Genomic DNA, 142,206 nt, shown 5'->3' with positions numbered 1-142,206 from the left:
CCAGACACAACATGATTTCAGCTGACCTCACATTGCTGAGCTGTAGGAAACCATTGCTGCGAGAACTACAGCTGGAGGCCAGTGACAAACTAACTGCAGTGAAATTGCTCCATTTTTGCAGTCTGCCTGCCTCTCCCATTAGAGCAGCACACGAAATTATGCATATGAGAAATAACCCTTCCTCCCAGCACAAATTAGCATCATTTCTGGAAGAGAAATAGGACAGTCAGGCAAGAATACTCATTATTCTCTACTTTTCAGTATCAGGTTAACAGTCTGGAAGCTGTGTGTAATATTACAGCAAAAACAAAAAATACAACATCACTTTGCAAGATTTCAAGTCTTCATTTGGACTTGAAGGTGGTGTTTGTTTTGTTGATGTTCAGTGCAATTTAGATGTTGTTGCATGAAAAGATGCAATTTCTGTGCAATGCATGGAGGGAATACAATAATTACTTTATTAGGCTTTGTGCCAAGTTTTCCAAAAATACTCATCCCTCCACTTCCATATAAGTTTACCTGACCTCAAAAGTTCACCATTAAAATTCTGTGTTGCAGATTTCATGGTGGTTTTATGTCTTCCCCTCCATGAAACCATGAAATCTTGTGACCTTCAAGAAAAGAAACTTTGATTCTCACACCATTTTCACTCAAGACTATTCCAGGACAGAGGAGATTCTGGGAAAACAAGAGGTTTCTGGCTAAAGCCAAGGATGTGGAATTAGAAGGAAGCACAAGGGCACAAAGAGCCTGGAGTCCTTTGCCAGAGCTGGAGAGCAGGCAGGGATCTCTTTCCCGGTGGTTTTATAAATTGCTTCAAACAATTATGGAAAAATTAATTTTTCAAACATTAAGGGAAGGAAATCAAGCCCTGAGCTGGTTGTCTCACATGTCAGCAGCAAAATTTCCATGAGAACAGCTCCAAGCCATGGAGCAAAAGGCTAAAACTACACTTTTCATCCATGGGCAATTCTGAGCTAATCAGCCTAATGCTGAATAAAATCCAACAATTATTAGAAATGGAGAAATTGGGGAAAAAATGTCCCTGATTCATTCAAGTGTCTAAAAATATACCCAAAATAATTTCTGTTACTCATAGTCTCAGGGAGGGTAGCACACAAAAGACAGTTGAGATGTATTTAGTTTTTATGTGACCAGGTATCAATGGAGCAATTTGACTTAAAGAAGAAAAAAAATGTTAATGGAAAACCATTTTCCCCCATTATGTCACAGAAGAAACAAAGTGCCATTTTGGCCTTTTCTCAAGACTACCTACAAAACAATGTGGTATTTAATACCTCTTGAAAATTTAAATTTTTCTTATCACTGGGATTCCTGAAGACCAAACACCGATAATGAACTCACCGTGACCAAAGAATAATTATTTAAATTAAAAACCACAAATAAACAAAAAAGCATTTATTATTTGTTCTATCAGCTGTCAAACATACTTTCTATGAATTATTTCTCAAATTCCAAAATGTGTAGCTGGATATATTTCCAAAGTAAGGATGCCTTCTTCCAAATGTGTTTTCCTCTTTAGGAATACTCATTGTGAAGAGACCAAGAAACAAGGTTATTGTCAAAGATATTTTTGCTCCTCTTATGCTATAACAATTACCCCAATTCAATCCCAGTTAATGAATGAAATTGCTCTCAATTATTTGTTTTTATGTCTTTGTCATCTGTAATAAAAAAAGGTGAAAAGGTTGACTATTCCTGTGTTCAGCATGACCAAAGTAATTAGTGTCATCAGAGTGGCCAGGATTACCTTATTTATTTTTGTTTGTTTTTTTCTTTAGCTTGGAAGATTGTTATTGTGCTTCACTTGGGCTGTGTTGCATTTTTCTACACCTGAATTTCCAGAGGAGAAGTCAAATTTTTCTAGAACTGAATAAAAAAAGATGTAATAGCAGATCAAAGTTTCTGTAGAACTGTTCTACTCTTTCCCCAGAAACGTTTCTGTGTTTTGAGGCAGATGATTTAATCAAACCAAACTGACATTTTCTCAATGGCTCATAAGTTACATATTAAAATAACACTGTATATTAACACATGTAACTTCTTAATCAGAGAATAATTTGTGTTGAAAGAGGACCTAAGAGGTCCCTCAAAATGGGTAAGTCATGAGGTCAGGGCTTTACCCAGACAAATCTCCAGGAACAGACTCAGCACAACCTCTCTGTGAAAAACGAGGTTTGCATAATTTTTATAGAATTTAAAAGTTTAATAAAAAAAAAAAATACAATTAGGAGAAAAAAATAAAGTAAAATATACAGATATGGCCGGGTGTCTCTGCATTCAACCAAGAGAGCACACCTTACTGACAAAGGATTGTCCCTTAAAAACAGAACCCTACTAAATATCCATAAATTCTCATACATATTCAGACATTCTTAGGATCTTTGGTGTTCTTCTGTTTAGTTTTCTCTTGCCCCCTTCCCAATAGATCAATCCTCTTGGCACCATCGAGATTTACATTCTCTGATACCAGGAACACAATAAATTCCTCCCCCCAGAATTCTGGACACTGCTGTCTTCATCTGGATAAGATAGTTTACAATAGAAAAAAAGGGTCTCCAGCTATCTTTTTAAATCTTTGGGTTATACAGACAAAAGTACTTTTTGTTTTAATGCTATGTCATAGCTTAACATATATGTATTATACCACTATTTCTAACAGAAATAAAGGAAACTATGTTAATACAACAAAATTTCCTATTCTTATACATATAACATTTATTTTAATATTTGCAAAAAGCCAACAATATAATAAGTAACTATAACACTCTCTGAGTAACCTGATCCAACACTTGACCATCTCAATCCATTTGGATCCCCCTTGTTTTAATTTATGCCTCTTGCCTTCCCACTATACAAAACTGTCACAATAACATAAAGAAAGAAAATATTGCATTCATAGAATAATTGAATGGTTTGGGTTGGAAGGGATCCTTAAGATCATTCAGTTCCAATCTCCCTGCCATGGGGAGATGCCCTTCCACTATCCCAGGCTACTCCAAGCCTTGCCCAACCTGGTCTGGGACACTCCCAGGGATCCAGGGGCAGCCACAACTTCTCTGGGCACCCTGTGCCAGGGCTTTCCCACTCTCTGAATAAAGAATTTCTCCTTACTATCCAGTTTAAATTTCCCCTCTTTCAGTTTAACTCCAAATCCATTGTCCTGTGACTTGATTCCCTTGACTAAAGTCCTTCTCCAGCTCTCCTGGAGCCCCTTTAGACACTGGAAGGGGCTCTCTAGGTTCTCCCTGGAGCTTTTACTTCTCCAGGCTGAACAGCCTCAGCTCCCTTAGTCTGTCTTTTATTTGAAAGGTAAAAGGCACCCCCAAAGTGCCTCTCTATAAGGAGAGCACACATTACCCCTTCTGCAACCCATTCAGCTCCTTCCTCTATTGCAGCCTACAAGGAACATCTCCCAGGTCTGATTATCACCACCCTGTGCAGCTCTACTGAGATTGCCAAGGCAGGCAGGCAGACCCCTCCTTGCAATCAACAAAATTGTGAATTGAGAGCAGCTAATGATGACTGAACACAGAGATTAACACAGACACATGAAGAGTATAAAAAAAACCCAGAAACAGATTTTTATCACTGGTGTGAGATAAATCCCCATTCTTCAGACTGGGATTTACAGTTTACTGTTCTCAGGGCTGGAGAATGAAGGTAGCAAACAGTGTGGAGATTCACAAAATAATTCACCTGATAAAGCCATTTAGCATTCTTCCAGAAAGCCCCTCTGGGTGGGACTTTCCTCAGTGAAGACATCTTGGAGTTATGAAGCTACACCTCCACAAGCTCCTGCTGCCTGCTGACACCCCTTTTCACATTTCTTTCAGAAAAGAAATGCCAGTTGACTACTACAATTGATGACCTGAGATGTCTCAAGTGAAATGAGATAAATTCAACTCTTTGCATCCATTACACCTACTCCTGTCACTGCCCCTACTAATGGACAGCTGCTAAACTTCCAGAGATTGGTGATTGTACAGTCAGTGGTGGAACTGGGAAACATCATTAGTCACCAGCAGACTGTGAACACATAAAAATTCTATGATTGCCTAATATTGAATTGTCTCATTAATGACTACTTCCAGCACAAGCCTTCTCAGCAATTAGTGAAGCGTTAAGTCACATTTTCTTTTGCCTGGTAAGGGGGCACTAATTTTCAGCTACTTTGCAATCATAAATAATTTAAATCTGTGCAGAGATCACTTTCTGTAAGTGCTTGAGCAGTCAATTGACAAGTTGTCAAATGGCCAGTTGTGAGCACTGAGGAAGCCCAGAGTCCCTGTGGCAGCGCAGGAGTGAACCTGAGAGAAAAGAGCTGAAAAGCTGTTAATGACCACAGATGAGTCCTTTGCTGCAGGAGTTGGGATGAGATAGGTGTAATAACCTGGTTATTAACATCAACCCATGAACTTTAACAGGTAGCTTTGGTGTCCCCAAGGAAATAGCCAAGGCATGGAAACAACCTGTTGGTCATCAAGAAGCACAAAACCCTCCAAAAGTGACTAGAACAAGATTGTAAAAGCCAACAGCAAATGTGACCGTGTCATTTGAACTGAGTCATCATCATCCAGGCATTCCCTGCCCATCCCTGTCCCTAAGGATAGTGGGTGTAACCAGAAGACAAGGAAAGCTTGGTTGGAAAGTCCATGAGCCAACAACAGGATCCAGAATTGTCTCTTCAACCTCTGAGGAGCCCAGGGAGTGGAGAAGACTCCAAGGAACCCCTACACATCAGGACTTTGGTTGGTTATAAGTTGACTTATAAAATTGCATATATTTGTGGTTAAAATGTGATAATATGTCAATCCACTGATGCTCCACACTGTGGCTTTTTATGGTGGCAACTGCACAAAGAATTGAGATAATATTCTTTCCTCTGCTGTTATCAAGGAAACTGGTCAGATGCTGGTCAGATGACAGGGAAATTAACCTCAGGTGTGAGGTTTCACAAAACAAACAGAACAGGTCAGGACCCAGCCCTCTCCTAACCTGAATAAGGAATTGAATTTATCTTTATTTAGAAGTGCCATACCAAGAAATATCGGCAGGTCTGAGGGCAGATTTAAGAATTGTGGCCAGACAGTGTGAATCACTCATTTTCATCACTCTGAAGTGGGGAAGAGGAGGAGGAAAAGGAGAAGGGGAAAGGGAAATTCATTCATTTCACCAAACTTGGCAGGCAGGGTCCTGTGGAAGGAAGGAGAACGTGCTGCAGGTTACACTTGGCTGCCAGGAAAAGGACAAGCTGTGATTTTTAACCATATATTTTCTACAGTGCTGTTCTGAAAATCTTCAGATTTTATGGATATTCAAGCTTTGAAGCAAACAGGGGGAATCAGGGTTGTCTTTGCCACTAAGGAGTGAGAGCTGTGCTCTCGCTGCCTCTAATATCCAAGAGCTTAAGGACATCCATGTAGGAATTGCTGCGGTTGTTAACTTGGGATTTTTTGCATTTGAGATTTAGGTTTTTAAAGGTCAGGCTGGAAATATGTCAGATTTTTTTACTTTCCACATGTAAGTAGTGTTTCAAAATTGTTTATAGTGATTAAGGGTTCTATAAACTTATAACTCATTAACGTGACTTGATTACAACAAATGAAAGCTGTAGAAATTCATGGTTTGGATTTTGGACTGTTATCATTAACAGAAAGTACTAAATACACCAAAAGTATCACAGACTTGCCATTTGGTCATTCTGAAGATTCATTGTGTACACTTTGATACAGAAAGGTCTTTCAGAAGCTAAATATAAGGAGAATAAAATTTATAACAAAATGCAAGAGAAATAGTTCTCCCAAGACCATAACAAAATTCAGCTGGCCCATGAAAGAAAACCTGAAAGAAAACCCCTCATCTGTCACTAAAACAGTGAAAAAAACCTCTTAACTATACATTTTGAAAGAAAAAAAAAATTAACTTGATTGCACAATCTTAATTTAACTTGGATTGCCAGAGGTTTACAGTTCCATAATTTAAGGAAATTTTCAAATTATATGGTCTTTTGTCTGACACAGTTTTCTAAATATGTTAGAGTGTATCAAATCAAAAGTTATTTCTGAACAAACCATTTGCACTGGGTATGTCATTTAATAGTGTCACTCAATAAGGACATACATAATGCCATTAGGCTCCTCACTTTTCTTTATTGAGTTCACTATTTGCCCTTTTCAAAATTAGAAAACTCAAATTTCAAAAACCTGTTTTTGTGGATATGGAGAATAATCTTAGATCAATTCAAGTAATTACAAAGAAACCCAAAATGTAGTAAAACAAAAAAATTACTGCCTTTGAGACATGGAAAAGGAGAAGCACCTGTACCATAGGAGGAATCTCCTGAGCATCTAGTTTTCTCAGGTTTCACTTTTTAGTTTATTTTTCCCCACAGTTTATCATGATAAAAGCATTCACCAGGGACAGTACAGCATATTCCACAAATAAAGCAGAAATTCTGCCTTATTCACACACACACAAAAATCTATTTAAAATAAGATCCATTTGTAAGTCTAAAAACCCAAATGTTAGTCTGTATCAGAACAATATTACCAAGCATAAAGCAATGTAAGAAAGACTACTGTTATAAAACTTAAGGTTATTGAATTTTTTCTGTCTTTGCTTTGAAATAAATATTACAACTAGAAAATCTGAAGTTTGTAGATAAAATAGATATATCTGCAATTTTCATGCTTGGAAAAAAACTTCCTTATATGCCTATTCACTTCTCTAGGATTCTATTTTTTGACCCTAGTTAACTTCAGCAAAATAACAAGTCAAAAACACTGGGGAAGTTCTTGTGTAAAGGAATAAATAAACACTCACTCCTCCCCACCTCCACTTTTTTCCTGCCACTCAGGAAGAAAAATTTGCTGCTCAGGTTTTTTAATGATTTCTAGGCAAATAAAAGGTCACTGAATCCTATAGAAGAGTCTACCACAAACCACCTTTTTTTTTTTTCTTTTTTTTTTTTTTCTAAGAAGAGAAAGTGCAGTAAACCACAGGACTTACGTTATTTTCCATCCCTCTAAGTGAAGGTTCAAGGAGTCACTTCTTTCTGTGCAAGAGAAGCATTATCTCAGCCCAGTTGTCTCCCAAGAAATAGTTGGAAAAACCTCCTCACTGCCTTTATCATGGCTGTGTCCCCTTGCAGCGATCCCTCAGCACTCTGGAGATGCTGTTCCTCCAGGAACTGTGCTATTTGTACAGGGGGGTGTTGAGGGAGGTGTCTGTGTGAGCCATGGAAGGAGCTGAAGCGATTACACAGGATCTCCTGGGAAAGGCAGAAACCTCAGCTGGGGAGGCTCCAAGCTGAGCATTTCTCCGTGATCTTGTTTCATCCCTGGATTTCCGAGAGTCTTTCGCAGAAAATGGGGAGTGAAGCTGCGCCATGCGGACGGGGAACACGGAGGAAAATGTGTCTGTCAGCCTCACAGTGGGAGATAGCTGCACTCTAACAATTATCTACAAAAGGCCTTGGCCTTTATATTTTCTTTGATTATCTCAGTTTCAATTCTCTACTAAAGTAGTCCAAAAAAAGCCAAGGGTGGGTCTATAAAGTGAACTAAAAAACTAAGGCTGAGGCTGAGTGGAAGGATAGAAAACTGATGGCTGTTACCTCTCTGTGTCTCTGTGTGTAAATTTATGTGTGTGCATGAACAGGCACATAAATATAAGTTAAATGTCAGTGTATATGTAAGATTCATATACATGGGCTGTTCAGGGTATATATGGCTGTTCAGCCTGGGAAGAGCAGGCTCTCTAAAAGAGATTTAGAGCCTCTCCCAGTGCCTAAAGAGAGCTGGAGAGGGACTTGGGGCAAGGGGAAATGGCTTCACACTGAGAAGGGGCAGGGTTCTGTGAGATATTAGGATGAAATTCTTTACTGTGAATGTGACAAGGAGCAGATTTTCCAGAGAAGCTGTGGCTGCCCTATTAAAAATGAGATTCACTTAATAAATTATAAAAAGTTTAATATAAGCAAAAAGACAATTAGGAGACAAAGGAGATAAAGCAAAGGGTTCAAACGGCCGGGTGCCCTGGCGGGTAGCCAGGTACACACCAGGTATCTTGGGAACACTCTTTTTATCCCCTCCTGCTGTGAGGGTTTAATGCATATTCAAAGCATGTCCCCTCCCTGGTTCTGCCTTCTTAGAACATGCTCTGTATGGGTTTTTTTTCTGCTGGTCAGCATTATTTCTGCTGGTCATCATTATTCTTGCTGACCAACATTATTTTGAGTCTGGTTTCCTTTCTTCTGCAAATGGTCAGTGTTGATAACAGTCTGGGCCCCTCATCCTTCCTTTGAGGGCAGCTGGGCTTCATATCTTTCCCCCCTGCCCACGTCCTGGTACCGGCTTTTTGATAACAGTTTGCTCTCCATTTCCTGCTGCTGATAACAGCCTGTTTTCCACTGTCCTTCTGTTGGAAAGCTTGGTCCTCCCATTGTCTTGCCTGTTGGAGTTATCTTGCCTTGTCCAGATGAAACATATCCTTACCATTCAGAATTCCTATCTAAGCCTATAACTTGCTAAGAGAGAAAATAATATAGCAAAAGCATATAGCATATAACATTTATCAGAATACTTGTGAAAAGCCAATATTTACAACATGAATTCACAACATGCCCCATCCCTGGAAGTGTTTGAGGCCAGCTGGATGGAGCTCTGAGCAACCTGGACTAGTGGAAGGCGTCCCTCCCTGCCCATGGCAGGGCCTTGGAACTGAGTAATGTCTAAGGTCCCTTCCATCCAAACCATTCCATCATTCTGAGATTCATATTAATTTTATACAGATGATGACATAAACAAGCAGTAGCTCAGCAGCCTGGGAGAATTCACTCACTCCTGAGACCTGCAGCTCCTCCCTGGCTGAAACCACTGTTGGGTAGTGTTATAGATACATATTATATTATTGGCTTTTCACAAATACTATAACAAATGTTATATGTATAAGATTAGAAAATTTAGCTGTATTAATATAGTTTCCTTTATTTCTGTTATTAATGAAACAGAAATAGTGGTATAATACATATATGTTAAGCTATGGCACAGTTTTAAAACAAAAACTACTTTTGTTTGTATAACCCAAAAACTAAAAAAAGATAGCTAGAGACTCCCTGCATTTGTAAACTATCTTATCCAGATGAAGACAGCAGTGACCAGAACTCTGGGGGAGGAATTTATTGCATTTCTGTTATCAGGGAATGTAAATCTCAATGGCACCAAGAAGATTGATCTATTGAGAAGGGGGCAAGAGAAAACTGAACAGAAGAACACCAAAAATCCTAAGAAGAATGTATGAATATATATAAGAATTTATGGATATGTAGTAGGGTTCTGTTTTTAAGGGACAATCCTTTGTCAGTAAGGTGTGCTCTCTTGGCTGAATGCAGAGACACCCGGCCGTAGCTGTATACTTTACTTCATTTTTATCTCCTAATTGTCTCTTTATTAAACTTTTAAATTCTATAAAAAATATGTGAACCTCGTTTTTCACAGTAAGATGGGAGAGATCTTTGTCTTTTCTGCTGTGTCTGCCCTCCTAGAGAAATGGGACAGGGCTCATTCCCTGCCCTTGAAACCAAATAGCATAAGTAAACTTCTGCCCATGAAGCTAAGTTTTCTTATCCTTGAAAAACAGGGAAGGAAAGAAGAGCCCACCTCTCTAAGGAGGAACTCCTGCAATTTCAGAGGATCTTTCCTCCCCTGCAGGGGAACCAGGGTTTCTCTTGTTTCTCCAATTCATATAATCTCTTGTTCCCTTCAAGCTATCTGTCTGTCATAGGTCCAAAATAGCTTTTAAACCACCTGACATTAATTTTATTGAGTGTGAGCTTTTTGAAGCTTAGGTATCAATGAAGGTGGGTAAAGTTCACCTCCTTTGTACAAATATCTACACCTTCCATTCATAGGAAAGGACCATAATAAGGGTAGATTTTAAGATATATTTATGCCTCCCAAAGAAATATATACATGCCAAATGGCATTTTCAGTGAGAATGGCATTACAATCCATGTGATTTAAACTCCTAAACACTCTTAAGAATGACACCATAAAGGGTCTCCAACACCAGTTACATAAACAGCTTTCCTATCCATCTCCACTGCTAATGTCAAATTACATTTAACCTAAATTTAGGGATTTCACCCAAAGTTCCTTACATTTCATCCAAAGTTAGAGGTGAATAGCAGCAGCTGGTCTTGGCCTCTTCCCTATGAGTTACTCCCCTGTAGTTAAGGGGGAAATAGAACCTGCACTTTCCAGAGGTGAGAAATAATTATTGTCACCCATGGATGAATAAAGCAGGAGGGTGTCTCATGTTTGTCTCAGGCTTCCCCAGGTCCTTGTGCTCACCTAGACTGAATCAGAGATAAGATCAGCTCTCAGGAATTAAAAACATTCCAGGGTGTTTCTGAAGGGAACTTTCTTTTTCAAGTTCCTTTCCAGGTACATCCTTGTGTGTACTGAGCTATCCAAGCCCACTGCTCGTGCTGAGGAGGTCCCTAAATCAGCCTGGCAGTCAGCCTGGTTTATGGCTGATGAAAAAGCAGGTGTTTCGTGTTCCCTGTGAGGCAAAGTAGCTTTGGGTCACAGCTCTGTGCAAAAGGCAGCAAATGCATGAAAAATTCAAAATTGTTGAATTGCAGTAGCTGAAAAAAATTCAGTTGAAGGTGAGAGAAGCAGCATTCTGAGCTCCCCTGGCTGTGCTGGTGAAATCTCCCTTGGGAATAAACTGGGATTTAGATGCATCCCATCTCCTTTTGAATGTGTGGGGACAAAATAGACAATCCCTGCTGGACAGGAAAGGGTGAGGAGCCTTTGGCATTGACTTTTCCTTCCCTGTCCAAAATGAAATCCTTAATTTTTCCCAGCAAACACAGAGCAAAGCTGTTTGAGTCCCCTCTACTCCATCAGCAGAAAAAGTGAAGAATCTCCACCCCCAGCAAATTCAAGTCTAGAGAGCAGCTGGAGGGAAATAAACCTCAAGTTAAAAGAAACTTTAAAAGTAGAAATGTAAATGCTCCCATCACAAAATCTAAACCTTGCTAAATGAAGAAGAAAACCAAAAAGCATTCCCCATTTATAAAGAACAAATATGGAAATAGTCCATGAAAAATTAAGGTGTTTAGAGGGAAAATATGGAGAGAAAATATTTAAAGAGCTGAGAGATATTGTAATTCATACATGATACAGAAATGGCTTAATGGAAGAAGGCAAATATTTGATAGTAATGGATATTTGAACTTAAGAAAAATTAGTACTTAAAGACAAGTGAAACATTCATGTGAAGTATGTCTGCTACTGGAAAAGAAGAATATTCATTAAGTATAAAGCAGTTTAATCTAAAATAAAGCTGGTCAGCTTTAAGTGAGTGTACAATTACCCTTCAGTTTTACCCTCCATAGCTTAGCAATAACTTTGAGGTAGGGAATGGTTACTTTAAACCAATACAAAATAATTTCATTTATTGGTTCTTTTAAAAATAACTAGCAACTTATTTCTGTGTGACTCCTGCTGATGCTGTAATTGATGTGTGTGTACACACCCATCTGTTATGATAATTGGTGCTATTTTATGGCCATTTAGGAAGTAAGGAATGGAAGGTAGAGTGTGAAAAATTATACATGAAATGAAGCAATCCAACTCTCCAGGTTTCTACATAGATTTCATCACTATAGTAACAGAAACACAATGGTGAATACAATGGCAGCTTTAATTGGGAGAAAGAGGATGAGTTTCATGAGTGCAATCCCTTTTTGGTATATTTCTGAACTCTCACAACAATAACAGATTTTGTAAAGATTAATTTCTGTCTTTTCCTGAGAAGTTAGATATGATTTGTAAATCTCAGCTGTAAAATCCTTTTGCACTTCACTATCCCCTTCTTTTAGGGATACAGCATGGGGTTTTGTTTGGTAACTGAACCTCATTTTTCATGGAATAAGGATTCCTCAATCAAAATCATTTCACCTGCATGATGTGGGAGAGAGGAGATTAAAACCAAATAGGAAGTGTTAATATCTAGTTTGTAAAAACAGATCTGAATTCTTCATCTGGAAAAGGAAAAATATCAGTGTTGGGATGTCTTTCCTTCACTGTTGACTTTTTGGGATATGCAATGTGGAATTATACAGTCCTTAATCAAAAGGAATCTAACACATTTCAAACAGCACTCCTCTAACTAAAATAATAAATTATAGCTTTTCAATTGAAAGCATTGTAATTTCTAATGCCAAACAGCACAGACTGGAACAAATTATTCTGCAACTTTGGTGCAAGTAATATTTCAGTATAAAAATTATGGTAAATTTAGAATTGCTTTACTGACATAGTTTTGCACAGATAAGATAAAGAACCTTACGGTCACCTTATGCTTTTTTTTCCCCTCACTAGGATGAGGTTTATATAATAAATTTCCAATTTTTTGTAGATGTATTGTTGATTTTGTTTGGTTAATGAAATTATAGTATGAAAATTCACCTTGCAAATGCTGCCTGTCAGCTCAGGAGTTATGTTCACCTGTGCATGTTGAAGCTTTTCCGTGTTTCAGGATATTTTATAACACAAGAGAAACTGAGACCTCCTGGCCAAGAGGGGAAATCCTCATAAATTGCTGTTTATGGGACGAGTATTAACATATGTGGGATTTGTGGCCCAATGTGAAACTGAGGGAATGATGTTGCAGAGAGCTTCCAGAGATTTATGAAGGCTGTTTACTGCACACAGACTAGAATAGCTTTTATCATATATTACATTGCTACTTTGCTTTAAAAGAATAGCTGAAGTCATTTTGTGACCCACATAATAGTGAAATCTTAAATGGCATAAATTGCAAATTGGCATTTTTGTCAAAATAAAAGACCTAGGATAAAGGAATCTCATTTACTTTTAACAGAGAATGAAATTATATTAAAAAAAAAATCATGATGATGTAAAATTCAGACTTTTTGAATGGATAATTGTTATTACAGAGTAACAGGAAATTGCTTTCTCTGTAAGTACATATTAAAATCATTGTAACATACAGTAATCTCCAGTGTGCTAAATGGTCTGATGCACATTTCCATCAGGAAAATTTGCTTATCACCTACTCAAATGGAAAAATATGGATTATTCTCCTCTCTGTCCTCAGTGGCCTATCAGAATAATACTAAGAGAATTAGAGTAGTGAAGGAAATAAAATTGTCATATTAATATTCCTAATATTGCTTCATCAAGGAGCATTAGGTGTATATAGAAATTTCCCTCACTGTTCCAGACACTGGATATTTACATGTTGAAAAACTTTTTGTTTTTTTTTTTGTATCCAATATATCTTTATTTTCATAAAGAAGCAAAACACAAAAATTTGATTATCTGAGGTAAACCAGAGGCAGCTTCAGGTACTTTAAGATATGCCCTGGAACTAAGGTCCAGGTGGGTGAGAATAAACCACAGCCTGCAGGAGAGGCAGATTTTAGGCACCTAAACACAGAGTACAGTGGATGAGCTATTTAATACATAATAAGATGATTGACTAAAGCATCTGTTTGGCAGAGAGTGGTTATTTAGAGACTGTATTATTTATCAGACAGGAAGAGTTGAAAAAAACCCAAGTGTCAAGCACTCTAGAAAATGAGATCTTTTACAACACAAAATAATTGTGAAGGAGGATCTGAACTGCAGAAACCACAACAGAGCACTCTGTTCCAGGTGATGTGCTGGGAACCACACCCTTTATCGTTTCCACCTTACCTGGAACAGAGGAATTTCTCACTGCCTGCTCTTTTCAACAGTTTTCTGCAGGAATTTTCACTTTTCCCTTAGTAATCCTTGTTGGAGTCAGAGGCACAGAGAGTGTGCCCTTATCTCTGATACCTGGCTCTGATGTCCAAGAAAACTCTGAATTTCATATCACACCTTGAAAACAACTGTTAAAGTTAAATAAAAAAACTAAAAGTGCAAGTGTGTAGATTAGAAAGTTTTCTTAAATCACTGGGTGAAAAAGTTAAAGTTTGGAGTTTAAACCAGTTTAGAAAACAGAAAACAAGATGGAGGATTCTGGGTGTTGTCTCTTGTCCTTTTTTCTTTTTCATCCTCTTCTTCTAGAGGTTTTTGGGTAGTAATAAGTGATTGGATAGAAAATGTCACAGTGCAGCACACAGGTGTTGGGTCATTGGGTCACTCAGAAAAATAATTTACTTGGCATTTGTTAATTGGGTAAATAAAAATATAAAAGACCTTGAAGAAGATCTTTGTTAGCCATTTTGTGCCTTTCTATCTTAGTGCACATAGCTCCTTGTACTCTGTAAATATGTAATATAGATAAAAGAAGAATAAACAACAAGGTCCAAACAAGAGAAAACTGCCTCTCTCTCATCAATCTCAGTCCAAGGGGGAAAAGAGCCCAACAACAAATGCCTTATCAAGACAATCTTGATATCATAATTCTGCACCTATGATGTGTTTCTGTGAGGTTTTTTTCCAGCATCTGCACCTCTGGTTTTGTGGTTTCCTGTCCAAGGGGGATCTTGCTGGCTCTTGTAGTCTATGATACAACAGAAGTGAGCATATATCTATTTTAAAGTTCTTTTTTCCCCAATTTTTGTACATTTTCAGTCAGTCATTAAACTTCTTGTGTAACAGGAGTGTGAAAGGAAGCTAAATTCATGGCCGAGGCATCACTTCATTACCACAATTCTTTCCAATCAGAAAACAGAGCCCCAGCCAGTCCTGCTGATTTGAGTTTAGCAGGTTCATTCCAGGTGGGATGTGTAAATCCTCCAAATGAGGGCCCAAACACCTGCTCTGCATAGTCTGACATTAAATCTGGGAACAGCAGCATAAATGGTTTGGGAAAGGAAGAGGAGTTTTGTGTACAAGAAGCCACCTTAATGAAAGGATAACTCTCTGGGTATTTGCAAACTATTGTGTCTTTTGAGCCATAAAGTTTAATTTATGATAGTAAAAAATATTTAATTACTTTTTAAAATCTATGAGAAGGTTTCCTGTATTTTTTTTTTCTTTTCTTGAAGTTACGCTTATGTGGAAATTAAGACCTTTTAAACATCAGTGATCAAGAACTTTCTTTAAAGAACAGCAGGAAATGACTAATAGAAATATACAGTGAAACCACCCAGTCATTTACACAAAGGAATCTTCCTCCAGCTCTTTAATGGACTAATGCATGCTGGATTGTAATGGGGCTAATTTTCTCAACACCTACTTAAGGAGAAGATGCTGGGGTGCCTGATTTTTCCCCTCTTGGGTCTGAAAAAGCAATATATTGCCTACATGAAAGCGTCCCTGACACTTTGATAGATGCAGTGAGCAGCAGCCAATGCATAATTGGATGATGCTAAGAGAAGTGTCTGAAATTGCCTCTCAGAAGCCAGGCTTTAAAAGTCTATCATATTCAGCAAACAAAATGGGGAAAAAAAAATATGTCTAGGATTTGTTTCATCACTCATCTCACTCTCACCTTCTCAGGATAATACCTGGAGTTTTGAATCTGTGGCAACAGGAACACACAACTGGAAGGTGAAAAGGATTTTCTCCTGCTGTGAAATGCATAATGTTCAAATCACCTGCCACAAGTGTTTTGGTGTCAAAATAATATAAAAGCAAGAGGAAGTATTAACCTGAAAAATCATCAGTGTCTCAGCTGTGTAAGTCATCCTCATTTTTCTTGCAAGATGTGAGCCTCACTGTCTTACAGAAGAGAAAGCTCAAGGTTCCTGTTGACAATACTTGGTATAACACACTATGGACACACAAGCCCATAAATGCCAAAACTGGGTGTTTGCTTCCCATATAAATCAAAAGTTGTGTAGCTGGGGGCACGCTTTAATGTTATGAACATTTTCATTCTTATATGCTTACAAGAATACAAGCATTGGCTGGGTGCCAGATATGAAATACATTCAACAAAAGATTTGTAGAGGCTGGTTTAATTCTCATATCTTGTCCACCAGGTTTTCATCATGTAATTTCTTGCAGCACATAATATATAAAAAATCAAGGTTGGAAAGGGAAAAACATGGAAAAAAGGTGTGAGGGAAAAGGGGAAAGGGAAAGGGAAAGAGAAAGGGAAAGGGAAAGGGAAAGGGAAAGGGAAAGGGAAAGGGAAAGGGAAAGGGAAAGGGAAAGGGAAAGGAAATATTTGTATTTGTCCAGAAGCTTCATATAACATCCCACTCAGTTACTGAGACTACTCAGTTTTGATGAAAGTGGATTCAGTTTCTTTTTCTCTGGGTAGGAGGTTGATTTTTGACATAAAAGGATCTTTTCCTTTGCAAAAAAATCAGTTCACAATATCAGAGCTGGTGCATGAGGGATTACTTTTTAAGGCAGCAAAATCTGGTGGTTTTCACACACACACACACACACACACACACACACACACACATTACCACACAAAAAGGGTCCATAGGAATCTTTACAGCAATCTTGATACATTGTTGGTATATAAAAACTTTTTTGTGAGATGTTGGGGCCATCAATAGTCTTTGGTTTAAAGTTCAAGTAAAAGCTAAAGGTATGGTCTTAATAGCTGGGTTTGACTACAGCCAAAAATCTCAAAATTATTGGGATCTATGGGAACATGCAAGAATTTTTCACTTTCAGCACTGGGCAGCTTTAGGACTCACTTTATTCATTTTTTGGGGTACATGCACATGGGGTACCTGAGATACAATCATTTGATTCCTAAGTGTTTGGGAAGGGCAGATTTTAAAAGATTCCTGGGGATTTTCTTTGCTTCCTGGAGTCTGAGGCCAGTCAAAGCCTTTCCTCTCTATGGGATAAAAGATTTGAAAATTCAACTTTTAATTTAGCAGAACTGGCATGAGGAAAAGGCTACCAGCCTTATAAACCCAGTAAATTGCTCTATGCTCTTCCACACCATAGAAAGATGAAATTAGGCAAATGCCTTGCAAGCAGGATGGAATAACATTTGGTTATGCAGAGAAGCAGGTTCATTAAATCACCTTCAGAAAACCAGAAAGTGTTTTGTGAGAAAATGGTTATTACTCCTCAGCCATTTACAGTGATGCTCTGCTTTAATCCATGAGAGATGGGCACTGTGGAAGCAGTGGCCACAAAGCCAGGTTTGAAAATGTGCATTTTCCAGTGAGGAATGGCCCACTGGGCACTGAGCACTGGTGTGAGATGAGTGGGGCAGTGAGGTGGCACCTGGAAATGAAAGCTTCTGCCAACCCAGCCCATTGTTTTCCCTTTACTACAGCTGAGTGTGGCATTCAAATCCATTAGTTCACATCAACAAACCTGGAAATATGGAGACAAATTTCAATTTACTTCTTATATATTATTCATGGCTTGCTATGAAACATTATGAAGTTAATTTAATTGAGCTGCAATTAAAATACCCTTTTCTGGTATTTTATTTACCTATCTGGTATAGGTAAACATGCAAAATTTAAAACCTTAAATAAAGATGGCTCTTGTCACTGTTTCTATAAGCACTGAGATGAGGAAATAGGTTCTAAAATAAGAATTTTTGCTTTTACCATTGTCCCATCTTTAGCAAATAGAAAAGCTTTTCTCTAAATGTTTGCTCATTTGCATTCTTGACCCTGGATAATTTCAGAAAGAAGAACAGCCATGCCTGTCCAATAATTCAGAGTCCAATAATCCAAGCAGATTCTTTCAGCTGTTCCAAGCATGGAGCATGAGCTGTTTAATGTCAAATTTATTTATTTCAATATATTTGATTTTACATGGGATTTTGATTTAGCGGAATGATACATAATAAGTAGCAGAGTGAACCTTGCTAATGAACTTCATCACGCTTTCACTTTCATATTGAACCTGCTTTTGCCAGTGATACTTTGAGCAGCCTAAAATACTCATTTATGGCAAAATCACAAAAGTAATATAAGGTTACACTTAACAAAATACAGCAACATAAGATTTCAGTCACAATACCTGTGTGAACTCCATTGCCCTCTTGGTGGATTAGAAAGTGCACCTTGCACAGATTTTTACCCAATCTTGTACATTGATTCTCTCTTTCCTATCTGGATTTTTTGGGGGTCTGTATTATTGGTTGTTAAGGGGTGAGCCCCCCATTTAGGAAAGCAAGGGACATTAACTACTACCCATGATATTTGATGTTCTGGCAGCCATGGCATCATCTGTCTTGTGCAGAGCTGGCAGACAAAACAATTTATAGGAGGAAGCTGAAGATAAGTGCAATGGACATAATGGACATAAGCACAAGTGTTTTATTGAATGGGATGTCAGAGAGCCTGATAAATGAGCAATGGGCATCATGTATGTTTAGGAAGGAGATGTCATTCTCTAAAGGTGCTGTGGTGGAATCCTCTTGCTTCTGTTTTTATTGAAGCTTATTGTTATCTCATTGAAAGGGGGGAGAAATTTTCTGTACACTCTCTTCAGGATGGGGTGGGGGGGAAGAAACAGCTGGAAATATTTTGGTGAATTTCTGTGCACAGGTGCTGGAGAATCTGTCTTCTCATGCAAACACATATTTCTGGCTGCAGCAGTTACAGGCTGCACTGGTAGCAGCAGCAAAAAATATGAGTGAAGAACACAAGGATGGATTTTTATTTGCCTCACCTTATTACTTCAGCCACAAACACAAAAGAAAGATTATTGGAATAAGGGTATGAAATCTTTGCTGACAAATTCTGCAGAGACTGCTGAGACCTCTAGTTCTACCCTCTTCATTTCAAGAAAGGTATGAATATATAAAAGAAAACTTAGAAAAGAGCTGTTCTTTCCAGTGATCACTTTAAATTGTCCCTGGGGACAAATTCTACCCAATGTTTGGTCAGCAAGGTAGGATGGCTGTTGTCTGAAGCCTAACCTATGGGTATCTAACTTTGGAATGGTCCTGCATAGACCAAACTTCCCTGGAAACTGGAGAGGAAACTTCAATTGCTCTCAGTCTGCCCAGAACTTGAACAGCTCTGCATTAAGGTAATGACTATCATTAAAATCAGCTTGGCCTGTCTTACCTTAACTCCGTGGAACCACAAAGTAGAAAACTGCAACAGATTTGCCCAAACAGCTATAGTTTCCCGAGGAGTTGCCAAAACATCTCTATTGCTCTTTCAAAAGTCTCTGAAGATCAATAAAACCACTTACTAAGTTGATGCCTTTACATATTTTCCCTGGAACTGGCAGAGAAAAGAATCAAAAATTTTGCCACCACATTCACCTCTGACACTGCTCAGTACATTCATCCAAATATTTTTAATGGATAAGAGTACTGAAGAAACTTGCAGACAGAAATCTGACCTGATGTTTCTGTAGAAGACACAGAGGACTCATAATTTAGTTTTCAGAGATAGGCAGGTGAGAAATCTCTTGTTAATTTGCCCTAGACTTGAGATTAGAAGTGCATGTCCAAAACAGTATCAATTGATAGACCTTGATTAAAGTGTCTGTTTAGCCATAATATTTAAGTTTGAAAAGCATGTGGCTGCTGTCAGGCTGGTTTTAGCTGGTGGTAACTAATGAAAATATTTAAACACAGCTTCTGCATCTTTGAAACTTTTACCATAAATATTGAACAATTTGTTCACTCTAGCTCCAACACAACAGATCTCTTCTCCACCACTTGTAGCCATAAATCCCTGACCTCTGCCTAAAGCTGCTCAGGTTGTTTGGTGTGCTCTTCTTAGGGGAATATTCACTCTAAACATGAATTATAAAAGCATATTTCGTGATGTCTTCCTGCACCACCCAAGTTGTGGGGATTTCTCATGTTGAGAGAGAATGCTTAGCTCACTGATGGCTTTGGACAGTGACGCTGTAGACTTGTCAAGCACAATAACCCTTGGTAGGTTCAGGGCTAAGATGAAATGGTGAGATTCTCTTTCTGGTACTTTCATAGAATCACAAAAAAAAATTTGGTTGAAAGGGGCTTTAAAGATCATCCAGTTCCCACCTCCATGCCATGAGCAGGGAACCTTCCACTAGAGGTTATTTCTTTTCAAATAACTTATTCACACATGGGGTCTCTTTTGAGTCCTGAGGAAACGGTGGATAGTGCAAACATTGCAAGGTGAGCAGTACCTGAGGAACACCAGAAAGTAAAAGGACAATTTCCACAAGACCTTTGGGGAGCCTGCTCTGAGGGATGCAGTGCTACCACAAAAGCAGGAAAAAGCTCTTCTTTCCAAGGGGTCATTCTATTTCTACACAGGAACAGTGACACATGGAAAGTACAACAGAGATCTGCACCACCACTAAGGAGCAATGCTGGTTGTACTCTACTGCTGACTCTCAGAAATTCCCTGGGAGCTCTGCATTCACAGTGTTTCCTGACTGGAGGCATCCAATATTCCTTTGTTTCTGCTGTTCTCTGATTTAAGTATCAAACTTCTCAAACAGAAAGGAATATTCTTCCACTGTGTTCCAAGCACTCCTGAATTTCTAATGGAGTTCACATAAATCCAGGAAGTTTTACCTGGAGGAATTCACAGTTCCAGATTATCAGAATTGTCAAAAGCTCCCACCTGTTCACTACTTTAACTCATCACCATTTACAGACTTAACAAAGAAATTCTACATTGCTTCAGGAGCTGAACTGGCTTTTGGACAAATCCAGCAGGAAGAAGCTGCAATATCTGGATATCACCATTCTCCTTCCAACCCCACAACAGCCTGCTAAGGCAATTTTAATGCTTAAGCAATACTAGAGAATCAGTCAGACTTCTAAATTAGCCCTATGGTGAATTCAGCTGGTTTTGTATGATGCTGAGGTGACATAATCACTAAGGATATGTTCATGCCAGGTGTAATTTTGTACAAAATTTCTGCCCCTGCAATGGAAATAAAGTGCTCATCTTCAAAATGTTTCTATGTATGGACAGAGAACTTGGTGTTGCATTCAAACAAATATTTTTTAATTGCAAAGATCAGAGAGATTAATGTTTAAAATTCTCTTACATGGCTTTTCTAATCTTTCCTTCTTCTCCAATATCCCAGAACAAAGCAGTCTAACTTTCTATAATAAATATTTCCTTTTACAGTGCTATAGAGAAATATTTGAACTACCCCTCTGGAAAGTCCAAGCACGGGAGAATAATTTTATTTTTTTCACAACCATTAAGGTCTATCAGACACCAGAAGAGTCAGCAAACAAGCACTTACTGAGACCTGTGGCTAACTTGAAAACCCCGGACAGGGAAAAAGAGACTTGTGACACTTTTCTTCTGAACAATTTGGAATTAATTTAGTAGCTCTATGCTGAAGTGTGTGTTTCACCTGTTTCACTGAAGACTGGCCAAATCCTAAACCACAGTAAATGCTGCCATCTAATGGAACAAAAGCTGATGCTTCATTCCAGAACCAGCTCACACTGAATAAAATCATTTCCTGACCAGCATCTCTGTGCATGGAACAACTCAGGCTGGGTGGGAGACAGACCCAGCCGGTATCTCTGCGTTGCACTGCCCAGGGCTGCTGAGCCCTGAGCTCTCCTGAGAGCTCTGCAGACCCTTTTTTATTAACAGAAACTGGCTCTGAAAGTAATCACAGAATTATTAAGGTTGGAAAAGACCCCCCCAAGATCATCAAGTCCACCCTTTGATTGAACACCTCCATCCCCACTAAGCCACAGCACCAAGTGCCACATCCACTCATTTTTTGAACTCTTCCAGGGACAGGGACTCACTTCCCTGGGGGGGCTCTTCCAATGTTTGACCAAAATAAATCCAGTTCAAACTATACTGTATCCGAGCTCTTTAACTCTTCACTTGCCTGTGCCTTTATATGTCCTGAAAATAGCTTAGTTTTGACTAAATCTGTCCTATTTTAATAGTTTTTAATAAGGTAAATAACAGTAAAAATTCATTGCCTTATTGTTCTTGATATTCTTGGCCTGAAAATTCTAAATCTTTTCCAACTCCCTGTGAATAGAAAAATATTTTCAGTTTTCTTTTGCTAATAAGTAGCTACTTTGGGAAAATTATATTAGTGTTGTTCTATCCCTCAATTATAGATTATGTCTTGTAATAAATGAAATTGAAGATACTTATTAGAAAATAGACAAAAAATAGGGTAAGCATCTGAAGTCTTTATTGAAGAATCTAAACCAGTCATATTCCAAACTAAAATAAAATAAAAATCAGTAAAATATTATTACACATCACTCATACATTTTTTTTTCCAGAATCAAAGAAATAAATGCTTTCTCTAACTTAAATGAATGTTATCTCACAAGATACACCATTAACTTCTTTTCAGATTACTAAGTAGTGCTTTCTAGGGATAATGATGGAATTTTATGTACAATTATTCTTTCTTGGAAACAATATCTCTTGCACAACATTCTTTGATTTTTATAATGATTACGACAATTTTCATACACTGAATTATACAAAGGACAAATTATGTACAAGTTTCAGGTACAGGCAACTGAGGATGATCTGTTAAATCCCTTTAGGTGTTTGTGTAAAGACACCTCAAAAATTCTTAGGCATAAACAAATCCATTCAAAGATATTAGGAGGAGAATGGTCCCAAAACCAGCAAAATTAGAGGCTGATTATACTCAAGTGCCTTGAGTGAGCTCTTTTACAGAAGTGCAGTAATTACTTAATTTTGCTACAATAAATCCTGTATAGAAAAATTGGTTCTCCATAAAGACATATGCCTTATTCTATATCCTTGTGTGGTTATAAATAAGTGCTCACAACTGATCTTTGACTTCTTCTGTAGACACATGAACTAATATAAAAATGACAGCTGAAAAAATTAACTCACCAACTCCAGTAGCTGAGGAAAAAAATTCCATGGTTTGATTTTCCTCTAACATTTACGATATAATTGTTCAAATTTTCATTGCTTTAAGAAGCATTTGCAAATCTGAACAATTAGAATACTGGAAGGCTGCTGTTATTATTCTAAATTTAGAGTATTTTTGTGGGATCAAAATATGGTCTCCATCTGAAAATGTGACATTGGTTTAATTGGAAATGCTGCAGCTGGGGGCAAGCTCATGTGTCAAGCTTATTGCTGTCTGTCTCAGCAAAGCCATCATAATATAAAGGGAGGGATATGGAAGAAGCAGGACGTAATTTGTCTTTCTTCCTACCATGATTTTCATCAAGCAGTGATTCAAGAATACTTTGCTTGTCCTGTATTTCTCGTTCAAAGACAGCACTGTTATGTTCACAATGGTGTAAGGATAAATTTTCAAGAGAACGTCGTCTCAAATACTTCCTGAAGGCCTTTTGAATAACAACAGCTGACACTTCCTCTTGTTTTCTTTTAAGGGTAGAGGAAATTGGGCTGTAACAACTTTTAGATTGATTGGCAGCTGCAATCTTTTCTTCCATGTTTAATTCAAGATCCTCCAAATCTCCAGATTCTCCCAAGACCCTTTTAGTGAAAGCCAGCAAGATATCCAAGTAGTGGATCTTATCTCCACTAACTATAGGGATGTCCATGGATATGAGCTGGATTTTATTAGGCTTTGGGATGCGCAAGGGCTCTTCCAGTGCATCTGCAAAGTCTGAAAGAGCAGAATAATCTATAAACTGCGTTGCCAGAGGGTCAAACTTTCCCCATGTCTCATAAAACATATCAAAGTCATCCTCACAAAGAGGATCTGTGCTTTCCTCAGTGGCAACACTGAAGTTCTCTAAAATGACAGCTATGTACATATTTACAACAATGAGAAATGATATAATGACATAGCTTACAAAATAGAAAATACCAAAGCTCTTACTTATGCAATTATTTTTCTCTGTCCCTGTTTCACTTAACTGGGGAGCACATGCTCCAGATCCTTTCAGCACAGGGGCCAGAAGATTATCCCAGCCAGCTGATGTGGTAATTTGGAAGAGGCAGAGAATGCTACCACTAAATGTTTGGAAGTTGAAAATGTCATCAATCCCACCATCCCAGTGGAGACAGGCAAAGTTTGCCATGCCCACGATGGCATAAATGAACATTATCAGGAAAAGCAAAAGGCCGATGTTGACCAGTGCAGGAAGAGACATCAGCAATGCAAAAAGAAGAGTTTGAATTCTTCTGGCTCCATGAATTACTCTCAGAACTCGGGCAATTCGTGCCAAACGAAGGGTTCTCAAAACCGAAGGGGAGAAGGAAGATTGAAATCCTTCAGAAACTCCAAGACCTTTGAAAGGAAGAAGAAAAAAAAAATGTTGCCAGGTCAAGTTAGTCAAATTTATGTCTGTTTTGTTATATTCTGTGCTTTAGGTGTCAGAAGTAACACTGATCATATTACACTGCTCTCAATATAACCATCATCAATTCTGAAACTGCTCAGATAAAAGCTTAGGTAAAAAAAGAAAAATTGTAATATCTTTCAATATTAAAGAGGCATCATGATTTCTGCAAAGTTTGGAAGCTGCATTCTTCCAAGTTTCTCTGATTTGGGGAGTGAATTTATTTATTCATTGCTCAAGTACCTAAAAAATCCTTTTAAATCCTTTCAGATCCTGTGCTGGAAGCTCTGGGACTGTCTCTCAGCCACTGTCTGAGTGCTGCTTCTTCTGCAGGCCTAAGCCTAAATGTGAGACTTTGATTAATGCTTGGCACTCAAATGAGATCAAAGAAGAGCAAGAAGAAAGTAAAGGAAAATTGTCTTTCAGTGTTCATTCCCCATAACACCTCATTCCATGGCCCTACTATCACAGCAATGACACAGTAGCAATGCAAATGATTGCAAACAGAAGAGTTAAGAAGTCATAATTTTTCTGGCTTGTACAGGATGGCAAAAGGCTACCATGCTAGAATTGTAGAAGCAAGAAGCAGAGAACTCAGAGCAGTTTTTCTTTCCCATCTTTTATTATATAATATGACCTGAGTAGGAAGAACAGAGAAAATACAAGAAACTAGAACTGTATACGACCCTTTGCAGAGTAAATGATCAGCATCTAGTCTTATTTAAAGAAACCAAAAAATACAAGCCAGTTTCAATAATTTTTTTCAGTCACAAATAGTGGTGCAGATTTAGAATTTTCCAAAGCTTTCCAAATCTGCAATTGAGCTCTGCTTTCTTAAGAGGAAATCCTGGAAAATTAAATTAATCCCCATTTTTTACGCAATATGTTGCAATGTATTTTACAATTGTACATTATAATGTACAAGTGATACAAACTTTATGCATTTAAACTTTATGATGCAATACATTACTGCGGTATTTTTAACCTGAATTTTCTTTTACTGTGAAATCAACAGCTAATGTGAAAACATGTAAATTGAAAGTATGAAATGTTAGACAACAGTTTAAGTACAATAACTTTAAAAATATGTTACCGAATTAAATTAATATTCCATTAATTCCTCAATAAAAAGAATACTTTAAAAAATTTTGAAAACTTCGTTTACCATTCAGTACTCTGCAAATATAAGGGAAAACAAAAATACATCCTTTTAGAAGGGATCACTTAGCAGATAGTTTGAAAAAAATACAACGGATCTGGAATTTGTTTATCAAACACATGTAGGTGTTTATTTCAAACTGGAATTTGGCTTAATATTGGTAAGACAATTAACTGACCTAATGATTGATACTTACTCACTATTGAAAGGACCACAACACTGAAATCAAACACGTTCCAGCCGCTTCCAAAGTAGTAGTGCCTTAAGGCCAGTATTTTTATGACACACTCTGCAGTGAATACAGCCACAAAAAAATAGTTGATTTTATTAAGAACATCCTTGGTGTCTTTGTGGTTGGTTTCTGCCATCATAACAATCACATTTAGAAAGATGAAACTCATAATGATGATGTCGAATATTTTGTGAGATACAATGTCAAACAGCAATCCTAGGAATGCATTCTGTGGAGAGAATGAGAACTGCTTAATGCCATTGCTGAGACCCAGCCTGCATTAAAATATTAATCAGTAATTTGTGCTTATGAAAGGAACCTAAGATAACATAAATGAATGGAAAGCTACTAGGTGCATTTTCATGTGATTTCTTTAGACCCTCAAAGAAAACTCACCTTACTTTCAGTGTTTTCAGGTACCAGGCAAGCACACTGGCTTAGAAAAAAAATATGTGGCAGGAAAACATTCAGAGTACATTGTGATTGCCCTTTTAATAGAAATACTTATTGAAGCAGATATTTTAGGATAACCAATTCTAATTAAAATGTCTTAACAAGGAAAACTCTGAGTAGTTACTGTGCAAAGCCAGGCCTGGAATTAAATTTAAGAAATTGCAAGAAATAAAGCATAAGATTATTTAAAAGCAAATAACAGCCATGGGGCATGTACTGCTCTCTATTCATTCTCATCTGCAATAATCCAATCTAGCTGCAGAAGCAACATCATGCAACTTAAATAACCAAGATCATGTTAAGAATATCAAATACTTAATATGAACTGATTTAAAAAAATTGTACATTTGAGCAGGTGATAAATAGGTTGTAAATTTTCTTAATTAATATCATCGAAGATGACTGTGTTAGATTGAATTTTTAAACAAAAGAGAGTAAAATCTAAATACTATATTGACAGAGGAACGTGAGGGACTCTAATGCAAATTTTATTTCCCAATGCCTGGCTACTGAGTTTAAATATCATATTTAAATAAATTTAAATATCATATTTATATGATGTCATGTTCTTCTTAAGGTGGTCTCACCGATGGTCTTGGGATGGGTTTTTGGGGTTTCTTGGATCCAAGTTTTTTTAGGGCATTATGGTACTTTTTCTGTTCCTCAGTCAAAAATAGATCTTTCCCACCTAAGTAAAGAGGAAGAATATTGTTGTTCAGATGAAGTCAAATAAATATCAACAAATGTACGTTAAAGACAGTAAGTTACAGTTGTCACGAGTTGGACCTAAAAGAACACAGAGAGACCAAATGCATCTTCACAATTTCTCCTATTCCCCTTGATCCTTCATCTGATCTGATTTGACCATGAAAGTCAAGTCCAGGCAGTGATCCCAAGTCAGTTCCCTCAAGTGTGAGAGCCTTTCTGAAGTTTTGCAAATCTATTTCCTATTTTCAAAATGACGTAAGATTCATCAAGAAGTAGAATATTTTATAATTTTGGGAAAAGTAGAAGCAGAAGTACATTGCTGGACTAGGAAGTAAATAGAGGATGGTGAAGAAGCATTTTGGGACTAAGTTCTATGGGGGGTTCCTGGCAATGAATTTCTTATTACCATCCACACCACCTGTATTACTGAGCATTGTGTTACTTGTAACCCAGTAATCCGAAATCACTCATCATAAAAGCATTGAGTGACCAGCATTTTGTACAACAAACACATAACAATGTTCAGCAGGCATCTGCAATTGGAATCACTGCAGCAAAACCTCTGAAAATTCTGCTTAACTTCACTCCATGGAATCTCAGTGAAGAGCCCAAAGAAGCAGATAATAAATGAAAGAGAAAAATGAAAAATAAAAAAAAGTCAGTAACAGCATGTACTAAGAAAAGAAAAAAAGTAGCCACATAAAGTTCTAGCAAATGTTCAAGCATATAAACTACTTAACCATTTTATCTATCGGGATTATTGTAACTGGGACTTTGTTAAAAAAGGATATTCTTACAGTGAAGTTGGACTGCTGTTCCTCAATCCCTACACATCCCTTCCCTGCCCAAATTCAGAAAACAGAAGAATTTATTGTGGGTATTATTTCTATCTTTCTCTACCAAAAGCAGTAATGCTTTGACACTTGGTGTTTAAGTCAGCCTAAGGAAATAATAAATGATTCCAGTAGAGATTCCATCTTCCAAATGTGGACCTTGAAATTGTAAACCTCCTGTTGGGTTCTGCTTTTCTGGTATTTTTCAATGAGCAAGATGCTTACTTGCTATAAGACTTCCAAGTGGAGTAATTGGTACAATTTCCCTCAATATTCTGGATACTTTAAGCCATTAAATGAGTCAGGACAGAACTCAATTGATAAATGAGCACAAGGAAGGTGAAGTATTCCATGAAGGGATGACTGTTGCTTTTCTTTGCTGCATTTTCCATTCTAAGATTTTGCCTTCCATTTCTTACTGAATAACAAGAACAGAGAATATAACAACTATGAGGAGAAAGCAGAAGCAGTCATTGCTTCATGGGCTTTAAGCAGCCTTTAAATTTCTACACAGCCTCCTCCTGGGGCTTAGATCCTAATGCAGAAATCTTTTAAAACCTCACTAAATTAATCAGTAGGTTTATTTTCAAGGTTCTTTACCAAGAAAAAGAGGTTACTTGTTCTATGACTGATTACCCTGCTTACATCTGTGAAGTGTTTACTCTCAGCAAAAAGGGTCCTTCTGTTCCCCAAACCAAATGTTCAAAGCAGAAGAAAAGAATTCCACTCTCCTGTAGCAAAATCTAGGTAACTTTTCTGACTTCTCATTTCTAAAGCTACTCACTCCTTCCTCCTCATCCTCTACTTAGAACAAATTCAGGACTTAGCAGGAAAATAGAATTTACAGGTTAAAGCCTTGAGGAAGAGGGAATTCCTGTTTTCAAAACTTGGCTTGAAACGTTATTACTTTAAATTTATCTAGTCAAATACTTATTTCAAAATGTTAGACCTCTAGATGTCAAACCAGCATTCACTTAATCAAATTTGTATGACAGGAGACCATACATTAGCTCATGCAGTACTTATCTTTTTCCTTTGCTGGTTAAAATTGCTGATAACCACTCCAATGAAAAGGTTCAGCATGAAGAAAGATCCAAAAATTATGAAAACCACAAAGAATGCATACATTCTTAAGCGTGCTTCAAATTCTGGCTGTTGATCGATCTGTTAAAAAAACAACAAACAAACAAAAAAATAATATTGGTAAAAATGAGATAATTCAGATTTATTATTTCCAATTTATTATAGCAGATAACAGATCTTTTTGTTGTCATGAGGGATAAATTATTTCTACACATTTAAACCTTTATCTAGATGTACAAGTTGAACAACTGTCTAGCTTTATCTTGTTACTGTTTGTAAAGATAATGAAAAACAAAGCGAAATCCTGCTCTAGTAAATTTTTTAGTCATAAATAAACAGTTCCAATCAGAAGGGATCCTGTGAAAGCTCTGCTTAGAAAAACAGCTCAGATTAAACCTAATGGGGAATTCCATCCTTTGGGATGTCATCCCAGGCAAGAAGCAATTTAAACCAGCCATACAAGGAACAATATTGTTATTTAGCATCTATTTACTTACCATCAAGAGTACAGTGATGGAATGAGCAAGAAAAAATGCAAAGTCAATTAAATCTAGAAAAGTTAAAACACAGTGTGCTAGTAAGAGAGAGAAGCAGGACATTCAAATGGAGAAGAAATAGTGAGGATGTCAAATGTAGGGATGAAAACCTTCTCAAATAACTGATAAAGCTACAGGCTTTTTCAGTTCTACTGCACATTTTTAAAAAGGAAGAAAGTTTGTTTCAGAGGCACAGTCATATTCTGTTACAAAATTAGATTTGCAAAAAATTTTATATTAGCTTGCCCTCTTTTTGTGTGGCATCACTCTATTGTCACCAGTTTCTTTTATAAGTTTCAGATATTTGGTAAGCCAAGGATTATTGTTTCACTGTGTAGTGGGATGCATTCATCCACTTGTATTTTTGATCTGATGTTGCAAACAAACTTGAAAAATTTATTGTATGGATAGAAAAGGGAAGAAGGAAAGGGAAAAGTACTAGAATTTCATTTTTGTGTCATACCTCACGTGAATCCACTGCTGCATACATAATATCCATCCAACCTTTAAAAGTTGCCTGGAAGAAAATGCATTGTTTATTACTACTAGAAAAAAAAAAATAGCTATTGCTAATATAAATGTGTTAGTAGTTGTGAAAAGAAATTAGAAGTGTGCTGTAAGAAATATGCATCAGTTCTAAAGATATGCTTGGAAGTATGATTCACTGGAGTTTAATACAGAGAAAAAAAAATCTCACGGAAAGAAAACAAAAGCAATTCATGATTCACGTCAAATGTGCTTTAATGCTAACACTTGTTCAATTGAAATTTTTGTAAAGACAAAAGAACACTGAAAGTTTCAGCTGAACTAGCAAATATAACTTGAAAGGATAAAAACAATGTCTAACAAAACAGCAGATGGTTCCATCCTGCAATTTTTATCAATCATAGAACACTTTGGAGGATCCAGAGCAAAGAACTTCATCTAGAAAAGATACAGGGATAACAGAGACTTTTAAAACAATGCCTTTATCTCCTTTGTTGTGGTATGAAGGAGCTCAGTGAATTAGCCTTCCAACACCTCAGGACTGTTACAATAAAAGAAAACAGAATTCTAAATAAATTGGTCCACAAGTTTTCTTTCTTGTCCACTTGAACCAGAGAAAACAAGAATAACTTTAAATACAGTAATGGGCAGACTATTTCAGCCTTAGTTTGTTATTCAAAATTTTTAAAAATTTGAAATTTAAAACAAAATTCAAAAGCTGTGAAACAGAGTTCTTGATTTTAATACAAGGCTGTACATGCCTGTGTTCTTTAGGAGAAACTGAGCAGCTCATAGATAAGGAAAATATTCATGGAAGCTAAAAAATCCCCTTCAGTGAGATAAACAGAAGCATAATGGTCTGCCTTGGTTGGGCTGCTCAACCCATTCCTTGAGGAAAACAAAAATGAGCATGTTTCTATAAAACTTACCACTTGGAGAAGCGCCAAATATCCATTTCCAACATTGTCAAAATTTACAGCACTATTTGTCCATGTCCCATTGTGGAAAAAACAATCAGTTTTGTTATTAATGGAAACATTATTTTCTTTTTTGAGTGTGCATTTCCAAAATCTGCTTCCAAGCCATTTTACTCCTAGAACATTAAAGAGGAGCCAAAAGACAACACAGACGAGCAGAACGTTGAAGATTGAGGGGATGGCTCCAAAGAGTGCATTCACAACAACCTGAATGAAATGAATGATAAGTATTAATTATTTGCATTCCGTAGATCACTTTTCCCAGAAAGCCACTGATTTTTTCTTCTTCTGTATCTTGAAATTGTATTGAAATCATGTATTGAAAATTCTCATCCATATGAAAACCAATATCATTACCTTTATGCCTTCAAATCTTGACAAAGCTCGTAAAGGCCTCAGTGCTCTGAAAGTCCTGAGAGATTTCAGGCTGGTCCCAGAGGAACAAGGTGAATAATCTTCAGAAACAGAATTTCGTCCCCAGGAAACAAAGGACAGCTGTGTTCATTGAATTGGAACTGGGATCATTAAATGGCAAACAATTTTTTTTTTTTTTAAATTTAAATTAGTAGACAATCCTAAATTGAAAGTTACAGTGTTTCACCACTAAGTCAAATTAAGAACATACACATTCAAAGTGATGACAATATAATTTTACTTCATTCTTTTCTAACATATGAGAAAAAAATTGAATTCATTCTAATTGTTTTTTTAAAAACAGTTCATATAATTTTATTTAATGCTAGTATAACAATCAAATTGGTAACCATGATACTTCCACACACTACCAGACCAGAAAAGTTTATTCAAATAAAATACCCCCACTTTTCACATAGTTATTCTCAAAATTGTATACAGGAATTTGTTATTATAACTGAGGATAGGGATGTGGAAACAATTTTTTTTTTTTTTTAATATATCTTGCTCATTTTTGCTATTTCTAAGACAGAAATTAATATATTAAAAATCATTTAAGTAATTAGGTTTTTTCACTGTTCATGATTTGTCTCTTCCTTCCTATTTGAATTTGTTGCCTCATTGCTCAGCCATTGGATATTTCCATGCTTATCCTCTGTTTTGGACTGCTATTTCCATTGGAAAACTGTAACTGCTCAAGTATTCTTTACAAATAGTCATAATATTAGATCTTTCTGTTGAAATTTCCTAATACTTCACAACTTTCAGTCCTGACTATCTTTAGACTATCAAAAGCTACTGTGATGTTACAAGGCAGCAGTTTAGACGTCCTTTTAAAATACTTAACTTCAGAACAGTCCCAGTGTCCTGTTGACAACTAAAATGTTTCATTTTTATATAGCAAGATTATAGTATTTAACATTTTCTACATTCAGAGCAAATATATGTGTATTGAACACTGCACTTATCTCACTCTTGGTGATTCCAGCATTTCTCTTTAGGGCTGTGCAAAGAAAAAGATACTTCTCTGGTAAACGATTTTTCCAACCATGCTTTTCAACTGTCTTTGCCATCTAAATTTATTCTCCTTCAAGGAAGGAACTCTTTCCTTTTTTTTTCTGTTTCTAAATGCCAAAGCCACAGATTTGGTTTGGGCTGGAAAGGAGTCTTTAAGATCATCTAGTCCAGAACTGTCAGTAGCTTTGCATTTTCTACTGTCTAAATAAATTTATTTTTATTTTATTTCTGGTCACTAATTGAACTCTCTAAAATTGTAAAGGTTTTTAGAGCCATCATGGTCCTCAATGACTGTGATACCTAATAAAATTTTCTCCTTGATTATTGCTGACAATTTTCATTTAAATTCCTAACGCCACTTTTGGATAGAATGTTTTTCAGCTTTTGGAAACTATCTTTAACACCTGTATTAATTCATAATCAGAATTTACAGGTACTTCTTTAGATAGAAAACATCAAAAATTAAAATGTATGACAAGCTGAGTATAATACTTACACACACAATGATGAAGTCAAGCAAACACCAAGAATTTGTGAAATAACTGTGCAAACCAAAAGCTACCCATTTCAGAAGCATCTCCATAAAAAAGGTGTAGGCAAATATTTTATCAGCATAATCTAGGATAATTTTCACTTTTTGCCTCTCCTGTAGGTGAATATCTTCAAATGCCTGGAATTTCAGAATTCAGTTTTAAAACAGGTCAATAGTTTTATGAAATATTATTTTTGAATTGCACAAGAATACACAGTTTGGCTTATTATAACCATTTAATATTAAATTATGGACAACCACCACTTATTTTTATGCTTAAAAGTCAAAAACTAAATTTTAAAATAAGTACAATCTCATTTCCACATTGATTGAAAAATCTCATACTTTCAGGTTTTTATGTTCAACACTTCAAAAAATGTCTGACAAGGGTCAATTGTGGCTTAAAATTTTGTCTTCCCCAGGTAGCTGATAATTTTGAAGGGGTCAGTCTAAAGTTCTTCATAAAAAGCCTGAATTTAATACATTAACCAGTGTCTGTCAGACTGACCTTCCAAATGAGTAATTTTGAGTCGTCCTGCAGAGTTGTAATACAGACGTGGAAAAATGTGACAAACACCTCATCAGGAACTGCTCATTCCTGAAGTTGCACATTTTTTCACCTAAACCTTGACATTGAGGTCTTAGGAAAATGTTTCACAGATTGATGCTGTTCACATCAGTGTTTGTTCATGTTTAAAGTATTTGCTGCCTTGCTAATTAATTTCTTTTTTTTTTTTAATATTGCCCATCTATTCCAAATTCCTATTAACACTTTGCATTATTTCCTTACTGAGCCTTTGGCAATGTAATTTTCCTTTCATCTGCTTCTCTTTGCTTTTCTGAGCATTCTTTTCATGATCACTATCTCATTTAATTTCACTACAATGATGATCTGGTGCTCATTCATACTCATTCAGAAATTTTCATATCAGTAAATTTTATAAACAAGCCAAAAATGGGCAAGTCCTTTTTTGCAAGAGGACAAGTGTGTCTTAGAAATGGGAAAGTTCACACTGCAAAACATCTTTGATGACAAGAAATTGTTATTGTTTTATTATTTTACACCTGGGTACCAATTAACTTTTTGTTCAGCAGGACATTAAAAATAACTCAGTTTCCTTCCTCACTTCAGTTTGGTTCCCCATGAACACAGAGGAGCCCTCACTGGAATTCCAGGGACTTCCCCTGGAGATTTTGTCAGGAAAATTTTAAAGCAGACTGTTTAAATCTATGGTTCAGGGAATAATCCAAAGGTAATGTACACAGAACTAACTTTAGTTGGAAATTCTGACATCTACTACATAGATCACCTTCAGACTATTTGGTTATGTTTCTTCTGCATTATATAATATTTTATTTAATGAGTTGCTTTCAGTAGACAGTGAATAGACTTTCAAATAAAATAATTATTGCCTTATTCTTCAGTAGAAATGGATATGATCAGAGTAGCAAGGAAACATTACCTCACTTACCAGTTTACAGCCACCTTCACTTTTAGCTTCTGATCATAATGTTTGGATGATTTACAGTCTATATTTTTACTGAGTAGTTGGTTTGCTTTACAAATTTAGAAGTGCTATTATTTTTTTCAAGCTTTCCTAAGTAATTTCAGACTCTGGTTTAGGTTTGTAATTAACACAAAAGTAAAGAACTATGCTCAATTAAGAGCTATGATTCTATATATTTAAATCCATCTATTTAAATATCTTATCCTAGTGGAGGAAAGCATTATAACTTCTAAGTGTTTCATTTATTGCACTCTTGTCTCCCTGGGGAAAGGAATGCCATAGTAGAAGAAATTAATTCAATACTATTCCTTTACTGACAACAATTAATTCAAAAGTGGAGAAATTAAATTAAATTTACCAGTGCTGCGCTGCTCAACACAATCATAAAAATCATAAAATATTCAAACCCACTATGGTTAACAATTCTGTAGCAGGTTTTTCTAAAGTTCCACCAAGTTCTGCCTGGAAACTTTGTGATATCCACTGCACAACGAGGGAAACACTCAACACAACCTGAAAAGAGAGAGAACAGCATATTGGTTCAATGGAAAATGATGAGATATGGATTTAAAAAGTATAAAGCATTTTACATATTATAGGAAGAATGTGCTCTTTTATCTATGAGGTGATGCTGTTGATGAAGTGATATGAAGCTAAAGAAAAGACAAAATTTCTATGCCAAAATAATCTCCTTTAATAAAACAACACATACATGGAATAACAGACATCTTTTTGTGTCCTTCTGCAGAAAGGCTTTTGGGCACAAAAGAAGCCTTTACTTCTATCTAAAAATGTTTCTATTTTCTGCATTTTTTTTTCTCTTCTTTTTTTTATTTTGAAAAGAGATATGACCTTACTAGCAGGTCAGTAAATTATTATTTTTACTGATTATTTCACTTTATTACACTGCAGGGACATTACATCTGAGCTCTGTTCACTGCCCTGTGCCAGAAACACTCTTCATTAATCTGCAAAGGCAGCAGGATTGGACCATGAGAGTCAACAGAGTCTAAGGAGAAGTTCAGGTCATCAAAGGCAGATATCCACGCTGGGATGTGCAGGCAAACAGTTCCTGCTGATCTGGACATGCTCCAAATGGATATTTTTGAACTCTGGTTCATTTGGTATTAGTGCAATACAAAAAAATAAAATAAAATAAAATATTCCTACTTTCTACAAAGCAGTCCTTAGGCAGCTGTGAGTTTTTATTCTGGGAAAGCATCTCCAGAAGAGCAACTGGATCCACAGTGCTGGCTTCAGAAAAGCTACGAGCAGCATGATATTTCTGCAGAGGAGAAGAAGTAAGAAAATAATTTATTTGCTTTTCATTAATATGGTTAAGAAACATAAAATAAATTAAAATTATCATCTCATCTCCCTCCCCAAAAGAAATTTGCCATGAATTATCTTAATGTTGCTGAACTACCAAAATAAGTTATAAATATTAGGACAGAAAAAGCAAATCCCTACTTTTTGTTTCCATCACTTTATTTTAACAAGTTTCTTGGTTCCTTTTAGTCATATACAGTGGGCTTGCAGGAAAGGAAATGTTTAGAAAATATTTATGTCACAGTTTTACACAAAAAACTCTAATTTCTTCAGGCCAATCCATTTTTAGAGATACAAATCGTGTCTCAAAAGGCTTGAAGAGTGGAAGAACCAGCATATTCCACAAAATGATAAAAGTTATAATTACCTCTTTTTGTTCCTTCTTTGGGTGTGTTACTGTTAAAACATTTGCTGTTTCAGAAGTCCCAGAACTCTGATTGAAGCTGTTTGAATTCTGCCACTGTTCTCTGTGTCTTAAATTGTCTCCCTGCATGAAATGATGCAAATCAGTTGATTTTCCACTTATTCTTTTCCTTACAGTCGTTCTTGAAAAGCAAAACTATTTAACAGAATGTAAAACATCCACACAGTTTAGACTCATATAATCACAGAATTATTTGAGTGTTTGGTTTGGAAGGAGACTTAAAGAACATGTAGCTGCAACCCCTCTGCCACAAGCAGAGAATCTTCCACTAGCAAGTTTTCTTTTTATAAATAATTAAATTGTTTTCCTAAAATTCTTGTAAAAGAATTATGTTTCCAGTTACAGGCAGATCTAAGCAATCAGAATCAGTCCTCAGTCCTTTTGACACTACAAATTCCAAGAAATACCAGATTCCACTGCAGCATGGAATGAATTTCTGACATCAAATACTTATGGGCAAGATATTTGAAACAGCCAAGGATGATTCTAAGATGATCAGCAATTTTTTTTCTTCTTTGACAATTTGTCCAAAGATATTGCACTGATCATGCTTCCTATGACCAAAACCATAGAAAATTGGTCCTGGGAATCCACCTAGACACTAACCATGTGCTATTCCATTCAAAAAGAGATCACTCCAACCCTAACAATTCTGTGATTCTGTAACAAGAGTTCTTAGAGCTTCTGTGCCATATTTGACAATCCTGTGTGGATGTGACGAATGCCTGATATATTTTCAATATCTTTAAATGTCTCTAAATATCTCTCTGTACAGCTGCCATGGCAGTAAAAATATCTCACTCACATGCAGAAAGATTTGAGCTTTATCCTGCCCAACACAACAAAATCAAGAATTATAAAGGGGAGTCAAAAGTACCATGGAGGTGAACAGGCGATTAAAATAAAAAAAATCCCCAAACAATACTAGGAATTTATATTTTTAGGTGTAGCTTTCATTTACATTCCTTTGGATTCCATTCAACTGAGAAGCAACATATAATTAACACAAGAGGCCTGCCTTCCAAAAAAATCCAGGTGTAAGGCAAAGGAGGCAAAAATAAAGAATGTTTGTCTTGATCAAACTTTGTTTATCAATTAACAATAATAAATGGAAACAAAACAGTCAAAAGCAGAATTTAGGCTGTCATTGAGGAGAATGAGGAAAATGTGAATATTCAACACACCACTGAATAACCAAGACTATTTGGTGGCCTATGTATTAGAAGAACAAAAAAAATAAAATTGCAGAAATGACAGAAAGGATAATATTTACTGTTGAGTCTTTGAGACTGTATTTTCAGATGCAAGTCACAATAATTTTTCAAATATCAATATTCCTTACCTGTTTTCTGTATTCTACAGCTGTGTGCAAAATGTGCCCATCATCACCTTCGCTGGTGGAAACCTCTGCTGCTGTAATGGGAACACAGGTACTGTGGATGGTCAAAATGTCTTCATATTTTCTTGCTAGTGAGGACCTCTCTTCCATATGGCAACGCTCTATATCAAAGCAGCTGCTGTCTGTATGTTTTCTGACATCTGTCATGGCATAATTAATAACCTCTATGCCTTTCCCAGAAACTTCTGCCAAAGTCTTCTTTTTGTTTGTTCTTCTGCGGCTTCCTCTCATTCTTTTGCAGCAGTGATCCCAAATTCTGTCTTTCACAGCCTTCAGGCTGTTGTGAATATGTGCAATGGCAATTTGGTATTTAGTCCCTTCTCCAGCCTTCTCTTGTCCCTCTGGGCTGTCAGTGTTGAATGAACTCAGCAGCAAAGCAATGAACAAGTTGAGCACCTTAAAATAAAGTAAGTTGGAGACACTATTGCTAAGAGAAAAGACACTTTTGAGACCCTCAAACTCGCTTTCATTAACCACTACAATGAATTTTCTATGGTGCTGTAATATTGTTATATAGTGATATGGCTCCTTCTGGAAGGAATGGCAGGAGAAAAAAGGAGGGAAGTGAGAGCCTGGGTATAATCAAATATATTTTCACGTGCTTTGATGTCCATAGTGTATGGGGAGGCAGACATGTAGAAAAGCAGCAGGCAAAGATGAATTTTAATTCCATCGCCATTAAAAAAGATCTAGTATAGACCAACAAACCAAGCAGATGAAAAAGATTTTTTCTGCCAGTAAATTTACATTAGATCTAGTATAAACTCCAAAATCTGGGTGCTGAAAAACTGTTGATAACATAAGGGCAACATGTTAAGCATTAAAAACAATCAACAATTTGGTCATTTGGTCCCATCAACACAAAAGATGAAGACATCTGGCATCAAAGTATGATACTCTCTGTACTTCTATTCTCTGTCTATAAGTAATAATTTTATTTTGCTTCTGTCTTGTGTGAGAAAGAGAAAGGGGGAAAAGGAAAAAATGAGACATAACAAAACCATATGTCAAGTGACACCCAGAAAAGAGAATGAAGTGAATACTTTTCAAACAGTAAAGTTTGCCTCCAAAGAAAAAAGTAACTGGATGCATTCCATGCAAGTAGGGACTGAAAATTGATTTGGAACTCACCACCAGGTTTCCTAGCACCAGGACGAGCAAGAAAATGATGAGACATTTCTTTTTTCCAGCCACTTCCATGCATTCCCACATAGTTTCAATCCATTCTCCACATAATATTCTGAATATAATCAGGACAGAATGACAAAAATCTTTCATATGCCAGCGTAATTCGCCACTGGGGCTTATTTTAGAGGAATTTGTGGTATAATCACCGCCCAAAATCTGCACTCCTACTACAGCAAAAATAAATACAGTGATTGCCAGAACCAGAGTAAGGTTACTCAGAGCACCAAATGAGTGTAGAATTATTTTCATAAGAGTATTTAAGGCTGGCCAGGACTTTGCCAATTTGAAGATCCTGAGCTGTAAATAAAACACAAGGAAAAAAAAGTTAAAAACAGCCTAGATAGCACAGCTCACATGAAAGCCAGACCCCACATTTACCATGATGTTTTACTGCAGTAATATCACTATTTTTTCCCCAAATAAAGCCTTTTAATTGTTTTGATGCAGTTGAAATCACTCCATTTTAAAGCCCATGTTGTCTTACTACTTACCAATACAGAAAACAGATTTAACATATCCATCAGTAAAATAATGAGGGTATTTCACTATACAACACATGTACTTTTAAAAAACTAAATAATTTTATTAAAATAAAAAAATAATTACCAGCCTGAAAGGTGACAGATTTGTTCCAAAGCTTGCTAGGCCAATCAAAACAACAAAGCTATCAAAAACATTCCACTTTTTCTGGAAATAGTAGTAAGGATCTAGAGCAATGATTTTCAAGATCATTTCTGTAGTAAAAATCAGGGTGAAGACCTGCAAAGACCAAAAAGAAATTCAGAAAAAAGTCAGTGACAAGGTCTGTCTCCTTATGGGAGTGTCCAGTATAAATACAGGGTTATAACTCCATTTTCATTCTAACACAGATCTAACTCACCTTGTCACTTAATGAAATCAGTTGTTGGTAATGTGCTTGCATGCCAGGGTACTCCATAGCCAGGAATAAGGTATTCAAGATAATGCAAACCATGATTAAGAGATCAACAAATGGATTCAAAATTACCAATTTCATCTTCTCTTTGACTGCTCTCCAGAATGGACAACAATTCCAAATTAGATACCTTTTAGGGAAATTTTTCCAAAATGTAGGACAATGTAGTTTTGACTCTGGTAGACAGAGGGAAAGTGGCATATGAATAATCCTTTGTAGAATATCACAGAATAAAGGAAAAGACAATCATACATTGAAAAGATTGAAAAGAAAAGGCAATCTCACATGAGCAGAATGGCATCATTGAAAAAAAATTGTTTAGCTCATTCTGCACAAACTAATTACAGACTAATAAAGGTCAGGCAAAATTTAGCCTTGGTAATTGCTAATTACATGAGGTATGAGAATATTTATTTTACTGAAATTTACATTTGGCAGCCTAATTTCCCCTAGTGGCTTTTAAAATAATGCTGTTTGTGACAGTTTGATCTCTCAGGTTGAGTTACACACTCATCACAGGAAAAGGTGGAAAGAATGACTTACTTGAGTTATCTGTAAGAATTGTGGCTGCACTCATTAACCTCTGTCTTCGGACAGGATCGTTGATAGCATCCACTGACACCTCATAGGTCAGCAGGATCTGCCTCTTTGGTTAGAAAGGCAGCAGAAGATAATATAACAAGGGAACAGGAAGTTATAATAATTACAATACAAATTGCAACACAAAGATTATATCCAGCACGAGATAAATATGCCTTTCCAAATACACATTGTAGTGAAGCTTTAATTTGCTGAAAGAACATAAAATTAAAAAAAAAAAGTAAAACTGTCAGGTGTTTGAAGTCAAAGGACATTTTATCAAAACCAGTACAATATTTCAAGATTTTTTTTTTCTTTCTGAAGATATTTAATTAGCAATTATAATGCCATTATATAAGAAGTACAGAAACATTAACAGGGGGTAAGGGAAAATAATCAATCTATCTCTCCAGTGAATGATAAAAACAACAGACAAAAAGAACCATCAGTTTGAATAAACTATTGGCTATTTAACTATTATTAATAAATAATATTGTATTAATGTGAAAAATAGTCACATATTAGTGCAAATTATTGGGGATTTTAGCCCTACTCAGCCTATCAAGATCTAACAAATATTGAACTGCCTAAAACAAGGAATGGGACTGCTCTGTTTTTATTAGAACAACCAGATGACAAGGAACCTGACAGACTGGGAGTGGACAGATTGACCACATCACAATGCACTCTACCTTAGTATTCCCTCTCAGCATAACTGGATTTGCATCATTTTCTTCTTTGGGAAGGATAAATGAATAAAAATATATCATAATGTTACCTCAAACCCTTATGATTTTATGATTTCTCTTAACTTATTCTGTAAAAGTGTTATTCAGGAAATGAAACTGATATCCTTGGCTTTAAAGGTTTAATAATAATTCTTTCTCTTTGTCACTGTGATATTTTAATGAAAATCTAAGCAAAACTTAGCTGATAGAACTGTCAGAGAACAGATCTATAAAATGAATTTACAATACAGTGCTAAAATGTTCATTTTCCCCCGTTTTTTTTCCTGAATCCAAAAAGCTCAACTAGACTATTCTAATCATGGCCAGTGTAAGTCACCCTTTCATTCCTTTCTCTAAGATTTGGTATCTCAGAAATCAGAAACCCAGAATAACTTGTGTGCCAGCCTGACTAATGTTCTCAGTCTTGCTGAAATTCACAGCTGTTAAGGAACCTTCAGAGTTGTGTTTTTGGAAAGGACAAGGACATTCACCAGCACTGAACTGCTTCCTGCTGCTCATGGATCTTTAGCTGAAGAAAATAACTGGGGCTGAGAAGTCCTCTGACAAATTGGGATTTAAAATAGGGATGTGAATTAGAGAAATAACGTTTATAAACTCATTCTGTCCTACCAAAAAGCCTCTACAGAATATGCTTTTGTCTTTGACTTAGCACCTTCAGCCTCTTTTTATGATGAAAGAAGAGAGGACACTGTTTGAGGGGCCCTCAGCTGCAGCAGAGCTTGTACTACCCAGTAGCTGTCTAACATGAAATAAACTGCCAGGTTTGTTGCAGATTATACTTTTTGACTAAAGGTAAAAATCTACATTGGAGCAGCTCACACTGTTTGGATCAGGTTTTCCTAGAGATATTCAGAACTTTGTTCTTCCCTGGACACAGAGAAAGGAAGCGAATTTGGAAAGGTCTGAAGATGTTATTTCTGAGATATAAAAATCCAGATTACACTTGGCATCCATCTGTGCAGACTTTGTAGCCTTGCAGAGCTAAGGTCTAGCAAATAATCCAAATTTATCTCCTGTCTCATACATCTCCTGCAACACAGTAACAGACTTAGAAGAAAAAAGTTAAATAGAAATAATCAGCCATAAAAAATGATTTTTATACTTACAGTAGATATGACAGCTGTTACAAAAAGCTATTTTTTTTCTGAATAGGTACAATAAAACACTACTATGGGCTGTGACACAGAACTTCCTTTAAGTGTAGCAGAACCAAACTAGGGCACAAAATTGAATTATATTCTTAACACAGCAGGGGAAACATTAATGACACTACAAGAAGCAAATGCTTTACTAAAGGAGATGACAGGTGGCAGTTGCTGCCAAGTGGGTGATTTGGACTCCTTCAGCTCAAATATATAGTTTATTATAGTTAGGATTATGGAATTTAGAAGAAATTCTGACCATGGTGACTGTCAGAATGAGAATTTAATCAATTTTAGCTCAGATTATATGTCTGAGAAATATTCCTCTTCAAAGATACTTTTCAAACAGATGGAAGTTGAAACATTATTTCTCTTAGTGCTGCTATAGGAAAACTTCCATTTTCAGTGAGATGGGTGGAACAACCCTGATGTTCTCTCAGAAGCAAAAGAGAATCTGTCTTGAGATGAAAGTATAAGGGCATTAGAAGCTTTCTTTTTAGAAATTGTTGAAAATAATTAAATAATATTGATAATTGCCTGAGAATTATTTTGAAAGTTTCAGCTCAAGATTAAAATATAAATATAGGCATCTAAATGATGTTTACAAGAGCCAGAGAAAGATTAAAGTTGGGATGGTCTTCTAGAAGTATTTTGTCAGTGGCAAAGATACTGTGGAAAAAAAATCTCCAAAATAAAGCAAAGTAAGAAAACAGGACTTAATAGAAGTCTCTTAATGGACTTAAAACTGAGTGGTCAGCAGAGGAGCCAGAAATAACTTCTGTAAACAAGATGTGAAACAATATGTGTGAGATTCAGCCTAATATTTAGATATCCATGTTTAATTTATCCTCATGTGCAATGCATTTAAAATCCCAGTATATGGGACACATGTTTCTGATAAGCTTGATTCACATAAATAAATGTTTCTGAAGCCATTTGAGATGGTCCATTGAGACATTTGGTAGCTGAGGCATCCACAGTAGCAGACATGGCACATAACATCTGTGCTCCTCCTTAGAGGAGGTGAAAGCCAAGTAAAACACTAGGAAAGCTCTAATGCTGCTAGGATAACAGTGCCAATTTGTCAGATCAATTTGTCATCTAAAAAATTAAATCTCCACTTCACTCTGGGAGTTTAGAACCTAAAACACATTTCACAAACCTAAAAACCTCAAAAAATTCAAACCCTGGAAACAATCCATTTGCCTGAATCTAGGAATTTAACAACATTTGAGATGCTGTAATGTTTATGAGATACCCACAAAGTGCTGGAAGATGTGCCACAGATATCAAGGATATCTAGAATATCCAATATATGCAAGAGCATCTAAACTGGCACCAGATGCTTAAAGTCAGCAAGTGTATCACACCCCTAAGATCAGAAGTCTTCATACTGAACTACATCCTGTCCTAAATATTTAGGTCAGAGAATTAGCTGTCTGTAGAAAAGAATATTAATTTAAAAATAAAATTTAAAAAAATAGTTAGGTCTTTGGGGAAATTATAAAACTTGAGAATTTTATACATTTATTCTGCAGCACAAACAGGGATGCTGACAGATCTTACCACAGCTGGCAGAGCACAGGTCTATGATGTGCCATAAATGTACCACTGACAGCCATTTCCAACTTCCCTTCAGGTGCAGGTAGTGATGGCTCCCTGCCAAAATCTCATCCTTGAATTGTCATATCATATGCAAATCTAATGAATGCATTTTCTATTTCAAATACTTACAAGCTTTTTGTGGCAGTGATCAGGCTGTGAATGAAATATTTTCTCCTCATTTTCCTGGTCATCTAAAATCAAGTTTTGCCTTGAAGTAGGTGTTTTTTTATTACTCTCTTTTCCTTCTGAATTTTTCAAGTCAGCAACTGGCATTTCAGATCCACCATGCAAGGCCTTACTGCTTTCTTCCACAGCCAGCATCTATAACAGGAAAAGCAAAACATCTGTCTGTTAATTCAAGGCAAATACCAATGCATGGACTAGGATCATATACATGTAATTATTATGCCATCTGAATTATTTGCACTGACACTCCCTTTCACTGACAGTTATTTGCACTAGACAATTCTAATTTCAAATGTTAAACTGACATAAAAAGACAGGAGTACAAAATGCTATTCACAATTCTGAAAGACAAAGCAGGTTTACCTGTGAGCTACTGTAAATAAAATCTGCCCTTGTCATTTGAAATACTGTCTTTTATATCTGATTTATGAAGTATTATGGCTTATCCTTTTACTTTCCTTTTCTTGCTTTGAAAAGGACCTTGAGTCCAAGACAGCAGAAGACTAAGGGCTCAAACTAAATACAAAAATGTTAAATTTTCCTAAATCCTAATCCTGTTGAAAAAAAACAGAAGGAAGAAAAAAGAAAAACAGAAGGAAGAAAAGCCTAAGCAAAGCCTGGCAAGGTGGAATGTCAGGCAGAGAAACACTACAGCTGTAAGGGAGGAACTTGGTAAAATGGTGATGCCTTACACTTTAATGATGAAATTTGATTGTTGCTAGAGAGTATTTGTTTGTCCTCTTACAAGTCTGACTTTTCTGACTGCTAACAGTAAACCAGGGGTATCTTTTATTTAAGGTAGAATGTAAAATGTGTTCACTCATGCTTCCTTCCTGCAGTAATATCAGGAAGATACCCAGAGAAAGGAATTTTGGGCACAGCAATAATGGTACTGTACAAAAATAGGGCAGCACTCATGCAACACCATAAAAGTTGCTTTCTTGCCAGAAAGCCATTCCTGTACAATGTCAGGTCTGCAAATCCTATAACTTAGTATGTTTTAATTTGGATTAATGATGGTTTCTTGTATCACAGGAATGTTTATGTATTTAAACATATATTTACACACATATATGCATTTGTAAAGACATAAAGAGAATGAAGTATCAGAAAGTATTGTAAGAAGCCCATGTTTAATCCAAAACTTTATTTCCCTAATTCACAAACAGAAGAAACCAAAAGGAACTATAGATTATATATGATAACTTACAAACCTGTTCCTTCTCTATAATTTGTTTGGCATCCTGAAGCAGTTTTTCCTTTGCCACTGTTTCAGCATGAGTAGCTCTATTTTCCTCTTCATATGCCATAGTTACCACAGCCAAGATCAGATTGAAGAGATAAAATGAGCAGAAGAAGATGACAGCCATAAAAAAAAAGACACAGGATACTCCAGATGTACGGATGGTCTGTGAGGAAAAGGTAAAGGTGGTAATAAATTCTTAACAAACTAACATTTACAAAGCAATTTCAAAACAACTTTAAACAATTTATTTTCTTATTCAATACAAAAGGTTAATGTACTGCAGTGTTTTCAATGAAAAACAGTAGGATCTGCATCTGGTCTAAGTTATATATAAAAATGTCATGTACTGCAGAAAGGAACTATCAAATCCCATTATTGAAATTAAATTGAATATCCTCTAGAAAATCAGGAAAATGGTCATCAGAGTTAAGCTATGAGAAGACAACTTCATGTGTAAAGACATAAACAGGTGACTGTGGAAGAAATTAATGAAACTCAGTAATAAAGATGAAAGCTAGGATTATCTATAAAATCGTGGAAGACGTTTTAATTACAGAATCAGAGGCAATATTTAGAGTGATTATCTTTTTTTTTTAATGAAAGCAGAGGAGAGGTTTCAAAATTCAGCTCTTAGACATTAAAAACTAAAAATCACATGACATTCAAACTGCAAAAGATGTTGCATCCATTTTAAAAAGCCCCAGTTAATAAAGGCTGATGGAAAAAAGAGTTAAACTGGATCAGTATGAAAGGTACAGAACAAGCCATAAAGTTCCTGTCTGGCAAAGGCATTGTATAGAAGTAAGGGATCCAGGAAGCTCTCTACAGGTATTTTTACACCATTTTTTCAAAAAAACCAAAGAATTGAGAAGTTACATTCAACTCTCAGAATCAAAACACAAAGGCTCCAATTGTTTTAGTACCATGTTGTCAAAAATGAAAGAGTATATGTTGAGCCAAAAGGTTTGGTGAGGAGTTAGTGCTTAAAAGGAAAAGGAACAGAGAATGTGACAAATCCTCACATTCCCTGCAGTAGCAGAGAGCTCACTGGCTGGATCTGCTCCATATCCCAATCCTTGGACAGTTATATAAAAATATTTAACTCTCATTTAGCTCTCAACCACTGACCTGAGTGTGTTCTCCAACAAAACTGTGAGCATTCACAGCAGGATTGCTCCCATTCAATGTCACTTGCAGAAGGTGTTACAGCTCAGTCACTTGATTCTACTTCCTTAATACTTACATTGATTTTAAAAGGAAATTGATGTCAATAATGTTAAAACCAATACAGACTTTTCTAGTGGACATAAAGCTCTGCACAATTCAAGTCATTCCAGCAGGTAAAAAATGTACCCACTTGTCTGTAGAGACGCTCCCAGTAGTCCTGGGTCATCAGACGGAACACAGAGAGGAAGGCCCAGCCAAAATGGTCAAAACTTGTATACCCAAAGTCAGGATTGCTCCCAGTCTTCTGACAGGTGTAGTTTGCTGGACACTCTTTACTAACCACAAAAGAAATGTTAAACAACTCTTACATGGAGATTCAATTGAACCTGAAAGTATTCAATACACAGCAACAATTTAAGATTTGTTCAGCTTGTCTGAAATGAGGTTTCATTATTCCTCAAAATATTCCTGCCAGAAGGGCTGATTCATATCTGACCATCCCAGAAAATCCTTTGTCTAGTAAAGAAAACTAGACAGAAACCTAGTTTGGGACTGGACAAAAACTCTCACTGATGTAGGGTATGTCCAAATAAATAGACAGAGAGGGGAAAATGGAAATACCTTTACTTTTAAATAATTCACCAAGATGAGGAGAGTTTATCAACACCTAAAAAGTCTTCAGTGATCTATTCTCCTCCTCATTTATATCATTCTACCTTACCATTATACTCACAGTGGTTAGAAACAAAGTACAGATAAAACTGGCTGCATCCTTGTACTTCGTTCTTTTTCTGGTGTGAAATATCTGACTTTTAATTTAATAACACACCCACTGATCCATTTCCTTCTCCTGAAAAATTATCACCTTTCCTTTAGACCAAAAATAAAGTGCATCTGAAGGAAAAATTAGGAAAGTACTGAAACTGCTTTGTTCACTTACTTGGGTTCTGCAGTGTACCCACAGAGCAATATTTCAGAAGAGTCTTTTAATCTGGAGCAGATGTCTAATGAAAAAAAAAAAATAAAAATCAAGGAATCATGAAATCAGAAGTTTTCCATTTCTACAGCTTTCTGACAGTAAACCAAACATTACTGCACTTTTTAAACACTCTGATGGATCAAACCTCTGTGAAAGATCCTTTCCCAAAAAGGGACATACAGGACAGATTCTCAGTGTATCTGTCTCTCTGACAATATAAAATAAATATTAACAATAAAATAAATTAAATATATTAAATATTTAATTAAATATAATAAATATTTATTTAATTTCTTTTATTTAATTAAAATAAATTAAATAGAAAATAAATAGCAACAATTTGCTGCACAACTAACAATGCAAGATTTTACTTGATCTTTTGTAAAAATAAGAATCTCCATGAGAAGTAGACAAAATCCATGAAATACAGAGCAAGTAATGGAAAAGATCATTCTTTGTGCAGTACCCCTAAACTAAGATCTCTGTGCAATGCACAGATAAAGAAGAAAATGCTCACAGAAAACTCAGTCCCTTCTATCCCACAGAATGCTGATCTTTCTCCAAATCCAAGATTCATTAATCTTATATTCAGTCATCCCAGAGACTTCATACTATTACTTATGCAAATGGAAGAACAAACCTTGTTTTGCAGAAGTACATACAATGATATTTCAACATCTCTGTGAAAAATCAATGCATACATAGGAAGATCCACAGATTATGTAAAGGGAGCAAAGAAAATATTTACCTTGATGATTCGGTACATATATCTTGGGATCCTTACATAATGAGTCATTGAACCAAGTTCCATTGAGGACACATTTGGATTTTAAATTGCCCATAAAAAGCTGGAGTCCTATCAGTGCAAATACACTCAAGCAAAATACAGTCAGGATCAGCACATCCACGAGCTTCTTAACAGACTCAACAAGGGAATTGACAATGACTTTCAGACCTAGGAAAATAAGATCCAATAACGTGGAAAGTGAGAAAAGGAATGCAAAGATGTTCCTCTATGACAAGGCACGACAGCTGCACGTTTGTTAAAGACAAAGGAAAAGTATTGATGTGTGGCTTTGACACTAAAATTAAACAACATCAATGTTTCTTCCTGCTATAATTTCATAGCAAAATTAAAAATATTTGAAATTACATGGAAATTATAAAGTTAATATATATTATGACCAGGAGATATAAAGTAATTTATAGATTTTCAAGTAAATTTTTGCAGTTGGACTCTGAAATCATTCTTTGGTACCTTAATGAAGGACACGACTTACAAAAATATTGAATATCTGGATTATATGCATATGCAACATACTGTCAAAAGTATTACACACAATCCAGTAAGGAAATAAATGAAAGCCTCTCAAATAGTGAAATCAGCATTCTGGGAAATAAACCAGAGAAGGTTAAGCTAGTGAGGTAGAACATGAAATCAGAAATATGGTGGTTCAGATATATTAAGAGAACATATTATATATTGTGGGCTGCTCCAGGAAGACAAATTAAAGAGACAAAGGCACTGGGCTAAATAAAAATGTGCATCAGTGATGGGATAAAAAAAATGCAGAATATAAATTTGCCTTTATCAAAACCATTTGAAGGAAAGATGATTTAAAAAATTGTGTTAGGGTACTGCTGAGAGTGCAAAACAATCACACCTTGGGATTCCTTGGGGTCATAAAAAGTGACCAGAGAAGTGGAAGACAAGAACAGGAGTGGAATTAGAATTTATATTCTGGTGAAGCAGGGACAAAACCAGTAAGATGTGTTGTTCCTTACCTGGTATTACTGAAATTGCTTTCAAAGTCCTCAGCACTCTGAAAGTTCGAAGAACTGAAACATTGCCAACATTGAGAAATGTAGTAATGTACCTGTAAAATAAACCCACACTCAACTGAATGACAAAGATGGAGCTTTTCAAAGCATTTGCTGATGGAGCAGGCAGTGATGAATAGACTTCAGAAAATAAACAGGTCAAATATATCCTAAGATACATGCCAAAAATTAGGAATCTAAGTCCATTTCTAGGCATGGATATAAAGTAATGGGGCTGTGGAGCAGTGCCTCTGAAAAGAAATACAGTAAGCTCCTACTTAGTGTAGATTTGGATGCTTTAACTTTGGAAGAGTTTATCCATCAAAATGTCAAATAAATAAATATAAAAAATAAAATAATATATAAAAATAATATATAAAAAAATATAAAACTGGCAATGTCATAACCAGTCTTACACTGAGGCTCCACTCATGAAAGTACATGTTGCAGCTACCTCAATACAAAATACACACTTCAGGAGAAGGAAGTTGAGCAAGAGTAGATTTATAATGTGTTTATTCTGTACCACATGGGTCTTTCTAACCTTTAACAGTCAATGAGAACTTAAGTATTGCAACTTGTTTCAATTTTAATATTTCAACAATTAGAAAGTGTCATCAAAGCAGTGTTTTAAAGCATTACATATTCTATACAGAACTGTAAGAGGTTACCCCAAATTTTCTTTTTTCATGTCAGAAAGGACACAAATTGTGACTCATCTCATGACAAGGTCATAACTGGTAATAGAATTCATTAAAAAACAAAGTCTCAATAACAAAATCCGAGACAACTATGGTTGGAAAGGCAACCTCCCCCTCAAAGCACGACTTTGTCAGCAGCAGATCAGAGTACATTGGCTTTGCCTAGTCTGTAAGATTGAATAATTATCAATACCTTAAGCAATAATTACACTTGAGTTAGCAGTTGAGCTAATTTCTAAATAGTTTTCTATTTCTTTCTACTATAAGACATGTAAAAAAACATGCAGAGGTACTGTATTTTAAGGTTGATCAGTAACTAATTAGGGGTGCAGGTAGGGAAAAAGGACCATAAATTAAATTTTTCATGCAGCTGTTGGACTGTCTTGTGATAGTTGTAACAATCAGTAACTATCTAGTGATAGATGCTGATGATCAACAATATTCAAGCTCCTTAGCAGTCCATTATTACCCATAAGAATAATTGTTCATATACATATAGATGTGTGTGATGACACCTGTGTACATATAGCCTATTATTTACAAATGAGAAAAAACCTACATGTAGTGTTACAAACTACTCCCTTCTTTTTTATTCTGCCACATGACAACTTCATTTGGTGCCTTTAGCTTTGCTTGTAGGAAAAGAATATTATTTATTCTCTTCTTGTCTCCGTGCTGTGCACTCCAACTGAGTTCCTGCTCTGCAATTTTTTTTCATGTGAGTTTTAGTCTATTTAGTCTTTTGGTATGTGGAATTACAGATATACATATTCACTGTGTCTTTTTTAATTCTGACATCTGTTGGCATGTGAGGAACAAAACTGCACAAAGTCCTAAATTAAAATACAGGCTACAAAGAGAAATAATGTGTGTTCTGCTTCTTTCCTTCTTACCCACGATGTCTTCATTTTCTACCTCCTTCTCTGACCATGACTGCATGCTGGAGTGGTGCTTTTACAAATCTGTCTGTTTAAACTCCAGCATCATCTTCCCAACAAGTGAAGGCTATTTCAGAGCCCATGAATTTGTATGTAAAGCAAGGTGTGCTCTTCCTTGAGCATCACTTGACACTGGGATTTCATCTGTTATTTACCACCAGGTCATTCAACACTTTGTGACCCATTTTGGACCCTTCTCAAATGAGTTTCATCTGAGGCAACATCAAGAGGCCAACTTGGTTTGGGCTGTTTATGCAATTACCTCCTGACAAAATTCAAATATAGACTGAATTGAGAATAATCATACAGTTCTAAGATGAGCTTTTTGTTTAGGTCATACTTTAAAGTCTGTTTTTCTCTTTGCAGACATGCAAATTGTGATTCAAGCACAGTTTAGAAGGGAGGATGCCAACAACTGTAAAGAATTTCAGCAACACCAAACAGTATTTTCTCTGTGTTTTTGTCCCCTGAGTGTAAAAGAAAACTGAATTTTACTTACATTACAATAATAATAGAAAAATCCAAGCAGTTCCATGGATCTCGAAGAAAAGTAAATTCATTACAAACAAATCCTCTTGCTACTATTTTAATCAATATTTCAGTAGTATATATGGCAGTGAAAACATGTCTGAGGAGGAAAGTGTATATTAAAGTTACAGAAATAAAAATATTAAAGAAACTGATACACATTCAAGCACGTTTCTATCTTGTCTCTGATTTAGTCCTTGCTTAGAGATAAAGGTAGAAAATGTGAAGCAAAATAGGTTATATTGCTTTAAGAAGCATCATGGGGACAAGATATCTTCTTGAATCTTAGTAAATTTTCCATGTAAATCTACAAACACAAACCTTCACATAAGCATATGATACTATTGCTGGATGAAGAATAGCTCACATTTCCTTAGGAAACATTTTTAAGACTGTGTTTATGTTCTAAAACAGGCTGGAAAATTTCAAAGCCTCACCATTTTGGCAGAACAATAACAACAAAGATTTATTTCAGCCGGTAAAGTTTGCACACTTTATATATTTATTCTGACAAATACACTATAAGTGAAAGAAATCCTACAGAAAATTAAGTTATCACCATGTTTACCCCAAAATGAAAGGAATTAAAATTACAGAACTTCTGAGGCTCCAGGCACATTTTCCATACTTAATTCTGGAACATTAATTCAAGTTACACTGGATACAGTGCACAAGTACAAAAGGAAGCAAAACATGACCAATAAATGGCTTTCAAGTGGGAACAACTGACTTAGGAGAGTCACCAGGAAACAGAGGAAAGAACAGAATGAATATTTATTCCTTTGTAGCTTTTGCATGATGCAAAAGAATGAACAGACATTCAGGTTATTGCTGTAAAATGGGAGACATTAAGTTAAAATACTGCTACACAATCTCTCAGAAATTTAATCCTCAAAAAGAAAAATGGGCCAACCACCTCTGTTACACCAGATGGCAAAATTAAGCAACACAGGAAAAAAAGGGCATATGGTGAGAGCCTCTAAGAAAAGGCACTGAAGCTCCACAAAAGATTGTGTGTTATAATAACAATCCTCAGCCTAACTCAGAGGTCTATCTGAGAACTTTCAAACCCCAGAATCAGACCACCGCATTATTTCAATTTTTCAGTCCTGCATGTTAGCATCCTTGGCAAAATAGTGAGCACATGGCCATTGAGGTACTTACTCAGGCCAGGAGACTTCTGAAAGAAGCTGAGGGATAGTCATAGCCAAACAATTGAGTAACACAGTACATGTAATAATGCAAAGGAAAAATGTGAATAGTAAGTTAAGGAAAAAAATGCTACATTATAAAAAATGAAGTTCATGCAAGTTGCTGATTTCCACACACAAAAATCACACAAGCATTCAAATAATTATTTTTCATTTGAATATGCCCAGAACTTTTCATGTGTTTTCCAAAGAAACTTATAACAGAATCACCAATTATCCTGAGTTGGAAGGGACCCACAAGGATCACTGAAATCCAATTCCCATCCTTACACAGGACCATCCCAAGAATCCCCCACCAAGATCAAACCTTTTCAGCTGGGTAAAATACATGTTTTAAATATAAAAATTAATTATTTACATGTGGAGACAGTTTTGGAAGTTAGGACACTAGTGGGAAATAACGTGTTTGACATGTTCAGATATTTTCACCTATAAAGACCTATTTCCACTAACTAATAATTCCCAATAAAAGTAGAAAAAGCAGAAACAGAGGAACAGAATGACATGAAATGGCACAGAATATTTTAAGATTCAAATCAGGGAAACCAATGAAAGGATATGAATGGATCAGAATTTTAATTGCTGTTTTTCTGACTGGATTAAAAGGACCAAATATAAACAAGGCAGGTGTGGCAGTAAACCGGAAAATAGTCCTCCTTTTACTTATCACCATAAAAGTCTATAAAAAAAAAAAGGATTATATATATGAAACATTTAAATGAATTAAAAATTTCTGCAAAAATTATATGTACAGTTTTTCAAGTCTGCATCTAGAGCTATATCTCACTGCAGGTAGGAATAAAACTTTCCTTTATTCCTGCTTGGAGCTGTGACCTGATTATACACATTTTAGAAGAAAGACAGCAGCTCTGCAGAAGTTCATTATTGCCTGAGAGGAAGAAGTCATAATGGGAATGAATATGAAGAGCAAGCAATCATAAGTAATTACATTACTACTCTGGGACTGTAACAATGGTCTTAATACCTTACTCTTGGACAGATTTATAGGCTACAAGAGATTATTTACAAGGTACACAGTGTAGTACTGCCAAAATCCTAGATGGTCAAAGCAAAAAATTTAATATATCTCTGTATTGTCACATAACACTGCAAATTCCCTCTAAGCTACCTTAAGATCCATGTAGATCAGTACTTTTGCCATATAGTAAAAATTAAATCTCTGGAATGAAAAACACAGTTTCTCAACTCAATCAACCTTAGTTCCTCTTCATCAATAGTATCACTTTATTACTTTGAGATAAATCTATCTGGAAGACCAAAGTCTAAAGTATGTTCTCTGATAAAATTTTTACACTCCACTAGCTTGCTGGCATACATTAAAACAGCAACTAGGACTGGTTGGAACCTTCTGCTCTTCAGATCAAATCTTCCTTGACAGTAGTAATTTAATTTAAGCATTTAATTTAGAAGGGATTCCTAGACTATCTGCTTCATACTCTGCTATAGTCAGTCTCACAAACCACTTTGGAATAGCATGGAGTATGTGCAATATAAATATGGAACAAGAAACAAAGCCAGTGAGACATAAAGTTTCAGAAAATTAATTTAAGACAATGCAAATACATGGGTTTGCTACACAAAGTAATGGAAATATCTCAAATGTGTTTCCCTTCATTTGTACAGTGTAACTCAGTGAAAGCATCTGCAATTCCAGCGTGTCTGACTGTTGGACAGGCACTGTTTATACAACAGGGAGCTCAGCCCCACAGGTATCAGAGAAATTGCTCTGGAAAACAAAGCATCGTTAATCCCAGAACACATTTACTATTAAAGTGTACCAATCACATGCCATGTTTTCATAATTAATTTTGATTCTTGACTGGAACTTAAAATACCTCTTCATTCCATAATGTACCTTAGAACTCCCCCTAGAAGTTGTCAGTAATGTTCAAAGGTCTGTCTTTAGAACAATCAACCCCCAGCCACTCCTGAATAGAGCTTTTACTGTCTCTCAAGATTTCAGCAGGCAAAAATAATAATTAAAAAAATGCTTTGGGTAGTTTTAACCTTGTGATCACTGTAGTATGGATCAAAATCCTCCAGGGGTTCCCCAACCAGCTCTGCAGGAATGTCCCCATACAGAGATGGCAACTTTTTGCAGGTTTTCAGATCAAGTTGAGGACTACGTTTTTCTTCGACTCCTTGCTCCTTATTCTTTCCTTTAACTTTGACTTGCTCCTTTTTTTTGTTGGCAATTCTTTCCTCGATTGCTGCCAAGGACTCAGGGGTGAATCGTCGAAATCTGTTAGTTTCTGATGCCCAAAACGAGGGATCCATTTTTCTCCTCTGAGTGTTTGTTTCCAGTACTAGAGGTAACTTAAGAAAGAAAGCTCTTGACAATTAGAAAATATCAGAAATAACATAATATTAGATAAATGATGTTTTACTTCTCTGAAACTCCAAGTCAAAATAGAATAAAATAGAATAGAATAGAGTAGAATATGAATAGAGTATTTCAATTGAAAAGAATCTATAATGACCATCCAGCCCAGATGTCTGACCAGTTAAGGACTGACCATTGTAAGGCCCTGGACAGTGCCCAAGTCCCTTTTAAACACTGACAAGCCAGGGGCATCAACCATCCATCTAGAAAGCCTGTTCCAGTGCTTTACCACCTTTTGGCAAAGAAATGCTTCCATGTGTCCAATATAAACCCCCTGCAGTGTTGCTTTGGACCATCCAGTGACATGTCCTGTCACTGGATCCCAGGGAGAAGAGCTTATTCTCTACCTCCCCTCCTCAGGAAGCTGTAGAGAGCCATGAGGTCACCCCTCAGCCTCCTTTTCCCCCAAAAAAGACAAGCCCAAAGCCCTCAGCAGCTCCTCTGAGGGCATTCTTTCCAGCCCTTTCACCAGCTTTGGTGCCCTCCTCTGGATACACTCAAGGACCTTTTCATCCTTCCTAAGTTGCAGGGCCCAGACCTGCCCACAGTGCTCCAGATGAGGCCACACCAGCACTGGACCCAGCAGGACAATCACCTCCTCTGACCAGCTGGTCCTGCTGTGTTTGAGGCATCCAGAAAATAAATCAAAACCAACTAGAAGTACATTGATTTAGAAGAATGAGTAATGAAAAACAGACCAAGATCAACTACTTAATCTGGATCTACCCTGTGCAATTCAGGTTACAGAAGAAATACTTTTTCCTTTGCCTTTCCAGCTTGGAAGAGTCAAAATCACATCTCTATCACAACTCTGACAATCATCTAACTGTTTCTCACTGTAGATTAAAGTATCAGCAGCCTTGCACCTCAGTTACTGCTTCTCTGTACTTCCCAAAAGCAGAATTTAGTTCCACATGTCCCACTTCTAAGGATCATCAGATCCATCCCCTCCTTTCTCATCAGAGTAAGGCCAACACCGAATTCGGCTCAAAGCTTTGTCCAGTTGCATTTTCAATTATTCTGCTTGAGGCTTAAATCCCTGACAAAGGGAAAGGGTGGCAATGAGAAGCACGGAGGTGACAAGGCAAACCACTGTAAGTATTCAATTATTAATGCCCAAACTTACCACACTACTGTAGATGACAGCAATTTACATGACACCAGTTCTCATCCGCAGAAGATGAAGAAAATTTTGCCCCATTACAGAATGATTTGTCCTTTGTGACTCACATCAAAACTGATTACTTCCACTTAATAAACACTTTTGGTCACTGCCAAGTCTTTAAAACACGCTGCATTTTTGATTGCTGAGGTCCAGCTGTGCTGCTACTTCTCATGAGCTCACATGTGGACCATGTTAGAGAATCAATACTCGCTTGCAATTACAGCTCTCCTCTTTAGATGCAGACGTATTTAAAAGAATGTGCAATCAAGAATGGTTGTGCAATGATTTTGATGGGGTCTGTGAGGCTTGGGAGGATTTTTTTTTTTCCTCCTCTGGGACTTGCCAAGAATGTTAAGGGCTGATCAGGAACCACAACTCAGAGATCAGCATTTACCATGGTAACAAAATGGAAGTATATAACCAAATAACTGTTACTTTGCCAAACCACACACACCCATTTCCAATTGAAAGCTCAAAAGATAAATTGAAAACCAAGATGTTATTTTTTTTAAAAAAAATTAATAATTCTAAAAAGATCAATTTTATCTTCAGAGGTTTTAAGGAAAACAGAGAAACTCAACTTTTAGGGAGCTACATCAACTGAAATAAATGAAGCAAAGAAAACAGTTTTAGCAAATACAAACACCATTTTAGTATTAAGGATTTCAGAGCTGAATAAAATAAAATAAAATAAAATAAAATAAAATAAAATAAAATAAAATAAAATAAAATAAAATAAAATAAAATAAAATAAAATAAAATAATGAGACAAAAGCATTGATGAAGAGCAAAAAGATGCAACACATTCCCTTCAGCAAGTGTGACCAGAAGTAATAATTGGAGAAACATTGATGGACATTTTTGAGAGGATTTCTTCAGCAGATCTGTACCAGAAACGTACTTGTGCTCACATGGAACAACAGACTTGGTCCTTGATTAACTACCAAGTATTTATAGATTGTGACTCGGGTTAGGAAAAAGGAAGCTAAAAAGATGTGACTGAAAAATCCTTTCAATACAAAGGACTGAAATGATATTAAAAAGAGAGACTGACTACGTGGAATTCCTGAAGCTCAGCTAAACTCAGCTGCCTCACCATATACTGCTGAACCGGTTGAGTTTTTAAGGCAAGACACTAAGGTAAAGTGTTATTCTGAGAAATAATTTCAATTTTTGCATGGGTCACAAAAGTTTCCCCAGTAACCAATTCTGGGAGCAAAGATGCAGAAAAAGCTTTTTTAGTAGTAGCTTAAATGCGAGATTTATTCTAGAAACTAGAGAAGAAACTTGGGTGTATGACTACAAATTAACAGAAAGAATTTGTAGGTCATTATGTCAATATGCTGCTGAGGCAGATGCAAAACTACAGATCAATTAAATCTGTTAATTTCCAGTATAGCAAATGAAAGAAATTTGCATTTAAACTAAATTAAGAGTTGAAAATCCTACAACAGATTTTGATATCTCTGGTCCTGTAGTAAAGATCAGTCCATGAATAACAGATACAAATGCACTGGTACTTTCAGTTACTAATGTACCACTTTCTACAGGATCAGGGATGCATAAGCAAACCTCCAAATTCAACTTTTTCTTTCAAATTAAAGTGGAAATTTCTTGTTTCCTCTTGAGAGGAATTGCTTTCAGTGAACAAAGTTGGGCATTGTTTGAGGTTAGTCTTCATGGCTTAAGGGTACTGCGAAAGTGACACAAAATCTTTTTATGTCAAAATCCAAGGAATTCCAGATATACTGATGAAATTTACAGAACAAATGACCTGCAAGGTACTAGAAAGGGATGAACAAAGAGTCATTAAGTGAAACAGACACTGGGCACTACAAAAGTACAATTTTCTACTAAAATTTCTCTAAAATTTCTTAAGGGTTTTCAGACAATTTTCTAGAATAGCAAATCAGTGCCAAAAATTAGCCTATTAATACAATGTTTCAGAGACATGAATTACAAAATTCTTGTTGGGGTAATGACTAATTGCTAGAGATGATAACTAAAAAATTTAGAATTTTAGATTGAAAAGCAAAATACAAATTCAAGCCTTATATACAACTCCTTGATTTGGCTCCACTTGCATGAATTTCAGAAATCTTTTCAGCTCCCTAAAAGCACAGAGTTTTTTTTAAATGCAGCGAGGTAATAGCCATTAAACTATTGACCAGAAGATATCCAACAGTCCACAAAAGTAGGATTGAAACTGATAAAACTGCTCAGTAAAATTCTATCAAAGTCAGTAAGGGGCATTTATGAGATGTTTCTTAAAATAGGAAAATTAGTAGGAACATAAATATAAAAAATGTCCTTATCTGTGTTTAAATCTAATTTTAGCATGGATTATAACCAATTCTGAGTGCCAAATTACTTCTATCAACTCCCTTGTCAAGGACCACCATTGAATATTTCCTATGAGCACCTGGATCTACAAAAATTAAAGGGTAAAGTAACTGCTAGTTTGATTTTAGTGTGCATTTAGCATAGTCTTTCCCACGGGAATAAAGATGTGTTCACCTCTTCACATGAAATAAGAAAAAAAGTTAAAAAGCAGCTCAAAGCAACACCTTATGAAACAGAACAGAAACTCCCTGTTTTCTGTTCTGTATTTTATCAAAAGCTCCTGCTATCACCTACTCAGTTTCAATAAGCAGAAAAAAATTCTATTTCTGATCACCATTTTCATCTGTCAGTGATGGTGAATAATGCAACAGATTTTAGTCCTTAGTAAAATCCAGCTTGGACTTTAGAGGACTACTGCTGTTTCTAAAATACAAGGCCATTTCTTCCACCCAGCACTTTGTCCCCCACTCTCCACTTCTCAGTCGTCACCCCATCTTAAGGAAAAGTTTGTGTTTGGATGGGTTGGATAAATATCTACCATCTGTTGGTTTTTTTGGTGTTGTTTGGTTTGATTTTTAACACAGGTAATAGACATTTATTCACAATATCAATATTAAATGATGGAATTATAGTATATGATATATTATATGATATATGATATAATATTATAATATATAATTAATATAATATACTCACTCATTAGTTCCAAAAATCAGAAGTCTGTGTAATGGGCTAGACTGTGCATTACTTAAACATCCTGAAAAAAAATCACTCACCAGTATTTTTGTGAGAAAAACATTCCAGACTTGTGTAGGTAAAGAAATTTTAGTATGTCAAGTTCAGTGTAACTTAGATTAGATAGTACTAAAGCAAATTTGAGGAATACTCTGCATGAGGTGATACAACAAAACAGAGCAGACAGCAATTAATATGATAATAATTAATATGAAAATAAATAATAGTAATTAATATGATAAATATATCAATACTAAGTAAAATGTTTCTCTGACACATGTAAATTATAGCAAGAGCTACATGTTTACAGCAATGTAGTGTTCTTACATTAATGACAGATTTTCTTACATAGATGCTCCCTGTACCTAAAATAAAACCACATCTAATACTTGGAAACATGTCTGCACATATTTTATTTATATAAACACACACACACACTTTTTTACATATATCCCCAAAATTTTGATCAAATTAAGATAATCAGCAACTGAGTTTTCTCATAGTATACAAATATTTAGCAAAAATCAAAATACTTACAATATCCCCTTCAAAATGAAAAAGGCTTCACACTGATTTCTGAAGGTAATGTTGGCTGGCTGATATCTCCAAGGAGACAGAAAGTCTTGGTTTTCTCACCTTCACCTTTCCATTCCCAACAACATCATTTCTCCTGAGCCAGCTCCCATGCAGAAAGTTTTCTTTGTAGCGGGATGCCTGTGGGAGGGATGGAGGGAGGAGCTTGGTTGCTTTTCTGAAAACAGTAAATGAAATTTTGTGCTCTCACCAACAGCACTGTAAGAAAGGGAAAAGTACTTGGGTGATACTTTTGAAGAATAATTCCCTAAATATTAATCAATTATTTTTTTTCTGCTGAAATTATAGCTACATTTATTAAAAGCAAAGATGGATTTTTGTTCAATTGCAAATAAAGGTGTACAATAGTAAGAAAGAAAAAGGTTTCATATTTCATATTTCATTCCAAGCTTTTAACCATGCTGACATGCATTAAATATTGGCACAAAATTTTCCTTTCATTAAAGGCTTTTAGTTAGAAATTAGAGTATATATTACTGTTTTTTCATTTGTTAATTTCCGCTTTTTATTATTCCCAGGATCTGACGTATGTTCATTATATCTTTTAGAGACAAAATCGGAAATTTAAATATTCTATCTGTTATACACCAGACCAGAGCCCAAAATAAATTCAATAGCACATGCCATAACCTCCATTAAACATACAAACCTTGTTTGAGCAAAATGAAAATCACAGCATTTATCCTCATATCTGAAATTACTTATATTTATTTTTTTTTTAAAAAAGAGATTTATAAAGCCTGCTAGCAACAGGTATTGGACACTAACACACACCCACATTCATGGGGAGCCCTAATGCTAGGTACAGTTATTTCTCTTAATTACATCAACAGAACCCATTACTGTTTGAAATTTCTTTTCTTTATTAAGTAGAATATAAATCTTCCTTATCATCCTTCCTGATGATAAGAAAGTTACTCTGGGTTTTGCTGGAAGAATTCTGAAGGAACTACACTGTCCTTAAAAACCAGACAGCACTAAAGCACTCAAAGAAATAGTGATTAAACCTATTTCTGCATAGATACAACTGCAGATGGTTTTAAAAGAAATAAAACTCTAAGTGTTCTGGTGGTGCAAGCAGCAACAGGACATTTTAAGTTCCAGTGTAAATTATTTTTCTAGAAAGCAAGATTATGTTCTCAAGACAAGTTCAATTAAGAGAGCAGAATTTTAAAGATCACTCAAGCATCAATCTATAAAGGCACTACAACTGCTACATTTACAATGCTGCACTAGATAATACCACTAAATGCAATAAAGATCCCTACCTGCACGTATTTATTCTGCTGTATCTTCTCCATCCATCTGTCCCTGTGAAAAATGGGGCACAGGAGATAAACACAGACCTCAACACAGCAAAAAGAATTGCACTCCTACTGTACACTGTAATGTTTAAAATCCAAAAAGCGAGAGCTCAGAGAATAAGTTTTTATTATCTTCAGCAGTTCAGGACTTGCAGCTAACCACAAAACACTTAGACAATTACTTGTGCTACAGTGGAAAATTTCCTTTCTGCCATTAGGAAGGCAGTTTCTTACAGTTGAGAGAGGGCAGAAAACCAGCCTGAGAGTAACAACACCGTCTTCTTCCCTTTTTCATTCATTATTCCCGTGGAAATAGGAGGAGGGAAATAAAAAAGCTGATGTTTAACAACAAAAAGATAATGTTCATTATATAAATTACTAAAATTAAATTCATTACAGAAATTACTGTTAATTTATTCACCATGCTCTTGACGTGGATCTGTTTCCTCCATTAACTGCAAAGTGCAGTACTTTTCTTTTTCCTTTTTATTGCCAGAACACAAGACAAATATTTCTTGTTGGTAGCATTAGCACACCACCATTAGTTTAATGACTAAGAGTGTACAGATGTCAAGAGCTGAAAAAAACAGATTTTTGCATAATTAAATGTCTCTTGTAACTGTGCCATAACTTTAAACATCAGTTGCCACTTTAAATTATGGATCAGAAATGCAGTCATGAAAGATATTGAGGCATCTAACAATTCATGTACACTGTGTGACCCTCTTATCCTCAGATTCCATCCAGCCACCTCCTCCACTAGCTTCCAACTACTGAGAAATGTTCCGTGGTACAATCCCAGAAATGTGTCTCCTGTTCAGTGGGACACCCAACACACCACCCATGCCTGTTTCAGAGGGAGAAGGGTTCAGGCAAGGTCTCTCTTCCTATTTTTCTCATTTACAGGAATGGGACAGTTATTTAAGATCCTAACAAATTCAGTATGATTTACCTCCTTTTCCTGTCTGAGACTTCCCCTCAATAACTCACTGACCAGGAACCCCTACTGTAGGACACCTGAAATGACTGAGATCATCAAAAATCTCTTTCTCACTACATTACCCTCCAAGATCTGTATTATTAAGACTGGGTCTCAAACTGGCTAAAATTACAAGCTGGACACAAGATCCCAGATGGATACAAGAGGAAATGGAACAAGAACTTCAAAAAAACCAGGTCATTGCCATCAGCTGATGCATCTGTAAATCTAATCCTGAAATTTGTGTACTGACCTCTCCAAAGTTCTCTTTGTATGATTCATACAAGCACAGAAATTTTGAGGAAATAAGTGTTTTACAGAGAAAAAATAAATACATTTATCAAAAATTTAATATAAAAATCAACACCACTTTACTTGTAGGCTAAAAACATCCAGTAACTTTGGTCACAACAGTTGGAAGGAAAATTATTTGAGTCTGAGAAAGATATTTCATGTTTTCAAGAAATGGCTCCTGCAAAACAAAATCATACAATCCATAACTAGATCATGTCATCCACTGACAAAGAATGTCATTGAATTTGATATAAAGTGTCTTTTTGAGTGTTTTAATTTAGGTCAAGATTCTCAAAGAGACAAATCATGACTGTTAATTACAGAGGTTATGGTTATGGTTCACTGTCCATTAGACAGCACCAACCACAAGTGAGTCTGAGACAAATGCAGAGATGCCAATGATCCTCCATTAGAATCAGCAAATGCAAATCACTTTTCACTCAGAAAACCCCACAAAGCACAGAAAATCCAGCTGTGCACATAACAGCAAAGTATGAACACAGACACAAAAATACTCTCCTGAAAGCAAAATCTCAGACTCTGGAGAGCAGGGAATGGAAATCATGTCAGAGGGAGCACAGGGAGATTTTGAGTTTTGTTAAACACAGCTGCACCATAGGAATAGAGGTTGTCTCTTCTGGGCATAATGAAAATAAACACAAATCATAATCACAGCAAAAAACTTTTATTAACAAAAACAGGTTGTTATTTTTGCCTTCTTACAATATGCAAGGAAAAAAGTTTTCCAAGTAACTTTAGAGGTAAAAATCAGAAAGTTCCATTAATGAGGAGGAACTGTTTAAATGTTGCAAACCTGAACAAGTAATTGCATGACAGACAGAATTTCTCAACAGAAAATCATAAAGACTTTCAGGTGAATGAGACCTTTGATACTGGATGGCTCTTCAAGTTGAAGTTAAAACTAGTCAAATGTAGACCAATAAAATGGCACCAGTATTTAACAGGATGGACGATTTTCTACTGAAACTACTTGTGAGCACTTGTGGCCTTCTCAACTACTCAAAAGCATTATTGTCTGATAGTATCAGCAGACCTTTGATTTTGCATCCCTGCCTTGCTTTATGTACACAAGGAATTCACAGCAGAATTTTGCAGGGCAATAATTCATTATAAGACAGATCTTGAGCAGTGTAACAGCTGCTAACTCTGATGCTAACAGCTCATAAATGATATTTCTTACAAATTCATGTTAAAAAGGTACTTCACTGCTCAGCAATAAAATTTCAAACTCCTTGGTAATTCAAGGATTTGCATTGGAGACACTTGCAATGAAAATTATTTGGAGAGTTTTCTGTTTATTTCAACTGCAACTTCAGAAAATTTGCAATTCTCCTTCCTGTCTGTAAACTGGCATACAGGGAGTGCAGTGCCCACAATTTGGGAAGCAGTATAACCTCTGGAATATCACATTAAGAGTCATCTCTAAGTAATGCACACACATTTATTACAATGCAAACTCAAATGCATCCTTGGTGGGCTGAACTAATTCAGCTGCTGGCCAGAAGCCTCAGGATTCCCCTTAATTTCGAGGATGACTAATTTCATGATGCAGACAAGATTCCAGGAATGTCTTATAAAATATCATAACTCTGGAACAAGAACAAAAATAATAGGGGACATCAGGAAAAAAAAAAAAAAAAGGTGAGGAAATGCAGAAATACATCTGCTTTGTTACACTTGGAACACAGAATCACGCAATATTACTGTCCTGGGGTGACTTTATGATACTGGTATCCCCAATCGTCTGGTTTATGTTATATATTAAGTTCTGCACCTTTAAGAATGACTCTGAGAGCAAGAGAGGGAGGTAGAAGAAGCCGCAGTTTGTGTTAAAGAAAACATCACTCCCACACATCTCGCTCCTGGACAATTACATAAATACTAAAACCAAAACAATACATAGAGAAAGTAATTTTTAAAATCTCCAAATTATCTGTGAGATAAACAAAATATGCAACTCCATCTCTCTTAGGAAAGAATCCAAGAGTGTAAGAGATATGCTGTATTTATCAAGACAGTAATTTGCATGATTGCCATTTCCCTTTTTTCATGCTGCACAATGAAATAAGAAATCGACAGACATGAAATTTGGTATTTGGTAAATAGCTAATTGACTTTACAGAACAGCAGGAAATAGCTTTTATGGTAAGTACACATTAAATGCACTGTTACACAAAGTAGCTTTCTGCCTAATGACCTAATGTACACTGAAGTCTGAAAATGATCTCAGTGTCTGAAGTTCAAGTTATTCCATCTGTTTCTTCTTAGTGTTCTGAAAAACAGTATTTTTGAAGCATTTTACATTTCTCCAGAGTGAGATGCTAGGAGCAAAATACTGCTGTTACAATCTCTGAAAGACTTCCAGCATTTCTGATGCAGTCTTGTTAACACAGTTTATGAAGTCTCACCTTTTATTGCATGGGCCTCCAAACACAACCATGAAATGAGAAACACCAAGAGCCCCAGCAAAGGTTGAGATATTTGGTTTCACACCTATTTCCAACTGTACCTCCCTGTATGATTAAAGTCTAAACTTCAACATGTGAAGAATGCAACTTGTAAAAAAACTAATACGAAGGTGTTTTTGTTATTGCTGTGCAAGGCTTACACAGAGCCTGCTTTTCCTACTGGCACACTGGCAGAGGAGGCAGGGGCTGCACAGGAGGCTGGGAGGAGACACAGCCAGGACAGGTGACCCAAACTTACCAAAGGGATACTCCAGACCATGCCTGGGAAAAAGTGGAGGGAAGAAGGATGAAGGTGGGAACATCAGCATTTGTCTTTCCAAGTCACTGCTCCACATGATGGGGGTCCCTGTCTCTTGGAGATGGCTGAACACCCACCCAGGGGGAAGCAGGGAATTAATGCTTTGGTTTTCCTTGCTTGTGTGCATGGCTTTTGCTTTCTCTATTAGACTGTCTTTAACTCAACCCACAAGTTTTCCAGCTTTTACCCTTCTGATTCTCTCCCTGATCCCACTGGTGGGGGAGCAAATAAACGAATGGCTCTGAGAGGCTTTTGATGGGGTGAAACCACAATTCCTTATTCACCAAACACTCCACCCACTGAATCCATCTCTCTCCAGTTCAGAGAGGAGGATGTTGTGGGGGACCATGTCAAGGTCTTTACAGAAATGACATCCAGAGCCCTTCTCTTGTCCACAAATGTGGTCAATCCATCACAGAAAGCCACTGGGTGGTCAGGCAGGACTTGCCCTGGGAGAAGCTGTGCTGGCTGTCCCGAGTCCCCTCCCTGACCTCTGTGTGCCACATTACAGGAGGAATTGTCCTGTGATCTCCCCAGGCACAGAGGGAAGGCTGACAAGGTGGGAGCTCCAGCAGCCTCCTTTCTACCTTCTTTAAAGATTGGCACAAAATGCTTCCCTTTTCCCAGTTACCTGGGACTTCACCTGACTGCCAGGACTTTTCAAATACCTTAGAGAGAGGGTTGGCAGCTACATCAGACAGATCCCTCAGGGCTTTGAGATGTATCACATCAGGTGTCATAAACTTATTTCCATGCAGGTGTCATGAGCCTGATTGTTACTCACATTGGGAAGCATTTTTTTTACAGCAGTGGGAAAAGGATGATTTAAAGTATCTCCTAATACAAATTTGAAACGCGTTTATTTTTTGTTTCAAATATAAAATGAAGGCTTGTTTTGTTTAGTTTAGTTGTGTGCTGGCTTCAGGCTAATGGTAATTGTCAAAGTGTTTCAGATGCTGTCATGTACAAAGTATGGAGATTTATTGGATTCTGGGTTGGAAAGGAATGAGACAAAGTGAAGTTTTCCCTGTAAGTAAATACTGAGCAAAGTGCCTGACTACATTTCACTATACATTAGTTCATTAAGAAGCTGATGACTTCTTCTGACAACACAATCGTTTTCATGCATACACTTAGGTGATTTCTTGTCTTGTCTTAGAGGTAGTGAAATTCTGATATTAGTTTTGTGTTATTCTTTGACAAAATGAAATACTAATTTCATTCATAAACCCCAACTATCACTTCATTATCCATAATCACCAAAGGATTATTCATTTAATAAAGATAGTATTGTGTCTTTTAGAGCAGTCAGCATCTTTTGTGCAGTTGATTTGAAATTGACTTTGTTTATAGACAGAGAACATTTGCTTTTTACATTTCTATGCAATTTAAAAATGGAGTTTCTTTTTTGTTGTTTTTTTTGTGCATCAAAGAACTTTAAGTATAATGTGGTTGCTATTAGTGTATATAATGCAGTGCTTGTTCAACCTGTCAGGTCATTAAACTGCATTAAACTGTAAAAAAAATGTACAGTGATGCCTTTGTATCACAAAACCATTGTGCTTAGAAGAAATCTCTGGAGATTGTTTGGTCCAACAAAGATCACATTTACTGAGGGCTGCTAAAAATATGAGTATCATAATAGTGATAATTTCCTGGTTTCTCTGTGTGTGTTTATCAAACCTGAACTAAAGGCAATATTACATAAAAAACCATGGCAAGTAATATTTTCTTTGTTATGCAGGAAACCTTCCAGCCTTTCATCATGTTTGTGTCATTTCCTAGTAGGAAAGTGGTAAGATGAGCTGGGCTATAACATTAGCTGCTTGCTTTAGGTTTTGGAAGAGAAAGAATATGATGTTTACATGAGTCTAAGGATTATTTTTCAATTTCCATGAAAATCTCATCTTCTTAGGCTAGATTTTGAATTTCTGAGAACACTACAGTGAGCAAACTGCAGCTGAGTCAGAAAGGAAGTCATGGAGAACCAAACAGACCTCAGGAATGAAGCCAGGATGTTGAGACAGGGAGAGGAAGAAGAATGGAAGTGCCCAGAAGGCAAGCATTGAGTAAACAAACGTTGTAATGAAGAGTAAGTAATGGAAGTAAGAGTATAAATATTGTATTTCCTTAATAACAGTGAGTTGTAGAATGCTGTGGAATTTCCCAGTTTCCACTGTGTGCTGCTCCATCCCCGCTCATAAGGCTTGATAGTCACAGAATTAAAATGTTAAAGATTTCAGAAATACACTGTAAGAATGATTTGGAGATGAGAAGTAAGATTTTGTCCAGTGGAGAGAAGATGGAGGAAACATGACAGCATGACAAACAGTTAAGAAGAAATATGGAACAAACTCATCTTCATGTCCACTAGGAGTGAACCCAGAAGTAACAGGCTGAGACTGCAGCTCAGAAAATTCAGATGAAGCACAAGAAAACCCTTTTTTGGCACTGAGAACAGTGAAGCAATAGAATATGTTGCAGATGAAGGTATTGGAATCACCATCTGTTGCAACTAGGGACTAAACAGATATCTCCAGGAATTACATCAGTGGAGTTGATGCTGTTTTGGGATAAAAGAACTAATTGATTTTAAGACATCACTCCCAACACCATTTTTAAAAGATAGAATTATACAGCTACAAGTAGAAAATGTTTTGCATAAAAAAAGGCCTCACTAGTCCTCCAGGAAAAGCTGTAATATGTTCTCTACTTGGGATAATAGCAACATAAATTCGAGATATAAGGACATGCATTTTAAGATCAGATAATCATGGAAAAAAATACCCAAAGGACATGGGAGATTCTACATAGCTTGAAACCAAAAGCGTTGTAGGCTATATATAATTTATGGGCATGACTCAGATGCAACTGTTTGAAAATACTGCATTTAGGCTGTGCTTTATGGCATGTGAAACTTGGTGATCTAAAATATGATTTAAATGTTTTGTGTGACTAAAATCTCCTGAGATATCCTATTCTACGTCTGCATAAGCAAGGCATTCAAGTAAAACAACCCAGAGTTTTAGACTCCATCATGTCCAAAATCTGCCACAAAAATACATTCACATAACAATGTACAATGAGACCAGTCTTTGTAGTGGTTCTCTGGAAGTGATGTGTCTGTAACTACAACTCTTGCTGCTGGATTAAAGGAGAGAAATTACCATTGAGGAATTAACTTTGTCTTAAATTTGCTTCATCTAACCAGTAAATACTGGGTTCCAGTTCAGTTATTAGGAATAAATTCTTCACTGTGAGGATTGTGAGGTCCTGGCACAGGGTGCCCAGAGAAGCTGTGGCTGCACCTGGATCACTGGAATTGTCCAAGGTCAGGCTGGATGGGGCTTGGAGCAACCTGGGATGGCAGGGAATGGCACTGGTGAGTTTTAAGGTCTTTTCCAACCCAAACCATTCCATGATTCCATGAAACACTGCAGATAAGGAAGGACTTTGGCCAAGGCAGATCTCATTTCACAACCACACACTCCACTTGCAACTGTGATGAAGACACTGCGTCCTGCACTGCTAAAAAAAGTGATCTGTATCAAAACAAAGTTTAAATCAGCAGAAGTAATAAATATCCTAATCTACTTAGCCTTGCAGGCAACATTGAAGAATAGGAATACCTGAATGCATCATTTCCTCCCTAACTCCTGACATTTTACCTCTCGCTGTACTCTTTCTTCACTGATTAACTATGAGCACTTCTACTGATCTACCACAAAGTAACCAGTCTAACAAATGGTGTGCCAGGAATAGAGTTTTGCATATAACTTCATACAGCTCCTCACCCAGAAGATACAGAATGAGATACAAAATATTCTGAGTTGGAAAGGACCCAGAAGGATGTTAGAGTACAACTTTTAAGAGAATGCCCCACTATGGGGGTCAAACCCACGACCCTGGAGTTATCAGCACCATGCTCTAACCAACATCCCTACTTCTTAATCGACAAGAATATCCCACACAGAGAAATCTCTGGCTATTATTCATGAAGTACAAAACTACTGATAAAAGACCGTCTGATTACTGAAACAGCTGACTTGGTTTATTCGATTGGGCCCTTTCTTATTTCAACACAAGCCTTTCGCCGCCACTCCAGACGAAGCAAAGCCGGACAAACACACCGCAGGAGCATCAGAAAGTGGAGCGGTACAAATCAAGAGCAGCGGAACCGCGGCGGGGACAAACCTGGCCCGCCCTGGGGCCGGGCTGAGGCGGTGCCTCATGAGGCGGCAACATGGCGGCCACGGCGTCAGGGCGGGAGCGCTGGCCACGCCCCCATTGGCCACGCCCCACTGGCCACGCCCCCTCCCACCGCTAGCGTATAAAAGCCTCGCGCGGGCCGGGTAAGGGGCCGGCACTTCCGGTCGGACATGACGCCACAGTGTCAACATGCAAGATGGCGGCGCATCACCGGCAGAACACGGCGGGGCGGCGGAAAGTGCAGGTGAGGGCGCGGCGGGGCCGGCACGGCTCGAGGGGAGCCCGGAGCCTCGCAGGCCGCGCCAGCGGCTGCAGGGTGTCAGGCCTTTGGGGTTTCTATGACAGCGCAGTCGCCCCACTCTCCCGCAACAGCGCTGCGGTGCGGAGAGGCAGCGCCGCACGCCCCCAGGGTCGCTCCCCCGCCTCCGTGGCCGCCGTGGCGGGGGCGAGCGGCCGCCCGAGGCACCGCGGGGGTTGAGCTGCTGCTCGCAGCCGAGCCGGGGTCGGGCTCTGCAGCCCGCAGGAGGCAGAGCTGAAGCAGCTCAGATCAAAAGCGGCAGAGCACGGAGGGAGGTAAGTTGAGACCGAGAGAACAGTGTCCCCAGACCTGCTTTGGTGTAACGTGAGTTCGCAGCAGCCACGGAGCTGCAGATTCCTGCCGCGGCTGTCTCGGCTGTGTTCGGTGCCAGAGGAGGTTTAGATTAGATAGTAGGAAGAAGTTCTTTACTGCAAGAGCGGTGAGACACTGAAGTAGTTTGCCTAGTGAAGCTGTGGACGCCCCATCGCTGGAATTTTTCAAGGCCGGGTTGGACGGGGCTCTGAGTAACCCGGTCTAGAGAAAGCTGTCCCTGCCCAGGGCAGGGGGTAGCAATGTCCTTTCCAACCCAAACCATTCGGTGATTCTGTGATCTGCTTTGCATCCTATTCCTGCTTACTTTCTGTAAAACACTCTGCCCCTTCGCACACGTGAGCAAGGAGAAGGGTTTTTTCTTCTCAAATTTCACAAGTATTCCTTGCCAGCTCCAGGCAGCATTTGTTGAAGGAAACCCGTGGCAGAGGCAGTCAGGTGGGTGTAGACATTCTCAGCACACTTGGGAAAGAATTAAACCCTACGGTTTGGGCTCATGTGTAACTACAAATAAATTGTTGTAGCCTTGGTGGAGAATGGAATTACCAAAGTGTGTTTAAAAAAGTCAAGACTCTTTAGCAGTAAAAGTCATTTAAATGGTTTTATTTTATGGTTCTCAATGCTTTTCTTCTTGTTTGTGATTCTGCCAGCCCTTTACATGTTTTTACAGGTTTCACTATGGAAAAGATTTACTGCTTTATCACTGTGCAAAGCTGCCTAGTGGCAAGTGCCAGTTTCAGCTGTACCTATCCGGTGTGATCAAATGAAATATTGATTAGGCTTGAAATAGCATTAGGAGCTTTCAAAACAGAGGTGGGTTTGGTTTTTGGACACCTAATTTATCACACAGAGGAAATGTATTTAGTGTTTTCTGTGGCTGAGAGAAGCACTCTGTCAATTCTATATAATGAATTCCTGTACCTTACCAGAAAAAAAATCTGGACGTACTTTAAAATGTAAAGAATGCCTGTGCTATAAACAAGTTTTTGCAGGTTACACCCCTAAGGAGGGGGATTTTATTGTACCTTGATATTTATTTTATGCACTCCTATTTATGAAGTAGTATTTCCCTGGCAGCAGCATGCGTCAAAGAGCCCACTATTTCTTTTTTTTTTTTTACTACTGCTTTTGTTCTCCAAGCATTGCTTAGCTCAAAAGCTTGATTTTACAGGTGGTTTTGTGCTGGTTTATGATGTTTTGTCTGTTCTTATTGTGCTGTGTGGTATTTTTTCACCTCGTGTACTAATGACACTTGATGTACATTACTCTGATCTGTGTCTTAGCAGTGAACTGTAAGTTTAGGTCCAGATCTGGGTATTTCCCAGAAAAGCTTCTCAGCCCTGGAAGTGTTCAAGGCCAGGTTGGATGGGGCTTGGAGCAACCTGGGATAGTGGAAGGTGTCCCTGCTCATTGCAGGGGATGGAATGAGAGTGGAATAAGGTCCCTTCCAGCCCAAACCTTTCCATGATAAACATTTATAAAGCTTGACTAGAAGCTGGATTTTTTTTCATGACTCTGAGTACTTAATCTGCTTGGTTACTGACAGGACTTTCTCCAAGTAAAGGAGTTATAAGTGGTTATTTTATCTGTCAGCTGCTAATTAAAAAATAAAACCACTCATTATTTATTTTAATTCCCAAAGGCTGAGCATTTAGGGTGCTTCTACACAGAGTTTTTGAGAGAGACAGAACTGGAGAAATTTGTTCCAAAGCTATGAGGCTGGAAGAAGAGGCTTTTACAAAAGACACCTCTCAGGCAGGAATGCTGATTGAAGTTTATGGAAATCAGAACTATTATTAGCTTGGATGCACCTGTTCTACTGGTAAGCAAAGCCATCCAAAATAGTCAGTTTAGGGTGCTTTTGCATGTAATTGTAGTTTCTGATGGTTTAATCAGAGTGGATGTTTTAGTCCTCAAATTCCACAGATAGAAAAAAGGAAAGATGTTTAATTCTTTAAATGGGTGTCAGGCATTTGAAGTGTCCAGTGGCAGATGTTTGTGAAGCTTAGCCCTGCCTTTCTGAAGGCTGCAGGAGTGAGGTTGAGTGATTTGGGAAGGGAGTGAGGATGCAGAGGTGTGGCAGAATTTTACCCCCCACACTCAGAACCTGTTGACAGCATGTGAGAATTTTGCCATATAAGGATTAGCATCCTTGTAATACGATTGCATGAATTTTCAGCACTTTTTATCTGTAAGTCTTGTACAGAATAAGAAAATCTTGTTCTCCATCCCTGGATATATTCAAGGCCAGGCTGGATGGGGGCTTGAGCAGCTTGGTCTAGTGGAAGGTGTCCCTGCCTGTGGTAGTGGTTCGAATGAGATGGTCTTTAAGGTCCCTTCCAACCCAAACCATTGTGATCTTTTTGAACTGATTTTGTAATATTTGTGCACTAATACTACAGCTTACTAGATGTGATATCTATACTTTTATATTTTATATTACAGTTATAAAAATATTATATTAAAATATTTTGTTAAAAGTTATAATTACAAATATATTTATTTTGTATATAACACTTAAGCAAACAAATAGCCAGTATGTTGATTTCATTGTAAAAGGATAAAATGAGCTTCTTAAAACCTCTTATTACTTTCATTCTGAAGCCTGGATAAAAATTCAAATAGTCTCCTTAACTAAAAGCCATATTTTTAAGGATACATATGCTCCAGTAAAGCAATGTTGTGGTTTTTTTTCTGTGGTACTTCACGGCTGCTTATCTCATGGACCTTTCCCATGATTTTGAGCAATACTTTTTTTTTTTTAATTGCTCACTTAGAAACAAGGAATGAGTATCCTCAGAGCTCAGCTTGTTACTATTTCCTCCAGGTGGTTTGGTGGGATGTTTTAAAAGCAGATTTTACCCGTCAGTGAAGATAAAGTCTGTTATAATGCATGTAATGTAACAAGGGTAACAAGGTCCCACATGGGCTGATACTTTTCCCTGCAGGAAACACTTGTAAGTCTTGCAAGATATTAATTTGGCTTTGTGTGCCAAAATGTATCTGTTGGCAGTAGCTTTATCTCTGGAGCTCTTAGGTAGTCATTAAAATGATTAGTCCTGATCCATTTAGGGTACTGAATCCCATAAACTCTTTATAATGAGTGGATGTTTGTGCACTGTTGCTGTGGAAGATTCTTACATATTATGTCATGTATTTTATTTGCCCCTCTCAGCCAATGATGACAGTACAGCCATGGTGTTCTATATCCCAATTATTGTGTCTGTGGTTTGCCCCTGGCTCTGTGCTCTGATGGAGAGGGCACGGCAGGGAAGTGCTCCAGCCTGTCCTGTGTGGAGCAAGTGCCACTGAGATCTTGGAGCCCTCACTTTCTGGGGGTTTCCATACATAAGATCTGTGTGCTTCAGGAGCAGAGGTGAATTTTACCACAGCAGCTTCTCCTCAACCAGAGCTTTACTACATTTATATTGTTTTGATATGTTTGTGTACATACAGGCTTGAAAATGTATTTAATGTTTCTGTATTTGTTTTTTATACTTACTAAGTCTACTAATACTTCTTAATTCTATGCTAAATGACACACAAAAACCTAACCAAGCAAAAAAGCACTTTCTCATCTTTCTTCCTCCCAATAAGAACATAATGGAGACCCACATGTGGATTATCAGTAGTCTTCCTCTGATCTTTTTACTGAATGCTTTGCTTCTGTGGACTTGGCTGCATGTCCACCACTCTTACACAAGTTTCAGCTCTTGTAGTCAACTCGCTGTTGCTTTTATTGATGCATTTTAAGTTCCCCATGCATTTCAACAGCCTTTCAACAAATTTTATGGAGCTCTTAATTTTTCCCTCTGTGTTAATATGGAATTAACGCATTTAAGTACAAGCCTGGATGCTTCTGGTGTTATACTTCCCTTTCCAAAGGGTTCCATGTGGTGTGCAGTAAATGTCAGCCACATGTGCTGTGTGTCTTTGTCTAGTTTTGTTACTATACAAGATGTTTATTTCAACCTCAGTGGTTGGTTAGCAGGAGTGCCCCATTCAATATTTTTTATTTTGGATGAGCAAATAAATTTATTAAGTGTTTTCAGTGTCAACAACTGGCAGTTACTTGGATATCATTAGGTCTCCAAAATGAGTTGGAGAGTCCATTTTTTGCTGTAGTCTTTTTCAGTTCATACTGTTTTCAGGACAAATGGTTTGCCTTGTCCTTAGCCAGCTGCTCAAATTGCAGTGTTTGTTTGAAGTGTTGGTGTGGTATCCTGTCAACTTGCTGACCACAGAATGATTTCCTCTAATTTTCATTTTCTTTTTGTCCTTGTAGTATTAGAAAAAAAAAAAAGAATCCATGTTTAATTTGGATTAGAATTACTTTTATGATTGAAAAATGTCACGATTTCTCTCCATGACATGGAGGAAGTTAATATTACCTAATAAAGTAGGGATCTATTTTTCTTCTTACTGTTACTCCTTTAATTTTTAAGACTGTTTATCAAGATAAGTATACTATTCCTTCTATGGACAGTAAATAACATGTTGTAAAACTCTAAAGAGAGACAAAAATAAGTGGTGGAATTGTGTGCACAGTAGCAGTCACTGATGGGAGATTTTGTATCAAACTCTTTTAGTTGTTTTGCCATATTTTTCTCATGTCAAAGATCTCTTGTATTTACACCAAAAAAAAGGAACACGAGATTTTAATCTAGTTAATTCAGTTTAATTCTAGTTTAATTCAGTTGTTGCAGCGGAGTTATTTTCTCAAGTTTCTCACAGGGAGAAAGAAGGATGATGTTGATGGGTTTCCTGCTCAGCTTCTGAGATCTAGCTCAGATCTACCAGGGAACAATAACACTAAAACAATATAACCTCTTTCTTTATCCCAATTCTTTTAAAATAAAAACAATAGTTGCCAAGAGATGTTTGACTAAATTAATAGGTGTACGTCATTAAAGGCAATAGAGGGCCAATTAACTTTGAATATTTCAGTATTGGTGGTAATGAGAAATGGTTGTTCATGATCATGTCTTTGTGTGAGGGTAAAACAGCATTTGGTTGACCTGACTAATTTTATCAAGATTAATGTAGAAATATGACTCAATTTCCAAAGTCCTGTGAAAGTTTTAATCATATATGCAGAGTACCTTGTTTACTAAAGTAATCCATCATTTGGGTTTTTTTTTGCATTTTTAAATATTTATGGCTGTGTTTTTCTTAAGCTCCTTTAAATTGAAGAGTAACATCATTATGTGCAAAAAGCATCAGCATTACCATGCTTAGGTGACTAACATGGTTTGACAATCTAACTTATGAGTGGAATGAAGAGTTCGTAAGTTATACCTGAAAATATAACAAATATGGGAGGTAACTGACAGAGGAGGATCAAACCCAAAAATTGAGTATTTCTCAAACAATATCCTGCTAGCATTTGAGAATACAAGAGGTGAAGGGCCCTGCTGATCTTGAGCCTGATACTGTGTCAGGAAAATATTGTTGTCTCTAATGAATAACATTAAATTTGATCTACTGACCTCTAGGTTTGTGTCTTAGCTGCTCACATTTAGTATTTTTAAGTGATTGTTTTTATTTGCTTTATTTAAAGAGTTTGACAGCAGTTTGAATTTGATGGGCATCCATTTGTCTTGTGTTTGTATCATGTTAAACTTTGAGTTTGACTCTAACATTATTTTGTGCACATAATCTGTGTGGGTCTTTTAGCAATACAGACATGATATGATTAAGCCCAGGTAAGGAGTGGCACATACATCTTGCTCCCTTCATCTCACAAAGAAATAATACCTCAAGTGCTTGAAGTGTTTCAACATAACACTGCGTGGTTGATGGTGTCTTCTTTCAGCAGCATCTCTGCAGCTGTGTGTAGGTGGAAACTTGAGCATGGATAGCGAGAATGTTATGGATGAGTCTGGAATGGGTGAGAGAAGCTGAAAGTATAGGAAATGAGGACACAATCTAAAGCTGGGAGGAAAAGCTGTGATACTAAAAGGGCTGAGAGTGGCTGATAGAAGGTCTTTAAGAGCATTGGGACATAAAACAATTATGTCTGTGTATTGTACATATGCAGTTATGTATTATGCACACTGCATTAATAAGCATAGTGAAGGACTTGTGGAGTGGTAATGGAGAGTGTTGTGGCAGAAGGATTCAGGAGGCTCTTCATTTTGATCCTTCAGTGTTGGTCTGTAGAGCTGCTGCAGCTGTTTCTCAGACAGAGAATAGCGCTGGATGTGTTTTCTGGAAGCATCAGTGCTCTGGGTGTGCTGCCTGAGGGTGGGATAATTTGATGGAGGTGTTTCCTACATTTACCAAATGGACCTGTCAGCTCTCATGGTACAGAATCTGAGCTGCTGTAAAATACTACTTCTGTGATAAGGACCACTGAACATCTTAATTTGTTGTATTTATTTTGTATCACTGAGATCTGGTCTGGAGAACATTTCCTTTATACTACTTTAACACAGTTATTAAAGTGAAAAATTGCTTTCAGATCTCTAGCCCAAGACTACTCTTTGTAAGCATTTTCAAAACACTGATGCTTGTGTATCCGGGGGATTCCTGCTTTGAGCAGGTTTGATTATACCAAGCATGAAATTTTATCTTGTTCTGATTCTGTTTTGTAGAATCTGGGAAGATGCATAACTGATGCCTTCCCCTCCCTTTCCCTCAGTTTGAGGGCTTTCCTCACAGTAGTGTGTAAACCCAGGGATCAGGAAAGTGAGCGTAGCAGCTCTGAAGAAACTGCGGTGTCTTGAATTGTATTTACTGAACACAAATAATGGAGACTGCTGTGGCCTTTCAGAGTCTCCTGAAATTTCCTTTCAGTTTTTCTGAGCAAATCCATTAAATAACCTTTACACACAGTACTGTCAAACATGGAAGGAAAGAAACTAATGGAATAATTTATCTGAAAGAGCACTAAGAGTTTGAGTTTCTTATTATATTGCCAGGTAGGTAGTTTTTAAAAAATAGGTTTAAAAATAATAGTGACATCTATTGAATTTCTATCTGCAGTCTTTCAGTGCTTTGTAAGCCATGGAGACCATATCCTCTCCTCTGTGAGGCTGGGAAATGCTGGCATCACAGCTATAGAAACTGTGGAACCCACTTGGGAAATGAGACACAGACTCAGTGTGTTGTCTAAGATCACCCAGAATATGCACACACAGCAGGGAATTGAACTGAAGATTCTCTGGATCTAACTAAGCTTAAGTTGGAATGATTAAAATAATCTTTTGGGCTACCCTTCTATCACTGTTGAATTTTTTCTATGACTCTTCCCTACTTTTGGGGGCAAATGACTTCGGTGCTGGTAACTCTCAAACCTCAGACAATGCTTGTAAACTTGTCATATTTTCTACTGAAGAGCCTTACAAAGAAGAACTTAGATGTTCAGGCTTTATGGCCATGTCAATATCTTAATGCCATAATTGGATTTGTGCAAATGTGTTTTAGGTTTCCTATGTGATTAGAGATGAAGTGGAGAAGTACAACCGGAACGGGGTAAATGCTCTTCAGCTGGACCCAGCATTAAACAGACTCTTCACGGCAGGGCGGGACTCCATCATAAGGATATGGAGTGTCAATCAGCACAAGGTCAGTCAGGAGAGCCTTTCTGGCTCTAAACCTACTTTTGTTTTCAAGTTACCTTGTTGGTAAGCAGCCTGCAGGGCTATACATGATGCTGTTTTTAAACAGCTGCCAATTACTGTGATCACAGAATCCTTTTGATATTGCTCATACTGTGGTATCTTACGTAACTGTGTAGTTCTCACTAGAAGGTTCTGGGAAAGTGATTTCAAGCAACTCTGCATTAGGAAACTTTGGATCCATGTGCAGGTTGAAGACAATACGATAATAGGATGTGATAGTCACGATCTTCTCCATTGGTGATGAACTTACTCTTTTCTTAATTTGCAGCAAGACCCTTACATAGCATCTATGGAACATCACACAGATTGGGTAAATGACATTGTGCTGTGCTGCAATGGCAAAACATGTAAGTACTTAGAAGTTTCAGAATTGAAGTATTCAGAAAGTGTATACAAGTAAATTATCTGCTGCTTTAATTATTTTCTATCTTTTCTTAGCATTTAAAATTAATTTGTGATGTATATTGTTATTTTGGTAAATAGTTTAAGCAGTTGTTTAAATGAAAATTGAAATGTGTATTTAAATGATTGTTTTAATCTCTTTTGAAAAACAAATTAGAGTAGTACAAATATGCTCTAAAGTAATATATAAGCCATTAAAATTTAGTCTTTATTCTTTCCAATTTAGTGATATCTGCTTCTTCAGATACTACTGTTAAAGTGTGGAATGCACATAAGGGATTTTGCATGTCAACACTAAGGACGCATAAGGTGAAAAACATTATCTGTAAATACTGTGTGTGCTCACTGCCACTCTTGTAATTATTAAGATGTAGACTTCAAAAGGATAACATTGATTCATATTGTTACATTTATTTCATTGTAGGACTATGTGAAAGCCTTAGCATATGCAAAAGATAAGGAGCTGGTAGCATCTGCTGGGCTGGACAGACAGATATTCCTCTGGGATGTAAATACTCTCACAGCACTGACTGCCTCAAATAATACTGTCACAAGTAGGTACCTGGGGAGGGGAGGCAAATGCAATGCATTATGCTGAGTAGCATAATCTGTGAGGTCAGTTTGAAGTTATGGTTGCCTTTTTCAAACTGTACGTAAAAAATGGGCAAGAAATTTTAGGGTGGGGTTTTTATGCATTCAGTCCATTTGTTGTGTTATGTAATAGCTGGAAATCTAGAGCAGCCAACAGTCATGGCATTTAGAATAGAGGACAAGTCTCTTTGAACTGTTTCTCCTGAGCTGTGACATGCTGGTTTCTTTGAAACTTGATAGAGCTTCAGCTTGAGAAGCTTTTAACCTCTCAACCAACCTTTTATAGAAATGTTTTTAGCTTATTTCTTCCTACATTTTCTGTGTTTTATAGTTTGGGGTTGGTTTTTTGTTTGAGTAGATGCTGAAAAAACAGATAGTACAGCTCCTAAAGCAGGACTTGATACATTTGTCAAATCTGTCAGAAGATAGATAGAAGATACTAGATAAACTAGACTAAAAACCACACAGAGTAACACAAAGCACTGATTACAAATAAGGATAACATACTGGTGAGATATAACTCACTAGAGATTGGATGGCAAGGTGAAACTGTAGATTCTACTCATCAGGGTTAATTCTCACCATCTTTTAGGAAGTCACCTGTCCTGCTTCTCTCTCCCCAAAAGGCATTATATTAATTGTGAGATCTTTCCTTTATACAACAATTCCAACACTGCCTTTTTTAGAATGGTCAGGGTAGAGCTGGTTAAGTTGCTCTTCTGGAAAGTGTCACACCAGTCTTTAGGCTCAGTTGGATTTAAGTGAGTAACAGAGATCTGTGTCATGGCATCCTGGTTTGTACTGACTATTTTACATTTGGTTTTTTCAGAGTCTAGTGTGACTACAGTGTACTTTGCTGCTTGTTATGTTGGAAAAAATTGTGTTCCCAAAGATTGATCCTTCAATTTTTAGTTCATTTGATGGATATTGAAGCAATAGCAGTCTCAGGTGTGGATTGGAAAGACCAGAACTATCTTGCAGACTGCCACGTGTTAATTTTCTAAATGAGCCTAGCTGTTTCCTCAGTCATAGGTTAGGAATGACTCAAGGAAAATCTGTGAAACTAAAATTTGGAATTGACACAACATATTCCTAAGACATTTCAGGAGTATGTGATTCTGTAAGTAAGAGGCAGGCATGTCATTTTGTTGGTGTGGGGACTTTTATTTACTATATTGGGCTGATTTCAGAAGGTGTTCAGTTTTATAGATTTGGTAGCTTCCAAAACTAGAGGTGCAGCTGCTGGGTAGAACTGTCAGATTTGCATTTGTTGTCTAAATTTTGTTTTAATATTTATAATATATATATAATACTATATATTATATTATTATTATTATGTGATTTATATGTTATATAATGTAATATGTATTATATCTTTTATATATAATATAAAACATTTTAGATTATGTGCTATATATAATTGTTTATTAATATATAAATAAGTTTATATTTTAATAACTTTTTAATTCAAGTATACCCTTGTGCTAACACGTCTTCTCTTTGGAAGAGACATGGCTTTAGAGAGCTATGTTGCACTGCAGAATGCTATTGGGATGGCACATGACTAAAGATACTTACTTTATATTTCCCAGAAATAGGAAATCCTTCTATTTCTTCCTTTTTTTCACTGAAAGTAGAATTATTTTATAGCCAAACTTTGCTGCTAACTGCTGCTAAGTTTTCCTGTCTTCTTCTTGATCAAAGTTTTTAAAGGAAGAATTTGTGAGCTCACAGGAAAACTTGGTTGTGGGATAATAAAGAAACATGAAAACTTTTCTTGTACCCTGTAACAGTGATACAGAACCTAAATGATTCAAGTGAATCAGAAATGGGAGATGGGGAGTACTGAGGAGCTGGTGCTTGTTTTGAACCCAAGATCAAATGGAAGTGGAGACATTACCTCTAAGGTGACAGGGACAAATTTGCATTTCTGGAGTAGGAGCACAAATATTTCATAAGGGGGAGGAAGAGGAAGCAAAGGAGTTTTTTCTTTCATTTTAGTGCTCCCCAGTAACTGTTTCTGTTGGAAAGAACACAGTATATGTCCTCACAGAACCTGTTTTCCTGAGTCCTTTCAAGCAGTATAGATTTTTTCAGAGTACAAATGAAAATTGTTCTTGGGCATTAGTTTTCTGTCTGATTACCTAGAGGTGATGTACACAAACCAGCATTAAAAGGAAGCCTATTTTTAAAAAGCATTAAAGGAAGCTCAGTCAGCAGAGCTATAATTCAAATTTAGTGGAGAGATTTAGTTTTTGAGAGGTAGTCCCTTCCAGAAGAGAGGGGAGTGGAGATTTGCTTTTGGTCTGGCATAAATTCTGCTTCCATACATTTAAGATTCTCCTATTCCTGCTATCCAGCTTTTGATAACTCTGTATATTATCCTTTCCTAAATTATGATTGTTGAACTGTGTTCTAACCTTCAAGCATTTTCAGTTCTGTGTTTTGCTTTTAGCTGTTCTCTGGGGACAGTGGAAAATTCTCATTTTATTTTAGTTCCAAATAATAAATTTCATTTGGACAGTTTGCATTTGGATGCTATAACCCTTGTCTAAGAGGACTCTGAAGTATAGCTGTATAATTCTTCATAGGGTCATGGAATATCCTGAATTGTAAGGGACCCTCCAGGATCATTGAGCACATTTCCTGATCCTGCATGGGACAATCCAAAAAATCTCACCCTGTGCCTGATAGCGTTGTCCAAATGCTCCTGGAGCTCTGGCAGCCTTGGGGCCATAACCATTCCTTGGGGAGCCTGGTCAGTGTCCTTCTGGGAAAGAATCTCTTCATGATTTCCAGCCTAAACCTCCCCTGACACAGATTTCTCCACTGTGGCCAAATGTGATATTACATTATGATATTAGGTTACAAATCCTCTGTTGGAAACTTAGCTCCATCATACAAATAAATCATTGTGTGAAGGTTTATGTTTTTGCTGGCCATGCAGTTTGTTGCTATTCCCAGCCTTCTTGGCATACTGATGGTATGGATTTGAGGCTTGATGAAGTGCCTGATTGTGCTCTCTAAGTAAATGATTTTCATTTGCTGTGTCTGTGCTTTTCTGAGTTGAGGGACTGGTACTTTAATCTCCAGAAGTGGGTTAGGCTGGTTGGTATAGAATTCCTCAGCTCTGATGGTAGGTGTGATGCTAAGGAACTGCCATATGGTTTTCACAAATGCAGGAGTAGCATCCCTGCTCAAATAACATTTCAGTGCTGCACTGTAAGTTCTCTGCATTTCTGCTGGAGAGCCTTTAATACAAAATGTAGAATTTTACTGTTACTTGGCATGAAAAAAAATCTCTGCACTTAAATCCAAATGTGTGTTAATAAGATCACAAAGTGTCATACTCCAATAACATAGTTGAACAAGAGTAGCTTGATGACCCTGACACAGAACTGTGGTGCCAAAAGGTCACCAAGATTGTAATGACCCTTAATCTGAGGGATTACTTGGTTTTTATATAGAAGTAGATTAAGAATAAGAATGGGGTTTTCCCAGCCCTGTGCTGGCTATAGTCTTTCTTAAAGCAGCTTTATATATGGGGCAGAGTGGCACTATTTTCACGAGTCAGAGTATGAGTATTATCAATAGCACTCAGGTTTGTATGAATAAATATGTTCTTCAAATAACAGCATTAAAATTGAAAATGTGAATTTTATTTTGAAATAGCTTCTTCCCTGAGTGGGAACAAGGACTCAATCTACAGCCTTGCAATGAATCAAATGGGAACAGTTATTGTATCAGGGTCCACTGAAAAGGTAAGCAGAATTTGGTGAGGTTCATTTCACTTCAGTTTGATTTCAGTATAAAGAGACAATTTTATTCATTTTCAATGTCGTGTCTGTAGCAGCTTTTGTGTTTTCAGTAGTGAGGGCAGACACTTCTCTTCTTGTCAAGTAGGAGTGCAAGTGTAGGATACAAATCCTGCCTCAGTCTGAAGATGTGATGTATCCATACAGCTTTAATACATAGGGAAGACAATCGGATCATCTTGTGTAACCCTCTTTGTCAGATCATTACATTTCCCCACAAGAGCTCTGATTTTGAGGGGACATGACTCAGATGATTATCAAGACTGAAGCAGTTGCTGCAGGTAGGAGAGAAGGTGCCAGCAATTTGCAAGATCCCTGCAGGAGGTGGGAAATGAAGTGAGCTAATGAACCTCAAGTGTTCCCAAGAGACAGCCCTTGTTCTTTGTTGTAAAGGAAGGTGAAACAGGCTTAAGTCTGAGTTGTTTTTTTAATCTAACCTTGAGAGAATTTTATTTCCAAGACAATATTAAAATGAAACTAGGACACATCAGTGAAGTGTTAATTTCTTTAAGACAGAAGAAACCACAACAAATTAAATTAAAATCAGGAGAAGATCACAGCTGATTACTAGAGCTTTATAAGATATAGTTGTGTCTCTTGTTGTAATGTATATTTTGGAGTAAGGGTTGATTCATTTGGAAAAGCTTAGTTTCTGCAGTAAACTAAGAAAGGAGAAATACATTGCTGGAAAGAATGGTGTTAATGTGCTTTACCCAATGCCTGTTCCCATAGGTTCTAAGGGTGTGGGATCCAAGGACTTGTGCAAAACTAATGAAACTCAAAGGGCACACAGACAATGTCAAAGCTTTGTTGCTGAACAGAGATGGCACCCAGGTATGTGCTTTAACCTGAGACAAAGGCATTTTACAGAGAACAGAAAATGTCATGAGTCCATTTCAATGTAAATATTGCATGTCATATTACAGATACTTATGGGGGGAGGCTGATGGGTGAAAGTTGTTTTTATTACATGTTCATCTGTGTGTGGAATGGGTTGTTTATATTAAATACTGGCAGTCATGACTAGAGTTACCTGTGCAGCACCATTTCAGTGGAAAAATATAACTATATGAATTATCAAATTTTTTTTATGGGGAAGAAATATTTTGAAATACTTAAATAGCCCTTTGATTGAAGTGTGCTGGTTGTTGCTCAGTGTCTTTCAGGCAGCTCTGATGGTACAATCCGCCTGTGGTCCCTTGGGCAGCAGAGGTGCATAGCCACATACCGAGTCCATGATGAAGGTGTTTGGGCTCTGCAGGTCAATGAAGCCTTCACTCATGTTTATTCAGGAGGAAGAGACAGGAAGATTTATTGTACAGATTTACGAAATCCTGATATCCGGGTGCTGATCTGTGAAGAAAAGGCACCAGTTCTTAAGGTAATTGAGTTTAATTCAGAGAATCATAGAATGAGGTTAGAAGTGATGACTGAAGATCATCTGGACCAATCCTCTCTTGCCCAAGAGCACTGGAACCTGGAGCCACATCAAGATGGGTTTTGAGTATCTGGAGATATTTACAACCTGTTCCAGTGTTCTGTCACCCTCACTGTATAAAAGGGTAGTTGCATGTTTTCTCATGAAACAGTGGCTTGAGGTATAAATTGATTAAAGAATTCACATTGGCTAGCAAGTGTTTACTACACCACATCTTCAGCAGATTGGCTCTGTCTCCTAAATTACATCTAAAGTTTAATTGCCTCAGGAAGATGGATGCCTGGCAGCTACTGAAAATATGTGAATTTGAATATTACTGAAATTGACTATGCTTCACACACAAGAAGTTTGGTTTATCAGGCTCTAGTACAGTTTTAAGAAACTGAGCTGGCATTGCCAAGGTTTTGTACCACAGTGGATTTTTCTTGGCAGCAGCATATGTGCACAGGACTGTTTTAGAATCTTTTACATACTCATGGGAACCAGGAATAAAGTTGTTTGTGGGTTTTTTGAACACCTAAACATGATGTTTGCATGCACAAGTCTGAATCTTTCGAAGAGACTGTTTTTTGAATTTTTTTTCTGTCTCTTAACTTTAGTGACATGACCTTGGAACCTGCAGGTATATATAAGGAGTGTGCAATTGAAACAGATACTGATAGATATAAGCAGCCTGCCTTTCCTTGGGAGTGAACTCTAGCTTAGTGTGTTAAGATAAAATCCTGGATATGTTAATTTAGTTCTGGAAAAGTCAGAATGTGAGAAATTTCAGTTCAAAATGGAAAATGAAAATGCTGGTCAGCTGTACAGAGGTCAGAAGGGGCCTCTAATCTTGGCTACAGTAATTCATTCATCTGAGAAATGTAATGTCAGAGCCAAATGTATAAAATTCTGCTTTTTCAGTAGTATAGAACTTCTTACATCCTTATCTTAGCCATATGAAGTGTCTGAATACAAATTGAGAGAATACTGTACTTAGAAAGCTGTCCATTAGGCAAGATTACATCATGCTGGGTGTAACTTCAAGTATTCTGTGTTAATACACATTGCATCTATTATTGCCCATATCTACCATTCTTTTGTTGAATATTTGTAATAATTCCTCTGGATTTTTCAGAAGTTTAATTTTAGCTACTTTTCATTTAAACTTTGTATTTCTGCAGTAAACTGAAAGTAGTGCTGTTTCTGAGATACTTCTAGTTATGGGAAAGGGTCTACACAAGACAATACTTTTATCAAAGGGAAACAAAGTTAAGTGTGACTGAAAGTTTGTTTCATTATTTAGATGGAACTGGATAGATCAGCTGACCCTCCTCCTGCACTTTGGGTTGCAACAACTAAATCCTCTGTGAATAAATGGGTAAGTGATACATTTTATAGTCTGTGAATAAAATTGAATAGTCGTGGCATTTGAAGTCTTGCTTTGGGAACTGTTGCTTTGGGGCTGTTGCTTTTAATTTGACTAAGATGTGCTGTGATTTGTAAACTTCCTTTAAAATAAATCATAAAATACTAATTTTGAAATTGCTGAAAAGGTATGAAGCTTTGAGTTACTTTCATTGCTCTATTTATGATGCTCTTAGAAATAAATTATATTTCTTGGATCTGGATAGTTAACATCTAAATAGCAGCATGAACTGGCAGTTGTTAGAGATAAAAGTTGAGTTTAGATGATTATGAATGTGTCATTATTTTCTTTCTTTCTTAGACTTTGAAGGGAATCCATAATTTTAGAGCATCAGGAGATTATGATAATGATTGTACCAATCCCATACCACCCTTGTGTACACAGCCTGACCAAGTTATAAAAGGTAAACAGCTGTTTTGCAGATGGTAAAATCTGGTATCTTTAGCAAAAGTGATAGACCTTTAAGATTGACTCAGTTTTTTTTTTTTAAACTTGATACTGTGATTTCAACCAGAGCAATATGGTTTTTGTCTATCCAGTGTTGCTTACAGTTAAAATTATGTTTAAACCCTGATGACATCCAAGGTTTACACAAAAAACTGAAACCAAAGACCAGCATATGTCATGTTATGCAGTTTAATTTAATGTGATACTAGAAAAACATAATTACAGTGGTAACCTTAATTCTTGTTTCTTTTGCCAGGGGGTGCTAGTATTATTCAGTGCCACATTCTTAATGACAAGAGGCACATATTAACCAAAGACACAAATAATAATGTGGCATACTGGGATGTCTTGAAGGTAAGGATGTAATTTCAGATTTTCTACTGTTGGATGATTATTTTATGCAACTTTATATATATATATTTTTAGTGTTAGAGATTTCTGTGGTAGAAAGTCAATCATCTTTCTGTCTCAGGATATCATGCAAAGTTTGCCTTTTGAAAAAAGAGGGGGCATTTCTGAGCTTTTTTATAGCTTTCCCTGATGTGAGGCTGATATTTGCATTCACCTGAATTCAATCCAGTATTGACATCTGCATTCTCCTGAAATTCAGACCTGTGAATTTTTTTCCAGGAAGTAATAGTGTCTGTTTTGATGAGGGTTTGTTTCAAAGAGGGCTTGTGTTTGCTGGTAAGTCAGGGAGGCAGAAATGAACAGAAGGAAACCTGGCTCCTGCCTCGTGTTGCCTGCAGAGACTTGGTGTGACATTTCTTTGTGTTGCTTTATCAGTGATTGGTCAGAGGAGTGGGGAAAGAGTGCAAAGACTCAAATCCCACATCAGTGAGATGGTCAGCAATTTCTTCTCTGGCAAAAGCCTGTTTAAATTCTAAATATTTTCTTCTTGAACTATGCAGTGCAGCAGCCAAGATCAATAATGAGGTAAAGCATGCTCAGCCAACTTACTGAATTGTTGACTGAAGCAAAAAAGAAATTAAATTGGAGTATATAGATTTATACTAAAAATTATGTAGATAATTTTTGGAAAATTTTTCTTTATTTCAGTATGTATTTAAGTATGCAGTGTTAGATCTCAGGACCAAAGTCAAATGCTAATCTTAATTTTTACTTTCATTCAGTTTTATTTTTCTTAGTAAGTCTGGGAGAAGTGTGACTTGATATATGTTTAAATAGATATTCACTGTGGAGATTGTTTGCCAGGTCAGAGTGTTGCTCTCTGCACTTGAAAGCTGAGGCTTTATTGAGGATGCTGGAAGAAGAGAGGCAGGTTTTCCTACCTGTGGCTGCACCCTTTAGTCTTTGCTTGTTATAACTTCCTGGATTTTGAGGGAATAAATTCCAAGGTTGCAGTCCTTAGAGTTTGCCTAAAACAAGTATTTCAGCATGACTGTGCAAGTGGATTATAATAATTTGGATTTTAACAGAATTACTTAAAGGACTTTTAAAGTAAAAGTAAGAAAAAACAGAGATAAAGCAACTGCACAGAAATTCACTCACTGCTGTTCCCCTTATAGTAGTTGAGCTGAATTTGTTGCTTGATGTGCTGGAAATTCTGGTGTTTGATGGAGTACTGAAATATTGGTACTGCTGGGGAGAAAAATGACAGAGGGTAGTAGAAGACAGCTATCTACTCAGTGTAGGGAAAATATTTTCTAATATGAATTAATAATCTAAATTAATATTTCCAGACCTTTCTGCTGGCTTGATACCACTACCATGGAGATAAATGAAGAATAAAAACTATTTACCATATAAATTGTTTGACTTTTATTAAAAGATTTAACCTTTAACTTGTATTTTTTTAGGACTGCAGTGCTCAGGGAGAGATCATAAGTCACAATCATTCCAAGTGTATATGAAAATCAAGGAAAAGACTTGAGGTGTTGATATGACTCAGTACTTATGCATTTCTTTTGGTGAACAGGCATGTAAAGTGGAAGACCTGGGGAAAGTAGATTTTGAAGAAGAAATTAAGAAGAGATTTAAAATGGTTTATGTGCCAAACTGGTTCTCAGTGGACTTGAAAACCGGGGTGAGATACAGCTCCTAAATCTGTTGTCTTAATGTCATATTTCACATTTTTTCATGTATTTTGTTTAAAAAGGTTTTAGTTTGTTAACTTTAGAAGAACATTCATTGCTTATCTGATGGATTAAATTTATTTTCAAGTAAAGCAGCAAATTTTACCTTTTCTTAACAATCTGAATAACAGATTTTTTTTTTTTTATTAAGTTTTTGCTTGTGGTGTAGTCCACCAATACTACTTATGAATTAATACAGTTTGGTAAACAAAGTGTGCTGTCATGCTTTCAGATATTCTTTGGTTTGTATTCCCAGCTGAGTAGGAGAAAAGTTAAAAATTTGTAGACTTATTTAATCCAGGAAAACTATTACATTCCTTGTGGACTTTTGCCAACAGATGTTGACAATTACTTTGGATGAAAGTGACTGCTTTGCAGCCTGGGTTTCAGCAAAGGATGCTGGATTTAGCAGTCCCGATGGTTCTGATCCAAAATGTAAGTTTTAACTAATATTAGTGTTTTATTTTAACAAAGAAATCAGAAAAAAATTCAGTATATATGTTTTGAAGTATTCCAGTGCCACATATGTCAGTATCTGGTTGGATTTTGGGGCTTATCTTCTTAATACTAAATTCTGTAGCATATTCTCCAAAGAAAATATTGCCTTTTTTTCTGAAACAGTCATGTTCAGGGTTTACATTTAATTTTGTTTCAAACCTTCAAAATTCAAAAAGGAAAAACTAATTATAACCAAATGTAGAGATTGTTAAAGCACGTGACTGATCCAACAGCAGGGATTCTAAAATCAGCTTTTCCTGAGAGATTTAAGCGTGCAGCTCTCAGATTGTGACAAGCAGATTTCTGTGCCTGTAAATAGTTTGCTTTGGGAGCAGAACTGCTCAAACTCTTGAGTTTGAATTTTCAGCTGTGGATAAAAGAACATTATTATGTTGCCCATGTTTTTTTTGTGATTGAAGTTCTGCCTCCCTGTGTCTTGACAGTAAACCTTGGAGGGCTTCTGCTGCAAGCATTGCTGGAGTATTGGCCTAGAACACATATCAATCCAATGGATGAAGAAGAAAATGAGATAAACCATGGTTAGTATTTTAATATTTTCCTTTTTTATTACTTGTCTGCACATTGTTTATATAAGTTTCTCAAACAGATACAATATTTGTTGTCTTACACCTATCTCTGTGCATTATAGACTTCATGTTTTTTAGCATTTCTAAGTTTGCCTTACACCTGAAAGTGTGTTTTACTTCTGAAAGTGTCAGTAAAAATCTCATGTTTGTCTGTAAAAAAAGGTGAAAAAATGATTCTGAAGTTACGGAAATATGGTGAAAAAATTGATGAAAAACAATTACTGGCACACTGAGGCTTGACTTGAAAAAGAAACACTAGATAATCCCAGTAAATAGCAATAATTCAGTTATCCAACATTAGCCAGCATTCTCTTGACATAATTCCAGTTCTCTTCTAGGTGTTGTAAACAAAATAAAAGCTTTATTGGAAAAAATATATTCACTGTAACAGTACATGGAGTAGGTCTCTAGAAGTGGTATTTAAGTTAATAATGCTAAGTCTAATCAGGCCTCAGATGAAAGCCACAGGCATGTGAAAGGTAAGACAGAGGCTGAATTTGGCAAAATAAGAGACTCTGTAAATCCTGAGCTGGAAATCAATTCAACCCAGGCCAGAGCTGACTGAAAAGTTTCATATTTGGTGATTAAGAGATTACTTTCTATAGATAGATGATGCAATTAAGAAAATTGTACATTCAGCATGTCTTGCTGTTTTGTGACAAGACTGTGCCAAGAATTTCTTCTTTGAAGACTGGCCTCCATGGAGGGTTGGAGCACTTGGCAGACTCTTCTGGATCCAGTTGCTGATTCTCAGACTGTTGTTTATTGGCAGTTTATGGCTTAGAGCCAGACAAGGTTTGAGAGGCTCACAGGCTTTTGTGGTGTTGGATTATTGCTGCTACATTGCTTATTCCTGTGTAGACTTGTGGATTAGTGGAATGTTTGGAGTACTCATAACACAATCAGTTTTCATTGCCCTTCCAAAAGAGAAAAAATAGGAGACTGGCTCTGAGCAGTGACTTGAGAAGGTGAAGTGTACCTGTTGGATGCTGGAATTCTTGTAGAGATACAAATTTAAGTAAACACAAAATACATGGTGTTGTTCCTCTCAATTGTTCAGAGAAGTGTTATGAAATAATCTTTCAAACAATAGGATTTTTCACTTGCTGTAACTTCAGTATTGTGGTTACCCCTTCCAATATAGTTTTTCTTTCTTTGGTTTCTTGGTTTGCTACAATTTCTGATCTTTCTTTTGGCTATGTGTGTTTCTGGTTAGAAAGCTGAGGAATCATTCATCTCATGAGTCTGTGCCATTTAAATTTCTTAACGTTGGTTGAATTCAGCATCTCCTCAAATGCAGTAATGAGTGAGATCGAGATGATTTTTCCCAAGTGCAAGTCAGGCATCCAAATTCTTCTACATTGTTTCAAGATATCTACTGGTTAGAAGCTTCACTGTTCAAGAGATGTATAAATAATGCTGATTTTTCTTTAATCTTGTCCTATCCACCTGATACAGAACCAGGTTCTTCAGTCTTTGAAGACCTTGCTTCTGTAGTTAACTATAATAAATTAAATTTGTAACAGAGGAACTTCAAGATACTGTGAGTCTGAGCTTTCCTAGTGCACTGTTTTGACATCTGGCAAATCCAGATAGAAGAGCAATGCAAACAACCCTTCAGAGTTCTATAGTGTCACTCTAGACTGAAGAACTGTCTTGTCTCAGCAGTCTCTTTAGTTGATTCCTAATATTAGTATTGTTCAGTTTGACAAAAGAAATGAGAAAAAACCTCATAATTGGGTTTTAGCTCCTGGGCTTTATTTTCTCTTTTTCACAGGCTTTTGAGGTAGGCCTTCTACAAACCTGTATTGAACTTGATGCTCTCTAGTGTTTCTTTTTATATACTTGATGTATCTTGGAAATGGGGATTTTTTTTGGTTTTCATGAAGCTTGTAATCTTATTAATTTACAAAATGTATCTGCTGTAGGTGGAATGTGTGCCCAGTTTGAAGGCTTAGTGCAGTCTCACGGCTGTTTTACATGTGTTGTTTTTTTTCCAACAGTGAATGGGGAGCAGGAGAACAGAGTCCAGAAAGGAAATGGATACTTCCAAGTGCCACCACATACACCAGTTATTTTTGGTGAGGCTGGAGGACGCACTTTGTTCAGGTATAAAAACTTTTAAATATAAATTCAGTGGCTGAACAATCCCTTTCTTAGTGCAAACAGGAATGTTACCAAAAATGTTCCTTGAATCTGTTCTGTACATTTAAGACATACTTAAATGCAGTTTAATTTATTAAACATGTATAATATTTACTATCTATTATATTACAAAATATAATTAATTATATTTAAGTATTTATAATATTAATATGATTATAATTAATAGTATATAATATTTAAGTTTCATTTAAAATACAATTAAACATGGAAAATATGCAGCTGTTGATGATGATTTGGCATTGTCCAACTGACCGTGTGAGTTTGAATATCAGCAAGGCGGGGGGTTTCAAAGCAGTAAGAGTTGTGTGGGATATTTTTGGGTGCCTTTTTCTGCTAACTGATAAATTAAACTGTTTTGGGATGAAATTGTACTACTTTAGATTCTTGTGTGTTGTGCTGGTCTCTGAGCATTAATTACTCAGGAGCTGCTACTCACTAGAGAGTTGGCTTCTGCTCCCAAAATTAGTTGATGATCCAGTAGAAGGCCCCGATCTCTGGTAGGGAGGAGCACAGGTTCTGTTTTGCAATGTGTATACTAATTACCCTTCTATTTCTTCTCACTGTGCATTGAAAAACCTAACTGTGATCTGTGATACATCAGAGACAGTTTAATAGTGCTGCAGAACAAGTGCTGAGCTTGCAAACACTGAATTATTTGATATTTACTGACAGTGAATTTTAAATGTAAGGGGTGTGGGTCATGTTTGATTTGTTGGTTTTGTTTCCCAGGCTTAACAGGGCCCAAAATGAGGTAACTTTTGGCTAGTAAAGCAGGGAAACCATTTTCAGCTTGGAAAACTGACTTTTTCCTGCAGTATTAATGTATTTATGTTGTACCTGGGGCTTAATATTTGCCTGCTTTCTGTCCTGGTGGATGTTCCCTCTTACACAGCTGCTCCTCAAGAAAGCCCTGCAAAGACCCCATTGGAGCCATGTTTATGGGACCTTAAAGGTGGCTTGCTGGACTGACAAAATACTTCATTGCAATTTATAAAATGAAATGTGGCTTTTTTGCATCACTGCATGTGCACATTTCTTGAAATTGGCTTTATTCTTTCCTTTTAGTGAGGGCTTAGCTGATGCTTTACATGCAAAGCTCATTTTTCCCAAGCAGAGGAGATTTGCTTTATGCCAGGTGCCTTTCCTCTTTTCCTGGCAGCTCTGGACTTCAGCACACAAACATAACAGTCCAGAGCAAAGTACTTTTATACATTTTGTGTCATAGCTGTAGCCTCCTGAGATCCTCCTCCCTGTTTCTGGGATCTGTCTTACTACAGCTCCTTCTGGTCTTTATTGAAAATAAGTGATCTCTTCCCCAGTAAGCTCATGATCCTAACAGAGTTCAGGCTCTCTGTCCATTAAGAGGACAGAACCTCTCCTGAAAGCTTTTTAATGCAAATGACAATAATTGTTGTTACAATAAGGGCTATTTCTGTGTGTCTCAGGTTGTTATGTCGGGATTCAGGTGGTGAAACTGAATCCATGCTTCTTAATGAAACCGTGCCACAATGGGTAATTGACATCACTGTGGATGTAAGTATTGGGTGTATAAGTTTAGCTTTTTTAGTTTTTTTAAGATGTACTACAATTAACTTTGCAGTATCTGAAATGATACTTTACATTTTTGCTGTGTTTGTATTTAAAATAAGTGGTCTCAAGGTCTGTAATCAAGACCTTTTGAGATGCATCATTTTTTGATGTGTCCAGTTGAAGTACTTCTGCTCAATTTCTTTTGACAGACTGTCTTAGATAAAGAATTCAAAGTCCTGTGCCTAATTGGTATCCTTTTCAAGTGAGGGACTCAGGAACAGAGAATACACTTCACATTGCTGCTGGTTTTTGATACTATCTAATTGCCTTTGAAATAAATGATAATTTATATTCAAAAGCTAGATGATCTGTGCATCATCTAAATTGAAGTGTCTCAGGAGTATGAGTAATTTGGAAGTTGGCTGTGGTGGGGATGTTGATTAGGAATCTCTCATGGGTTTTGATAATTAGGAGCTGAATATACTTCACACAGCAGCTGCTGCAAATAGGAGCTAATGGTTCATCCTAAATTAACGCTTCTGAAACTTGTTTCCTTCTAGAAAAATATGCCCAAGTTCAATAAGATTCCCTTCTACCTCCAACCTCATTCATCATCAGGGGCAAAAACTCTAAAAAAGTAAGTTATGCAAATATGATTATTAATATTGAATATCCAAAATGCAGAAAAAAACCTGCTAAGCTCAAGAAAAAAACACACACAAAAAAAAACCCACCAAACCAATTCACTGACTTCACAGAGAATTGTTTTGTGCTTGATGAATTTGTAGAAGTTCTTAGTTATTTAGCAGAATTGCTCTAAAACACTAAATTATATCAGAATATATGAAAGAACTGTGAATTTAGGGTCAACAGGCAGTTGTAGAAGTTTATGCTAATAAATGTCTAAGAACTAACTACTGAAATGGGACTTTGTCTTTTGTAGTATTTAATCAGAAAACAGATGAATTTATAGATTGTTACTCTGTTCAGAGCCACAGCTTTGTTTCCTTTTACTGATGGAGATGAATAATTGCTTTTTGAAAGGAAAAGGGACAAAAACTGCCAGTAGGGAATGCAGACTAGTTGCCAGTCACATGTAACTGGGAGCTGACTTGGTTAGAAATCACTGCAGATTTTCATCTGGTCTTTTGAATATCTCAACCACTTTTTTGAGTTTCTTGCTGTGACTCTGGATAAATTGCTGTTACAGTTGTGGTATTCTGGATGATCCTGATAATTTACTGCTAGACAATATAAAATGATCTCTGTGTAGTTGCATAGTTTGCTACAGCTAAGGAGGGTGTTGTGAAGGTAAGAAATCCAGTTTGTTTCTCAATTTTTTTCCTGACAAACTTCTCTAACTCCTATAGAGACCGGCTGTCAGCCAGTGACATGCTTCAGGTGAGAAAAGTGATGGAACATGTGTATGAGAAAATCATAAACTTGGATAATGAGTCTCAGACAACGAGCTCCTCCAACAATGAGAAAGCAGGAGAACAAGAAAAGGAGGAAGACATTGCTGTGCTAGCAGAGGAGAAGATTGAACTTCTGTGCCAGGACCAGGTTAGTTCCCTGTGATTAAAACCAAGTTCTAGAAGTGAATTGGTTGTGAATTTGAGTTCTGAACTTGAAATAAGCTAGAGATTATCTGTTACCTTTAAAATTAAGTAAATGTTTTGACATGATGGTAACTTAGTACTGACACAAGTTTCTGACACTTGCAGATAGGCAGATGAAAGATTTTTCATAATAACCTTTTTAATTTGTTCTGAGATGGGGCCCTTACAGGGTTACTTACCCATAGCCAACAAATGGGCTTAATACAATTCCACAGAGTTGTATTTTTAGCATTTCTGGAATGTTTTGAATTCTGCTTTTTTGGCAGTTTTCAAAATTGGTCCAAAACCACTAATTGCCTAATAAGTGTAATGGAGAGTAGGTACTGAGGAGGTAGTTGTAATCTGAAGTTACATGGTGCTGTGCTAGAATCTTTCAGTAATGCATCAGGCTCAGTTGCTAATTAAAAAATCTGAGCCTTTGCATGACTCATCTTGGTATCAGTTTTCACTGTGGGTGAACTGGAGTGTTTGGTTTGGATTTTTTTTTTTTTAATTTCTGCTATCCTAGCAGACTTGTGGAATAAAAGCTGACTTTTTGCTGTGTAGGTTTTGGACCCCAACATGGACCTTCGAACTGTAAAGCACTTCATCTGGAAGAGTGGTGGGGACCTGACGCTTCACTACCGCCAGAAATCAACGTGAGGGCAGCGCAGACCCAGAGCGGTCATCATTTACTTGACCTTGCTGTGCTGGTTCCAAGAGTAGTTCTAGAGCAGCCCTCTGAACCCCTAAGGTAGATGAGACTTCTAATGCCTCAGTATGGATGGGAAGTAAACATTTAATTGAAGTGACTAATAGACCTGTAATATAGAGGAAAAAAAAATCTATATGACTTAAACTAAAGTCTGTCCTAGTCTCAGTCAATGAGATGGGAGGTCCCTGAGTGGTTTGTGTTGTGTGAGGTGTACAGAGAGTGGATGATAACCCAGTGCAGACTTTTGCTTCCTCCTTTTTTGCTTTTGGTTTTTTTCCAAAACATAATCCCCTCATCTGTTCATGCTCAGTATCAAACAGGTTTGGCCGTATTAGTCACTGTTCACAATGTAATTAAGAACTGCACACAAGGTATTTTTAGTACATTCCATTCATAAAGTTCCAGCAATGATTTCTCACCGGTTACTTAAGCATTTCTACCACTAAAAAAAGTTTGGAAAAGAAAATACCAGAAAAATAGGTATTGCATACTTGAATGAATGGGCCCATTTAATTGCAAACCAAGGGTTAACATAAGAATTGTTTTAATTGCTTTAGAGAGCTGTTGACATGCAAGATAAGAACACTAGAAAAATATCAGAGCAGTATGAGTCCAGTGATGCTGTGCATCATAATAGTGAACATGCTTTGCAGCAACTTAGAGATTTTTTTTTTTCTAAATATATATGTAACTACTTCCTGCACTGTGTCCTAAGTGTTCGAAAGACACACAAGTCTAATTTTTGGTAACTGTGCTCCAAAAGTATGTGACATTTTGTTAAAACTTCGAACCATTCTGATTATAACTTCATATGTTTAATGTTGAACTTTAGGAACTTCTCAGCAGATTTCATATTCATGAGATAAAAATACTGATTCTTCTTTTCCGAGGTTTTATATGCAATTGTTCTTTTGTTAGAGATTTATGCAGATCTTGTTTTCACTGCTATTTCTAAAAATCTGTGGCTGTCATAGGCTCATGGTAATCTTTTATAGAAGTTTAACTTATTGGGGGGAGGGAGGGTAAGGGCCTTTCAGCTTTTTGTGAGAAAATGTGGGGATATCCCAGAAAACCATTTGTAGCCAGAGCAAATTACAAATCCTCGTAGAGAAATGGTTTAGAAATTACTCTTGTCTGAAGCAGAAGCACAAGTGCCTTCAAGGGGCAGTATATTATTGGAGTTTCTTCAGGAGACACATGCTCTAGCCCTTCCTGTATCTTGTGATCAAGATTTAGGTTGAGGCCTAAGGAAAGTCCCAATAAATTATATTACTGGGATTGTATTGGTCAGACAAAAAGTAAAGTATTTTTCATCATGTTTTATCTGAAAAAATAGGCAAAATATAGTCAAATAGTCAAAATAGTCATTCCCTTCTGCACTTTTAACCCAGCAAAACAAGTTCATTGCTTAGACAAAACCATGGTTCAGAATTTGCTAGGATGTCTTTTCCCATCTTTTGAGAATCAGGTTCAGTTTTTTTATCCCTATTTCTGTGTACACTTAGTTTGACACAATTGTGCTTTAACTGCACTTTTTTAGTGCTATTTGTGAATTAAGTAGTTAAACAGAACTGTAACTTTTATTGGTAAATTGTCCTGACTTGTATTTATTAATAGCAAGGGTCTTTGTCTGTTCCAATAGGCACTGTTTGGGTTATGTTTTGTTTCCTGATTGTCTTCCTGTCCTATTGTATACATTGGAGTTGCTCACAGTAATTTTTTGTTTGAAATCAGCCCGAGGTTGTAATTTTCCTTCTGTTTTTTTTCTTTCTAACCATCCCGAAACACAGTAACAGGAAAGATTAATGAAAGAGTCTGCAATGCCAGAAGGGTAAATGATGTTTCACAGTTGTATAGAATAAAAGGCTTTAGTTAAAATATTTTCAAGTTGTTTTGTGTACTAGATAAACTGCGCAATTTTGGAGCTTGAATTTGACAAAGGACTTCAGAGTGCTTTTGAAGCCTCAAGTAATGCAATGGCTGAAGAAATGGCAGCAGAATCCTGTGAAGATAATCTTGTAATGTGGGTGAATCTAAGAATTTCTCAGGTGAGCAGAACTTCAGATGTGAGTTCTGTTGAGGGGAGAATGTGACATGGGCAGTGCTGCTTTTGTACCATGAAAGTATTTTGTGCTAACAAGTGATTCACGCCAGTTGCTGCTGAGCTGTCAGCATGTGGAAAGGTTGTAAGAGGCACATGGGAAACCAAGCTGGGTTTCCTGATGTTGAAAAATGCCAGGACAGAATGCTCAGAGCTTTTACTGTGGGAATTGTCAGCTGAGCTGCTCTCTGAGGACTCAGTAATTCCCAAATGTGCACCCAGATTCCCAGCTCTGGCTTAGATGGAGTATCAAGTGAGAGAGGGGCTTTTTGCTACTACCTTCTTAATTCTGTCACCTTTTCTGGAGTTGTGCTGTCCATAAGAGTCCTGAAGGCAGGAGGAGGAGACCATTGAGTTAGTATTGAGAGTCACAACTCCTGGGAACATGGTGAGCAGAGTTTCAGATTGCCAGAATCATAAAAAAGGCCGCAGAAGTTATTTGATTTCCAAGTTTATAGTGGGAAGTAGGTGTAAATCTAGTGTTTAGTAGTGCAGACTGTCCCCCAGAAAAGCATTTAAATGGTGTATGACAGGTATCTTTTTATTCTCTTTAGGTGGGGTGGGGCTGAGAACAGGAGAGCTTGCCTCAGAATTTGTAGTTGAAGTGCAAGTATCATTTTAGGATGAGAAGAACTGCTTGAAGGAGTTACCAGTAACTTTAAGAAACATTGAAAAAATATTCAAAATAAGCTCTAGGCAGAAAGGTTGTGGACTCCCCTTCCCTGGAAGTATTCAAGGCCAGACTGGGTGGGAATCTAAGCATCATGTTCTAGTGGAAGGTGTTCCTGCCCAGGGCAAGGGCTTAGAAGTGGATGAGCTTTATTATAGAATCATAATTGGTTTGTATTGGAAGGGATCTTAGTGGAGTTCTACCCCTTGGTCTTGGGATTTATTAGTTGGATTATCCAAATATTCCCCAGGAGAGGGGCAGCCAGGGGTGCACAGGGCAGTTACTGGTATAGAGACATTACACCAAGGTATTATTTTTCCTTTCACAGAGGTCCTGTTTGATTCAAACTTTATCCCTAGAAATTTATTGAACTTGTCATTTAGAATCAATCTTCTAGCTCATGATCTTACACTGTGAATGTGGTGCTGGTTCCTGACAGAGCCAGGTAGAGTCACCTCCCAGCTGGATAACAGAGCTGTTGGGAACACACACACCCTTAACAAGAAAGTGGTTGTTTGAAATAGCTCCCTGTACTACAGTGGAGGCTTTTCTGTACAGAGCTGTGCAAACACCATGCAGAGCAGAGGTGCTGACTAGAGCCTGAGTGGGACATGTCTGATCTGAGAATATTGTGACACTATCCTAAATGTCTTTCAGGAGACTCTGAATGCTTAATTACACACTGTAGGTTAGAAATGTAACTTTGAACAAACAGCTGAAATTCTGCTACAGCAGAAGCAAAGCCAGTTGGTGTTTGCATAAGGCAAAAGCCAAGAAGGAGGTTGTGTGGGCAGTGCCCAGGAAATGGAACATACTAACACAGTCTAATCAATGCAATTAGTAACCTGTAGCTGCTTTCTCTTAAGAGCCTGTTATTTTGTAACTGCTTGGAGGTGGAAATACTTGCCCAGTTTTGGAGGAAGATGGAGAATGCATGTGGAAGTACACAAGCCCACCAGTACATGTGAGTGGTGTGATCTCTGCTCAGCATTGCAGAGATCCCTTTTCCTGCAGCATTTCTGAGCTGTAGCTCGGAGAAGCTCAGCCAAGTGTGGCTGAGCAGCCTCTGCACAGAGCCTAGAGCAGTACAGCAGGAGGTTCAGTAGATTGTCAGGCCTGCTGTGAAAGTTTAAGAGGGAAAATTAAATCAACTGCCTGAATTTGGTATTGTAATAGTTCTACCAGTAGGTGTTCAACTTAAAGACAATAAATACATCCATTCACTCATTCAAGTTCAGCCAGAATTAGTTCAGCATCCATATTGCTGTAATAATGAAATGTGCATGTTTATCTCTAGGATGGTTACTTCCTTATCATGATCTTGGGGGTTTGCAGTTGTTCCTAGTACAGGGTTATGCTGTATGGAAAGTTCCCATGGATCAAGTTAGCCTCAGCTGGGGCAGGGCTTGGCCAGCTTTCTGTGGCCTTTGTTGGGCAGAGGTTTGAGTCCCTGTGGCTCAGAGGGCTCCTCCTGGCTCAGCCCCCATCAGCCCTGGGAGCTGTGCATTGGCTGGAGCACGGCTCAGTGGAGATGGGCTTTGCCTAATCCTCACTCTAATACTTGAGCTGCTGGGAGCCTCTGTGGATTTAATGTCTGCCAGACCTGTGTTCTCAGGCTCAGCTGTTAATTGTAGGGAGCAGCTCAGGTCAGGAAGCTCATCTTGTTGTGTCTGGCCATGCAAACCACCCTGCTGCTGTAATGTTGGAGGTGACTTCCTCCTTCTCCCGTTGTTTTACCCTTCCCCTGATGCTGCCCAGATAATCATTCTTGTGTCTGCAGAAGAGCTGCTGCTGTTGGGTTTAGAGATGCCCTCAAAGTTAGAGAGTGGGAGAAAGGTCACATCCAGCTCCTGCTTACCTGCAAACATGTTTGGGACAGCAGCAGGCTTGTGTGGCTGTTTGGTATTGGCTCTGAATCCAGCAACCCTCAGGTGCTTCTCTCATTCTTTTTATTTTGAAACTAAAATTCCAATCACTTTTCTCACTTTGCACTCACAAACGGGAGTACTCTCTGCTTTCGTGCTGCAGCTGTGAGGGAGTATCCAAGTTGGTCAGAGAAGAGAAATTTGATGAGGAGACACAACTCTTCACCTCATTTAGCATTTGAATGATCAGGTTTCAGGTTTGGAGAACACAACATTCTCCTGCTCAAGATTAACTACTTGGTTTTCCAAACCCCTTCCCAGATCCAGTTAACATAACACACAGAGCCTGGACACAGACTGAAATAAGTTTAAGCCATTTATTATGGTGACATTTGAAATCTAGCCTGAGTTTTGACATTCCCTGCTCTTAGATTTCTAAAAGGTGTTTATGGTACAGAGTCATTTAAATGAGCTATTACCCTCTCGTGGCCATTTCTGATAAAGGTAAAAGACTAGAAACAGTCCTAAATAAACAACATGAAGAAAACACCACTTAGGTGTCTTCAGGCATCAGGCTCCAAGATTAAACAAACCTAGGAATAATTTAAATTACATTTCTGTTTAGTGTTTGGCTGTTTGCCCTTGGAACAGTCAGCTGGGGGAACAAAATAAGAAATTTATTTTAGCAACACAGGAAATAAAATTGGCTTACAATTAACAGACCCTTTAGCAGACTAGCATCCACTGTCAATTCTACTGCCTTTAATACATTCTTTAAAGCAACAGGTACTTTGACAGTCCTGTTCAGAACTACTGTACTTGCAGTATTTCAGATGAACAACAGATCAAGAGCAGATTTTTTTTGTTGGGGTGGACTCATCTGAAGCTCTGTTGTGCTGTGACTTTGCCTGCACCCTTTGGCTGAATCTGAGCTGTCACAGACAAACCTGTGGGACCCTGAGTCCCCCCCTGCATCAGTACCAGATTTCAGCCCAGTCAGCTGTCACTTACTGACCTGCACAGTGCAGAAACACAGCAGGAGCCAGAGCAAAGGAAATCAGGCAATATTGTGCTAAATAAGTGTACTTTAGTTTATAGCCTAAACACATGCCAGCCTTGTACCCCATTCTCTTAATTTACAAAGGATTTTCACTGCAGTAGCTGTATTATTGCCTATCAGCAGTTTTGAAATTCCATGATAAATCACTGCCTTGAGGATTATAAAACCATCCATGTCTTCCATTGTTCATGCCCTGTTTGCCATTACATTCAGAAGTGATTTGGAGACAAATGCAAACAAAGCTACAAAAACAAATTGCAGGTGCTGCACAACAGCCCATGTCTTAAACTTACAATAATTTGTATAAAAATAGTAATGAGTGAATAGGAGCAAAGGAGAGCTATTTCTCAGTCACTAGAGAAGCCAAGACATTCACCCTTCCCCAAAAAGACTCATCACCCCTACTTTAAAATCATCTTCAATTTGTTTCAAGTAACCACCATCACTCCCTCCCCCTTCATTGTTTATTTAACTGCACAGCCACTACCTGGTCCATTCAAGAGCAGAAGTGAATGGCTTTGTCCCATTTGGGGCTGCAATTTCAAAGCCCATTGTATTTCTTTCCAGCTCAAGTAGGTATATAAAGGTACATGAGTGACTGTTGCAGAGAAGAGAATGAAACCAAGAAAAATAACAGTCTAGTAAGTGAAAGCATGTTAGTGTAAGAAATGCCTTGCAAGTCACAAGAACAGTCTAACCAAGGTGTACCATTAGAAAAGCTTTCTAACAAAACTATAAATATTTTTATAATGCCATCAAACATCAGGATAAAATCATCACTAAGTGTCACTGTTCAGGCACAATACCTTTGTAAGTATCCAGGAGCACTTGTAGGCAAACGTGAATTCCAGAACTTGACATTCTGCCAGTGTCCAACTTGTTTCTGCATTAATTTCTCTATTGATTGGGTCATTTTGGACAACATTCAAATTTTGAACATAGATCAATCCATTAAACAGTGATTGGAAAAGACAACAGGATATGTACTTCATGTGATTTCTTTTCTAGTATTGTCTACACTAACAAAATATAGCAACTGTAATTCTTTCAAGATAAGAAAAATATTCCAAGCTGTAGCACTGCAGCATTCAGCAGTCTGTAAACAGCAGCAAGGTCCACTCACTCAGGATCTTGTGCAGCTGCTTCTCCTTTCTGCTCACTTGCTGCTTCGTGCTCTGGTGTCTCTGGAGCAGTGGTTAATGAGCTCTCAGTGCTGTTCACAAGCAGCTTGGATTCCTGGTTATCAGCATCAGTTCCTAGTGTTGTTTTTGAAGAAATGTCATGAGGAAGATCAAGAGAAGGTAAAGAAGGAATTGAAGGCAGGAGCTCATCCAGTGTGGGCTGCTTGCCTGATCCTTCAGGATACAGGGTTAAACCTTCAGGGTCCAAAGTTGAGGCATTTTCTGGAAAACAGATAGTTTGTAAAAAAACAAAACATACTAGGCTAACAGATAGTGCCTTAGCATTTTCATTTAACAAAAGAGACCCACATTCTATAAACTTAAGAAAAAGTGCATTAGGTTTTTCCATTTCTAAACCTGATTTCTGCTACTTTTTCCATCCCATCTTTGCCAGTCTTGCTGATCTTTATTAAAATTTGCCTATTTCAAAAACTGTGATGATGTTAAGTGAACATGAGTTGGTGCCATTCCAGAAATTAGATCTAAAGGAAATCTTGAGTGCACTTACCAAAATAAGCAGAGGCTTCACTATTTGGCATTAGTGTTTCAGGGCCTACAGAAGTCCCTGCTGCTGGCACATTGAAGGAGGCAGATGGGGACATGCTGGACCTGTCTGTTAAGCTTGTGAACTCAGAAACTGAAATTCCAGACATATCTAGAAAGCCTGAAGGAGAAAGCAAATATTAGTTGCAACACAAAATACTAGATTCAAAAGGACATGTTCTATCCAGACTGAAGTCAGTGAAGCTCCCTTACCACTAAGTACAAATAAATGTAACTTACATGGTAACCAAATTCTACAGCTCTAAAATCCAGGGAAGTCAAAAACCTCAAAGAGAACCACCACCAGTGCTCACAATTCTGAATTTAAACCTCTAGCTTGTTTAAGACCATATTAGCTTATTTAGAACTAATAGGTACTATAATGTACTCAAAAGAATTGGTGAAAAAAGGCACCCAAAAGACATACCTGGATCCATAACTCTCTGGAGAGGGGGAGGAGGAGAAAGGGAACTTTCTGGTGAGTAACCACTCATTTCTTGCTCTGTGGAATGATCCAAGTTCATAACTGCTTCAGAGATGTCATTCTGAGAGGTAGGTGCCAACAATGGAGTCTGGAATAAGACAGCAAGAAGTAAAAACATTGTTTTATATCAGAAGCTTCACCTGTCGCCAAGCCTCCCATGAAAGGACATGTTCCAGTTCAGCCTTTTAAAGCCAGTCTGTTCTCAGAACTTCGTTTTTGTGGGTGTATCTTTCTCCTACAGAAGTAGATGTTCTAACATCTATATGAGCCTCATACTGGCATGGCTGTAGGATGCAAGACTTGAAAACAAGGAGAAAATACCTGGCAGGAATTAGTATCAGCCAACACTGGTGATCTGGCACCTGCTCAGCAACATCAGCTCTTCCTTTCCCTTCAGCAAACTCCATTTCATTCAAGCAAGACTAAATGCTGTACTCAAACATTCTGTATTACCACTGTCACAACCAGCAGAAAATTTTGAAACTCCAGAGAACATGGCAGAGATTGGAATTTATCTCTTTCCTACCTCTGTGTAACCATTAGTGGATGGCACAGGAGTTCCAGCTTCTGGTGAGGGTGAAGGTGGTTTGCTTTCTGGCTTTTTCTTTGATGTCACAGACTGTGTTGGAATTCTGTGCAAATAGCCATATCCAATACCACATCCTAAACTGTACAAGAGGAAAAAAATCAAGACAAAAGCTGCTCTTAACAAAGCTAATATTTTAAATTTTGACTCTTTTAAACAAGAAGAGTTTATAGCAGGAAATAGCTACCTGCAAGAATTTCCATTTAAGAGTACTTAAGGAAGACTTTGTAATGAACTTTGAGACATGCACAGCTTAGCTTTCAGTGTATTATTTTATATCTTTACCAAGTATTTAATCTGAGCTGAGGTGGGTTTTGTTCTTGCTTTAGCTGAATGTTTTGACTATGAGAATGCAGATAATCTGCTAACTGCGAACTTAAGACAGGAGTTTTGCCATTTAATTCGACTTGAACAGGATTAGATCCTGAATGTGTCCAATTCCTAGTTCTAGGCTGATTTTTGTTTAATTAAAGATTAAGAGTTTTGGGTGACAAGTGTGAGGAAACAAGGCTTAACTTGGAAACACTAATAACTGATAGTAGTAATACTCCTAATTACTCATCTACAGCAAGTGTAAAACAGGTCAGCAAGAGAGATCAGTACCTTCCTTCTCCACCCCAAGCTCCATTGGGAGTCACAACTACCTCTCGGATGGAATCTGCTTCAGTGTTATAAACCATCAGCTTCAGTGGCTTCCCCTCATGGGATTCAATCAGGGAAAAGAAATCCTCTGACTATGGAAAAAACAGGAAGAAAGTAGTAGTTAAGAAACCCAAATGTGAAAGTCAACATTTTACACAGTTATTTACTCAATGTCAGACATTAAATACCCAGAGACAGAAACATCAACAATGTAGTTTGATCTTTAGTGGCAACTTATTTTTATTGTCAGACCAAAAAGATGTTTACCTTAACCATAAACTTTCTGTCATAAACATCAGCCTTCCATAATCCCCCGCCACCACCCCCATATGTTTGATCAGATTTATACAAAAACCCAAACCCTACAACAAACACTTGGCAGGCACAAAGACAATCACTCTGTGCTGGAAGGACCATGCACCCACCTCCTGGAGAATCTGATCAGATCCAACAACGTAGTCAGTGTATGGCTGGAGACCAGCCAGAGCCGCAGGAGACGAAGGCTCAACATCCTGTGAAAGAGTGACACGAGTCATCTGCACCCACAGCAGGACAAAATACCATGATCAAAAAGAAGAGCTAACTTCCAGAGCAAGGAAGGAAAGAGCATTTTGTTAATGGAATAAAAAAGAAGCTCTTGGAATAGTCTACATCTACGTGTGACATCCTGTAAAAGATGCTAAGTAAGATGTAAAACATGTTAAGTAAGAAAATTCTTACTCCTCTGAACATGTTGAGAAATTGCATTTATTTAAACAACCAGAAACATAAACATTCTTTCCTATTCAGTTCTACTCTTTCAGCTCTTCCTCTTAATTTTAAAATAAATTTGTGGTGCTATTTGTAAGATTAATATTACTTTAATGAAGTTTAGCCAAGACAGAGACAATCAGGCCAGAATCTTTTTTGCTTTTGCCATTGATTCTTCAACATAAAATGAAAAAAACCTTCCCACCTATCCTGTTTGGTCCAGCTGGGATGGAGTTACTTTTGTCACTGTCACTGGGAACCCTGACAGCCACCCACTTCTTGTTCCTACTCAAATATCTCAGACAAACCTTCAGAACTGTGTTGCTGTACTTTACATTACTGCTAAACATCAAACTGTAAAACAAGGTTACATAACCATTAATGAGCCAGCCAAGGATTCCTCCTCACCAGAACGTGCCAGACGTGTTCATTGGCTCCCTGGAAGCTGCAGAACCTCACGCTGGCTCCAAGGAGGCCTTGTCCTCCCCACATGTTACTGGGGATCACCTCCACCTCTCGGATTTTCATTGTTTTGATGTTATACACCTCCAACTTCACTGCTTTCTCAGCATTTGCCTTCAGCAGGTCTTTCAACATATTGTTTTCTTTGTTCTGTAGAGCAGAGATACAGGATTAACATTATTTCCAGTTGTACCTGTAACATCTGTGGCAGAATTTGAATACAAAGAACCAAAAGTATGAAAGTTTAGGCTCTGTGGTTCACAAACAATCCCAGCATTTTCCAATTCAATTTTCTTTTACTATAAAGCAGTCAGTACTGTCAACACACATCCCTTTACATAAATACTTCCTGTTATTCCATTTCATCACTGGCATTTCTGTCCTTCACAAGTGCTATTAAATAATACCAGCAGTATCAGATGTCAACTGTGTTTAATAATGAGCAGCAACATTTCACTTCATGTCTCTGAGCCCCATCCCTCTTCAACAGCCTTTCAAAGTCACTGCAAACTGACAGTGAGAGTATCTTCATTTCTGTCACGTTAGAAGATTAAATGATCTTCCCCCAAATCTGCCCTTATAATGATCACTTCTAAAAAAGACATCTCATAAAACCAAGACAAAACTTAATGAATTCAGCTTGTATTTGGTTAGGGTGGAGCATACAAGGTAAAGCTCTGAGTCTTCATAAACCCAAATCAAAACTCAAAAAAACCCCACCAGACCAACTCTCATAACACACAGGAACTGTGTTCTTTGTCTTGAAAGTATAAGTAGACAGGCTATGATTCTTTTCCATGTTTTATCAAATGTTGAAACTATTTTGTTTAAACAAATGTTGAGCTCTGACTATTGACTCACCAGTTCAGTATTCACCTTGTGGTACAAAATATGTACAAATGAGCAATAACATAAACATTGTGTTAACCTGATAAGAAGTTAAGGTGTGTAAAGGCATAAACAAAACCTTTCCTTCAAACTTGGATCCAGCCAAAGCGACTTTGAACACCTTCAAATTTTACTTTACTTTTAATGTCCAATGTGAAAAGTTTCTCTGCTTGTGCCAGTTACAGCTTTTACCCTTCATCATCATTACAGCACCCACAGTTCATGGAGGGTGGAAAAAAACACTGAAATTGTTTGAGACTTACAAGCCTCGTGTGTCCTATGGCAATGATGAAATCAAAGAAAGGTTCCAGTCCTCCTTGTTGGGCTGGGGAATTCTCTTGAACCTGCAGAACATACATTTTATCGTTACTCTACTCTGATCTCCAGTTACATAAGTGAAAGTGTTAATCTTTACACTTGATTCAATATTTACTTTTGAGCTGAGCCAGAGATAAGGCACCAAATGACTGCTCTCAATCTTACTTTTATAAAACTATGAACAGATATCCAAATGAAGCTGTAAAAGCAGGTTTTGAACCCCATATAAGACACAAATGTTGTGATTCAGAGTTCACAGCTTGGAATTATTAAATGCTGAACACTTTGGAGAAAGGCTTGGTTTTCAACGTGCTGCTGCAGGATTTTCTTCCATTGTTCTAACAACCTGAGCACAGTGAGAGTCCCCACTTGCATCAGAGCCATTTTTCCATGAACACAAGTGACAGCTGGCTTTCCACATTCCCAGCCCATTGGAACAGGAATATTTACACAAGCACACGCCTGCCCACAAGTTCTGGTCATGAAAACTGCCACCACTTAGAAAAGATTCCTAAGAAATAAGAGTTGGGACATTTCAATTTCATTAGAACCAAAGTTGTCATAGAAGAGATGCCATCAATAGTGAGGATACTCATAAAACACCTTCATACCAGGAAAAACCCCACCAAAAGTTTGCTGATTACACTGAAGTCCACCCACTTCAAGGTACACAGAGAAAGCAAGGTAGTGTTATGGAATCACTGCAAACCTACTGACAGTTTGCTCTTGACTTCACTTTTTCTTAACTCAGCAGCCCTTAACCTAAGATGTATTTGATTCCTGAGGGCCACCTCACAATTTAAGTATAAAATTACAACCCAGACATCATCTAAACTGGGAAGTTCATTGCTGTGGGTACGGAGGCATTGCTAGGAAAGTTAAAACTCCTACATCTTGTATTTGGTCTGGTGTTACCAAAATGCTAGTTATATATTTTTACCTTTTTTTAAACAGATAAAATTGTACCGGTATTGTGGCTTTTGCTGGCAGAACTGTCTATAAAAGTTATAAAATATATTTAATAGCATAGTTACTTCAATAAAAGCTTCCAAAGCAAAAATAAGACTAAAAATCATGCTTTATTTTCAAAATCAAAACTGAGCACTGTAACCACAGCTGGAGTAGAAGTAGTAACTTTGATCACAACCCTGAACTGCATCAAAAGCAAACAGGCAGCTTTATACTGATGCTGAGAAACACAGAATGCACATGAAGTGGAAACAGCACGTGGCAGCAACGCTCCCATTCTTATTCCAGGGAAGGAAAATACCCACCGAAAGAAACAATAACTCATGCAAGCATCTGCCCATCCTTCCAGATATGCATTTACACCATTGTACGTGCAGACAATCTGCTGAAGAGGAGTTACAACAAATTTGCATCTACATCTGGGAGAGACAGCCACGGAGGAAAGCACCGCTGGAGCGGGAATTAACCCCCTAACATGATGCTGTGAAGATCCAGAGAGAAGGGAGCAGGGGAAGGAGGGAAGTAGGGGAATAAGGAGAGAGAACGGCAGAAAGAGAAGGGGAACGGGGAGGGGAGCAGGGAGAACAGGAGGGGAACAGGGAGGGAAGAAGCCGTGTTCTACTCTTTAACAACTTCGAGAGCAGCCCCACAGGCTCCCCCAGGCTCCCCCAGGCTGTTCGGCAGCCAAGTCCCACCAGGTCGCGGCCCCGAGCCGCCGGGACGGGCACCCGCTGGTACCGGGAGCGGCGCGGCCGCCCCGCCCCTGCCGGCGTGGCAGCTCCGGGAAGGAGCCCACAGGTGGGAGCCGGGGCGACCCAGCCACCGCGGGCGGGATGCGGCAGCGGGGCCCCGCCGGACCCGCCCCAGCGCCCGCCGCCCCTCGCGGCCCTCCCAACCTACCTCCCTCCCTCTCCCCGCGGGCCCGGCGGCGGCCGCCTCACCCCGTGCACGTGGAAGCCCTCGGCGCCGCCGCCGGGACCCTCGGAACTGGATCCCAGCCCCATGGCGGCCGCCCCGCCACCGCTCCGCCGGGACCCGAGCGGACCCGGCCCTCAGGCGGCGGCGGCCCCGAGCATCGCTCTCACGCCGCTCCCGCAGACCCGAGCAGCTGAGCGCCGAGCGCAGCGCCGGGACACTGCGGAGCGATGTGGGAGCGCGGCTCGGCTCCGCGCCCTGGCGCGTGACCGGCGGGGAACGCCCCCTAGCGACGGGGACGGGGAGGGAGAAGCGAGGCGTTGCTGCGGGGGGCGGAGAAGGGGGCGTGGTCACTGCTGAGGGGGCGGGGCTTGTAGTGAGGGGCGGGGTCTGGGTGAGGGGCGGGGTCTGGAGTGAGGGGCGGGGCTTGTCGTGAGGGGCGGGGGCGGCGCTGGATTCCCAGAATTATTAAATCGCCGAATCACGGAGTTTTTTAGGTTGGGTAAAACTCTGAGATCACTGAATCCAACCTATCAAGGAACACCAACGGGGCCACAGACCATGGCACTGGGTGCCACCCCCCTCCCTCCACCTCCACCGCCTCCCTGGGCAGCCCATTCCAGTGTCTAATCAACCCACTCTGTGAAGGAATTCCTCCTGGTGTCCAACCTAAACCTCCCCTGGCACACCTTAAGACTATGAAAAAAACTTCAAACTCATCCACTACTGTTCTCATTCTGTCTTTAAAAATCATCCCCCTGACAGTATAATCCAGAAAGAGACTATTGCTAATTTTTTACCAATACTGTGTTTCTGTTCCTCTCCACAGACACAAAATTGCGCTCAAGAACAGTGTTTCTACCAGCTGAGACAATTTTTAGCAATAATAGCTGAAGAGGTAAATCAATGGGCCAATATTGCTGTTTTACAAGTTGTAGGTGATCACTATGAGGGTGTGGTATTTCCACCTTGAAAAGTTCTGAAAATTTTCAAAGTAGCAAAATTATTTTTAAGTGTTATTAATTAATATCATTAAAATGTGAGTTCTATTTCCTGCATGAACATTTTCATTTCAGTGTTAAAGTACAGATTTCATTAAAACTCCTTGGTAGTTCTGCTCTCACCTCCAAGATCTGTTTTCATAGGATCCATCCACATAATCTCTGTGGTTCAAATGTGATGCATAAAAACAGAAAAAAAAAAAAAAAAAAAGGATAAAAAAGCCGTTTTTTTCCTTTTTGCCTTTGCTTCCACGAGAAATTCTTACATTCCCTCACTTCAGGAGCTATTTATGCTTGAAAATCCACACATTTTGGTTCATATTTATCCAAAGAAAGCACAGGATATTCTCAGGAGCCTTTTTAAGTAACTTTTCCCTGGAGTTGTCTCTAAGCTGTGACTGCAGATCTGTGCATCACATTCATTGAGCAGATGGGAAGTAAAAGTATTCAGGGAAAAAAAAAAATACATCAAACATTTATCTGTGAGAATTTTTTGCTGTGTATATTTGGGAACATTATCTCATAGCTATATTTTGTATTAAACTGCTTTTCTTCAGAGTGTCTTTTGTAGCAGGTGAGCCAATGAGGACCTGCAGTGCTGGCTGTGTAATTGTATTTTTACAAACAACAGAAATGAGAAACGTTTCTTCAGATGTACCAAAAGCAGGTGCCAGAGAAGAGAGTCTGACTCCAGTACTAAATTAGTACTTAGGAAATACAAGAACATAACAAAAAAAAACCAAAAAAAACCAAAAAGGAAGATCTAGAGTTCTTTACAGGCAGTGAAGAGGTTCCCACCCCCAAACCTTTCTTTGCATTATCTTGTGTGTAAGGTGGAGGTGGAAGTGCCCATGAACAGGGAAAATAAGCAGAAAATTTGCAGAATTAGGTGGTACTTATCCCATCTTTCTGGAGGAGCAGGGGAAGGAGCCCCAAGCAGATTTGGGGGACTAGGAAGTAATAAACATCCAATTTTTTAACAAGGAATTCTAGCAGAGATCTGAAAGGGAGTTCTGCAAGCCTTAATAAAGTAAGAGAAACTACAATAAGTGATATTTTTGATGGCTACCTGAGTATTATATTCTTGGGAAGAGCCAGCGTGGCCCTGATAAAGGAATATCTTGTCTCACACATCTGGAAATACACAAAAAGAAGCGATTTGCTTGTTTGGATTTCAAAATCTCCCTCATCAAAGCTTTATCAAGGTTTATTTTAAGGAAACTAAGCAGCAATGCTTTGAGTTATATTTATATCAATGCATGGCTAAAAGATAAATAGATTGTGAGAGTGTGACTGATCACTGAAAGATCATTCAAAGAGTTATCAAAAATTTCAAACACTGGTTTTCATCATAATGTAAAAGCCTGGAAAGAGAGATATGCACTGAGATGACAAAAGGTGGAGAAATATGGATAAGGTGGTCGTTTTTTATGACTTTTTTTTCACATTTTGCTTGTCACAAGTTCCAACAGTCTTGATGATCCATTAGTCCAGTGCTTCATCCACCTCTGCAGGTTAAATAAGGAGTTGTAGAACAAAAGAAATCTAGGGGTGATTTGATAAATGTAGGCATGTTTTAAGTAGTATTTTATCTAATTTACTAAAGAAACTAGCACCAAAAATAGTGCTGCTGTCAATAAATTATGGGGGAAAAAAAAAATCTAATCTGCCCCAGGCCACTCTTTTGCAGCAGTTTTGTTTGTTTGGAAAAATACTTTAACTCATGTTTATTCAACACCTGAGCAGTGCTTCCATATTCAATTTGTCAGCTTACCCGGAGCCCAGAGACTCCAATAAATTATTAAAGAGCAGCATTGCATAGCAGGATTGGTAGTGACACATTGTGTCTCCTCACAGAGAGAAATCAAGCTTTATTTTCATGTGGCTCCCCTGAGGATGATTCTGTGCTGCACTAAAGGTTTATTTTAAATGGTTGCATGGGTGTTTCTGGAACATCAGCACAAGAGTGTTTCAGACACTAGAGAAGAAAGTTATTTATTCTATTAGAGGCAATAAATTTTAGGAAAACAAAGATCTGTCAGTGAAGAATTATATGTATAATATGTAGATGAATATATATGTTGTATATTCAGTGTGACTTCTTGCAAAAATATTTAATTTTTTAAAAATACACTTTCTAAAGAAGAAAACTTACTGCTTTACTTTCCAATCTGGCAAATGATGAACAATTTTGCTTTCAGCAGCACAATCTGAGAAGCCCCACACGTGTTTCAATCACAGGATGGTTTTGGTTTGTTTTGTTTGAGTGTTGTTGCTGTTACATCACTTTTCAAAATTTTACACATTTAGCACATTTTTAGTTTAGTCTTTAGAATTTGAATATCTTAGTTTTTAGATTTGGAGGCTGGTTTAGAACTTGAAAATCAAAGAAACAGGAAGAATGTGGGGACAAATTAATTATATTATGGAGTAATGTTTATATAGCTTATGGATAAAAATTATGAAGGATTTGACAGAAGGCTGAAAATGTCTCCTGGATCTTGAGAGGGACTGTATCAATGGTATTTCATCCATAGCAAGGCAGAAGGCCTCTCTGTTTAAAAAGTAAAATGAGATCATTAAACTTTTAGCCAAATATGAATAAGCATAAATATGCAAAAACTAATGTATACCGTACCTTTGTTTATAATTATCTAGATTACATTTCTTGTTCACTATAATATCTAGGATATTTCATTGATTTTTTATTTCTATATTATCCCAAAACTTCTTCAGACAGCGAAGAAAGTTTATTTGTTTCCACAAAAGGAAAATAAAATAATGGTTGGGGTTAACACTGTTTCATTGTGTCTGCTTACATTTGGTTGTTACTTTGGAATTACTTTGATGTAATTACATGCCAGCAGCAAAGAAGCTGGAATTAAAGAGCTTTCTGAACAGGTCTCAATGACTTTTCCACTAAGAGGCAAATCTTGACCTAGTGACAAAAAGAACTTTAATATTTTCTAGCCTCTTCTCCCTGTGTTTTTTTTTTTTCCCTGTAAATATTCTTTCCTCATTGGTTGTGTTGTACAGGAAACAGTCTGTATTTAGAAGTTCTAGTTTTTGCATTTAAAAGAGGTCCTGAAAACAAAAAAGGAGAATTTTTGGTCCTATGTGAGACTGAACAAAGGTGACACATTCATGTCATAAAAACTGGTAAATCCCTAATTGGTGGGTGAAAATTGTTGTCAAATTTCTTAGCAAACACTTTTTTAAATTTAACTTTTTAAAATTTTATTCTGTTAATTGTGTATTAGACAGTGAAAATAGGATTATTGGTAATAAATAACAAGGAATAATATTTGAGGCATTCTCCAAAACAGAAGATTTTCCTTTTATAATAAAATCAGTCCATGATAAAAACCAGGTAAATGGTAATGCACAGTTAAAACCATAACAACTGACAGGAAATCAGAAATATATTGTGGTTGTTACAGGGCTTTAAGCCACTACAAATACTGCAGTGTTATGGCATTTCCACACAATGATATCTGCATCAGGTCTTTACTTTTGCAGACACTGAATTTTGAAAGAAATATCATTTATCATTCATGGCAATGGAACTAAAACAATGCCAGACAGAACTGGCAGATCCTGCAGAGAACTGTACACTTTAAATGCTTAATTTTCAAAGCTCTTTGTGTGCTTAGCACTTACAGCTTGCCTGCAGTATCAGTCTTTTCTAAAGGTCCCTATGTAAATGTGAAATGTGTGCTGACTGCTCTACATTTAGATCTGTAGATACAGTATAAAAAGCTGCAGCTGAGCTAGTTGTAGGTTTCTTTTTTCAGCCACTGGAGAAAAAACAGGCAATTCTTGACTGTAGCTGTTATTAAAGATTCAAGCTTGTTGTACAAGTAATTTTTCAGTATGGTGGAAGGATTGTGTAGTAGAAAGATTTTTGGCTTCTTTCAGAATTGTTCCACTGTAGAACTCATCAGAAATTATAAAGGAATAACATTCAAGGTCTCAAAGGATTAATGTTTTCAAATATTGACTGTCTAAAATCAGCAAGCTTCAGAAATAAGCTTGCAATAAAGAGGAAATTCTGTGAACGAGGTTTATTAGTTAAGAATGATGAAAAATATTAATAGAACATTAGTTCTTTCCTCATTATCAATTAAAAATATTTATGCAGTAATATGCCTGTGCAGCAGCCTGTAATAAATTTCAGGATTATGAAAGAAGTTGCCCCAAACAATTATTTTGGTCAAAATAACTGGGAGTAGGAACTCAGCATTACAGAGGACAATAATGTTTACAGAAAGTCATTATTCAAAATTAAAAGGAAGAAAACATTATAGATAAAACCTGTTTAAACTGCATTTTCTTAAGGAGATTCATTTCATCTTCCACTTGTGCAGATGGTTTGCAGGACCTTTATCACGTGAACAATTGAATTTATTCCTGAACAATTATCTGATGGAATTATCCACTTCACTGGCAAATATTAATAAATGCATCACTATCTTCAGTCATATCAATTTATACCTCTTGGAAGGCATGTACAGGATGCTCCTGAATGGGAATTCTAACAGTGATTAGGCAACATTTTCATATATGCATCATACATAAACAATTTAAATGATCATCACCTTGTTAACAGTATCACCTCTTCAGAACTTGCAAAGCATCGAATCTTTTAACCTTGGAGAAGCATAAAGAAGGATAATTCTACATTTAAGGCAGAGGCAAGGGTTCAGCCATGTCCAGTTTTGTGGATTTTTTTGTACTGTTGTGTTTCAAACTCCCTCTCACATTCACAAAAAAGAATTTCCATTTTGTATAAACAGTATGTTGATGGTAAAGGAGGTTGTGGTGCTTCCAAATCTCTAGTACAGCTGTACAGAGCATTATATGAGCTTAGCAATCTGATTCTTCTCACTACTAAGCCTTGCAGAGACTTACCCAGCTTATTCTTTTGTCTCCTTTTACTGTTCCACTGTTCCAGTGCTATCAGAGCTGCTCGGGTTGGTAAGCAAAAGTATTTCCTGTGCAAACAGAGCTCTTGGAAATGTTCCAGCACTTAAGCAGCGCTGCTGGATGCAGGAGCTGTTCAGCTGGGTTGGTAGCAGTCAGTGATACAGCCATCAGCACACTGGAATAACTGGGATTTTGGGATAAGTCACCTCAGAGTTTTGGGAGTGAAGCTGAAGATTCCAGCCAGTCATTGAATTGAGTCCTCTGGTTTGGACCAGAAAAAGTTGATTTCAAGGTCCCCTTCCCTTCCAAAGGCACACAAATGAAACTGCTCTGAAAAGCTTTCAGAAATTATTGTGGTTGTTATTTGGTTATCTTGCATTCTTCATTGCTGCTGCAGGTTTGTGAAACACAGCAGAGAGCACAGAGCCCTGACCCTTCAAAGTAACCAGGACCAATTTCTCCCCAGCAGAATCTGGCAGCACTGATTAATGTCCAGCACCATCAGCACCAGGACTACGTACAAGCTGCTGAAAGCTATAAAAATGCATCAACCTCTACTCCGACAGATAGTAAAGAAAGTATTTTTAAAAATCCCAATCAGCATCTCACTAAACAAGGTGAGAGAAATTGTTCTTTTGGTGTCACAGCCTCAAAAATATAGAAAAGGAAATATTGCTCATTTTTTTCAAAACCATGGAATTATCATGGGGGAATTCTTAAATCATATTTCTGGCGTTGAAATGGAATAACAACCAGAAAGAATCACAAACTCAAAAAGGAAATCCAGCCACATTAGCAATTTTTGTGCTTATCTATCCATTAAATAAAATGCATCAAACTGAAAAATATTTTAAAATTCACATGTAATACAGTAAATCATCAGAAGAGAGCATCATATTACAAATATAAAAATCAGGTCACACTCAAGAAAAGGGAAAATTGCTCAGGTATAGTTTTCTACTAGCAGTAAAAGCCAGTTCTTAAAGCCCATAAAGTATTGGTATGGAAAAACTCCAATTTACATTTGTGAATGTTTGATTCTCAGGGTCATTAACTGGCAGAAAATTGCATTGAATTAAGTATGAATTCTATCTGCACTTTTACTGAGAATTAATGATATGCAACATATCACAAGCTTTAATGTCTTGCAGCTTCATTTAAATAGAACAGCCATTAACATCTTGCAGGATTGCTCTGATTTTCAAAGAGAGGCCATCTCCTTGTTATTTGTACTCGACTTCCTGCGTTTCCTCTACTTGTTTATTCATGATAGAAATTATGTTAGGCCTGTCACTTCAGATAATTAATGATGCACAAGGAAAATCAGTAAAGAATACCCTTGGCTGATTATTCATAATTACTCAGAAACTGCAATGGTTGTGCTAATGGGGAAATCTATCTTTGATTTAATTATAAAACTAAATTGAAATTGTTTTGGAAAAAGAATTGATCTGCTCTGTTTCTGTCTTTTATGATAGAACTCAGTAGAGAGAAAATAAGAGGCTCTTGATACTTATTACAATTGTTATCTAAATACTTCATTTTTAATTACTTCTTATTTTCTCAGACAATAATGAAGTTGGCTTATTTTAATTTGGGTGATTGATTGTCAAGATGCAACAACTGTTTCTCCAGTCTACACACCAGCAGTCTGTTTTTACATAAAAGCACCAAGCAGGAAATTGCTCCATGATAAAGGTCGGCATCACTACATTTTTTTCCAGACAAAGTCATAGAAAAGGAGTAAAGAAATGAAATTATGAAAATGAGAGATCTGTATCCCTAAATACTGGTCTCTGTAGGACAGAAAAAATATTCACTTAATACATACATCTAAAAATAGAAGAAATATTTGGGTTTTGTGGGTCATTGTCACCAAAGTGGTGACACTGATCCATGCATCCATTCCAGTGTGACACCTGATGATGGGTTTGGAACTCTTCCTAGAAAGGGGGAATGTCCTACATGCTTTTTGGGATGGTAATATTAGTTCCTTCATTATCTATTCTGATACTATTTAAAGTAAAAATTTGGAATATTGTTTCATGCCAATTCAGGTGTAGGGCTTTTTAGTTGCTCATCTTCATTTATTTTTACAATTTTTTTTTGTTCTAGATGAGGAGAGACCTCATGATCAAGAAACAGAAATATGAACAGACAAAAAACCTTTACCAGAATGTTGTATAGAAGTCATAAGCATATGACATGAAATAGGCTTGAAGACTTTGATTTCAGTCACATTTCCACTCCAAGTTTAAAAAAAAAAAAACAACTTATGAAAATATGAAAACTCTGCTTTCCTAATTTTACCTACAAAATTCCCCTCCTGGGTAAAATCCAGGATTTCACAGGAGTCTCTGTAGTGTGACATGGAGAATTAATAGATCTGACAGTTTTGGAAGAGATTTCTACTTCTAGAAGCTGGAGATGTCAGCAGCCTCTGAATTATTCTTGATTCTGTGGCTCTGCCATTATTATTTATTTTAAAAACCTTACTCTTTTCCCAAGAGAAAAGCAGTATTACTCTGTCTGATTAGTTACAGACAGAAAACAAAATTATGTCTGCCTGATTTAAGTCAATATTTAAATTTTTTTTGAGTTCTGATATCATTTGTGTTATTGTAAGGTGGTGATAAAAAGTGCTTTAATGCTTTATAATTTTTAGGTAACTTTTCAGCCCTGGAAATATTAAAATTGTTGAGAAGTAGGAACCTTGATAAAATCAGGAAAGAATTTTTTTTTTTTTAATTCTTTGGAATATTGGATAAAAAATAAATTTCGGAGTCTGGCTATAACAACTTCAAAGGACTGCTGATGGTAAGGCAGGCAGGGGAATGTTTATGGATTTGGGATTTTCAGAGCAACACCTCTGTGTAGTTCGTGTGAGTGCTCTAAGGCTCAGTTTGTATCCCAGATTGTTTGTAGCTGGAATTTGTTCCCATCTTTAGTGAGTTCCTCGTGTTTGCTCAGGGCAGCTCCCTCCAGGCTGGGATTTGTGTGAGAGTGGATGGTACAGATCTTTTATCCTGCATGGGACTGGCAGCACTGGATGAAAAGCACAGTGAAATGTTCATTATTTAGATGTACATTTTTTCTTTACTTCTGTAAGCGTTGATGTCCAACTAAAGAGCTCCTCAAGAATTTACTGTGCTGAAATGGGGAGGTCCTGCTCCTCCTCCAGCCTAAATTCTCACCACAGAGTCTCACCTGCCTCTAATTCTGCACCTGTTTCAGCCTTCTAAAACAGCAGGGAAACAACCAGCAACAACACGAAAACATTTTCCCTGGGTTAGTGAATCAAATCCACTCACCCCGTGAGAGGAAAGGTTCCAGGGCAAGGGGGGATGTGTTGCCAGGGACAGAGGGATAACAAGTCACATCTTTTAGCAGCATCGAGCTGTTAGAGCAGCTCAGCCGTGCCTGGAACATTGCCCTCGGCACAGGGATCATCACCTCGGAGCTGTACCTGGAGATGGAGAGTGCCCCAATGCTCCTCTGATAAATGAATTATCCTCCCCGGCTGCTCCAAGCGATCGCTCCTTCCAGAGCGCGGTTCCTAGAGGAAATGCTGTTCTTTACCAACGCTTGATTTTATTTGTCATCATCACACTCGTGCAGGTGTCTCTTTGTGGATGGTGTTAAACAGCTCGGTTAACACCTGGCACGACCCGTAAAATCTCTTGTTCAACAAAGGGGGTTTTGTGCATTTAGCAGAGCGCAGGGGTGCGCCGCGATTTCAGGGTGAGAGTGGGAGCATCAGCTTGGAGATTTAAGGGAGAAGTTTGGAGAAATGCAGGCATCTGTGTCCCTGGGAGAGATTTGAATTGGCGGCTTTCCAACAACACATGCCATTGACAGAGTTTAAATTTATTTAGTGCCTGACAGAAGTACTTCATTAATTGCAGAAGCACTCCTTGTCTAAGCGTATAATCAGAAACAAGGTACTTAAGCTGTCACGATTCAATGCAAGAGTTGTGGTACTTGGGGAAAGCAAACAAACTAATTTTCTTCCGAAGCTGACTTCTTCCTTGGCAGGGTTTATATGCTTAATGCCTGATTTGTCTCTTTTCTAAGTGGTTGATTTTCCATTAATCTGTGCATCAGAACTGGCAAGCACATGATCTGTAAAACTGTAAGAGCTGTGAAGTTATAAATGGCATATGAAAGATGGCATATGTATGAGAAAACCTGTACATTCATCAATATATTGCAAAAAGTCAGACATCTATCTGAAAGAAAACCATGCACTTATTGTTTATAAATTTATATTCAGACCTACGCTTACTGCAACCTTTTCAAAGTTCTTTTTTGTGTAAAACAACTTTTCTATTTCATGGAAATATAGGTATTTAGGTATATTTTTATATATTTAGGTATTTTTTATATTATTATATATTTTTATATTTATATAGATAAAATATATATTTATATATTATATATATTTATATATTTTATATATTTATATAGGTAAATATGGAAACTTCATGTTGAGAAGATTGGTCAGCCTCTGTTTTTTCCCATGGACAATCTAATGAAGCTCTGGGATAATTTGGGAAGGCTGGAAAGGACAGAGAGCTATGGACAGTGTGCTTCAGATTTGCCTATATCCTCTGAGGCTTTGTTCTTCATGTAGCACAGGACCACAAATTCTCTGACAGATTGTTTATAACTTCTGGAAGTGATTTCTCTGCTCTGGTGAACTTAACCACTCCTTCCATTGTTTGGGATAAGACGACATTCCCAAGCTTTGTCTCTATCAAATCCAACACTTGTACGTGTAGGGCTGTCTATAAGGAAGGTTGTCTGCTCCTGAGGTTTCCCTGTGCATTTTCATTTAACTGTCGAATACAGAACTCATTTGTGCAGTCCTTTTTCAGTGCTTGAACCAAGTTCTGACGCTTTGAAAAGGACTAATTTGATTCACCACTCCCAAGGAGTTACCCTGTTATTCTCCAGGGAGAGAACAATGTGCCACTGTGCCCTCAACTCCTTTAAAGTTCACAGTGTTCTCTTTGCTTCAGTCACTGTGAGCTCTTCAAGAACAACATGAACCTTTCAGAAGCTGGCAGTACTGACAGTACCCCGTGCTTTGTGCTTGAGGACCTTGGCATGGCCTTTAACACCAAAACAGGTATTTTGAGTTAGGGTTCCAGGTGTCAAAGCCATTTTCTCTTTCCATTCCCACCTTTCTGCATTAGCACACGTTGAGTGCAAAGCTGTCAGCTCTGTTAGCCCAGAGCCATAAGTGTTCAGCATCCTACCCTGGAGCTGCACAGTTCAGTTCTCCTGCAGTCCTTTTCCTTGGATTTCCCATGGCAGGAAGGAGATTCCAGTCAGGACCTGCCACTGCTGCAGGTGAACATCTTACACTAAAATGTATAAATGTACATACTAAAATACCAAAACCCATCTAAAAATATTTCAAGGGCAGAGTTCCTAATAGCTATTTGTTACTATTAAAGAGTAGAGGAGGCTTCGAAACCACTGTGGATTTGAGGGACTTGAACACAGAAATTGAAGCACTGTTATGAAAATTTACCATTGAAAATCCTCATTAGGATGTTGGTTTACTGTCTTCTGGACTCAGTCATGTTGTTTACCATGGGTCAGAACCATGACCATGAGTAGAGAACTGTGTTGCTCAACTGCTCTGCAGCATCCAGACTTTTTTAAAATGTAATATTACTCATCACACACTTGAGGGTGAAAAGATTAATTGCAACACTTTTCATCAGCATCAGGTTTACAAAAGAGGCATCTGAACATGATTTCAGCTGATGAAAAAAATCATTCTATTAGTAACCAAATGGGTGGCACGCATTATTTATTCCTGAGTCCAGCTGGCAAGACACATCTCACATCCACGAGTAAACTCTTTTATCTCTGAACAAGAGTGTGTGCAACCCAGTTGCCCACTGAAATCATTCTTGGCCCGTATTATGCTCTAAAATGTGACCAAGTATTGTCTGGGTCTGTGGTGGCTGACATGGGGCAAAAACACACCAGGACCTGTGCAAACAGTTTCACAACATAGGCAGCAGAAATAAATGCCAAGCCTTGGGCTCTGATGCAGTTGAGTTCTCAGTGTAGAAAGAAATCTGAGTCTGAAGATATGTGTGGAAAAGTTCCCTTGGAGCCAAATAAACCTCTGGATTAAACCTTTGGTTTGGGATTGGTGATCTTGAAAATGCTGAGCATGAAGCTAGTCAGTGCACCAGCTCTCCTGAGCACTTATCAGTTCATCAGCATGAATATCCTTCTTTGTACAAAGTCCTGGGCTTTCATTTCTCCATGGCAAACATGGAGAAAGGATATATCAGGATGCCTTTCATATTATCTTTGCTACTCTAGTTAACAGTCATGTTTGCCTCTTTGCCTGGTTGGAAGGTTCATCCCAGTGATCTGAAAGCTCCAAGTTTGTCATGTTTGGGAATATCCCAAGGGCCTACATAGAGAAAATCAACCCTGCACAGGAACAGGTGCTGTGACATCAACAGATAAGATACTGCAAAATTCCCATCTTCTTTTCCAGCAAGCACTTACCATCAAGTTTAACAGAAAGGAACTCATTTTCCAAGAGCTCCAAACACACCAGTGAAAGTGCTGATTTAAAGTGCTGGCCCTGAAATGGGGAGTGGGGGAAGGAGGGATGGGGAATTGCATCCTAAACAGCATAGCTCAAGCAGGACCTAATGCAAGGACCAGAGCAGCTCTCCTGGGGTGCAGCCCCAGATGAGGCTTCTCAGCTGCTTTTCCCTCTCATTTAGCATCAACTCCAATGGAGCAGTTTCCAGAGCTCTCAGCTCCCCAGTATCAGTGCTGGCCCTGAGCACAGACAGCTGAGTGCCCAGGGCTGGCAGGGCAGGGCTGCAGCACTTGCTGGTGCACACACAGCCCTTGCCAAGTGGGGTTTGCCAGCAGGGATTCAACTGGTCCTAGCCTGGCCAAGGATCTCCTTCTGGTTTGGAGGTACCCAGTAAGTCCAAGAGCCCTGTCCTTCCTTCCAGCCCTCCTTGTACTCATTTCAGGCCGGGCATGCCATCCCTGGCTCTGCCATCCCTGTTTAATGCACTGGTGCTGGTTTTCCTGCTGGATGAGAGCACACCTGCAACTTCCCAGGAAGGGAAATCCTGATCCCCAGGCAAAAATAACTTTGCTGTGCATCCAGGTACACGTGTTTTTCAGCTGCTGTCTTCTCAGGGGCTCTTGGTGGTTTGGCTGGAACATGTGGCACTGCAAGCACGGTGAAACTGCAGCTAAACTACACCAACCAGAGAAAACTGAGCCTCATCCACACATGGAAGCACTCAGCCTTTTTCTGCTCTTTATGTTTGGCTTCCTGACACTGGCTGAAATCCTGTTCTTTCAGATATGTTTTTGTGTGTATATTCCTGCATCTGCCCATTGCTTTGAGGCCACAAGTTGTTCTGGTTAATTCTGATGTTGAGAAGAACAGGTGTGGCAGAGTGTGTGCCTTTCTTTTTTACACCAGCATGAGTGATGTCAGGAAGAAAAAAAGAGGGATGCTATTCCTTGAGCATATAACTGAGATAAAAATTTGTCAGTCTTGAGTACATGAATACACAAGCAGGAAAAGCACAAATGTACATACTGACAACACACTTAGATACAGAATATTAATTTCTAGACATTCTTTTTTTCTAGCATCTTTTCATTTAAAAAAAAAAAAAATAAAATTGCAGCACTTCTAAAAACCTCCATGCTACAAGAGTAGGATGGCATCAGCTATAGAGCAGGTGTGCATGTTGGAGCAGTTTAATGTGATGAATTTCCAGTCTGAGGCAAGGTGTGATTTATGAGATAATTAGAAAACTAAATGCGTAACCACCCTGTTTACACATGGGGCAGTCAGGATTTATAGACAAATACTGCATTTTGCCTTCTATTAGTCACTATTTGAGAAACTGGGAAATGCCAGTGAGAGTTTAATGTTGTTGAAATTGAGATAGATAGAAGGAAGAGGGGCAACAGGGTATAAGAGCAGCAGAAAAATGATTAAAGGAGTTTTGTCCCTGTTTACAAGAGGGCTCAAATCATTAAAGACACTACAGGAATACTATGTAATGGCTACTACAGACAGAAAAGATGTAGAAAAATCTCTCAGTCTACTTGTAGAAATTGAAAAAAAATTAGTCAAAATAATCTTTAGGTCTTTTCATGTACATTCCTTCCTGTTACAAATTGAACATAAGTTCCTGATTTGCTTTTCCACCTTTTTTCTTCACAGTGAATAGCATTTTGTTTTTCACTTTAAACAAAAAGCACTGAAATTAAATTAATAAGTATCTTGAAATACTATATATGAATGTTTTTACTACTTTTTCCATGTTGAGTAAGGACTCAGAGACAGAATGTAAGCTGTTTATCTTATACTTTTTTCCTCCTTACTTAAAATCAAAGTGAACTTTTCCAGTAAGCACAGTGGGGGAGATTATGATGTCATAAATACTAAACTTTTCCTTTCATTTCAGTGGAGTTAGGAGTGTTTATAATGTTCCACAGACTAATTTTTTTAAGCATACAATTTATTTGCTTCTAGAAAAATCATACCCATAACTCTTAAGAGTTATGAAAACTGTGGATTTCAGTAAAGTGCTTTCTAGTGCAATGATTACTTAAATACTGAAATGGGAGATTAAGTTTTAGACTGAAGGTTCTGCAGAATTTGGGGCAAGATCAAGCTACTCTGCTCTTAGAAGTAAATAAATAAGACATTATTTCTCAGGACTTTTCATTCAGTTGTGTGTGGTGCTTAAATAACTTGAATTATTGATGTTTTGCTCCTCTCTTTAGATTTTTCAATGTAATCAACTTGATATTGAGAAATAACAGTGTGAAATTACAGCTAACTGAGCACTTTGGTCTGACCCAACAAAACATTTCATTACAAGCTGCAAATGAACAGTTAATGATTTTAATGAAGCTTTATGAATGCTTAAAATTAATCATCAATCATTAAACATATTAAAGCAGGTAGCAAGTTTTGCTGCTTAAAGGAGCCCTTTGACCTTGATTTGATGAGCAGTGTTTTGGATAATTAACAATCTAACCATCCTAATTCTTCATACAGCACCCAGCTGTAAAATGTTATTCCTGAAAATTGAATCATTGCCTGTACCAGGGGAGATGGTTTTCTTTTTGTATCTTCTGCACTCAGACAAGCTGAAAAGATTTTACAGGGGATTTAATGATGAGAACATTTGATTCATCTATTCCATCTAGTTTGTCAATAATATGTTGACCTAATATAAAGATTTAATATATAGGTTTTCTATTTAATATGTAAACTCATTTTTTTTTATGAGAAAGAAATTCACCTGTAGGAATTCAGGTGCCACTGCCTCACCACCCTCATGGGGAAGAATTTTTTCTTAAACATCTAATCCAAACCTCCCTTCTGTCAGTTTGAAGCCATTTCCCCTTGTCCCAGCACTCCATGCCCTTGTCAAAAGCCCCTCTTCAGCTCACTTGTAGCTCCTTTAGGGGCTGGAAGCTGCTCTAGGCTGCTCTTTTCTTGGAAGGAAAACATTCCAATTATTTTGACAGTGACACAAGTCCATGTGATACTTAAAACAGAGTTCCAAGGCCAGAATTCAACTCAAACAATTAGCAAAAGTAAACTGATTTTCATGCTGTTGTCAGATGCTGCTGATGCTAAAAAAGTGGGGTGTTAGTTGTTGTTATTCATCTCCCCACTCACTGAGCTTATGCACTGGTTTACCCTCTGAGTAGAACATGTGCCAAAGCAGCCCTGAATCCATCACCTTCCCAGATGGTGCAGAAAGGCTTTAAATAAAACCAGTAGCTCTGTCATGTGCAGTAGTCCGTGTTAAGAACATTATATAAGGCCTGACATCTCCAGCACCCCCAGAACCTGGGGTTTCTCCTGCCCAGCTGCTGGAACCCAGCCTGCTGTGCCCTCATACCTGCTGTGGGATCTCCTCCTTGCCTCCAAGTCACAGAATCATGGAATCATTGAGGTTGGAAAAGACCTCCAAGATGATCAAGTCCAACCACTTGTCCTGCATAACCCCCTTAAGTACCCCAAATCTTCAAATTCACCTTCTTTTGCCTTTCTTATCAGTTGCACCTTCCCAATTAGCTCCCTCCACAACTCAGCATATAGTTAATTCCTTAATGGCCCATCAGCGCTGGTCTAGACCCTTTTGTTCTTCACCCTCACCCTGTTCATCCCTTGTCTGCAGATCTGTGTCCCTGTGTTTTGTTTATCCCTTTCCCTTTTACTTGTGAACTAAAAAGCCCTGGATCTTGTAACTGTCTGGAGTCGGACACTCTCCCGTTCCATGTGCCTTCGACAGTCTGCCCATCAAACTTGTTTTAAAAAACCACTTTCTGTGCAGTTTTTGTGTGCATTAGAACTTCCCAGCACCTCAGCTGCCCTATAAATTTATCAGGTAGCATTTCTCATGAATGTGTACATCCCAAGGTGTGCTAAACTGGGATGTTATTCAGTCCATTGCCCATCAAATATCATCTTGTGGAACATCAGTAAATATGGATTAAGTGTCTGTATTTCATGAGACCAATTTTAAATCTCATTAACATTTTTAACATTAAAGTGAGTATATATATATTTATGGGTGTATATGTATATATATATATATATATGTGGGTGTGTGTATATATATATATATATATATATGTGTGTGTATATATATGTGTATATATATGTATGTCTGGTATTCAGTTTGTGCTTTAAGGCTTCCCTGAAAGATGACTTCATCCTCATTTCTGTGCTCAATAACTCGCACTGGATCTCATCAAGTCCACCCAAATATTCTTATTTGCTTGTACAGTCCTTTCCCCAAGATTCTTCCTATCCCCCACAACACCCTTTTGCTTCCTATCACTCCTAAAATATTCTGCTCACCTAGAAAATGCTTCTGTCGTCTAAATATTTAATCCTGTGAACAAGGACAAAGGGCTGTATACTAATTAAAGAATGCTAGATCACTAATTATTGAAACAATGCCAGAGGTCCAACTAACTAAACTGTGCTAGAGCACCAACTCAGATGTTCTGCTCTTCCTGGACAGAAAATTGTTGACACACTCTGGCATAACACTGGTTTGCACCAGCCTGTGCTCCTCATAGCAATGTCTACATTTGGTTTGGAAAGCCAGTATGGACAAGGGCCCATGGGCAACATGCTTGAGACCTTTCTGTTTCAGAGATAAAGGGTTTTTGCTGTATGGACACAAACAGGGCTGCTTGAGCTGGTTTTGTGGTGTTGGAGTTGCACACGATGATCCTTGTGGGTCCCAGGGGGAAATGCAGACATCCCTCAAGAGCTCTGAACTGAAACAATGCCTGGAGTGGAGGAATTCTGAAAACAGCTGTAATTCATCATCCCCAGTGTAATTTATTTCTCCTTTGGGCATTACAGCACAGCCCAGCATCAAAGCCACAGTGATGATGGCGTGTGCATGGCTGTGGAGGACAGATTATGGATAAACAACTGCTCAAGATAAATGCCTGATGTCCAAAAGGAGAATAAACAACGGCGCTCTTAAACATGGCTGTATGTAGGGAACACATAAAGCCTTTGGGAAAACAAATTAGTGGTAGGAAATGAGTGAGTTGGACAGGCCCAGCAGGGATGAGGAATACAGTGAAGGTGGGGGAAGAGACTGCTTGGGTAGGAGGCCACTTTCTGACTTCCTACCAAAACTAACTGGGAGCTAAAAATGATCAGTGATGCAAGGGGGAAAATGTGCTCAAGGACTAAAAGAGGGTCTCAGTGCTGAAATATCACACTGGACTTTTTATGGCTCCCACTAATATAAAAATGATTTGCTAAAGAGGACTGTAGGGATTATATGGGAAAGGTCCTGGATCATACATTCTGTGGAGAGTGGGTCCCATTAGCACACCTGGCTAGGTGACCCTTGCTGTCTTCTCCAGGTCAATTCCTTAACTCTTTTAACTTTTTTCACTAGGCAGCTGCTCTCTGGCTGCAGTTCAAGGTGAGCTTTATTTCCCACCCATTAATGGCCTGTGTGTCCCAAGGGGATTTCCCCTGACCATGGAAGCCAGTTCCTGGATTTCCATCAGCTGCAGGCATTTCTTGTTACCTTCCTCTCTGGAAACAAAAAAGCAGGGGTATGTTTATGTTTATATATTTCTATTATCTATATTTATCTCTATATCTGTCTATTTCTATATTTAACTGAGGAATTTATGCATCTACTATGCTCCCTGATTGCACCTTCGACCACTACATGGATATAAATCATGATGTTCCACAAGAACAAAATATAAGGGACTGCAGTTAATGGGGATATAAAAACAGCTGTGGTTTTGTTTATCTATTGACAAAGATCAGTTCATGTCACATGGAGCAGCAGAAAGCTGGACTGACAAATAAATTTCTTACAAGAGAGATAACACAACATGTGCATAATAATAGAACATGTGCACCCACGCTGGCCTCTCGAGCCTGGCTCTACCCTGCCTTGTTTTTGACTTGATCTGAGAGAACTCCAAATTTCTCAGGATTTTTCTGCCTCGTGGCTCTGTGGGAACCACACAGTGTGGAGGTGTTTGTGTAGCCTTGGGCTCTACATTGAGCAGATGGGTTTTTCCCACATAGAGAATATTTTTGATCAGTTTAATGAGTTATGGGTATAGATAAGCTGCATTGATCCCAGATTTAGACACAGCTTCTTAGCAGATATTTTAGTATAAAAAGACATTTTCTTGGAAAAAAAATGCGACCATTTCATTAAAGGTGTTTCAATTTCTTCTCAGTTGCCTCGGTAAGTTGCAATTTATTTGAGCTGGGGAAGAGTGAAGCTCTCAACCTCTAAGTGGTGTAGATTAGAGTGTATCAATTTCTTTTTCTCTGCAGTTTCTGTGCTAGGGCAAAACTTAATGTGGAAAGATTTGCCTCTATTGTGGGAGCATTATCTCCATGAGAAAGATTTGGGAGTTCTCTGAGGGAGCAAAACCTTGCAACCTAAAAGAAAGGGGATGTAGTTTGGTGCATAAAGGTGGGGTTGGAGTGTGGGAAATGAGTCAATTTATACGAGAGCTTTGAATCTTGAAACCTGTTTATGGTCTTTTTCACTCATGGAGGATGAAAAATGCACTCCAGGATGGAGAGTGACCACAGTGTCACCACGTGCAAGCCTGAACCACTCCATCTTCCAGACCTGGCTGGCTGTGGTGGCTACTGCTCTTTAGAATCTATGCTACAAACTGTTCTCCTTCCTTTTTTGTGTTAGGGGCAATCTCTGGGACTCCCCTTAGGGATGCTCTTCAGAAGGATGTGCTGGCAGGGCGAGTGATTGGAAGCCATGAAGCCCAACCAAACAGCTGGAAGTGGCAGGTAATGCTGGAGTCTTCTACTTGAAAAAAGCCTTAAATTAAAAAAAAAACCCCACAGTGAGAAAGTAACAGCTCCCACTGTCCAAAACCACACACACTGTTTCTGCAGAGGCATGGCATGGCTTGGGTATAAAATATGTTGTTGTTTGATCCAGATATCACTTCAGATTTCCTACTCCAATGATCCGGGGTACTACACCTACATTTGTGGTGGAACCCTTATCAGCAGCAAATGGGTCATGACTGCAGCACACACTGCCTCAGCGTGTGAGGAGGTTAAAACTGCTAAAACTCCTGTTCTGTTCCTCATTCTTGCTGCAGATGGGAGTCAGACCCTTTTCCTGCTCAGAGCTCCCCACTGGTGCCGTGCCTTGCACAGCTGGACACCTCCCTGCTCACTTAATCAGGGGAGCTGGAAAACTGCTCGCTTCAGCCTTGATTTTACATATTAATTGCTGACTTTCTGGGAGTGGAAATCAAGCTGATTGCTGATTTGCATAAGAGGAGGTGCATTTGCATGAGTGTGAGCGTTCCTCATGGGTTTGCATCCTGAGAGACCTGCACAGAGATGGAAAGATGGAACAAAAGGGGTGTTTGCTTGCTCTCAGGCCGTGTTGCACAGCATGTCAATGCCATGGGACACCAGCAAGCCAACACTCCCCTTCAACTGCTCCTGCCTTTAGTGATTGCACTTAAAATAAAGTGTGACCAGCTGGTCCTTCACACTCTGCTCCAGAAAGGTGCAGAAATGGAAAATGAACCTTTTTGTTCAAGACCAAGCTCAGCACTGCAATAGCTGATGCTGCACCTTCAGTTTCTTCACCAGCAAACTCCAGGCAGTCTGTGCCTGATTCATAAAACCACTTAGAAATAAAATTTGCATTAGAAAAGTCCCCTAAAATCATCAAGTCCAGTCGTTAACCCAACACTGCCAAGCCCACCACTAAACCCTGTCCCCAAGTGGGACATCTACACATTTTTGGAACACTTCCAGGGATGGTGACTCCACCACTGCCCTGGACAGCCTGTTCCAAGGCCTGGTCACCCTTTCAGTGAAGAAATTTTTCCCAACATCCATTGGCCATTTCCTCTCACTCTGTACTTGTTACCTGGGAGAAGAGACCAACTCTCACCTTTCTAGAACCCTCTTTTCAGGCAGCTGCAGAGAGCAACAAGGTCTCCTCTGAGCCTCCTTTATTCCAGGCTAAACACCCCCACCTCCCTCAGCCACTAATTCACCAGCTTCCCTGCCCTTCTCCAGAGCCACTCACAGCAAATTTGGCTACAGTGTATTGAAAATCCCTTGGTGGAAGGTGCTTTGGGAATGATGACATGGGTGGAAGGTCTGGGCTGTGCAGGAATTGCACTGCAAAGCACTCAGTATGGAGTAGATCTTGCACCAATTACTCTGTGATTCATTTCCAGGCCCCCAGTGTAGGAATCCAGAAATGGAGAAACATTTCTCCATTTGTCCTATTCTCCTAAAAGGTATTCATCTGGTCTGTCACTGACAGAAAGGCTTCCAAATATCCCTGAGTAAACCAGGATTTATAAAAAATTAAGTAAAAAGTAGTATAATGTTTAGTATGTCACTGAAGTAAAAAATACAAATTTTAGAGTGTTTATTACATGGAGTAAAGATGGAGAAAAAAAGCTGTAGTTCTTAGCTCTCCTTCTTCCTTCTTCTCCATTATTCTGCAGTTTTTAGGAGCACAAAGAGTGATTGGTTGAAAGTTAGTCACAGTTTTAGTTACCTAAGTAGATATAGAAAACTTATTTGTTAATATATAAAAACAATACACGTGCCTATCATCAATTGGGTAAAAATAGATATAAAGATGAAACAGCCACAAGGTTTGAGGCCATTTTGTACCTTCAGAGCCAAGGTGAGCCAGGTTATAGCAAACTGAACTTGTGCAGAAAGTCTGGAGGGACCTGCCAAGTTTTGTGATAACATCCTAATAAACATAAGAAACAAGATCCTAACGAGCTTTGGAGTTTTCTTCCTGACCCGGAGAACTGAGATAAGCAGAGCTCCCCATGAAAGAGTATCCCAAAGGAGCTCGGCTCAAAAGAGACCAAGAAATCTATTTTGAGAAGTGCAGCATCAAGCAGAGAAAAATGTTTCACTCAGGAGCATCCTACCAGGTGGTTCTGGGTGAGCACAACCTCCTGGAGGTGGATGGCACCGAGTACTGCCCTGGTGTGGATGCAATCTTCATCCATGACGTCTGGAATCCCAGTGACACTGCCAACAGGTAATTGCTTTTACTGTCAGATTGTTGAATGGTACTGAGCATCCTCTCTCACCAGCATTTATGTGTGTGTTCAGTCCAACTCCCAGTGAGGCTGGATTTGTGGGAAGCACTGGAAGATGCTGCAAAGAAGATTTCCCAAATGGTTTCCTCTTTGGAGGTGTCCATGTGGATGATCTCTGTCCTGTTTTACCCAAGATAGGAGAAGGATGGGCCTGTTTTCCTCATCTTGAGAAAAAACAAATGGATCCAGGATGTAAAGAAGATTCAGGGGCTTGCCTGCAGTCACAGCCCTGTGTGCATGTGATGAAGGAAAGCCAACAGGAAAATGCTGAAGGACTGTCTCAAACCCCCCTCAGAGACATGTCTGTCCACTCAGGGTCCACCAAAATTCACCCCAAACCTGTATGAGACTTTTGGGGAGTGTTATCCCTTTACCAGTCTGTGCCATGGCCTTTTCTCTCTTAATTGCTTTTATTTTCCTGTCACCTGTATAGCTGTAAGTAATAATTATGTTTGCAAGGTGTTTGTCTGCCATCATGCAGAGGGAGGAGCCATGATGAAACGGGGGTGAGGATGTGTGATTCATGCCTCATCCAGGATTTTCAGTAAGGAATCTCTCACCTGTGCCCTGTTTCAGCTCTGACATTGCCCTGCTGTGCCTCGAATCTCCTGCCAATGCCAACGGGTTCATTGAGCTGGGAGCGCTTCCACCCAAGGGAGAAATTTTGCCCAATGACTATTCCTGCTGTGTTACTGGCTGGGGAGTGGTCAGTGGTGAGTGAGGGGGAAGGAGGAGGGTCCAGGGGGACCACCATACAGATAAAACTTCTTTCTTCAACCCCTGGAGCTGCTGGGCCAAGCTGTCACCCTTTCTCGTGTCCCCTCTGCTGTGCAGCGGGTGGTGGCAGTACGGACAGGCTGCAGGAGGTGATGCTGCCAGTGGTGACCACGATATCCCTGCTCCCAGGAGGGCTGGTGAGGATCCCAGGCAAAGGACAGCATGCTCTGTGCAGGTGGAAATGGTGTGAGGGCAGGATGCAAGAGCTCTTATAATCAGAGGGGTTTCAAGCTGCCCTCTTTCTTTTTCCCTCCTTTCTCACCTTGCTGTGCCTCAAGTTCTGGTTTTGCCATTTCTTCACCTGCAGTAGTTCTCCTGCAAATCTTGGCCCCTTTTTGCTGCTTTCTGCTGAATATCTTCTGAACCAGGCCTTCTCCACATTCCTCCAGAGATCAGCAAGCAGAGAGAAAAACCTCCAGCTCCTCATGATGCACCTCTCCCCTCTGATTCTGGAGAGTAGATTGTCCTTGTCTTTCAGCAGTGTGTCCCAAGTTCCAGATCCTGGGGACAAGGGTGAGACTTCAGCAATCATCTCTGCCCTGACCCAAAGGGTGAAGCTACAAGGAAGTTTTTCCACTCTTCCAGTGCTGCTGTTTTGTTTTGTTGTACCCTGAGCCAGGCATTGCTACCTCCTTGCTTGTCAACCTTCTCCTTCCCATCAACTCTGTTTGCAGCTGAGCTTGCTGCAAATCTGGGCTATGTCCAACAGCTTTCTCTGGCCTAGAGGTGGAAAAAGAAGATATTGTGAGGTTCCCATTATCCCAGAGGATCCAAGGTGGACTCAGCATCAAGGCAAGGAGGTTTGGCATGAGAAGCCAAGAAATACTTGTTACCTCTTCCTGTATTCCCTTCACTGCAAAGGTGGCTTCTAATAAAAGCAACCATGCAGAGCCCTTAAAAAATTGTGGGAAAATACATAATGTGTGATTAAATAAATATAGGAATATAGAAACATACAGAAATAAAGCAGGTTGTACAATTTTACATAGTACAGTTATAGGTACAGGATAATTATAGGTCCATAGATGTTTAGTGTATTTTTTGTGTGTGTGAGAGTGATTTAATTATGTCAGAACCTTGTTACAAATCAGGTTGTGAGCCCAGGAAGAGCCTTTATCTTCTCACATATTTTAAGTCTCTAGTGCTCCTTTATCCTACCCATTCATTGTTCAGATAATTTGGCTGAATATTTCCTTTCCTTCCTCCAATCCAGGGGGACTCTGGGGGCCCTCTCACCTGCTACAGGGATGATCACTGGGAAGTCCATGGCATTTTTGTGAGTTTTGTGTTGGTTCCCTACTGTAACCCCTACCAGAAGCCCACAGTCTTCACACGTGTCAGCCTACGAGGACTGGTAAATTCTCCCGTAAGTTGTTTCACGCCTGTGCATCTCCCCTGAAAGGGAGGGGTTGGCCACAGGAATTTTTCCTTTATTTTTCAGAGTAGTTTTCCTTTCATTCAGAGTAGTTTTTTTGTTTATTAAACCATTAGAAGTAGAACAGGGAGATCTGGGGAGGTCTAAAATCAGGATATTTGATGCTACTTTTGGTGCAGTCAATTTTAAGGGAGCAGCTGCTGCCTCAGAGCTGAAATGATCTGCTGAGGGCCACAGAGAAAATTCAAGCCAGGCAGGAACAGGGCTCTGTGTCCAAAAAATTATCATCACCACTCACCCAGGCAAAACCTTGCTGCAGGAAACCACGGGAGGAATTAGCTGGATGGGAAATGCAGCAAACATAAAGCATCTCTAAAAGTGCAAATCCTGCAGTGCTGCACTATCCACCCTCAGCTTCACATTTGGGAATGAACAACAATTTCTTTTCTCCATAAATAATGACTGGCATAAGAAGCAGCCTTTTCCCAGGCACAGGGTGTTGTGGAAAAGCTTCTGTAAGTTGTGGGTTCTGCTGGAAAGAAACGTGAGGAGAGGTATTTTGAATCAGTGTGGGGTAGAGAGAGGCCACTGTGGTCCATAAACCTTTTTGGGTGGGAATAGGTTGTTAGAGCATTCCCCTGGCTCAGCTGGGAACAAGCCCTTCTTCAGACCATTCCCTGGGATGGAGACGTGCCTTATTCTGCCTCTCTGCTGAATTCATCTCGTTTTTGCTTTCCAGACTATGGAGATTAATGGAGGTTTCTAGAGAAGGATCACTTGGTGCATGAATATATGAGATAAAATTAAGTAGCTGTGCTCTTTAACCCTCTTCTCATCCTTTCTGCACCTCTCTGGGTTATTAACAGCAAGATTTGGCTAATATTGGTGTAATAATGTCTCAGTGAGTGCAGCCTGTTGGTATTTTTGCTCTGCCTTAGGCAGCGGGTCCAACCCTGTCAGCAGGGAAGGAGGGTCAGGGAATTCCCCAGTTTGTGACAGTGCCCTTAACCTCGGGCTGGGCAAAGCTGTCATTTTGGCACCAAATCTGCAGAAAATGGTCATGATGGATTTTCCTCGGTGAGGGGTTCCTTAGGGATAACCCCACCAGAGACAGACGTGGTCAGCTCAGTGCTTCCAGGTCAGTGGGAGCAGAGCAATGTGTGATGGTGCTGGGCACCTGTATGAATGCTCCTGCCCTGATCTATTCTCACAGCAGCCAGCTGAGATTTTGCTTGCAGAACTGGGTTCTCTTCATATTCCCAAACAAACATCTTCAGTCACAGAGATGCTCCTAGAGAGAGCATTTGTCTCCAGTGTATTGGCAAACTCAACCCATAGTAAGCACAATCCATCCAACTTGTTCTTAAATTCACTCTGTACAGACAGGATGATTTTTAAGACTGAGAACATAGAAAAGGGCATTTCTGGTGTGTGCTCTTCTAGTCAGGAAGCAGTAAATTCCATGTACACCAATCCCCTGTGCTGTTAGGTGTGCAGGGACCCTTATTCAGTCAACTGTCTGTAGTGAACAGTATTTCCAAATATTGTCCACTCCCTATTAGACACACAGCAGAGCAGGTAAAGGGAGGGAAAGGGGGAGGCAGAGGAAAAGATGCATGTGAACAATAAAGCAAGATTTGTCTTTTGGTGATCTGCAAAACCATCCCTTCTCCATCCCTGGAAGAGTTCCAGGCCAGGTTGGATGGCGCTTGGAGCCACCTGAGATAGTGGAAGGTGTCCCTGCCCATGGCAGAGAGGTTGGAATGAGGTGACCTTTAAGGTGTCTTCCAACCCAAATAATTTTATGATTCTATAAACTACAAAACCATCCTCTTGGAAAACACAGGGAATCCCACAACCTCCCCTCTCTCTTTTTTGCTGTGTGTGAGATTCACATTTATGGGTGAAGGGTTTCAGTTTAGGTCTTTAATAATTTTAAACCACCAATGTCCTATCTCTCCTAAAACCTGCACACACCTGGAGCACAGCACCATTTTAGCAAAATCCTCTGGGGAATGCAAAATTCTCTTCTCCAGAAGCCACTAGAGGGCATTGGCCAACCAAGGGAATGTCCCACATGGTTATCATCGACTGCTGAAGGAGTTTTGTGGGCCAAGACTGATACCGTGCCATGTCTCAGCCTTGCACTCTGCCCTCCGTGTTTGCTTGCAGACCCACAGATAAGCAATGCCACACAGAAGCTGTTTTCACCTCTGTTTCCCAGAGCTCTGCTCTGCAAACAGTTAAATCTTCCTTTTAATGGCAAACGAAAATGAAACCAGGGGTGTTTTCTGTAAGGCTTGTGAAGGAGCAAAGTCCTGGCTGTATTCTTGGCTCTCAACTTTATTGTGCTGCACTTGGCAGTGTCTCCTGGATGCTTAGCAGTTTGGCAGTTCTCTTCTGATAAATTAAAAGCCTCTGAATATCAGTTTTTCTACCCCTTAATAGTACTGAATGGTTCTTGCTTCTTTTAAGACAGCACATCATAGCTTCATTTAAGACAGCTGCTACATCATAGAATCCCATAATGGTCTGGGTTGGAAGGAGCCTTAAAATTATCATCTAATTCCAGCCCCCCTGCCATGGACAGGGACACTTCTGAAGGAGCCTGGGTGTGCCCTGTCCCAGGAATGTCCATCCTAAGAGCACTCAGCAGCCATCTGTCAGGAGCTCACTGGCTTTATTCAAGCTTTTCCTTTGAGCTGCAGAAGGAATTAAAAAGACACAAGATCAAAGGCTTTGAGAAATGACAACTTGCAAAGGGAGCCTCTCAAACTACTTCCAAAAATTACTCAGATGTTGAGAAGTGAAGTGTTACTGCATCTGATGCCTGGGCTGGGGGTCTAACCCTGTGTGCTTGGTGTAAGGGGGGATTTGTGGATGTCCCAGGGGGCCCAAATTTCTCATCAGCTTCCATCCCTGGCCAGGGCTGGGCAGAACTGTGAATCACTGGGGATGTTGTTGCTGCTGGAACTACATCATGAATTTAGAGAGTGTGCATGTGCCTTGCCACTACCCAAAACACCACAGCCATCCCCTCTTTGTGCCCTGATGTGACAGCAGTGACAGCCTGTCCCTGTTCTGCCCACAGTTGTGCAACTACCCCTGCGCTCTCCACAGGGCATCAGGTGCTTGAAACCTCTGGTCACAAGCTGCCCTGAAATCCAGGCTGGACATTGCTCCTTTAAATCCTTCCTCCACATAAACAAGTCCTGGACCTGTTCCTACAACTTCCAGGAGGAGAAATCTCAGTCTGTACCCACAGGAGCAGGAGAATCAGGCGCTGGAGACATACAGCTCTAATTCAGGGTCATTATCACGTCCCCTGTGCCAAGAGCAGCATTTTCCTTCTGTGTTTTGTTGACAGGAACAGCTTGTGCTGCTCAGCCATGATTTATTGTGTAGGATAAGAGGGAGGTGGGAGCTGGCAGCACAGGGGCAGGGCATGTGTGCCTCTCCTGTGCCTCATTTCCCTCTCACTCACTATCCAAGAGCCTGGGTGGAGCTGCGTGTTCCTCAGCACTGCTGGGCAAAACTCTGATCCCAGGAGCCCACCTTGGAAAGCCTGTGGAAAATGCAGCAATCCACAGGATTTACTGTGTGGAGATGATAGATTTAACAGCAATATAATATCCGGTGGGATATCAATGGGGAAACACAGCTGGGCAGTGTTATAATGCTCATAGGGAATGTCCACATCATTTCCCCCAAAACTGAGTGGTGAGGGGGCAGCTGAACCAGGGAATTAACTAAATTTTGGAAAACTGGTGCCGTTCACGTGTTTATGAAGAGCAGATAAAAGGAGACAACCATGGCAACAGGAGAATTAGCTCCTGGCTGGCTCTACCAGGTGTAGGGTGCTCTGGTGAGGTGTAAGGCTGGCTGCAGCACTTTGGGACATTTTGGGAAGTGAAGCTGCAGATGTTGTGAATCAGGGGATGCACAGATCAAATATAGGGGTCAGTGCCATTAGAAACAGCTGAGAACATTCCATCCCATTATATCCCATTATATCCCATCCCATCCCATTATATCCCATCCTTCTGTGTCAAAAGGGCACTGCTCTCCTGAGGTCATCCCATCTCACCACCCCCATGGATGTGTCTTCAAACCCTTGAGCACCTCAGCTGGCCCAAAACACAACAGATCTGGGGACCTCTCAAGTCACACAGAGCTAAGCTCAGCAATAGGGCCCTCAGCCACACCATGGCTGCAAAAAATGTTCTCATTACAGACATCTCCTCATCCCAATCCTACCCTGGCACTGCTGTCCTTTATCAGGATAACCCCCAAAACCTCTGCAGCTGAAATTGTACCAGCCCTTCACCAATCAACTCTCGCTCACTCTCAGACAAAAGCGATGGATATTTGGGAGTGTGGCTACAAGGGGCCCTGTTGCCTCCTGGCAGCCATTCAGCTTTAATTAGCAGAGAGCACTTTGGGATACTTTGACTATGAAAAGCACTTAGGTACCATTAAGTTTCCATCTCTATTTACTCCAAAGTAGTAGCCAAGTATTTATTTCCAGGGAAATGTAATAGATAATAGTTTCCTTTGCAGAGGCTCTCGGGGGAGCAGGTTTATTTTGGAGGGAGATCCTTGTGTGTTATTAATTCTGTAATGTTTTAACCCAGAGTGTTGCTCATGTGGTCTGCAGGGACACTGAAAACTTTCAGCCTTCTCAGCTGGGCTGACTAAAAGCCTCTGTGGTTGTGACAGGATATTTCAGCTCTGTGGCTGCAGATATTCCAGTTTTGGTGGGTTTCATGGCTCTACTGATCTAATAGAGTCAGGCATACCCAGCACATTTTGTCCTCACTCAGCTTCCCTGGTTAAAATAGAGGTGCATCCATGGGGTGGTGGAGAATTTACCTTCTGGAGAAGGTTTCACCCAGCTGAGGATGTGTGTGCTGGGCCAGTCAAGCCCCAGGAGAACCCCATCTCTCCTCCAAACCCCGTGGGCCATTTAAGCTGTATTTTTTTTTCTTTTACTGTGATATCTTAGTGAGATATGTGGTGTGTCTGGTCCCACAGAGGAGGACAAGCACTGCCCAGGAGCAGTTTGGCCAGATGAGAGGTTGGGAGAAGGAGGCAGCTGCCCAGTAGATGGCAATACTGCCATTTATTCAGCAGCAGGCTGGCAGGGGTAAAACAAGCTGATGGGAGTGTGTGGATTAAGCAGCCCTGAAAATTCCTGATGGTCATAGCTGTGAAGGAAAATCATAGAATCATCTCCCGGTTTGGGTTGAAAGAGACCTTAAAGATCATCCAGTTCCCACTCCCTGCCACGAACTGGGACACCTTCCATTAGATCAGGTGCTCAGAGCCCAGAGCAGACTGGACTTGGACACTTCCAGGGATGGGGAATCCAGAACTGCTCTGGGCAGGTTCTCACCACCCTCACAGGGATGAATTTTTATCTAATCCAAATCTTCCCTCTTTCAGCTGAAAGCCATTCTCCCTTTTCATTTTAAAGCCATTGCCCCTTGTCCCATCACTCCATGCTCTTGTCCCAAGTCCCTCTCCAGCTCTCCTGTAACATCTTTAGGCTCTGGAAGGGGCTCTAAGGTCCCTTCCCTTCTCCAGGTGAGCACCTCCAGCTCTCCCAGCCTGGCTCCAGAGCGGAGAGGCTCCAGCTCTCGGAGCATCCCCATGGCCTGCAAGCAGCAGTTTATCACAGCTTCTCTGCCAGGAGGAATTTGTGTTTCCCTTGAAGCGTGAGGCCAGAGAAGTCCTGAAGGAGTTTCTGGGCTGGTTAGAGATGGTCCCTCTGCAAGGTGCTACTGTTAAAGCTGCTCTCACTCTGCTTTTACAGAGCTGCACCTGGGAAAGGTCCAGCCAGCTGCAACCCACCACTCTCCCCCTTGTCAGGGCTGAAAGCAGCCGGCTGTGAGCACACGGACCTGTCCCAGCCCGGTGACACCCCGCCGGCTCTCCCGCCCCTTATGGCACCAGCCAGCGCTGCTCCTTCTCATTCCTGGCAATCGCTGATTCACTGACCCCACATAAACCCGTCCGTGCACTCCCCGTCTTGCTTAGGGCTTCACCGCCCTCTTCACTTCCATTTATTTCCCTTTTCCCCCGCTCGCAGGCACAGCATCACTCATCGCCCGCACGCTTTGGTGCCGAGGAGCCAGCAGGAGCGGGGCAGTGCGGGCGGCACAGAGCAGAAAGGTTCTGTCCCCGGAAAAGCCATGGATGAGTCACTGCGAGCCGGGAACGGGAACGGGCTGTGACGCCAGGCTCCGTGACTCCAGACCTGGCGCCGGCCGGAATGACAGTCCCGAGGACTTTTCTCGTCAGGAGCAGCTATAAAATGACGGATAGGATGGACTTTAGCTCCGTCAGAGGAAAAACAAACAAACAAACAAAAAAAACCCCGAACAACCAGGAGCTGCAAGGTGAGGGCAGGGGTTCTGCCTCTGCAGCACTGAGGGTCCTGTGCTTGCCTTGCAGGCAGGAGATTTGGGGGAAATCTTTTCTCGTCACTTCGGCTGATAGAAGGAAAAGGGCAGGTTTGTAAAGCGTGTCTGAGCAGTGTGACACTGCAGTGGGAAAGGGTGTCTTAGATCTTCGGCAGAGGCAAAAAGAAACATTCCTGGGGCTCCAAGACCCGTGTGACTGCAACATGCATTTCCTCTGCCCATCCAAGAGCATTTTCCATGGAATTCAGCAGAAGTTTGCCAGAGCTGAGGCTTTAACTCAGACCTGGAGGTCAGCTTGGCTTTCCCAGGGAAAGGGCACTGCAGAATCACCAAATATTGGCATGTTCCCATTTGAGTTTTGTCACTGGGATGGGATGGGAAAAACCTCAAGGTCCTGTACCTGGGTCAGGGCAATCCCAAACACAGACATAGTTTTGGTGGAGAATGGATGCAGAGCAGCCCTGGGGAGAAGAGCTTGGGGGTGTTGATAGATGAAAGGCTGGACACAATCTGGCAATGTGCACTGGCAGCCCAGGAAGCCCCAGCCACATTCTGGGCTGCATCCAAAGCAGCGTGCCTAAAGGAGCTGGAAAGGGACTTTGGACAAGGACACGGAGTGATAGGACAGAGAAGCTGGCTTTAAACTGGCAGAGGACAAATTACATTAGATATTAGGAGGAAATTAATTACTCTGAGCATGCTGAGGCCTGGTACAGGTTTCCCAGAGAAGCTGTGAATGCCCCATTCCTGGAAGTGTTCAAAGCCATGCTGAATGAGGCTTAGGGCAAAATGGTGAAGTGAAAGGCATCGGGAGAGGGATTGAACTAGGTGGTCTTTAACATAATCCCTTCCAACCCAAAGCATTCTAGGATTCTGTGATTCCCCGTGGGGATGCCCATGCCAGAGGCTGGTTGATGGGATGCAGCACCTTGGGGCTGTTTCAGCACTGTCCATTGGGGGTGTTGGGTCCCCTGGAGATGATGTCTTGTGCCAGGACATGACACAAAGTCATCACCGTGAGCCAAAAAGCATGCATGACTAATGCAATAGACTCAGACCAATCCTCCAGCCAGCCCTCCTGTCCTTCTTCCAATGCTCTTCTCCTTTCCCTCTTTCCTGAGCTCCCAACATATCTACAGATCTCCCCAAGCTTGCAGGCAGTGCTGCAGCTGGAGCTGTATGTTGGGGACTATTCCTCTCCCAGTCAGAAAATAGTTAATGTAAGAGGGAATGGCAGACATAAAGCCTATAAAATAAAAATAAATTAAAAAAAACACCAAAAGAACCCCCCAAAAAACTCAAAAAAACCCCAAACCCACTACACATCCCTCTGGGTAGGTAAACAGGCTGAGCTTCACCTCGTGTTGCAGAGCCTCCATGGGTGAGCCTCTTACTCAGTATTTCTGCTTTTACAGTTCAGCAAATAATTTGTAACAAATAGTTTATTCAATTAATTGAGCTTCTCTGCTCTGGGGGCAGATGGCAACCTTTAAAAGTGGATTCCCAATGGAAAACTAGACAATGGCATTCTTTGGCCAATTTCCCTTGCTTTCAGGTCAATGGCAGTGGTTATGATTTATGCCTGTGCTGACAGCCACAGACCCATGGGAGAGGTGTGTTTTTCCCCATCTAGATTCCTGGGATTTATTCATCTTTTTTCCTTTGTACCATGGGCTGCTTCACATGCAACTCTCTTCTTTCCGTGCTGTTGCCATGATCAAGAGTATTTTTTCTGGTTTTCCCCAGGGGCCCAGGACCATGGTGATGCTTCTGTCCAGCTGCATCCTTCCAGGTCCCAGGGGGGCCATGGAGCAATGAGAAATGGTTTGTAACCCATGAGGGGAAGTGGTTTCCAGGGTTTCCCAAGATTTCTCCTTGGTGATGTGGATGCCACCATGAATGTTGTCTATTCAATCATCCCTTAGAGACAAACAGCCACCATCCACAAGCCCAAAAAGATTGGGAAAACCACATCCCATACACTGTTTTTTACTTTATTTAGGGAAAAGAGAAAAGGTAATTGTGCCAGACAAAGGACATTAGTGAAGACACTGCCATATTCAAACAAAATTCTTTTATTGAAAGTGTAATGGAAATTTCTTCATATTGCTTTGATGAAATGAGAGACAGCAGCTGTAGACAAATATGCTTTTTTTTATAAACAAATGCAAATGGATAAGGTAAAAATAAAGCATTTTTTTTTAACTTGTACCTTTAAGCAACATAATCACAATATATACACAAAGAAAGCTAAAATAAAGCTATGTTGAAACCAAAGCGTTTCAACCAATACATTAGATAATTACAGATTGTGTCAATAAATACCCAGTTTTTAAACTGTTTAACAGGCAACTTTTTACACAGATACCAAGAAGAAAAAAAAAATTATATATTTACAATTCAGTGCTCCGGGGAAAAAAAAAAGGAGAAAAAAAAAATCTTTTTTTTTTCTTTTTTGGCACCAACACAAATAAAAAGAATAAATTATTGAAAAAAAAAATCCACAAAGGCAGGAGTCAATCCCAATCATTCATTAAAAAAAAGTGTGTATATATATATATATAAAATATAGGTATATATTTTATATATATAAATATATATATGCAGAGGAAACCTAGGAATGTTACAAAATATATTAGTGCCAATAAATACAGAACACTACCAGACTTTCAACTGTCAGTATTTTTGATGCAGTCTGAAGGATAAGGAACTACCACCTAGGAGATAACTGAAAGGGGGGATTTTTCAGTCTAAAGAAACAATGACAACAATGAAAAATAATAATAAAAATAATAATAATTATAATAATAATAACAATAATAATAGATATATCCAGGAAATCCTCCATCTGCCAGTAGTATTCCTACAGTCGCCCTCCTGCCCTGGGGGCGATGCCTTGCGGAGGCAGCGGCGGCGAGCGCGGGCTCGGGAGCCGCTCGTGGCTGTGGGAGGGTCAGCTCCAATTCGCAGTTGACCGGCTCAATCCCAGAGAAGATGTACAATTAAATAGCAATAAAAAGGATTTTTTAAAAACCCCAAGCAACCCATGTTTCGTACGCCACAAGTTTCCCAAATTGCCGGCAGGTTTGCAGCGAGGCACCTGTCAATGAGCAGGTATCCAAGAGCACCATCCCTGTGGTCGGGGATAGAAACAGTTCAGCCAACAGAAAAATCCTCAGATCCGTGTTTCGGGGTTGTTTCCCTTGTCTGTGTGTCTCTGTACCCTCAGAAGTTCCCTCCAGCTGCTCCCAGGGCAGCGGGGCTGGGACACCAGAATTGTCTCCTCCTCCTGTGCTGGTAATGCCAGGAATCACTCCCGTCACCAAATCCTCCAATGGGGAATTTAAAGCCGGTAGGTTTTAAATCCATTTTTCTTTTTCCATACCACTGGTGTAGGCACTTAGTGTATCACTGATGCACAGATTTTTTTTGTCCAGTTACATCTCGTGGCCAAACAGTGTCATGCTCTCCGACTGACTTATATATAGCAAAAGGCCAAGGCAGCCTCCAGCATCCTTCCTAAACACAAAGATTTATCTCATTTTAAAAACCAAAAGCCTTCAGTTTTTCAGCTTGGTCTTCAGGTTTTCAAAAACTGTACTCACAGGATAAATAACCCAATGAACTTCATTTCCATCTGTTTTGCTTGAATTACTCGATTCACCCATGTAAAAATATAGTACAATCAGTGTGACCCACTGGATTTTGGAGCTGCGACATCCTCAGTGCTGGGGAGTCCTAAGGAGCACTTGCTGAGGAGCTTGAGCAGTGTTGCTGTTTTGGCTTTGCTCTCCCAAAGCCCCCACGAGGGCTGCCAAGGTCCTTATGGTTACACCTCCCCATCGTTGCTGACAGCGGCTCTGCATATTCAGGCACCATAACTGATGGGGAAAGATCTCATGGCCAAATCCTCAGGAAATTAAATAAATTATAAAATAATTTACAAAAAGGGGTTGGGTTTTGTTTA

The 142,206-nt window shown here is 38.6% G+C and overlaps 4 protein-coding genes and 1 long non-coding RNA gene across 8 annotated transcripts in view; 1 reads left to right on the top strand and 4 right to left on the bottom strand.

The window, feature by feature from the left end:
• Positions 1-22,992: 22,992 nt before the first annotated feature.
• Positions 22,993-54,551, bottom strand: LOC131576378 (sodium channel protein type 5 subunit alpha-like). The gene is made up of 25 exons (XM_058833021.1): positions 54,282-54,551; positions 52,814-52,932; positions 52,207-52,296; positions 51,014-51,142; positions 48,840-48,931; positions 47,788-48,009; positions 47,016-47,079; positions 46,266-46,410; positions 44,877-45,071; positions 43,606-43,797; positions 39,945-40,047; positions 39,348-39,577; positions 39,074-39,226; positions 38,411-38,764; positions 37,223-37,675; positions 35,298-35,412; positions 34,486-34,640; positions 32,525-32,757; positions 31,014-31,083; positions 30,609-30,863; positions 29,657-29,710; positions 28,597-28,738; positions 26,621-26,721; positions 25,545-25,809; positions 22,993-24,137 (listed from the first exon to the last, which is right to left on the bottom strand). The coding sequence occupies exons 1-25, from the start codon at positions 54,549-54,551 to the stop codon at positions 22,993-22,995; spliced, it is 5,346 nt and encodes a 1,781-aa protein (XP_058689004.1).
• Positions 54,552-63,532: 8,981 nt separating this feature from the next.
• LOC131576643 (uncharacterized) lies at positions 63,533-69,133 on the bottom strand. Its single transcript, XR_009277023.1, has 3 exons — positions 69,053-69,133; positions 64,799-64,923; positions 63,533-63,681 (listed from the first exon to the last, which is right to left on the bottom strand). It is a non-coding gene; the product is annotated as an uncharacterized LOC131576643 (long non-coding RNA).
• A 92-nt stretch (positions 69,134-69,225) lies between these two features.
• On the top strand, positions 69,226-96,785 carry WDR48 (WD repeat domain 48). Of its 3 annotated transcripts, none has more exons than XM_058830877.1 (19): positions 69,226-69,311; positions 77,124-77,264; positions 77,589-77,667; positions 77,949-78,031; positions 78,147-78,276; positions 81,986-82,074; positions 82,861-82,962; positions 83,285-83,509; positions 84,852-84,926; positions 85,275-85,377; positions 85,678-85,775; positions 87,361-87,468; positions 87,856-87,952; positions 88,459-88,554; positions 90,606-90,711; positions 92,214-92,301; positions 92,859-92,935; positions 93,669-93,861; positions 94,464-96,785. In XM_058830877.1, exons 1-19 carry the CDS (start codon positions 69,264-69,266, stop codon positions 94,557-94,559), a joined length of 2,034 nt encoding a protein of 677 aa, XP_058686860.1. In that variant the 5' UTR covers positions 69,226-69,263; the 3' UTR covers positions 94,560-96,785. The 3 variants fall into 3 exon arrangements, with proteins under 3 accessions (XP_058686860.1, XP_058686861.1, XP_058686862.1); XM_058830878.1 differs by lacking the exon at positions 69,226-69,311 and adding an exon at positions 69,337-69,640; XM_058830879.1 differs by lacking the exons at positions 69,226-69,311; positions 77,124-77,264; positions 77,949-78,031.
• A 2,825-nt stretch (positions 96,786-99,610) lies between these two features.
• On the bottom strand, positions 99,611-108,279 carry GORASP1 (golgi reassembly stacking protein 1). The gene is made up of 9 exons (XM_058830880.1): positions 108,072-108,279; positions 106,107-106,187; positions 104,902-105,105; positions 104,169-104,255; positions 103,705-103,835; positions 103,042-103,183; positions 102,459-102,603; positions 101,997-102,152; positions 99,611-101,710 (listed from the first exon to the last, which is right to left on the bottom strand). Exons 1-9 carry the CDS (start codon positions 108,132-108,134, stop codon positions 101,427-101,429), a joined length of 1,293 nt encoding a protein of 430 aa, XP_058686863.1. The 5' UTR covers positions 108,135-108,279; the 3' UTR covers positions 99,611-101,426.
• Positions 108,280-140,294: 32,015 nt separating this feature from the next.
• Positions 140,295-142,206, bottom strand: part of CSRNP1 (cysteine and serine rich nuclear protein 1) — a 15,474-nt gene continuing 13,562 nt past the window's right edge. For both annotated transcript variants that reach the window (XM_058831268.1, XM_058831267.1), the window contains one exon: positions 140,295-142,206. This exon is cut by the window's right edge and continues 1,961 nt beyond it. The gene's annotated coding sequence lies outside the window, so the exon portion shown is untranslated.

The sequence above is a fragment of the Poecile atricapillus genome, chromosome 2, assembly GCF_030490865.1.
Source record: "Poecile atricapillus isolate bPoeAtr1 chromosome 2, bPoeAtr1.hap1, whole genome shotgun sequence".
NCBI classification, from domain to species: domain Eukaryota; kingdom Metazoa; phylum Chordata; class Aves; order Passeriformes; family Paridae; genus Poecile; species Poecile atricapillus.
Note: the sequence above shows the minus strand (reverse complement) of the source record. Positions and strands in the feature narration are given on the sequence as shown.

Excerpts from the sequence above, each read along its gene's own strand:
- LOC131576378 (XM_058833021.1), bottom strand. The coding sequence starts at position 54,551 with ATGGATCCCTCGTTTTGGGCATCAGAAACTAACAGATTTCGACGATTC. Across the intron at positions 45,072-46,265 it reads GGGAGCGTCTCTACAGACAA|ACCATCCGTACATCTGGAGT; the intron begins GTGGGTACATTT and ends TTTTCCTCACAG. Across the intron at positions 25,810-26,620 it reads AACCCATCCCAAGACCATCG|AATGCATTCCTAGGATTGCT; the intron begins GTGAGACCACCT and ends TTCTCTCCACAG.
- WDR48 (XM_058830877.1), top strand. The coding sequence starts at position 69,264 with ATGGCGGCGCATCACCGGCAGAACACGGCGGGGCGGCGGAAAGTGCAG. Across the intron at positions 78,032-78,146 it reads CAACACTAAGGACGCATAAG|GACTATGTGAAAGCCTTAGC; the intron begins GTGAAAAACATT and ends ATTTCATTGTAG. Across the intron at positions 82,075-82,860 it reads TATCAGGGTCCACTGAAAAG|GTTCTAAGGGTGTGGGATCC; the intron begins GTAAGCAGAATT and ends CTGTTCCCATAG.
- GORASP1 (XM_058830880.1), bottom strand. The coding sequence starts at position 108,134 with ATGGGGCTGGGATCCAGTTCCGAGGGTCCCGGCGGCGGCGCCGAGGGC. Across the intron at positions 105,106-106,106 it reads CCATAGGACACACGAGGCTT|AACAAAGAAAACAATATGTT; the intron begins GTAAGTCTCAAA and ends TCTGCTCTACAG. Across the intron at positions 103,184-103,704 it reads GCTTGGGGTGGAGAAGGAAG|TTTAGGATGTGGTATTGGAT; the intron begins GTACTGATCTCT and ends CCTCTTGTACAG.